The sequence below is a fragment of the Podarcis pityusensis genome (assembly GCF_964106645.2).
Source record: "Podarcis pityusensis genome assembly, chromosome: 8".
Taxonomy (NCBI): domain Eukaryota; kingdom Metazoa; phylum Chordata; class Lepidosauria; order Squamata; family Lacertidae; genus Podarcis; species Podarcis pityusensis.
Genome location: NC_138033.1, coordinates 45,471,553 through 45,615,731, shown reverse-complemented (window position 1 = coordinate 45,615,731; position 144,179 = coordinate 45,471,553). Strand labels below are relative to the sequence as shown.

General features: G+C 41.5%; 1 long non-coding RNA gene across 2 annotated transcripts; it reads left to right on the top strand.

Annotated features, from left to right (window-relative positions):
• The first annotated feature begins 80,789 nt into the window (after positions 1-80,789).
• On the top strand, positions 80,790-122,779 carry LOC308484006. 2 transcript variants are annotated; one of them, XR_013989863.1, is made up of 6 exons: positions 80,790-80,815; positions 84,425-84,537; positions 95,554-95,736; positions 99,912-99,981; positions 120,387-120,569; positions 121,238-122,779. It is a non-coding gene; the product is annotated as an uncharacterized lncRNA (long non-coding RNA). The 2 variants fall into 2 exon arrangements; XR_013989864.1 differs by lacking the exons at positions 80,790-80,815; positions 84,425-84,537 and adding an exon at positions 84,324-84,361.
• The last annotated feature ends 21,400 nt before the right edge of the window (positions 122,780-144,179 follow it).

Here is a 144,179-nt window from a genome sequence, read left to right as displayed (position 1 = left end):
ATGCAAAACATATATGGATCAAAGAAAAATAGCTTCAGGCAAAGAGGGGTGACAGTCCTGTGATCTCTGCCTTCTAATGAAAATAGTTATTGTGTGGACATTTTTTGTACAGTAAGAGCCACCAGAATATTCAAGAACATAATGCAGTGCAGTCTTCTGGAAGCTGTTTTCTCCATCACTCTGCAGTCTTCCTAGTGTCCTGTGCTTATTGATTTGAAAAAGCTCAATGGGCGGCAGTAACCTCATGATGTCTTGTCCCCTTCAACAGTATTTCATTGCAATGCCTTTTTCTCATTCATTGAGGCAGAATGTTTTTTAATGTAGCTTAGGCTACATTTCACATGCAGGATGAGAAAGAGCAGTAAACATAATAATGAATGAGAAATTAATATACTTGCAGCCTATTCCTCTACATTTCTTTTAATAGAAATGTTGGCTAAATGATGGTACAGTCTAAAGTTAAAAATATGTCTAGTTGTGGCCTACTTAATTTCTAATATGGAGACCATTTACTGTGATGTGCATTAAAGCTTTCATAATATAAAAGTATGCCTATATGATCATGTGAAAAGCATCAGATGCTCTTCTGAGCTTCTATCAGTGTACATGCTGCACATTAATTTTATGGCCTGTCAGCTACCATTAAGCAAATATTTGCTTTTCTGGCTTATACTTCATCTAGTTAATGGGAGGGAATCAAATCAGTCCCATGCCAAATCTCAGAGGATTCTGCAGAAGAAGAAGAAGAAAAAATCCTTGGCTCTCATGGAGCAATTCCACACATTCCAGAGAAAGGCTCAGTCAGCCCAGCTTGGCTCTGCTCCTCGATTTGATGGTTGTCCTTGACTTGGCTTGAAATAGAAGACAAGCTTTCTATAATTAAATTACAGAGTGAAAAACTGCAAGGTGGGCAAGTGAAATCTCCTTGGAAGATGTTAGTTACCAGAATAGAAAATGCAAAGGATGCTTTCAACTCCCTCAACCCCCTTCCATGTTCTAAACTTAGCTCTGATTCCCAGTTTTAATTTCCTCAAAAGAAAAAGCAGTGAGAGCTGATCAAGAGCTAGCCGGGTTTATGGAATATTATGGTGAATTGTTATTAATTGCATCTATTAGTTGCTTCCCCCCCCCCACTAAGCATGATCCAAAGTGACTTACAAAATGATACAATTATTGAAACCAAGTATAAAAAGCCCAAAACAAAATGAAAACACATCTTTAGTATGTCTAAAAAGGCAGGTCAAAGACAACCCACCTCCATGAAAAAACAAACAAGCAAGAGGACACAACTATGCCTAATAACCTCCTTCCTGGGAGCAGCAATCTACAGGCGGATACCCAGCAGTGAAAAGATAGGTGTTATTGTTATTTGGATTCCTTATTAGCCCTTCAGCACAAGGTCCTGGGGTGGATTACAAGAAGATGGAAATATGTAACAAACCCTTTTGGGCCCACAAAAGCCTGGCACAGAGCCTATGCTAGTCGTAATAGGGATGATGGACACCACTGTCAATGTTGGTTTTATTTCTCATTTTTGCAACCTCCACATTTATCCACATTTCCATATCAGGTTGCATTTTTTAAAAGTCCTCATGAAAATCATTAACATTTCCATGTGAATCTCTCCTAAAATATGCAAATTTGCACGTGCTAAACACTTTTGCAAAGCAGATTTCTTAATCTAATGCATTTGCATGTGTTACCTATACTATATATATCTATCTATATATGCACAAACTACCCTAGTAAGTGGAATTTTGGACACATTACTTTGTAGGAGAACTGCATTGCAAAATTCAGAGAAGTGCGAATTTGAAAAGACGGGTTTGGCTCACATATTGTTTCGAAAAATGCAAATTAGGTACGTTTCACTTTAAACACAAACTGAATCAAACTCCTCCCCATCACTAGCCATAACTGGAGATTTTTAAGGATACTGTGATACACTTACAGACACAGAACTACATTGGGATGTCAAGTATAAAAGATATGAAACTGAAATCTTCTGAACATTGTAGTTTTGAAACAACAACAAGGTGACAAACGATCTGAGTATGCAACAATTCCTTAATTTCTAGTTTGAAGACTGAAGTGGAAAGTGGTTTACATTTATTATCGTGGATGCAGGACTAAATGAGCTGCAACTAAGTATGTTAGACAACAGCTGAATACGGCAGTGGTACTTTGGATGTTATTAACCAGCTAAGTGCAGTTGAAAAAAGTGGTAATGGAACTGACATTATCTATCATCATCATTCCCTCTAATAGAAGACTTGGGTGGTCGACTGCCTGCCACTTTGGAAGTGAAGCAGAGCTACCCAAAAATAAGGGAGTGGTTTCTGAATACTCAGGGGAACCCTTAGTTACACAAAAGTCTAGAGGTTTGTAAGTTAAAGACATAAAATACCTCAAAAACTGCCTCTGAGCTTCCAGGACCTATGAAATGCTGAGGGCATGGAGATAAGAAATCTAGAATAATTATTCTTATCTGCAGAGGGAATGCCAAAGTTTACACTGAATGCCAATGCCATGTCTGTTTGGAATGGTACACACTGGTACCCATTCACAACTCTGCTAAAATCCTACTTTCTCCATTTTGTTTTATGGACCAGTTACATAACAAAGGAAGTTAATAATAATAATAATAATAATAATAATAATAATAATAATAATATATTATTTATATCCTGCCCAACTGGTTGGGCTTCCCTCTGGGAGGCTTACAGCATATATAAAAAATTGTAAAACATCAGACATTAAAAATTTCCCTATACTGCCTTTAGATGTCTTCTAAAAGTCAGATAGTTGTTTATTTCCTTTACATCTGGTGGGAGGGTGTTCCACAGGGCGGGTGCCATTACTGAGAATGAGTTAGACATTGGGCAGACTAAGGCTAGAAATAAAGTCGATGGTTGAGCACAATTGAGTTGTGGAATGTTGAGGGTGTCCATTAATGGGGAGGGATGAAATAATGAAGAAGGGATTAGCCTCTTTGGACCTTTAACTTCTTATAGTATATACTCAGTGTGTGCAGAAGACAGAGATGCATGCCAGAAGGTTCACACTCTCCCGTGTCAAACACTCCTTGGCTATATTGTAATGAAGCATCCAGATTTAGGTCTGACCTCCCAAAGTGGTCCTAAGTCTTTTAGAACTTCATAGGACTGTGAGGAAAGGTTTCAGGAGTGTGGTGAAAATGTGTCCTCTGTAGTCCCTAAACTACAGCCTACAAGGCTTCTGTTTCAAACTGGTTGAAATCCTGAACAAGAGGCACTGGCAATACAGTGCAACGTTTTGTTGCGGTATTCTCCTTATGATGTCTTAATTCTATTTTTTTTTTTTTTAATATATATTTATTCAAGTTTTTCAATACATAAACATATTTAAACAAATAACATTAATTATTTGACATCTTTTCATCATTACTTTGGACTCCCCCACGCCTCCCGCACACACTTGCATCGTTAAAGAATTGTTTCCAAACAAATTATCATTTTGTTCATAATCTTGGATTTGATCATTAGCGTATAGTTTAAACTTAAGTCTAATTTAGTGGTAGACAATTACTTCTACTCTGACATCCCAATCAACATTCGGCCAAATTACAATACTTTTGCAGATAAGTCTTGAATTTCTTCCAGTCTTCTTCCATCCTCTCTTCTCCCAAGTCTCGAATTCTGCCGGTCATCTCAGCTAATTGCATATAGTCCATCAGCTGCATCTGCCATTCTTCCAGCGTAGGTAGATTTTGAGTTTTCCAGTTCTTAGCAATCAGTATCCTTGCTGCCGTTGTTGCATACATGAAAAATGTTCTGTCCTTCTTTAACACACTCTGGCCGACAATGCCCAAGAGGAAGGCCTCCGGTTTCTTAGTAAAGGTGTACCTAAACACCTTTTTTAACTCATTATATATCATCTCCCAAAAGGCCTTCACTCTCGGGCAAGTCCACCAGAGGTGAAAAAAGGTTCCTTCATTTTCCTTACATTTCCAACATTTATTGTCAGACGAATGGTATATTTTGGCCTATAATGTCTTAATTCTAAGCTGGCCCAACTCACACGCCTTTTCTCAGCCTCTGGAATAATGGCCTATCACTTGATGACTTTGACATCAAGTAACTGGCGTACTTTCAGATTTGTACAGTTCAGTTTTATTTTCACATTGTCCATAGGTCCTAACGCAAGGATAGGGAAATGTTGGCAAATTACAACTCTCATCATTCTTGAACATTGGCCATGATGGCTGGTGCTAGTGGGAGTCCGCATCACAGAAATGCAGAACTACAATACGGAAAATGATGGCTAAAAACACCCCCCACCCAAATCTTACAGATTGTTACAATGGGCAAGAGTTTGGTGAGCTAAAAATCTGCCTGAAAAATCTGCCCACCCCTGGCCGAATGGTAGGGCCAGCTCTGTAAGGGAGTGGGAAATAATCTTGTTTCCTGCTTCTGGTCACTTCACCCATTGAAAATCTGCTATTGAGATTTTGCAGCCTAGGTTTGCTCTCTTGGTCGCAGGATGGAATGTTGGAAAGTGGCTTTTATAGCAAGAGAGAGATTTAGGGGACTAAACATGTGGATACCGTCTATTGATTTTGATTCTTGACTTTCTTAACCTCATGCTCATGTCATTTGCAGTTAGTTATTCTTGGCTTTGTTTCCTCCTCTGTGGTAAATGGATGTCAGTTATGCAGGTCCCTCTGTTCTTGCAAAGCTAGAAAAAATTGATTTTTTTATGGGTTCTACTGATGGTGAGAATTTTTTACATCTTCCTCTCTAGCAGGACTAACAAGCGCTGTGTACTTTGATTCTGTCCCTCCTCTAATTACATTCTGCCCTCAGGCAGGCTTTTATACCCAGTAAATCTTCTGTCAGATTGTAGAAACCTTTGCAATAATAGATTGTAATGAAGATTAAGCTGACAGATACATAACTGATTTATTTTAGATTACTGTACAGTAAAAAGGAAGGGGGGAAAACTGAATAGTCAACAGTGTGTAATGAAAAATATTACGTGGTTGCGTCCTCTCTGCTGCTTTCCAGGGAGGAAATGGTGGAGATAAAATGATCCATCTACAAACCAGGGATTATGAGAGATGAATGCACATGGCTAATTATATGCTGTCAGACACTTAGCAAAACTAGAATCCTTTCTTGGTAGACCAAAATAAAGTTTAATTTGAGTTGAGCCCTTGGGCAAAGAGGTGAATTCAGGACAGACAAAGGAAGCAGTTCTGTACTGAGCACACAGTTAAACATGGAAATTGATACCACTAGATCTGGTGGCACTCATCAATTTAAACAGCTGTAATATTAGATTAGACATATTTGTGGAGGATAAGGCTATCAGTAGCTACTTGTTACAGTGACTGTATGGTGCCTCTAAGATCAAAGGCAGCAGCTGAATTCCAGTCCCTTAGAAACCACAATGGGAGAGGGCTATTGCTCTTATGTCCTGCTTGTGGACCACTTTCCAGGGGTCTCATTCCAGTGATATGTGGGGATGAGCCATCAATTCTGTACTGTTTGCCTATTTTTAAAAGCTAGAAAGAAGCAGAGAGCTATAAAAGGAAATTTTAGGGTTTCCAAATGTTATGTAATGAGTTGAATAGGATCCAAACTGCAGCAGTCTGATTGGTCCTAGAACAATAGGATCCAAAAGGCAGCAGTCTGATTGGTCCTAGAACAATGCAGCAGTATGATTGGTTGGCAGGAACCACCCAATCATGCTCCAGATAGAAGTGAATCCACAACCTGATTGGCTTACAGTGGAATTCCGGAATTAGCCAATCATGTGCAGCCCATTGTGTAAATAATGTATATAAAGCAGATACTTTGAGGGGACATTCATTCATTCCTCCTCACCACTATGAGCTGAATAAAGAGCATGAAATCACTTTGCGACTCTGAGTATATTTCACCAAACATCTGGAATTTCATGGACATATCTGGAATACTGTAGCTGCAAGCAGTGTCCAGGTAGAAATTGGCAAAAAAAAAAAAAAAAAAAAAAAAAAAAAAAAAAAAAAAGTCTGGGAAAATCCGGACGTATCACAGCCCATGTCAGCAGTGTTGTTTTTTTGCTAATTTTCCTCAGAAACAGCTCAAAAATGTCCAAATTCCTTGCGATTTTGCAGGAAAAACAACAACTCAACAATTTTGGGCAAAGACAAATATGGCAACCCTAATATAGGTGCAGCTGAAATTGCTTGGTAGTTACATTGTATAGAAATGGCTGCCCTTTTCGATACTGATTTCTGAAAGTGATCTTTCTCCTGGATCAACAAGTTAATAGTTCATTGAATAAGTTCCTAAGGGGATGTAAATCATCAGCAGTCCATAGGCATCAGCAAGAAGGCTCTACTTTGCTATGGAATGAATCACTTTCTTGAAAATACTATGCCTGCAAGCAGCTGAAAAGTGTATGTCCTGCTTTATGTTAAAATTGTTGTTTTGGCTTGTCCTGAATAAGGGCTTCTAATATTCATGGCCACAGCTTTCCAGGAATCTACCATATGTTGTAAGGTATTTCTCCTGCATTAAAATGAAATTGATAAAGGTACCATCAAACAATCACATTTTTTTTTGCCAAGATGATTAGCAGAGGAAAAAATCCCATCACAGGTATAATTTAAGTCAAGACTACACAGCAAACACACACACAAATTATTTATATTTATTATTCAAGACTTCCAAATTGTCAATTAACCTACTTACTCTACCCACCCCTACTCCTCCTTCTGTTTGCAGGCAGAGGGAATAATAACTGAGTATATTTATGGAGGATCACAAAACTACATACTTCATTATGCACAAGGCTGAGCATATCCCACCAAAGCACTGATATTCTTTTCTGGCTTCTTGGTAATGCACACAATGTATTCAGAAAAGGGCTTGTCAGGCAGTCTGTGGCTGGCAGGCTGCTTTGGCTTTGTGTGCTGCAAGGTGTGTAGGTTTAACATGCATGCTCAGAGCCACCTTCATCCTGGTCAGCTATACCATACACTAGCACAAGGTTTCCAAAAGTAGTCCACATTGACCCCTTTGGGCTGATGGGAATGTTCAGGGGATGAATAAAGTCCTAGGAATAATTTTTTAAAAGGTCAGAAAGGACCTGGAGCAGGAAATAGGTTAACAAAGTATAATGTAAAAAAATTAAGTTGGAACTATGAGCTTCAGAGATTAAGGCTATAGGCATGTGCAGAGAGCACCTCCCCTGCCAATTAGGGAACTCTGTGTTTAATGAGATGATTCCTCAAATCCACAGTATTCCCTTTTTATATACATTTTTTTATTCCTAACAATGGTGATTGGTGATCAATAAATATTGATTAGGGATTGATATTTCTTTTATTTCATTTGCATTCCTAAGAATTTGGGTTGGAGTCTATGACAAGTGTGGTAGAAATCGGAAGCTGCCCCATAGTCATCCTGGCTGCTCCTATAATCCTTTAGTTTTTGCTAAATGTGTAAAACAAATTCTATGGCAGTGAAAATATCATACAAATATCCATTCTAAAATGGAAATTGCTTTGTAAAAATGTGCATAAAAGGCAAAATTGCTTATGTACAGAAATGTATATATTAGAAGAAAAATCACACTGAAATGCTGATGAATTTTCTTGAGGACTTTTTTTATTATTATTACTAAATGCAAACTGACGTGGAAATGGGGAGAAGTGAATTTAAGATAGGGAAAATATGAGAGAAATGGAGACACACATTTGCCCATCCCTAGTCATGACAACCATGCTTTTTTAAAAAAAACAAAACAAAAAAAAACTTGAAAAAAACACACCTGAATGACCTTCTGTAGTATTCCTTTTCCTAAGCCTGTTTCTGCCTTTAAGATTATAGGAGAAGATAGCAAAATACGAGAGAAGGGAATTACTGGGGAGAAAAACTGATGAGACTTAACAATCAGGGAGTCTCATTATGGCCTGAAGCCAGCATTCAATTTCTTCCATAAATGGAAAATTGACAATGGAGGCAAACATTTGAAATAGCTCCGGACAGCAATTGGGTTCCTAAGCTTAAGCCCAAAGCTGGAACTGCTTTGGGGGAACAGTTTGCATTGGCTGATAAAGAAGGGAGGGCAGGGAGGGGAGATATTGAGGACGCTTCTCACGGACAGAAATGCATAGTGGGATGGAGATTTGAGACTGTTTAGCCCATTTCCGTGTGTTCATCAGGATTCTTTGATCGCTTCATTCTTCTCCTCCTCTGCTTCTCTTCCCTCTCGGTGTGTTTTTCACCCAAGGGTCTGCTGATCTGTTACTTTTAAATGGAAATCAAAGGAGAAACGCTGTCTTTGTTTTTAAGGGGCACTTACACAGCCTGACCCTGCAGTAAGAGGGCAAGAGATGTGTGTTGCCAGAAGAGGCTGGCTGAGTACTAATTACATAGTGATGGCAGACTGTGCAGAATAGCGATTTTGACTCAATTACGCAGTGCACAGTGTCACTGTAAGAGCCCAGTTAATTCTTAAATAACATTCTAGTTTAAGAGTATACACTATGCCTTAAAAAAGAGAAAAGAAAATAGATCAACCACCCACAAAATTATCTGCAGGGCTGTCTGTAATTAGAGTGGCTGTTGGTGGAAGAATGTACATACATGCAAAGGAACAAAATGGCATTTAAAAAAAAAACCACAGGGCAAAATATAAGGATAAGCAGGGAGACTGCTGTAGCCCCTCCTCCTACAGAGCACCAGCTAAAATTAATGGCAGGTAAAGTTCATTGCCCCTTCATGGATCACTGCCTTGCCGTGGCGAAGGGGCTTGAAGAACTCAGAGAAGCTATGAACTATGCCGAGCAGGGCACCCAAGATGAACAGGTCATAGTGGAGAGTTTTGACCAAACGTGATCCACCTGGAGTAGGAACCGGCAAGCCACTCCAGTATCCCTGCCAAGAAAACTCCATGGACAAAGACAGGCATATAAAAGTTATGACGCTGGAAGATGAGCCCCTCAGGTCGGAAGGTGTCCAACATGCTACTGGGGAAGAGCGGAGGACAAGTACAAGTAGATCCAGAGCTGATGAAGCGGCTGGGCCAAAGCCGAAAGGACGCTCAGTTGTGGATATGCATGGAAGCGAAAGGAAAGTCCAATGCTGTAAAGAAAAATATTGCATAGGAACCTGGAATGTAAGAACTATGAACCTGGGTAAGTTGGATGTGGTCAAAAATGAGATGGCAAGAATAAATATTGACATCCTGGGCATCAGTGAGCTAAAATGGACAGGAATGGGCGAATTCAGTTCGGATGACTATCATATCTACTACTGTGGGCAAGAAACCCGTAAAAGAAATGGGGTGGCCCTCATAGTCAACAAAAGAGTGGCGAAAGCTGTACTGGGATGCAGTCTCAAAAATGATAGAATGATCTCGATACGAATCCAAGGCAGACCTTTTAACACCACAGTAATCCAAGTTTATGCACCAACTACTGGTGCTGAAGAAACTGAAATTGACCAGTTCTATGAAGACTTACAAGACCTTATAGAAGTGACACCAAAGAAGGATGTTCTTCTCATTATAGGGGATTGGAATGCTAAAGTAGGGAATCAAGAGATAAAAGGAACAACTGGCAAGTTTGGCCTTGGAGATCAAAACGAAGCAGGGCAAAGGCTAATAGAGTTCTGTCAAGAGAACAAGCTGGTCATCACAAACACGCTTTTCCAACAACACAAGAGACGACTCTACACATGGACATCACCAGATGGGCAACATCGAAATCAGATTGATTATATTCTCTGCAGCCAAAGATGGAGAAGCTCTATACAGTCAGCAAAAACAAGACCTGGAGCTGACTGTGGCTCAGATCATCAGCTTCTTATAGCAAAATTCAAGCTTAAACTGAAGAAAGTAGGAAAAACCACTGGACAGGTAAGATACAATCTAAACCAAATCCCTTATGAATACACAGTGGAAGTGAGGAACAGGTTTAAGGATTTAGATTTGCTGGACAGAGTGCCTGAAGAACTATGGGTGGAGGCTCGCAACATTATACAGGAGGCAGCAACTAAAACCATCCCAATGAAAAAGAAATGCAAGAAAGCAAAGTGGCTGTCCAACGAGGCCTTACAAATAGCGGGGGAGAGAAGGCAAGCAAAATGCGAGGGAGATAGTGAAGGATACAGGAAATTGAATGCAGATTTCCAAAGAATAGCAAGGAGAGACAAGAAAGCCTTCATAAACGAGCAATGCAAAGAAATAGAGGAAAACAACAGAATGGGAAGAACCAGAGATCTGTTCAAGAAAATCGGAAATATGAAAGGAACATTTCGTACAAAGATTACCATAATAAAGGACAAAAGTGGTAAAGACCTAACTGAAGCAGAAGACATCAAGAAGAGGTGGCAAGAATACACAGAGGAATTATACCAGAAAGATATGGATGTCTCGTACACCCCAGGTAGTGTGGTTGCTGACCTTGAGCCAGACATCCTGGAGAGTGAAGTCAAATGGGCCTTAGAAAGCACTGCAAATAACAAGGCCAGTGGAAGTGATGGTATTCCAGCTGAACTGTTTAAAATTTTAAAAGATGATGCTGTTAAGGTGCTACACTCAATATGCCAGCAAGTTTGGAAAACTCAGCAGTGGCCAGAGGATTGGAGAAGATCAGTCTACATCCCAATCCCAAAGAAGGGCAGTGCCAAAGAATGCTCCAACTACCGCACAATTTCACTCATTTCACATGCTAGCAAGGTTATGCTTAAAATTCTACAAGGAAGGCTCAAGCAGTATGTGGACCGAGAACTCCCAGAAGTGCAAGCTGGATTTAGAAAAGGCAGAGGAACCAGAGACCAAATTGCAAACATGCGCTGGATTATGGAGAAAGCTAGAGAGTTCCAGAAAGACATCTACTTCTGCTTCATTGACTATGCAAAAGCCTTTGACTGTGTCGACCACAGCAAACTATGGCAAGCTCTTAAAGAAATGGGAGTGCCGGATCACCTCATCTGTCTCCTGAGAAATCTCTATGTGGGACAAGAAGCTACAGTTAGAACTGGATATGGAACAACTGATTGGTTTAAAATTGGGAAAGGAGTACGGCAAGGCTGTATATTGTCTCCCTGCTTATTTAACTTATATGCAGAATTCATCATGCGAAAGGCTGGGCTGGATGAATCCCAAGCCGGAATTAAGATTGCCGGAAGAAATATCAACAACCTCAGATATGCAGATGACACAACCTTGATGGCAGAAAGTGAAGAGGAATTAAAGAACCTTTTAATGAGGGTGAAAGAGGAGAGCGCAAAATATGGTCTGAAGCTCAATATCAAAAAAACTAAGATCATGGCCACTGGGCCCATCACCTCCTGGCAAATAGAAGGGGAAGAAATGGAGGCAGTGAGAGATTTTACTTTCTTGGGCTCCATGATCACTGCAGATGGTGACAGCAGTCACGAAATTAAAAGACGCCTGCTCCTTGGGAGAAAGGCGATGGCAAACCTAGACAACATCTTAAAAAGCAGAGACATCACCTTGCCAACAAAGGTCCGTATAGTAAAAGCCATGGTTTTCCCAGTAGTGATGTATGGAAGTGAGAGCTGGACCATAAAGAAGGCTGATCACCGAAGAATTGATGCTTTTGAATTATGGTGCTGGAGGAGACTCTTGAGAGTCCCATGGACTGCAAGAAGATCAAACGTATCCATTCTTAAGGAAATCAGCCCTGAGTGCTCACTGGAAGGACAGATCGTGAAGCTGAGGCTCCAATACTTTGGCCACCTCATGAGAAGAGAAGACTCCCTGGAAAAGACCCTGATGCTGGGAAAGATGGAGGGCACAAGGAGAAGGGGACGACAGAGAATGAGATGGTTGGATGGTGTTCTTGAAGCTACCAGCATGAATTTGGCCAAACTGAGGGAGGCAGTGGAGGACAGAAGTGCCTGGCGTGCTCTGGTCCATGGGGTCACGAAGAGTCGGACACGACTAAACGACTAAACAACAACAAAGTTCATTGGCGCTGTGGGTTAAACCATAGAGCCTAGGACTTGCTGATCAGAAGGTTGGTGGTTCAAATCCCTGCGACGGGGTGAGCTCCCGTTGCTTGGTCCCTGCTCCTGCCAACCTAGCAGTTCGAAAGCACCTCAGAGTGCAAGTAGATAAATAGGTACCACTCCGGCGGGAAGGTAAACAGCATTTCCGTGTGCTGCTCTGGTTCGCCAGAAGTGGCTTAGTCATGCTGGCCACATGACCCGGAAGCTGTACACCGGCTCCCTCAGCACACCAAGTTCATGCACACCAGGTTTACAGCAAACAAATAGGCATGCTATCCACATTGGGCAGAGCATCTGCTTTGAATGCAGAAGGTCCCAAGTTCAGTCCCTGGCATCTCTAGGCAACTTCCCCTTTGTATAAACCTTCAGAGCCACTGACTGTCAGTGTAGACAATACTGGATGGAGCAAAGGTCTGACTCTTCCTTTGTCCCTACTATGATGTCCCCTGACAGAGAGAGGAATTGCTAGTCTCTTCTCCACAACAAAGCTGTTCTCTCCATATGTTTGGAGGGTCACTGCTCTACAGTTCTGGTTACGTGATGATTATAGCTTTACCCAGGTGGTCTTCTCGTACTCAAGCCAATTGCTTATGATATCATTATGTCTTGTGATTATCATTCCTTGAAAAAATATACATTCCATGGACACTTCCAATGCTATGTTTATGACTTGTGGCTTTCATTGTCAGAGGATCCCCTGTGAACCTTCTTAAGATTTTATGGATAGACTTTGTTTCAGGATTAAATCAGTGGGAGCTCAGGTGTCAGGTCTCCTTACCGGTAATTCTCTCCTGAGGGAGAGATGCTGGGTGATACCTTTGTTGAGTTTTCAATGTCAAGTAAAAACATTTCACTTCTGTTGTGTTTTTCAGCTTGGTTTCTAAATTGCTCTTGATTACTGCTGAAATTTCCTGTCTCTTTTTCAGCTTTGGAGAAGCAGGCTATACATTTATCAAGTAACTGACCAATTGGTAAAGCTGTGTTGAATACAACAAATTTACAACCCATTGTCATTGAAAAATGTCCTATTGAATGAAGAAGGCATGGCATTTTTACTGTCTTTTGCTCATCTTCACTGTGTATCAGTGTATTTATGGCAAGTGTTCATTTTGCATGTGTTTCCCAACAATTTCATCCTTGCTTATTACATGTTTAAATACATATTTCAATCCAGAAATGGAAGAAGAGAGAACGGAAGGTGGATTAACAACATTGTGAAGGCTGTGCTGTGTTTGGCTGGAGGTCTTTCCATTTCTGTAGCTGGTTACAAGCAGATCTGCCACAGCTGCAAGAAGATTGCTGAAAATTTGGAAATAGTCTTGGGTAAAACTCATAAAAAGTAATAATAATTGGATATGACCTCCTGGTGGAACCAGTAAATATTTTTATTGAAGAGATAAGAGGAATGATGGAGAATACATTTTAAATATATTCCCCCAAATGGAAGCAATCAGTAAGGATGGAGGACGAATCATTTTTATGTGGGATTTGCTAGTTAGTTCTGACCAGGTGCCCACATTGGACCACCTGCGGCATTGCACACTCAGTTATCTGAGTTGCTCATGTATTGTTAGAAAAGAAGTCTGAGTAACTATAGGCAAAATTACACTCTCTCCCTCTCCCTCTCTGTATATATACACATGTTTCAAACCCATTGCAGTACTGTATTTCTTCAGTGCAATTTTATATGTACTAACACATAAGTATTTTTATACATTTATATGTCTTGTTGTGCTGGCTGCATTACAAAACCCAAAGTGCACAGCATTGAATCTGCTCATTAACTGTTAGCACCTGGAGAGGAGACTGATCATCTGTGGTCAAAATCTTCCCCACTAGGATGAGGTATATTGTATTTCTGTTTAAATTATAGTAGTTATTTCTAAATGTGCATCTATATGCATTAGCACATTATATATTGAGCAAATTTGTGGTATGTTTTTGGCAATAGGAGGCATAAATGCCATCCTAAGGCCAAATGAGCATTTCTAGAGAAGGAGTTCTGCAACCTGAATACCACAACAGAAGTTCACACAGAAATGTGTGCTAGGCAATAATAACAGCAGCAACAATAGTTTACCAAGGATAAAGATATAACCCCCCCCCCCCCCCAGGAATTGACCTGGGTAAGTAGGGCTGGTTGGGGTGTATATAAACACCATGCAATAAATACATAAATAAACAAGACACATGTACCCTGTGCACAGACTTGCAATCTAAGGCAGCCCTCTCCAGCGTGGTACTTTCCAGATGTTTGGGGCTATAATTGCTGTTATCCCGGACTATTAGCCATGATCTCTGGGACAGACTAGGAGTTCAGAACTTTCGGAATGCATCAAACTGGGGAAGACCAGTCTAAGGCAATACAATGCTTCTTATGTTCATTAGTGACACCATAAACAAACACTGTTATCACCCTCCTTTTAATATCATCAGTATTTCTTATTCTTGTGATGTTTTGATTCTGGTTTATTGAAATGTTTCTTGCTGATGATAGAATTGCTTTATTACTCTGATACTTCCTTGCTGATTATATATAACAGAGTTGAAATATTAATAAACAGCTTATTAAAACCAGGATCTTGGAGTCAATAAATATTTGAGCATTCAATATTGTGCAGCGATAATGATGCTCTTTATTTTGAGGGTGAAAAGACTGTTGAAGCACTGTCAGAATGTCAAGGGAAACTCAAGCAAAATAGTACAAAGTACTTCTGAGGCAAAGAAAACAACACACTCGAGTTTGCCAGGGTCAGCTTCTTTAGTCACTGGGCAGGTAGATTTTCACCCTTTGAATTGATTGGCAGATGTTCCTGGGCATCTGATCTTCCCTGCACAGTTTAGACATTTCAAGCCCCTTCTATTATTAACACTCTTTCCTTGAAATAATTCAGGACAGACCATGTGAAATGGGTGCTTTGCATGCAAACACTTTTACAGGCCTACAGGATTATGCATTCAGCAGCTCCACTCTGAGAGGCTGCATGTTCAAAATCATTTGTTTCCATTTTCATGCGATCGTTATCCCTGCTCTAGGGACTCTACAGAACCTACTTATTCCCAAGTGCAACCCCCTCCCCCCCGCTCTTCTGCCACTCTGACCTGAGGCCTACTTCATGACAGAACCTCTGTAAATGTCCTGGATGCTTAAGCTAATTGTGGAATGGCCACATAAGAAAGGTCCATAGACATGGTAATTCTGAGCACCTTCTATAGTGTTATGGAGCCCAGATGGTTCCTGGGTCAGGAAACACCTGACATTCTATTCCAGAGCTATTCACAATTATGCTTTTAATAGATGGAGGATGCCTGCATTTCAAAGTGTATTCTATTTGTTTTATTTGTATAGTATGTTTTAAATAGATGTGACCTGCCCTGAGATCATGCACAGGGGGGTAAAGAAAAATATATTTTATAAATAAAACAAATATTCTAAGTACAGCAAACAACATTTATTTTAGAGTAATGACTTAGGGAAGTCTTTTCTGTATTTCTAAATATTCTGATGGAAACACAACTGATATCTAGCAATGTCATTTCTCCCTCAGTAATTTTTCCCAATGAGCTTCTCTTATACATTTATGATTTTCTCAATGAAAAATGGGTTCCAGCAATTCTGTTATAAAATTGGCTTTTTGGAAACAAAACAAAACTTTCTACACATTCCTCTTTGTTCTATTATCTTTACTGGGCACAAAATAGTACTCAGTGCTATCTGCTCCATTTAAATTGTATATGAGTCACTTTAATTATGCCACCAGTCCATTTGCTGAGTTTACCTGAAACAGTAGGTTGGCCGGAAGACTTCATTATGGAGGGATGGAATTGTAAAGTGGGAAGGAGGAAAGAATTAAACTTATTTCACAGCAAATCTTATATGCTGCTCATTTTTCAGTTGTGAAACAATGCATCATGCATTTCTGAAGTCTTACAGCATGATCTTATACATGTCCGTTTGGAGTTAAAATCCATTCAGACTTCAGTGGGGCTTGAGCCTAAGTAAGACAATTTAGTTCATTTCAAATTTAGACAAAGGGGACAGGGTTAGAAAACATTTATTCTTTTTTAAAATGCAGAACAGCAAACATATATTTCAATTGCAAAAGAGCTACAAAAGCTAGATGCAGGCAATGCATTCGTCTATATCACGTGTCCTAAATGTTATGCCCATGGGTGCCTATTCATCCACAGAGGTCTTCCTTGACACAGGGTCCCACCCCACTCCAAAATCAGATTTGAAAGAAAGCATTCTGCTGAAACCAACATAATAGGTTGAGATGTGTGCTTGATTGCAGTGTTTATGTGCTGCCCACAACTGTTTCTCTGGTGTGCAAATGTGTCCACAGACCCAAAAAGGTTACAGACCCTGGGTGCATATTATAAAAAAATGCCTGTTACTTAATTAAAGAATTCTTAGGATAAAATTGCTGGATTAAACATTTGAAAACTTAGCTATGTTAATCTCACAACAAGCACAAGACTCTTTTGCACATTAATGACTAACAGATTCATTGTGGCAAAACCTTCATGGACTAATGTTCACTTCATCAAATGCAAGAAGTGTTATTCTCATTGGGAAGATGGATACAGATTAAAAGCTGAGTAGATCAAAAGACCATGAAATGCAAGTCATACAGTATGCCACATTTCAATGAAAAGCTGAAATATATACAAGATAAGCACAGTCACTGTTCAGAACAGCAGTATAACAGACAACAACCCAATATTCCCAGTTTCATTATGCTAGTTTGACACTTGCTATGTGAGAGAGTTGCTTAAGAACATAAGAAGATCCTGCTGGATCAGGCCAAAGTTCCGTCTAGTTCAATATTATGTTCTCATAATGGCTAACTAGATGCCTCTGGAAAGCCTGCAAGCAGGACCCAAGCACAAGAGCACTCTTCCCTCCCGTGGTTTCCAGAAACTAGTATTTGAAAGCACACTGCCTGCCATGTGGAGGCTGGTAGCCATGTCTTGACTGAGTCCTAAATGAATAGAATCATATATGCTTGAAAATACTGCTTCCAACAATTTCATATTGGGGTCTCCCTTTTGAGTTCTGGGCTAGTATCCAATGCACGCCCTACTCACAGTAGACCCATTAAAGTTAATGGACATGGCCAATTTAGGCCTATTACTTTCAATGGTTCTACTCCCAGTAGGACTCAATTGGTTGTAACCCCAACTGGAGGCCAGGGTGGGGAACTTATATCAATGTCTATTTCATTATATGCATCTAGATTATTTTGTGCTGTATGGTGTCTTGCAACAACTAATTAATGAAACAATAACTCCACAACAAAGAATACAAGCCAGCATCCTGGAGATAGCAGATAGTATAGAAACCAAATAAGAAACCCATTTTTTAACAAAATGGACAGAAAACAGCAACAGAGCAAGCAACCCCAAAGCCTTCTGTTTAGATTAGAACATCCTCAAGATGTGGACAGAAATGAGTACAGTATCTTGTATTACACACAGAGTAAGAGGGAAGGTCCTGTTGTACGTGGTTCTAACCTACCAAACAACATTGTATTCTGTGACACTCTTTAAAAATATGGAATGTATTTGGTTTTCACCCAACAATTGCAGCAAGTAGATATTTATATGTTTATTTTTTAACATAAGAAGAGCCCTGTTAGATCAGGTCAATCATAGTTAGTGGTCATTGATAGCCCAGTCTTCTATAAGGACTGAATGACAAAACTGAGTTATAAATTTGAATTAATCATCCAGGTAATCATGACACTTCCAAGTGATTCTTGCCAGCTAGTAGCGTTTTCTTTCGCTAGCATGTAAATCTCACAAGCTCTCCCTTGGGTTTTGCACAATCTGTGCTGCAATCCTGATGGGATTACTTATTGTCAGCACAACAGCGGAATATATATATATATATATATATATATATATATATATATATATCTCCTATATATGAAATCAAGTTATGTGTGGTGCATTTTATCAGCCTTTTCGCTGTCAGCAGTGGTATAAACTTGCTTATAAATAGAATAATTTGTATACTTTTCCCAGTGCCTATTTAAGAGGTTAAGTTTAGAAGTGGGTCAGTTTTCCCTGGGGAAATTATGAACCAGGCAAGAGGCTGCAGGAGAGACAGTGGTTCAAAGCAAGGCTGACCTGATGAGTTCAGCAGACCCTCGGGAAGCTATCAAGAGAAATCTTGTGGGACCTGAGTTAACATTCAAAGCTAAAGAAGTGAAAGGCCAGCAAATGAGTGCAGGTAAATGGAAAGTGCCTGGGGAAGAAATAGGACAGAGGATGAGCATGGAAAGGCTAAATGTTAGGGAATTTCACTGACCAAAAGTGACTTCTTAAGTCACAAAGACAGTGTGACCAGTGACCTAGTGGATAGGGAATGCTGGGAGCACAGCCTCAGGATGATTTCAGACAGAAGTACCATAGAACTGAGATTCTCTCTTTGTTCTTTCAAGTGGATAAGGTGATAATGGGGCTTAAAAATATTTTAAGTGTACTGTACAGAGGAAGCTGATGAATGGGTGATTTTGAAAATAATAATAATAATTACAGACCTTTCTTTAAAAACACAGCAAGGTTGTATTCAACATACAAAATTACATTAACTAGGATAAAAGAGCAGTGGCCTGTCTTCAAGAGTAGTCTGAAAGCAAGTGGGGATGAAAGCCCCCCTCAACCCCAATTTTCTGCCCAGAAATCTGCTGGAGAATTTTGAGAAGCTATTTGCTTGCAGCTCCAGTGTGTTTTGCCAACCTGATGTCATCCAGATGTTTTGGACTACAACTCCCATCAGCCTCCTGTGGGGTCTGGAGCTGTTGGGAGTTGTAGTCCAACATGTTTAGAGGACACCAGGTTGGTGAAGGCTGATCTACATGTATTTTATTTTTAAAACAAATGTAATTGCTTGCAATGCTGCTTCCAATAGAAGCCGAATGAAAGAAATCAAGATCAATGCTGTAAGGCTACCTCCGGAGGCATCTTTCAAGATATGTGTTGACTATCCCACTGGTAGTTCAAAGTGCTGGAAATATACTTTTAGTAGCAACTTTATCCCTTTTAGCCAGATTCCGTTTGGGTATCAATGTAACATATCTTTTCCAACAGACCTACATGAACAATTCCTGCCATCTGGACCGGCTGATCAGAGGATCCTTGATTGATATTTTAGATGGAGGAGAGTCGACGAGAACAAAGAGCTGCCTGTAATGAAAATGCAACAGCTGGCCTGAAGGTTAAGAATGAGATGAAATCTTTGATAAGATGAGATCCTGAGGGAACAAACATATTATGGAAGATAACAGCCTCCTAGTGGGAAGACAGATTAAACCCATCATGTTACAAAGTAAACATTATTGGGGATTATGAAATATTCATGTCAGTAACGCCGGTACAGAACAGTGGCCTCCCCCCCTCCCTCCAGCCAATTTACTTTAAGATTTTTTTTCCTGTCTTAAAATGTATACAAGTTGAATATCTATCTGCATGATTCATATACAGTAGTATCATACTAATTTCTACTAGTGTAACAGCATGCATTGGATGCCTGTATTGCACAACATTAAAACCCACCCCTGAATACCATACTGATACAGTTTTGCTGTTCTGTTCACATTAGGGCTTCTAGTCTCTCGTTCTCCCCCAAACACATGAGGGAAATAAGATTTCAGCTATCTATGGAAGCAATAAGGAGGTGTCTAGTTTACCAACCCCTTGTTTAGAAGGCAATGGTACTCACAAAATCATCAAAACAATGGAAGCTTTTATTTTCAGCTTGTCATTTGGTTTGTAACATGAGCTATGCTTTTTTGGGGGTGTGTGTGTCATATTTTCATGCTCTCAGGCCTAAGGTTTAAGATGCTCAACAAAGGGAGGCATGAATAGTTTAGTTCTCCCAAAATGTGGTCAAGTTCTGAATATGGAAGAGATGACCACAAACTTGACATGAGCCAACAGTGTGACGCGGCAGCTAAAAAAGCCAATGCAATTCTGGGCTGCATCAATAGGAGTATAGCATCTAGATCAAGGGAAGTAATAGTGCCACTGTATTCTGCTCTGGTCAGACCTCACCTGGAGTACTGTGTCCAGTTCTGGGCACCACAGTTCAAGAAGGACACTGACAAACTGGAACGTGTCCAGAGGAGGGCAACCAAAATGGTCAAAGGCCTGGAAACGATGCCTTATGAGGAACGGCTAAGAGAGCTGGGCATGTTTAGCCTGGAGAAGAGGAGGTTAAGGGGTGATATGATAGCCATGTTCAAATATATAAAAGGATGTCACATAGAGGAGGGAGAAAGGTTGTTTTCTGCTGCTCCAGAGAAGCGGACACGGAGCAATGGATCCAAACTACAAGAAAGAAGATTCCACTTAAACATTAGGAAGAACTTCCTGACAGTAAGAGCTGTTCGACAGTGGAATTTGCTGCCAAGGAGTGTGGTGGAGTCTCCTTCTTTGGAGGTCTTTAAGCAGAGGCTTGACAACCATATGTCAGGAGTGCTCTGATGGTGTTTCCTGCTTGGCAGGGGGTTGGACTCGATGGCCCTTGTGGTCTCTTCCAACTCTATGATTCTATTCTATTCTATGAATGGCCCTGATACCTTTTGAAAAGTCTGACTGATTTTGTGTTAGCGATATCTGAGTGATGCTTCAAGGAAACCTGGTTTTACGTTTGACATACTTGAAAGGAATGCCATAGCCATGTATAAGGGCAGAGCTTATTGAAAATGCTGCTTTTCATAACTCATGAGTAGAGATAGGGAAGAAATTTGATTCAGTTCACATTGATAGCCCAAGTTAGCTAACTCATGCTTTCAGAACAATTCATGACCCTTTGAAATTTACAGTTCCCTGAACTCCATAATGCAGATCACCATCCAAGCAATTGTACAAAAATGTATATGCGAGGGTGAAGAATGCATAAACACTCATATATTAGTGAAAAAAGCACAACAAAATTCATTATTTAAGGAGCAAGAGCTTTGCAATAATGTAAGGCAAATTTGAATGTGATGTGTATAGCTGAAGAAATTTGCAGTATGCTGCTGAATTTTCATAAGATTTTATTTTTATTTTTATAAAAATAGCAAACTGGTGTGAAAATGTAGAGTAATAAATGTAAGAGACTGGAAAAATGACAACCTTGCCCACCCTTACTCTTGAGTAAATTTCAGCTGGAAGAAAGTGACAATATGCTAATTCAAACACACAATTTGAACTCCTTCCTCCTATGAAAGTGTCCAAGCAGAAAAGAAAGGAAGGCGAGACAGAGAGGATCATGAATGCCCATGATATTCCAATTGAAGTCATCTAAGGATCAAGCCTGCTTGCATCTGTCATCATACACACACATTTGTAGAAGCATATTTAAAATGCCATTAACATTTTTGAAATAAACATGAAGTCTTGGTTTGCTTATTTGTCAAGTTTCACTTCTGGGAACGCAGATGTGTATTGTGTTCAAACTAAGTACGTTTTCCATCCACCTGCAGATTTTCTTTTTGAGTGGCAACAGAAACAACTTTTAACAGGAAATGGAAGAGTCTGAGTTTGCCTCCTGTAAAAAAAAAGGGGGGGGGAATTATCCTTGGTCCTTTCATGTTACATTGGCATGCCTTGGATTTTGATTTATTGTAATGGCTTTTGGAAACCCAGAGGGTGAGAGATCACATTCTTTCACTAGGACAGAAATTGAAAATGTAATAACGCTTTGAACTCCGGATGCTTATTGATTCTATGAGGGTGGTGGCTATCCTCATTCTTAATGGTTACAGTGTGTGACTTCCAGATTGGTCGATCACAAGATATGTGGCTGTATACAAAGTGACCAGGTGACTCTCATCTGTATGTGCTTACAGTGCACTGTACACACATCCCAGTGGAACAAGCTTAGAAATTGAAAAGCTGTATAAACAGATTGATAGTTTCTCCTTTCATTTGCTTAGTTGCTGGTTGATTTCTTTGTGCCTCTTTAGGCTCCTAGTCTATCCCTCTTAAAAAGAGGAGTTGGAAACTGAAGCCTTTGTGCTTTGGGTCCATTGGCATTTCTTGATCTTTTCTATAATGAGTTAAAGCAAGGGAAGCCAACATGATGCCTTCCAGAAGTTGTTGGAATACAACCACCATCACCTTTGATCACTGGTTATGATGGTTGGAGCTGATGAAAGCTGTAATCTAAAAACATCTAGAGAGCATTCCCTTAGCAACCCCATGTTACAGCAAAGTCACTGGGCTTGAGCCAGACTCGGTTAGTTGAACATACCCTGCATTGAAGCTGCTGTTTGAGAAAGAAGCAGAGAGAGTGAGCTTTGAGCTCTGGAAGACTCCAAGTATCTCTGAGTGCATCTCCTTGGGGATTTTACATGAGATAACTGCTTTTAGGAGTGCTAAACCAATGTTCAAATTGTATATTTGTAAATAAGCTCAAAGTCATGAGAACATCTTAAGCATTGTAGGGATGTGAAAGAAATTTTACTACATTTGCATTTTAATGAAAACCAACCTATTTCAGTATGCATACCGAAACACAGTTATCATTCAAGCGTCTCTGAATTTTTCAATCCAGTTTTCTAACCAGACAATGTGTATAGAATGCATATATTAGGAAAATGTGTAAATAAAAATGCATACATTAGGAGAAACAACATACAAAATGCTTTAAAGCATGGCAGATAGCTAGCAAAAATATGTGTTTTTATCAAAACTGCACAAAAATGTATTTCTTTGGAGAAATTTGCACTAAAATGTTGACAAATTTTCATGAAAAGAAATGAGGAGAAATTAATTTAAGATTGGGGGGGGGGGAAATGATCAGTGGGGAGAAACCAATATTGACTGATTTGTCTCTCCCCAGTCTCCATTGATCTTTCCTCCAAAAGAAACAAATCTAGGTAAATGCTATCTCTTGAACTTCTAAAAGCTTGGGAAATTTACCTGTAGTGTGTGCCACAACACCAAAGCTCGAGTCCTGTGAAAGTTTACTTGGAAGTATGTTCTACTGAAGTCAGTATGGTTTATTTCTGAGTACATTAAAACTTTTTGCAAACCTGGGGCTATGTTTTCTGAAGTGGGTGCCTTGCGGGAGCCATTCCTTGGCTAAAGGTGTATATTGGATAAACATTTTCCCATCAAATTCCTACTATTGCTTACATCATAGATAGGGAACCTGCAGTGTTCTGAGTGTTCTTGGATTCCATATTGTATCATCTCCAGTCAGCTTGACCAATGGTCAGGAATGGTGGGAACTGTAGTTCAACATCATCTGAAAGGCCACAGGTTATCCATTCATGATGAATAGTCACATTTTCCCCACAAAAGATACAAACCTCTTGCACCCCCCCCCTTCATACAGGGATGTAATCTTCTATTTAAATAACTAGTCTTGACTGGCAAAAATCAACTAATACTTTAATCACCATGATTATCATAATTTTTGAGTATTACTATATACAGTTGCCAATTAAAAAGTCAACATTGTACCAGGCACTATCGCAGTGGTAGCAAATTTCTAAATCCATTTCCAGCTGAGTTTTATTGTACACTGATGTGCTTTTTAAAACCATTTGAAAATTGAAGTAGCCTTCTAGAACAATCTCCATTTAGGGTGCCTCATGACACATTAGTTCTTTCAGGTAGGTGTGCTGCAAGAAACTTGGTAATTGTTTGTTGTTTGCTGGGGGGGACACCCACGTATGGATTTTTTAAATTGTTTATACCAATGTGCAAAAACCATATTAATGTATATCTTTCCCTATTAGCACTGGATATCAACTATTGTCTTTTTTCAATCAACTTGATACCTGTGTTATAAACTCCAATTGCTACACATAGGACAGAGCTGGGGGCGGGGAAATAAGCCAGAGAGGCATTTCCGTTTCTCTATCCAGTATATGTTTGTTTTGCAGGCATGAAAGGATGAGAAGCAATTGGAAATGGTGTGGGTGCTGTTAATACTTTTACAGCGACTGGTTGTAGGGTGGTTCCTATTCAGCTATACCAGGGACAGGCTGAAGGCAGATCAGGATCTACTATAGATCTCTGGAGTATTTGAAGCAGATGGGCAAGAAATTCTGACTCCCAATTTGTTTAACAACAGCAACAAATGCGCCCTCCTTTAAACTGTATTGCTGAAATGAAGTATGCTGGAAATGGAAGCAACCAGGAGTGGATTTCTGTGGGGAAGGACTATGAGTTATAGTGCACAAAGAACATTCATGGGCTCAACATTCCTTAGTACTTGATGGCTCTCTTTTTGTTAGTGGATCTTAGGGTTCTAGTAAAAAAACAGAAACAAAACAACAACCTAAAGAGCTCCCAAGCCAAGTGTATGATATTGCCCACTCAGTAACTGTTGGGAAAGATTTTTTATTTTTTATTGGCACAACCCTAGCTTGCCAAATGCATGCAGCTCTAGTATGCTACTCTGTGTGCACTGCAAGAAACCCTCACATGCAGAGGGACCTAAGAAGAGTGCTACTGGGTCAGCCCAGCGGCCAAACTAGTCCAGCATCTTGTTTTCACAGTGGCCAACCATGTGTCTGAAAAGTCTGCAGTTAGGAACTGAGTGCAACAGTGGTATTCTGAGGCATGCTGTCTCCCAACAGTGGAAGCAGTGGAACAAACCCTCTTGGCTTTACCTCCATGAATTTGTCTCATCCTCTTTTAAATCTGTCTTCTTCTTCCCCCCCCCCCCTGTAATTCTGAAACCTTTAATAAATATTATTTTAAAAAAATAAATAAATCTGTCCATGTTGGTGGCCTTTACTAGGGATGAGTGAATCTGTCATTTGTTTCTCTCTGTTTCTCATTTTCCCCCAATCTTAATTTTCTTTTTTTTTTGGTATTTCTACATCTGTTTGCATTAAGAAAAAAGAATCCTCATGAAAATTCATTGGAAGATTTCTCCTAAAATACACGCTTGTGTCCAATTTTACCTCATATGCAAAGCATTTCCCTCTTAATATTTTGTATGTTATTTGACCAATATATGCACTTTATGTGCAATTATTATTTATGTGCAATTATTTTCCTCACCCCACCTTTACTTGTCTTTTCTCTAAACTAAAAACCTCTAAATCAATGATACCCAATTAGTGGTCTGCAGACCCCAAGGGTTCTGCATAACCCACCCAGGAGGTCCATGACACCATTCACATAACAAAAACTACCACAGAGATATCAAGCTTTTCAAACATAGGAGGTCCATGGCTTGGCTTTTGAAAAACAGGGTGTCCGCAGTACTCAGGTAATTTGGAACCACTGCTCTACATGTTACACATTTTCCTACTGACCCTCAGCAGCAATACTCCTTCTAAAGTGTCCTCTAATAGGAAGCACACAAAGCCTGTGGGGTGGGAGTAGATAGAGATTGCTAACAGAATTCTCAACACTTTACCAAACTACAATTGCCATGATGCTTTTGGAGACAGCCATAATAGTTAAGGTGGTATTTCCTTTTTGTGTGTGTGTTGTAAGGCCCTGCATTGCTTATAATAGCTCTCCAACTAATTCCCTGCTGGGCTGTTGTGCAAGCAAATGTGTTAAATGGAACTGTTTAAATGGGGCTGGCGGACACATGTCAAGCTACATGTGAGCAATAAAAATACTGTTTAAAATGGCCATTTTCTGGCATAGTTAGTTCTTGTGGAATTCAGTTAAAGTGAACAGATTAGGTCAAAAGACATGCAAATTTGAAAATATAATTAGCTTTGCCTCTATGCTTGCGCATGAATAAAATGAAATCAAGTACCCGATTTCCCTAAAGTATTTGCATGAAGCCTACAAATATTTGAATGGGCTGCACTTCAGTGAATGGATGTGTACAGTAATGAATCATCTCATGATAGGATAGAATTAAAATCAATTTGAAAACTTATTTAGGGATCCTGCCAAAATGAGCTGTGGGAGACAATTCCCCTGAATGTACAAGGTGGATGCTATAAATTCAGCTTCAAAGATAATTGTGTCTTAGTTCATTATTTTTCAGTTTGCGCTTCTGTAAACATCTGTGGCAGGGAGGTGAGATCATTTGTAGGCACATAGTCTCACAGTTTCCATTCATTATATGCTCTCCACATATATAAAGATTTAAGAAATTTATTGTAGAAAAACATACAGACTTTCTCAAATCGATGTGAGTTCCCCTTTTGACTTACAACCACTCCAAAAGCTATTTTGGCAAGATATGACTTGAAATCTTGCCCAGTGTGAAGATCTGCCAAATATCTAGAGATCCTTACATGAATGAATACCAGAATGAATCCTTGGTCTATAGTAGGTTGTCTTTCAATGCTCCTTCAAGGAAAAAACATCAAGAATGAATATATTTATTTCACACTTTTCCTCCAAGGAATTCAGGATGGTGTACATAATTCTTCCCTTTCCCCATTTTACGCTTACAGCAACCCTATTAAAGAGGTTAGGCTGAGAAATGGTGACCATCCCAAGGACACCCAGTGAGATTCATGACTGAGTGGATAAATTTAACCCTTCCATCACACCCCCTGGATTCCCTCATGAACTAGGTTCCCACTTCCCTTTATCAAAACACTTCACACAGAGAGCAAGGTTGAAGGTGCAGTGTAGTCCAAACCAGCCAGGGTCAAGTACAGGAAATCAGTTCAGGTCCAAAATTTGATTCAGAGGCAAGGTCAGGTTTTCTGAAAGCAGTTTATGTGATTCTTCATCAAACGTAGACTTACCAAGCTAAATATTGTCCAATCACAAAAAAAAACCAGATATGAATTCCCCACACCCAGAAACCTCTTTTAAAGAACTCTCACTGAAGAAATTTCCAAAAATTTAGTTTTGTCCCCATATTCCCTAATATCTGATAAAATTTGTAAACTCATATTTATTATTCTAAAAATGCCCCTCCGTAATTTGAAAATAGCTTGGTAGCATCTCAGTGTAATTCGATAACGTGATTTCATGTTATATATAAGCAATGGAAGATGTCATATAGCAGTTCAGACTATTTGCTCAGGATTGGCAGCTACATAGACCAATGACAGCTTTTAATGCCCTATGTTTGTGGCACCTTCTGCAGGCAGATCATGTGCTCTGCCACTGTGTTATGTCTTCTCCATATATAATGACTGGATTTTTTTTTTTTTAAGAATCCAACTCTTGGTGACAAGAGCTGGAAAAATGTATTTTGACTTTTATTCCATTTCCATTGACGCTCTTGGGGGAATTCTCTGCTACAAAGACGTGGGTGTCCGATTCACGGAGGAGATGATCAAATTTCCCTTGCCCCATCAGTCATCACACCTCTTTGAAACGCCCTGGGGGTCTTCTGATTCTGAAATGCTAGAAAGAAATGTGTCTACCATGACAGCTTCTAAGATAAGATAAGCATGGCTTTTTAATAAAATAAAAGATCAGCTGGTCTCAGCTTTGTGCTTGCTTGCTTGCTTGCTTGCTTGCATGTGTGCATGTGAGTGTGAATGCACTTCAAACAAACCATACTGAAATGCCGCTAATTTGACAGTGGTAGAAATGAAAAGAACCAGAAAGTCAGACAAAGATGCTGGAGCTGGTGACAGCTGGCGGGATGTTTACCTTGAAAAGGCCCGTGATGGGGTTATATTATTGAACAAGGAGTCTAACATGGATTAACTCATTTAGTTCCAATGCAAACGAGAGATAAAGAGAAAACAGCTGCAGTCCATGTTTGCAATAGTGTAAATATCAGAATTGTAATACTCAATTAATTAGGACAAATTCTGCAGGCAAGATACCAAATGAAGATCAGTAACCTCAAAACAGCAAGGAACATTTTCAAAAGATTATAGACAATTTCTTCATCTCTGCTTTCTCTGCATAGATGTGCTTAAAAACCTAAACCATTTGTGAACAGAACTTGAGTGCACAAGGAAATAACATTTCAGGGCTGAGTTCTGGGGAAAGCAAAACCAGCTCGCTATACAGCAGTTTGGAAATGTCTTATTAAAACAGGGGCTTCTGTCTTCTCTGATGAGCACAGCTAAGACTCTCTGCCCTTTTAATTACAGGATCCCAAAGCCTTGTACCTTGTGCCTGATCGATACATCTCTGTCAGCTGTCAATTGTCAAGAGTGTGCTCCAGCTCTTCTGAGCATTCCATTCCAGCCCTTTTCATCTTGAGAATAAAATTGGATACTGTGAGCTCTAGCCAGTTCAGGGCACTTTTGCCCAGGGTTCACACACTTAGCATCATCGAAGATTCTGCTGGCATAGGAGGAAAGTGCCATCAACTACCTATGCTGCACCTCCAGCAGTGATGGCTTGAACACAGGTGCTTTTTTAGCTCAACAGGAGTGGACAAATCCATAAAACCCATGCTGGATAACAACCAAATTGTTCTTACTGCTCTTTCAAACTCAAAAGCAAAGGCAGCCCGATGCTAACACAGGAGTAGACCATTGAAAAGCCCATCAGCTAACATTAAAGAGATAAGCCAGATAAGGCCAGATAAATACATTTAATGTGCTAATTAGTTGACTCAATTTCCTAAAATGTTGTGGAATCTCCATTAACAGAGGTTCTTGTCTATAGCATCCTTCTGCAATCTGGTATTCTTCAGATGTTGTTAGGCTACATCTATCCAGCCATCATTTTATTTGTGTGACACCTTTTCTTAATCAAAACCATGCACAAGGTGGCTTACAACATAAAAAGAATTACATAATTATAAACATAACAAAAGCAAAACTAAAAAAAAACACACAACCAATTTTCACTTAAATCATAAAATCTAAAACAAAGATACAAAAAAAAAAAAAAGTCAATAACAGCAGCAGCAACAACAACACCCCCCAACAAAACCTCCCCAAACAATACCCCAGCCCAGGAGCAAAGCGTATGCCCAGACTGCCCAGGGCAGGTATGCAGGGCATTCCCCCAAGGGGGCAGGAGATGGAGGACACCCTCCTGTGTGCCACACAGTCCAGGAGAGGAGAGGGGTGAGGAAGTTGCTGCCTACTCTCATCCTGCTCTCCGCCACCGGGTGAGATGTGTCCAAGGAAGGTGGGCAGCAGTGTTGCCACCCACTCTTCTGCTTTTCCTCCCCCGGGTCAGGCCTGACCCAGGGTGGAGCTGCAGCCAGGCTCCATTGTGCAGAGCCAGGCTCCATTGCAGGAGCCTGCTGTGGGGGTGTCTGTTTGCGCCCCCTCACAAAATTGTACCCAGGGTCATGGCTGCCACCCCACCACCCCATGCTATGCCCAAGTCTCTGTTCAATAGTCTCAGCTTTTGTAGTTGGAGTCAGCCAGGACCCAACTCTCCCAGGCCATGTGATCAGGCAGGGATCAGGTCTTCCAGGACTTATAGCCAAGATAGTCTCCATAACATCCATCAGCCCCAGATAACATGGCAATTGTCAAAGGATGATGGGAGTTATGAAACAACAAAATCAGGTGGGCATCAGGTTGGGTAGGACTATTGTATGTCATAGATACACTACTGACTTTTGAAATCAGGAATCCATTTCCTCAGAGAATGTTGAGAAGGGTAATGCTCTACAGATGTTGTGGGGGTGGGGAATGCAAGCCATTGCTGTTAGATGCTCAGCTTTTGGGGTGTGTGGGGAAGAATGGCTATTTTCTTATCAGGTACCTCAATTAAATCATTGCAGCTTCTGCTCTGAATGTTTTGCCTTCAACCAACACCCCTCTCATGTTTTAGCCCTATTTGGTTATTCACTGGCTACACATGATGCAAATTCTGCAAGCATGAATGGATGCACACGGCCAAGGATTCTTCCCCATTTCAGTGCTCTAATATATAAGCCTTGTTTATAGCTCTCCATGAGTTGCAAATTTCTGCAATGCAGAGCCTCCATATGCACAGGAGGACCCCACTTCAGAAATTTGCTCTTCAGCTGTAAACAAGAGTAAGGTAGCAGGCCAAAGTTTGTGGGACTTGTCTCTCAATTCAATTTCCAAATCGATTCATTGAATAGAACTTTTGTCTTTTCTTCCATTTTCCAAGAACATTTTTATGCATATTCCCTACAATAAGTATTTTTCAAAGCTTTTCATACTTTTTCTGTAAAGTATGCATTTTATCATAAAATACATATTTATGTGTACTGAAACTGCATTGAGAAATCTGAAGAAGCATGTAACCAAATCAGGAATGAGCTTCACCCTTCTTTGCCAGAATGCCTAGAAAACAAATGGACCATCCTGGAGAATAAAAGAAGAAAATCTCAGAAGGAAAGCTTGTCAATTTAGGATGAAATTTTGCTGAAATGTCAGGGAAATCTCCCAGTGATGGTAAATGCAAAAGTTTTCTCCCCCATGCAGTGAGAAAAACCTACCCATTAAACTTTCCTCTCTTGTACATCTTAACACTGCCTCCAAAGCTGCAGCCATTTCAGTTGTGTAGAAACTGTGGATAACTGAAATAGAAAACAAAAAGGAGGTGTATTTTACTGGCATTTTCATTTTGATAGCAGGATGCAAAAATGTCATTTGAAATTGTGTATCATTGTCCAAAAGACACTCTCTAAGAGGAATCTTACTAGTTTGCTCCTCTACTTTCCTTGACATAATCAGTATTTATGCTTGTAGACTACAATTCTAGATGTCGACGAACAGATGTTTCTTTGAGAAAGCGGCAGCCAGTGTAGTCAGGTGTATAAAGGCGGAAAGCATTTTAAAAAAATCACATCAGGTTTTCGTTACTTTGAAAAATAATCAGTTCTTTAAAAGCGAAAGAAAAACAGTGTTTTCTCACTTGTACCTGATGTTGAAACTGACATGATTTAGCTGTTGCACATTTATGTGTTGTTGGCAGTTTTTTAAAAAGTGTGTGTGTGTGTGTGTGTGTGTGTGTGTGTGTGATTCTGTTCCTAAATACAAATATTATGATCCACAGCAATTGGAACCAGAAATACCATTATTATGTTGAGGGTCAATGCTCCTGGGGGGACGGCAGACCCCCAGCACCTCTGAGCGTCTCCCAGTAGGCACGTCTCTGGAATGACATGTCCCTTCACTCCAGAATGCCCCTCTGTGACACTTCTCATATGAAAAGTGCACACAAGTCTTCTGGCATCACACAGCAAGAAGATAGAGACACCTGTAGATCTAAACTACGTTTTAGTCACAATATATACAGAGAATCCATAATCATGTCTGTGTTCTCCAAACTCTGGCAGAAAACAGAAAGCATACAGCAAAAGCGAAAGTACAGTCCAATAACACTCTCAGACGGAAGAGATAAGACAGTCTTCCGCTCCCACACTCTTCTCAGACATCTCATGTGATTTATACTAATCACATTAACCAGCATCAATTACGTGAAATCCTAACATATTATACTCAAAAGTGGGGATGTTGAACCTGTTGCCCTCCAGATATTGCTGGACCCATCAAGCTTAGACATCATTGTCAGGGCCAATGGGAACTCTAGTCCATCAATATCTGGAAGGCCACAAGTTCCCCACCCCTGCTCAAGGGAGAGATGTTTGTCACCTAGTAACACCAGAATCCATTTGGAAAGTCCTTGGTGCTGGTGCCTGCTGCTATTGGCTTCACCTGCCTGCTTCACATGTGGCCAGTAGCTGCCTTTTAGAATTCCCTGCAATGCTTTAGAATGATACTATTTTAGAGCATTGCAAGGAATTTAAAGTGATGTGCAACTCATTGATGCTGCCCACTTTCTGAAGTCACCTAAAAGCCTGCAGGGGTGTGAGTGTGGATATTGCTCTCTATAATGGGGTTTTTTTTTTGGTATTTTTTTGCCAATAAGTCTACTAAATTTGGAACAAGCTCTATCACCCTGGTGTGGTTCTGGGATTATGGGGAGCTGCTTCCTGAATCATAGAATTGTAGAGTTGGAAGGGACCTCAAGGGACTGCATTCCTTCAATGCAGGAAGCACTATTGAATTGGAACTGGAATCCGATATGCTAGTGTACTCTTGAAGCTTCTCTGGTGTCATCAGGATAGGGTTGCCTGGTCTCACAACTGGAACTGACATCCCAGCCATCTTCTTGGAGTCTCTAGGTATAAGGTGACATGTCATCTGCAAATTTGATGAGCATCCCCTCAATTCCTTTGTCCAAGTTATTTACAGAGACACTGAACAGTAACAGTCCCAGGACAGAACCCTGTGGCACCTCACTTGTGGCTGCTTCAGGACACAGTTTGGAAATTTCAAAAAAATGCTTTGTGTTGCAAATCTTAAGCATCAGAAATGCTGTTTTAGAAGAATTGGTAGAGTGATGCTTGGTGAGCTATATCCTCATGCTGGGTCATGTAATGGTCAGCCACAATCAATGCTCAAGCACCCCAGAGGTTCTTAACTGTACAATTTGGGGGCAAAGCACAAATACATGGTGTGACTGTAATTTCCCTTAGCTTCTTGAATCATTTGCAAACTCATTTGACATGCACATTTTAAACATAAGCTTCCCTGCTGGGAACCAACATAAACAAAACATCTAATGTTTTTGTAAAGAAAATGCAAATACAACTGTATAGCAAAGTGAGATGTAATTTTTCAGTGATTTATGTGCAATACCTCAGTTGTGAATGTATATCATGTTTGGCAGGTATAACAAATAATTTTGCAGGTTTTCTTGCCTGCTAGAGCAGCTCAAGTTTTGTTTGAAAGTTGAATTAGATTCCACAAGTAATATTTTTGAGGGGACTGGCTTTTTATCGCAATGTCAAATCACCAAACTTGAAATACTTTAAGCTATTCAGAATTCTGGGGTTTCACATAGAGCAGCAGGAGAAGCCTACTTAGCCTGAGGGCCACATTTATTCATGGGGAATCTTCTGCAGGCTGCATACCAGTGATGTGTGAAAGGCAAAGTAAAGCAAGAATTCAGGGTCACATTTTCCAGCAGCAGCAAGCAGGGCAGGACTGATGAAGGCTATGTCATTGCTGGGGAGACTCCTGAGAGCCAGACACAGTGACCCGGAGAGCCACATTTGGCCCCCATACCAGAGGTTCCCCACTCCAGTTACAATGGACATTGGAAAAATCAACCTGGTTTGCATACTCAATTCCCTGATTTCCCATTCCCTTTCCTCCTCTGTTCCCAAGCATTCCAAAACTGGTTTATCAGTCAATCGCTTTTCCCAAGGAACTCTGGAAATTGTAGCTCTGTCAAGGGAATATGGGTCTCCTAACAACTCTCAGAAGCCTTAAACTACACTCCCCATGATGCTTTGGAGAAAGTCATTTGATAGAGCAGTATGGTGTGGATGTGTCCTAAACTTCAAGTTAGGTGCATTTTCAAAAATAGGGAACTGTGGTTTAATGACAATTCACTAACCAGGATCTTAAACCACAATTTGAATTTCATAAACTGACATTGAATTATGTTTTGAATGTAAGAGACCAGTGTGTTTTAATTAAACCAGGATGTAAACACAAAGCGGGTCTCCTTACTGGCTGCTAAACACTCCTGTTTCTTAATTATCATTGATCAGCTTTAAAGGTGATGTTGTTGCAATGTACAGTATGTTACCAAATCCAATTGGTTACACCAGGAGTGGGGAACCTATGCATCCCTCCCAGATGTTGCTGCACTCATTACAACTTCCATGATTCCTTACAATTGGCCATGCCACCACTAGGTCTGATGGGAGCTGGAGTCCAACAGTATATAGAGAGTCATAGGTTTTCCCATCCAGCTGGTACCCCAGATTTAGAAATTTTCCTTCTAAATCTAACATCATAATTCAAATCTGGGGAAGTCATAATAAAATCGCATTGGCAAAAATGAGGAGGGGGTGGACAATGGAAGGAACTCCTGACTTCGCCACCATTGAAAATATTAACTTCAGCTCTGGTAATTGTTAGTCTGAAATGCAATAAGTCCATCTTCAGACATCAAGGCTTAGTTGTTGATTCCATATGTTTGCACATCAGGCTTTTTGGCCTCCGTGTCCTCTTAATTTGATAATCTGCTGTGCTCTGTACTCTTTTCTTATGCACTATATGCTGAGTTAAAAAGCATGTTAAGTGTCCTTAAGAGTGAACAGTGGCATTTTCTACTTACTCTTAACTAGTGCAACCAGCTGTGGAAGAGGTGGACCACTGAGGAATGAGACAAACCACATGTCCATAATTTATATTGCTACCAATAATTCACACAATGTAGTATTCTTCAGATGTGTATTCTACAGAAATATTGGTATAACATAAGTACACGATATATGCTTACAAATAACTGCAGATATGAGTCTTGCTAATGCAGGGAAATCCATATAGCCTATAAAGTTCTACTTACTCATATATATGTGTCTTGGATTGGCCACCATTCTTGGTGTCTCATTGGATCCAGTGTGGCTACAGTCTAGGATACAAGGTGGGGTGGGGAAGCCTTTTACTGGCTCCAGGTTGAGGCTATCTGACACATTAGAATCAGATGCTTATTTGCATATCATTTTTAGCTCATAGGAAAGAGCTACTTGTGCAGACCACACACAGGGAATATTTGCTTGTTAATATAGTGAATCCACAAGCATACTTTACAAGCTCAGTTACTCCCCACAACCCTCCCCCCGCATGTACTAAGAATAAATGTAATCATGTAGCAACAACAATATTGTGGACAAATCATTGTTCAACAGCCAAAATAACTTCTTTTCTCTAACTTATTAAAAATATGGGCTAGATATAAAGCCTAGTTAAGACCTCCAAAATCACCAGTTGCATCAGCAACAGATTATCCAGATTTCAATATAGATCCTGGAGAAGTTAGACTCTAGAGAATGCCAAGGGATACACACAGATACAGTGATGTAAGTGTAGGCAACAATATCCTAGCCTACAGTGAGCTCAGGAATAAGATGAACAGGATTAATCTTCCTTGGTGTGTGTGTGTGTGTGTGTGTGTGTGTGTATGTGTGTGTGTAATATCTGCATTCCTTTTTGAAGGAGAATTCATCCTAAAGAAAAATTGTAAAAACTTCAAAACTTAGCTATTGAACATAACAACAGCAATAACAACAGTCTAGATTTATAACTACTTTTCAGTTCAAGTTTGAGTTTCAAACAGAAAAGAGGATATATAATAAAGTTGGCTCAGGACATCAGAGAGAATATATTCTAGTGTCCTGAACCCCTGGCAGCAAGTCAGTATGCCAAGTCCAAAGTTCAAAGACCAGGGTTCAATCCACACAAGCAAAATCCAAAGTTCATAGTCCAAAATCCAAAGTCCAGGGTCAGAAAACACACTATGGGCCTTGCCTGCTTCAGCCTCCTAGAGCACCCTGCCCGATGCTTCCTATGTCTCAGAACCAGCCAATTCATGACATCTAGTATGTTTTAAATGTGTATGTGAAGAGGAAGTTTTTATTTATTTGTTTTATATGGATATTAGAGAAAATAGCTGGTATCCAATGATTGTGTGAACAGAAGACAGCTCATGCAATCAATCTTTCGCTGTACCCTCTTCACCCCTGAAGCACAACCATCCTTAAAAATTCACACTGACCCGAATACAGTGGTACCTCAGGTTAAGTACTTAATTTGTTCTGGAGGTCCATTCTTAACCTGCAACTGTTCTTAACCTGAAGCACCACTTTAGCTAATGGGGCCTCCTGTGCCGCTGTGCCGCCGGAGCACGATTTCTGTTCTAATCATGAAGCAAAGTTCTTAACCTGAAGCACTATTTCTGGGCTAGCGGAGTCTGTAACCTGAAGCGTATGTAACCCGAGGTACCACTGTACTGCGATGCAGTTCTCCAACCAATGTTTACAAAAATAAACATACTATTGTAAAAGTGTAGATAGTAATGCACATATGTGAAAATAGGATGCAAAAAATGCATTATATTAAGAGAAATTGCTTGTAAAGATATGTATTTTAGTCAGTATTGCATGCAAATATGTGTTTGTTAGGAAAAATTCATACGCAAAAGCTGTAGAATTTTTGTGAGGATTTTTATTTTTAAAATTCTCAGATTGATGCAGAATTGTGGATAATTGAAGACTCAGTTTAAGTCAGAAACTGAAGGAAATGAAATTGACATTGCCAAAAATCTTGATGAATCTCTTTATGAATATTTGCAGCAGGGGAAAAAGAAATCTTGCAACTGTTTCTGTGTAGAATATATAGTACTGGGATAAGTAGCCCGGTGATCTGGCACCATGCATGGTAGCTTCGTACACGCAACCTGAACTCTGTGAGCAAGTTGAGTTCTCACAATGGCATATCAAAACTTTGCCTTTTCACTAAAATATGGTGTAATACAGTAATAGGTTCCCTTTCATTTGCTTTCCTTTAGAGTGGTAGAAACATGCCACTTGAAAGTCATCTCATGAGCTTTATTTTGATGGAACTTGCACCATCAAAATTACGTGCCACTTGTCCTGCTGGGCTTGATGTTTCAGTTGGTCACTTACCCCTCACCAAAACAGAGGAAATGCATCACCAAAAATGAGGTCAAAAAGAGGACACAGATTTGCATATGATAATAGACACAAAGTGACTAATTATCACTGTACCTGAAATAGAAATACAATACACTTCACCATGGGGGGGACACTGTGACCACGGGCAACATTTGCACCTTTGCAGTCTGTTCTCTGGGTGCTAACAGTTAATGGGCAGCTTAAAGGTCTCTGCTTTCACTTCCTAGGGTTCTTCAAACTGGATTTGGATCAGGCTGTCTTTCAAACAGGTCTCCTTCAGACAGTAGTCTGTGAGTCCTTCAAACAGAGGATGGTTCTTGTCAAGTTGGATACATGGCCACTCTTGTTTGCCCCTTTCTTTTTTCAGCACCAAGCAGAGGCTGCTTATGTGCTCGCTCTTGATGAAGCCGCTCCAAGGACTCTTATCCCCATTCTAAGTTATTTATCTTTCAACCAGATGTACATCAGGAAGCCTTTCAACAGAGGACTGCTCTCTGGAAAGTAGCTCACAAGGCCACCTTATTTATGACCCTTTCAAACCAAGCCTGAACATCAAATGTGCAGTATGATATTTTGTTAAAATTAATTTGCCATTATATAGGGAAGTTACTCCCTTAATTGATGGCTATTCTGGTTAGCGTTCAATTTTATTACACTCTGTGAATGTTTACCCATTATTGATGGCAGGCAGTGATTATGATCTAACACAAGTGGCATTTACATTCCTAGCTGTATGGTGTGCAAGCCTGCTGAAGTCCCCAATATAATCTCTCATATCAGTGACTTGCTTGTTCCAGGGCTCCTCACACTCCTGCTTTTGCTTGCTTCTGCTAGAAGATGCCATAAGAAGTTGCAGAAGCATACCTGCCTTAATCTTTCTTACCTAACTGCCTTCCCCAAGCTGGCACCCTCCAGATGTTTTAGACTGCAATTTTCTTTAATCTTGAACATTGGCCCTGATCAGTTTTAGTTCAAAACATCTGGGAAGCAGGCTGAGGAAGGCTGACCCATTCTGCAATTGTTTATTTTCCACTGATTTTAAAAATATATATACTGGGAATATTTTTATTTGATTTCAGCAAGTTTCAAAACAAAAACATTGTCTGATTCATAAGCCTCAACTCATACAAAAACAAAGTATTGGGTGCTTTCAGATGTGGGAATTACTGCATTAGTTTTCTTGGCTATAATGATAGCACTTCTGTCTCTGTTTCTAATGTTCCTTTTACACTGCATTACTTGTTTCATTATGGCACTGTGGCTTTTTGCCATGTTGTATTAAATTTCATTCACACCATTGGCTGTGGTGTGAAAGCCAGCAAATCCCTGCTCTGTCCTATACCAACCTGGAGTTGGCACAGGGTTTGGGTCCAATGCCACCCAGTGATGGCAGTGGGGCTGGGTTGGCAACCAGTGGACCCTGGGCTGGCTTACTCCCTCTCCACCCTATTTTGGGGGACTTTGTAGCAGAGGAGAGAATGCCAGCATCTTTTTGTAGGTGGAAGCTCACTGTGCTGGTCCCGAGGGTTAACCATGCGGCAAGGTCCGGGTCTAGTCCGAGGTCGAGGGTGCGGTATGGAGGCTGTCCATCAAAGCTGAAGCTGGGTCCAATGCAGGGAGTCAGGTGAGGTCAGGAACTCTGGCAGAAGAGCAGGACAGAGTGCAGGCAGGAACAGGCTACCAACAATGTTGCTCCCACAACCTGGGACTGGGGCTGGTTGGCTTTTATCTGCCCCGAGGCATAGGGCGGCCCCGGTCCACAGGTGACCCACCTCTCCTGGCCCTGAGGCGAGCACTCCTCCTGTGGGAACTTAGTTCCCTCCGCCTCTCTGCCCTGAGCCTCTGCAGCTCAGGAGAGGCTGGAGGGTTACCGGACTCAGAGGCAACCTCAGCTTCCTCTGACAGGGCTGAGAGTGGAGCACCTGCAGGCAATGGGTCCTCCATCACCTCAGGAGCCAGAGCAGACTCAGCTGGTGCCTGCACTTGAGGATCCAGCACAGGTGAGGACCCTTCAGGCTCAAGCCCCAGCCCTGGCTCAGCTGGTTCTGGAGGCGGGGACTCCTGTGCAGGCTGGGATTCCTCAGGTTCAGCCTCCGAGTCCGAATCCCAGGCCATCACACTCACAGAGCTTTGTTTAGGTTGAGAATAGGGATACTTCTGTGCCATCCACACACACACAAGCACAGGACATCAAGGATTTGGCCTGCAGCCACAGTCATTAAATGTAAAAGAACTTTTGCAAACATAGTTTCATAAACTTATTCAGCAATACCAGGCTTGGTTCATAAAAAGGAAATTATAATAAATACACAATCTTCCATTGATTTAAAAGCCTGAAGAATTTGTTCTTTGGGGTAAAAACATATTTGCAAAACATAATTGTCCTAGAACTGGTTATATCATCTGCTCAAAATATACTTCTGCAGCTGTAGTATGTGAAATGGCAGAGTTGGAATTTCTTAGAGCCTTAATGTCCATGTCCATACATTTACATGTAGGTGTGCTAAAGAGAAGGGAAAAAAGACTTATAGAATGAGAGTTGGAGCAATCCACCCACCCACGGATCATCTAGGATGTAAAAAAAATGTTTCAGCAAGACTAGAGAAATCTCTGAGTGATGTTCCACACGTCTCTATTACAGACATTTAATAGAAGTCCATTATTACCTTTGTTTGGCACTAATACTAACTTCACAGTGTGGCCAAGTAAATAAGCAAGCCAGGGAGACATATATCCCCTGCCAAATTATGTTTGATATGGGCCTTTACATCTAAAGACACTTTCAGGTTTGATATCAGACATTATTTCCATTACTCACCTACGAATATTTCCAGTATTTCCAAATGCAGCACGCTTTAGCACAGTTCAGAGATATCAGAAAAGATCCCAATAAGTAGGCCAGATAAATTGTTAGAATACTTAGCAGGTAAACCCCAAAGCTGTAGAGAAATAAAGAATGCACCTGCAACTTATATGCATAGTGCAAAACCTAAGTACAGTATTATTTTCAGTAGAATACAATTGGATGATTTGAGGCTGAGAATGAAAGCATTTTAAGAACAAAGGAGTGGTTAAAATGTGAGCATTCAAGAGAGAGGTTGCAAAGCTGAATCTGCCCTTGCTCACATTAAAAGGGACTTCATGGGGCACCAGGGAACTCAGATAGTTAAGATGTGCAAGACTATGGATGCCTGACGTTAAAGTATTTCCATGAGACCAAAGTTTGTCCTGTGTAAGAGAATAAGTCAAAGCCCTCTCCAAAGTTTTTCCCCAACATTGCATACAATGGGGAGCAGATCCTGCAAAGTGTCATTTATTTCCCAATTCCCCTTGACCCTATTGCTCTCACTAGTAAAAGGCTATTCTTTGTAAATTCTTGAAAAATCTCTCTTTTTTTCGCATCCCCATTTTCTTTAACTGTCCTTGCCTATGAAAGTGCTTGTCATTCAACATCAAATGAGCTCCTTCAAACCATCTGATACCTTCAGGGGTCTGAAGCAAAGCACTTTTTTCCCTACACTGGGATGTTTCTAGGAGAAATATATTGAAACATCATATCAAATCCTGATTCTCAGTTGAACAAATGGGCATCTTCAGTGCAGCTCAGAAAATCTTATGGTGATGGGATGTAGGTGCTTAGGGAATAAGAACTGATCTGCACATTCAGTATAATCAGGGCCAATCAATACATTATGTTAATAGACCTTTACATTTAAGACGCAAGTTATTGTGCTTTTTTAATTAAAAAATGCAAATTGAATCAGTTGTGTTGGCGGGATGGGGGCTGATAATTAATGGGATCAGAAAAGGTGTGAAGGAAAACATTAACATTTTCTACTGTTCATGGTGGTTTCAGAGAATCATGGAGTTGGAAGGGGTCATCTAGTCCAACTCCCTGCAATACAGGAATCTCAGCTAAAGAATCCATGACAGATAGCCATCCAGCCTCTGTTTCAAAGCTTCCAATGAAGGTTGGAATGAAGGTTCCAATGAAGGTACAGAGTTGACCAATATGGCGCCTTTCAGTTGTCACTGGACTCCAACTCTCAACATCTCTAATCATTGACCATTCTGACTGGGACTGATGTGAGTTGGAGTCCAGCAACATTTGGAGGATGTCAAATAATTAATTTAAAAAATCAAAACTCAGAAAAGGAATTATTATTATTATTATTATTATTATTATTATTATTATCTTCTGTAGTTTACAGCAGTAGAAGATATATTATCTTAAAGATTAAGCACTAAATGCAGACATATTCCAAAGCATTTGAAAGCATTCAGAACTAATGAGGGATTAATTACTTCATTCCATGTCTTCAGATAAAAATGTCTACAAAGCTTTTTGTCAATTGTGTCTTATGTCAAACTGTTGCATCAATTAATTACACGTTTTCCCAACAATTATCCACTACAGTGATTAAGGCAAATGAAAATAATCTCACAATTAATTTTTACTTTCAAAAAAGTAGACTTAGAGAACAAGAACTGAGGGTAAAACTTTGCCCACACTTCAAGAGGGTGGGAATCTGCAAAAGACACTCTACTGCCCCCAGGTGCTGTGGAAGACACTATGCTGTTGCCAGTACAGTGGTACCCCGCAAGACGAACGCCTCGCAAGACGGAAAACCCGCTAGACGAAAGGGTTTTCCGTTTTGGAGGCGCTTCGCAAAACGAATTTCCCTATGGGCTTGCTTCGCAAGACGAAAGCCCATAGGGAAATCTCCGGGACAGCGGGGAAGTGCAGCGCGTCTTCCCCACTGTCCTCGGACCTCCTCCCCCCGCCCGGCATCGGAACAAAGCTCCGATGCGGGGGGAACGCTTCCTCCCCCCCCGCCCGGCATCGGAACGAAGCTCCGATGCCAGGCGGGGGGGGGGAGAACGCCTCCTCCCCCCCTGCCCGGCATCGGAACAAAGCTCCGATGCTGGGCGGGGGGGGGAACGCCTCCTCCCCCCCGCCCGGCATCGGAATGAAGCTCTGATGCCGGGCGGGGGGGGGAAATGCCTCCTCCCGCCGCCCGGCATCGGAACGAAGCTCCGATGCCGGGCGGGGGGGGAAGAACGCCTCCTCCCCCCCCGCCCGGCATCGGAGCTTCGTTCCGATGCTGGGCGGGGGGGGAACGCCTCCTCCCCCCCGCCCGGCATCGGAGCTTCGTTCCGATGCTGGGCGGGGGGGGGAACGCTTCCTCCCCCCCCCGCCCGGCATCGGAGCTTCGTTCCGATGCCGGGCGGGGGGGGGGAAATGCCTCCTTCCCGCCGCCCGGCATCGGAACAAAGCTCCGATGCCGGGCGGGGGGGGAATGCCTCCTTCCCGCCGCCCGGCATCGGAACAAAGCTCCGATGCCGGGCGGGGGGGAGAACGCTTCCTCCCCCCCCACCCGGCATCGGAACGAAGCTCCGATGCCGGGCGGGGGGGGGGAAATGCCTCCTCCCGCCGCCCGGCATCGGAACGAAGCTCCGATGCCGGGCGGGGGGGGAGAACGCCTCCTCCCCCCCCCGCCCGGCATCGGAACAAAGCTCCGATGCCGGGGGGGGAACGCCTCCTCCCCCCCGCCCGGCATCGGAACGAAGCTCCGATGCCGGGCGGGGGGGGAAACGTACCTGTCCTGAAGGCTTGCGGTGGGGAGAAAAGCCCTTCTCCGCACCGCCAGCCTGGCAAGCGGTTTCCCTAGGAACGCATTAATTGATTTTCAATGCATTCCTATGGGAAACTGCATCGCAAGACGAAAAACTCGCAAGAAGAAAAAACTTGCGGAACGAATTAATTTCGTCTTGCGAGGCACCACTGTATTATAGAAAGATTGAACTGCCAGTCCAATTGGCTTCTGTATGTGGAAAGAAGAAGGCACCATATTGCCCATCGCTTCTGGCTGCAAAGTGTCTTGGACCAATCTTTGGATTTAGAAAGGTTTTCTGAATTAAGAAAGCATGACTTCACAGCAGTGCTGTGAGTGCTTTCTAGTGAGGCAAAGCCAGATGACAGTGGGTTGTATATGTCTGATGCAACCAAAGAGGCAGGCTGAGTTTTCCCTCAAGTGGTTGGCACTTAGTTGGAAGGGACGATGCCAATTGCATGGCAAAATGGTCTGCAATTGGCTGGATCATTCGAACATGCATGCCAACTAAAATGGTATCATAGAAAGGCAGTTCCTACAGTGCTGCAGCTACGTGGGGAAAGGGCCTGGTATATATGAACTTGTACGGCTGATCTAAGAGGAGGCAATGTCACCACTATTGAAAATTGACCTCCCTTAGCCCACCCTTGACTCTTCATTCTTAATTGCCTTGTTCTATGTGATTGGATTTTGTTCCATTTCTCCAGGCTCACCACAAGACAAAGGGCAAAATAGAGCTTCTGTCTTCCACCAGAAGGATACAGCCAGGGAGCTTCTGCCTAACAGGAGGGCTAGGCCTACTTTAAATGCTGTTGTCACGATGGTGAGGGTGGGGGAACTACTCCACACTACTTCTTATCCTATGCATATCAGTAAAGATATCTATGTATATCATTTCTGTAAAGGTCTCTCTAAATGTCAGCAGTGTTTCAGTAGTATGAAAATGAAAGTACTTTGGGAGGAAATATAGAATCAAAGGTAATACTTTTAAAGATAATGTATTTTGAAGATACATATCGGGGGGGGGGGGGAGACACTCAGATTTCCTCTGCATAGAGGCACACGCTACAGCATTATTTTCAATGTACGGTAAATGACAGTTGCCATCTTCCTACATAATAGCAAATGAATTACATTCATGATCTCCCAGACTGCTATGCAGGGGGGCTACATTTATGTGAGAGGTGAGCTCTCTTTGGAAGGCTTACAGCATGGGGAGCAACCTCTAAAGAAAGCTATATAGTGTTTGATGTGATCTGCTAGACAACAGCCTTTGATATTGACTTTGCTGTGTGGAAACCCTGTCCTGAGCATCTCCCAATGTCCCAGGTACTAGAGATGACTGCTTTACTCAAATCCATACTCTTGTTTAAAATCACAATTTCTTTTCTCAGTTACCCTCTACCCCCACTTTACTCAACCTTCTGCTATTGTTTGAGTAGAGTGAGAAGAGAGATACACTGAAAGGAGGGGGGGAGGGTTGTTTTAAACTTCTCCCAGATGCATTATACTCATTTACAAGCAATATTTAGTAGCATTCAAATACATACATGTCCAACATCCATCAACTGAACTGAACATTCTGTAATTAAGCAAGCATGATTGTCTTGCTCTTAAGATTCTATTCACCTTAAAAATACAGTAACATAAATCAGTATGGTGTGTGTGTGTGTCCAGATGAAGGAGGAAGAGGACCCCAGAAAGGGGTGTAGTCAGGACTGGGAAACACTGAGGCAAGCTGGGGATGGGAAAAGGAGAGGTTGGTATAGGAAATACTAATGGGGTAACAGAGAATGATGAGGGGATGAGGGACAGTGCACAGGAACCAGAGCCACAGGGTCCATCACCAGAGTCAGAGGAGCCCCTTTCTCCACAAATATGGCACTTTGAGGCATAGGGAGCAGTGGGTGGGGCGCTCCAAGAGGCTGAGACAGGCAAGGACCCACAACCCAGCTCCCTAGCTGGCCAGGTGGAGCTCACTAGCTGGGGGGGGGGAGGTGTGTGTTTTCTCAGCTGTAGGCTTGGATCAGGTGAAGGTCACATGCCTCATCAAGCCTGGATGCTGCAATCACCATGTATAAAAGGGCAGCAGAACTGAGGTGCTGTGTCTGCTTAAATACCAATGCTGCTGGACCTTGACTTGGAGGCTCCTGGACCTCCACAGAACTGTGCTTCAGGATTGACTCTAGAGTTTATCCTGGTTGCTGGACTTTGGACTTGGCTACTTGGATTGACCCTGAACCTTGTTTCCGGACCTTTGGACTTTGCTTGCATGGATCAACCCACAGAAATTGAACTTTGGACTTGACATACTGACTTGCTGCCAGGTAGGCCAGGGGTTCAGGACAGTGTGCAAGGGAGGAGGAGAGAGGAGCAAGCATGGCAATGGAAGTGGTATGTGTGCAGACAGGAGCTGAAAAAAGGAGTAGGAAAAGCTAGGGGAAGGTGATGATGGTGTGTGAAATTGAGGTGATCTGTGTGGAAGGAGAGCTGAAATAAAAGTAATAGGGTGGAGGAAAAAAGAGGAGTGAAGGTAAAAATGAGGGTCCAAAGGGGTTGCATAAAAGGGGGAGTAGGAGGAATGGGAATGGGTTTGAAGATGAAAGCAAGGACATGTAAAGGTCTGAAGAATAAGAGAGGATGGCGGCTTCATAATAGGGTGGAAGATTAAAAGGGTGCATAGTAGTTGCAAAGTTTGCAAGGAGGAAAGTGTAGGAGGTTACCATGGGGTGGTTTGTGATCAGCAGGGTAGCACAAGAGAAGGACGACAAAAAATTGACATGGAAGTGCAAAGCAGGGCTGCAGAAAGAGGAGAGAAGTTACTTCAGAAATGGGGCTGGAAAAGGGAAAAGGGAGCTTAGGAGTTGCATGGGGTGGGAAAGGGAAGTTCTAAGGGTTTAATGTTGGTGGACTGGCAAAGAGAATGATGAGCAGAGTGAGCGGAGGTGCAGCCTCTAGTAACTCACCAAAACAAACAAACACAATCCAAGCAAAAGTTAAGCCTATTTTGGAGAATGCAGATTATAAAGTAATAATAATAATAATAATAATAATAAATAATAATAATCCACCTGCATGCACTCATATCATACCATCAAATAAGTTCTGGAAACAGAACCAACAGCAGCTCTTTATCTCCACATCCCCAAATAAAAGCAGAAGGGGTATTGAGAAACTCTAGAATTCCTGATTGCCTATTGGAATATAAATAATTATTGAAAGCATTAGACAGCGAGGAATATGAAGCGAGACAAACAGTTTGATCAGCTCATTATATAGCAATGAACCGTACATAATCATGATGAGGAATGGATTTAACTTGTGGCTGTGAATGTGACATTTTAACAGACTGGCAGTGGTGACTAGCACACAGAATGAGGCTCTTGCACAGCTTCTAGCATGCGGGTGACGCTGTTTGTATGAGCCGCTTGCGATCCTGCAGCAACCTTAAAACCAATGGGTAAGTTATTTAAGCTGTTTGGGTGATGCATGCCTAGGTCCTGCTCACCCCCCTTTTTTGCATGAAGAACATAAATATGAAGCAAAATTTATTTATTTAGTACCCCTGGCTTTCAATCAAATTATTGTCTTGGTGGCTTACAGGAACATTGCAATATCAAAAACACATCAAAACTACACAAGTCGGCAGTCTTTAATCCTCTGGATCCAATGGATGGGGCCAGAGTGCTTCTTTTCAGTTCTGCAGCCTCAGGACTTTGGGTAGTTTAAGCATAAGACACTGCCTTATACTGAGTTAGACACTAGGTCCATCTGGATCAGCATTGTCCATGATGACTGGTAGTTACTGTTCAGGATTTCAAACAGGTCACATTCTCAGCGCTACCTGAAGATTCTGGGGGTTGAATCCGGGACCTTCTGCATCCTCTATCACTGAGCCATGGCCAAAGTGTGTTACTTCTGGCAGGGTGGCGAAAGCAAGCTCTCTGCAGCTGCCACATCTCCCTGGCCAATGAATGAGACCAGGGTAATCTTTCTCCATAAAAGCAAGTTAAAGTGGATAAAATGCCACCAAAAAGTCAGCATGTATGGACCCAAGAAGTATTGGGGTGAAGGAGAGTGATAGATGAAGGACCTGAAAGTTGTGGAAAGTGGCAGATAGACAATAGTTACCCCAAAATTGTTAATAATAAAAAAAACGAATAACAGAATGCATGATGCATAGGTTTCAAACCTGGAGATGCCAAGGATTGAACCCAGAACCTTCTGTGTGCAAAGTGAATCTTCTACCTCTGAGCTATGGTTTCCTATAGCTCCAGTAGGCTATAATTTAAGCCAGGGGTAGGCAGCCTAAGGCCCAGGGGCCGGATGCGGCCCAATCGCCTTCTCAATCCAGCCCGCGGATGGTCCAGGAATCAGCGTGTTTTTACATGAGTAGAATGTGTCCTTTTATTTAAAATGTATCTCTGGGTTATTTGTGGGGCATAGGAATTCGTTCATTCCCCCCCCCCCAAAAAAATAGTCCAGCCCACCACATGGTCTGAGGGATGGTGGACTGGCCCATGGCTGAAAAAGGTTGCTGACCCCTGACTTAAGCCCATTATATATAGTTCTGCCATCACTGGTGGCAGCAGAAAGCTCTTTCCCCCCTTCTGCATGGTTTCCAGTTTGTGAATTCCCAGCCAGCAGTGGGAAAAGCTTGTGGGCTGCATCTGGGAGTCCACCACCCACTGAGGTAGAGTTGGCAGGTAGGTGATAAGAATGGTCCCTTTTTAAGCTGACCCACTTTTAATTAAAAGGCTGGAGCTTTTATGTGAGCTTTGGGATTTTGGAATCAGTCAAAGGCTGCAATTTTCTATAATGGCTTTCTGAGTCTTGAGCTCTGTGACCTCATGTTTATTTAGAATTGATGCTTCATGTCTGACACTGCATAACTATAGCTGTATATATCTATATCGCCTTTGCACAGCAGAATACACAATGGCAAAAAAGGGGTATTGACAGTTTTCAGGAGGGAGCAAGTCCTTTGCTAGCAATATTTGCAAAGACAATAAATATGAATAAAAAAGTTTTCATTTTATGTTGGGAGCGTATATGCAATAGATGGAACAGAAGATTGCAAAGCCTGCAGCCTTTGCAGGATTTTCAATCACAATGGAAGTCGCCAGTAACAAAGCCTCAGCCTATGAACCGGGTGATAAATAGCATGTGCTTCGGAAGGTAGAACCGAAACCCAATGTGTTCAAATTACAAGTTAGATAATTTAGACCGAACATTGTGTGTTTGTGTGTGTGTGCACGCATGGCAGGAGAGGGGGACTTTTGGATTATAAAAGCTGTTTGGTAGTGGAGCAGACTGCCTCAGAAAGTGGTGGATTCTCCTTTGTTGCAAATACTTAAGCAGGGGCTGGATGGTCACCTATCAAGTGTTCTGTCACAGTGGATTGTTTTCATTGACAGGGGGTTGAACTAGATGATTTGTGGGGATCCCTTCCAATTCTGCAAGTCTATAATTTTAAAAGAAATGTCTTGTTGGATCAGATCAGGGGTCCATCTAGTCTATCATCTGTATTCTAACAGTCACCAGCCAGATGACTCCAGGACACTCATAACAAGGCAATATTAGTTTAGCTCTGGTGTGCCTGGAAGTAAAACAGCAGAGATCATGCTGTGACCTGAGTTAATATTGTTAAGATTTTGAGACAACTTCCCAAGAGGGGGACAAATGGCAGTGCTGCTTAGCAACCAGGCAAAGTGGCATGATCTTCGCTGAGGTAGCATGTGCTCTGATTGGCCCTGTAGTTCTGAGGGAGTTTTTTTCCTCTCTATGTGTGTTTGGACATCTCCCTGCTATGCACAAGGCCTGAATACAGAAAAACAAAATCTCTGTTCCTTTCTTCTTAAATTATACTGTTTTAGTTCCATTTTGATCAGTAAAGTGTTATCAGGATTTTTCTCTCTGGACTCTGTATTACTAACAAAAAGAAAATAAGAATCAGATCCAAGGACTATTTAGCCCCGTATCTGGTTTCTGTCAGTGGTCACAGATGCCTATGAGAAACTCATACAGGACACAGAGTTGGTAGTGTTTTCCCACCATACATACATGCTTCCTCCCTTTTTCTTTTGCTGTAAAGTAGAATAGATAAATTTAGATAGAATTGCATCGTACATTTCTCTCTCTCTCTCTCTCCGAATAAGTTTGTTTCCTTTCTTCTTTTTTTTGCTATTTCTAACCCTCTTCTTACATTCATCACTTAGGAGCATTATGTAGCTGCAGTTAGATCGGAGCCGGCGTCATAACAATCTGGCATGGGAGTCTGACAAAATGTCATCCCTCCTGAAGTTCTAAAGTGGCAAACATTTATCTTCAGCTGAGCAAAATGCGATCATTTCCCCTGCTTGATTCCCAGCTGCTTATAGATATTTTAAATATAAATGACACATCCTGAATTCACTAAAAGTACAGCATCTTCCAGTATGTGCTCCCAGCAAGATAGGAAAATAATCAGCAGCAGTAACACTAAGTAGTAATAGTAATAGATTACAAAGTGCTTGTTTAAAGGGACACACACAGACACACAAACGACATTCATTGTAGTTGAAATGCATGCCTTCCCATCCCATTCCCAAGAGGTAAATGCAATAATTTGTATGAATAAGGTCACTCCCACTGTAAGGAAATGTCTCTGCATGTTTGCACATTTAGAAATTGTCCATTTCCTAAGACTAAGCTAACATAGCAGGGTGCACATCATGGCTGTGGGTCTCCCTTCACCCCCATTCACAAAAAGGACTCTGAAGAACCTCTGCAAGGCTGATTGGGGAAACCACATTCCTTCTTATTCTTGGCTTGCTTACCATTATGAATTGTTTGCATCCTGCATTGTGTTTTGTTGGTTGTTTCAAATTGCACTGCACCCGGAGCTCAAACAAATAAGTAAGCAAACTATGTAGGCTTGAAAAATTAAGCATTTGTAGTTTTAGAAATTAAGCTACTTTGCATAAAGTTTTTTTCATGTGCACCCGGAATGTTCCGCTTGTCCCCTCTTGCCTTCCCTTCATCATCTGCTCCTTGTTCCAAGCCCCACCACTGGCCATAATTAATCTGGCATGGATCTGATCCTCTGACATGACCTTTCTAATTATTTGTCTTACCTGGAAGATAAATGAAGCGATTACATAGGAGGATATTGTCCTATTAAAACACGTATGTCTCAAAACTAGCCATAATTTCCCCTTATGGTCAATTATGTTCTGCTAATAGACCATTAAACCCCTCCTCATGCTAATGCTCTGTCTCATTTACATATAAGAAAAGGTGAAAAATGCAGGAAACAGATGATGAATCAATTGAAGGTGCTGATATACAATGACATTTCTGGGACATCTGGAATGTCTGGCTCTTGAAGTGGGTGAAAACACAGAGACACAATAGTGTGGCTTTAATGTGGGCTATGTGGCTGCACACTGTAACTTTAAAATGTAGGTGTAATACCATATTTTCTGTACAAGGTTAAAGCCTTTCTCTTTGACCAGTCACTGAGTGGTTTGTGATGGGTTATCATGGTCCAGATATAGATTATCATGGCCATATATAGTAGGTCCCCCCCCCGTTGCCCCACACAGTCAGGGAAATTTGGTTGTCCACTACACCTGTGGTGACACCCCCCTCCCCGCAAGACAGTGTGCTAAAAAGTAGTAGCTTCACTAACTACACTTTGTGTTGGAAAACCTTGGACCTTCAAATGCTGGCCACTGACCATAATCCTTAGGGCTGATGGGAGTTTTGTTTAGTGGCATATGGAAGACCAAAGGTTCTCTACACCTGAACTGCACCTACAGTATTGGCAATTAGATGCTTGTTTAAATCTCCTCTGTTTGGTCAGGCTTCCTTGAGGGGACATCAGTGTAAGAGTGATCTAGCTACGTTGACTAATTGAGCTGATCTATTGATCTGCGCTTTATTTTGTACTTGTATTATGAATGCAATTTTATTGCTGATTTTATCCTGTTCACTGCCATGATATTTTCTCCTTCACATTGGCAGTATGGACACCTGTGCAAATAACTACATTGCAAATTGATTGTAAAATGATTATATGCAACAATATTGCAGCATTGCTTTCCTTCCATGGACAAAGAAATGTGTGTGCGATTGGGGGTGTGTGTGTGATTCAGAGCCCCTGCTCCCTAACATGGGCAACATTACTCTGGCTTCAAGTTGATGAGATGCTTCCTCTGCTGCTCAGCATTTGGTAGGGTGAGACCCCAAATCAACTAATCCTCCAAGTCAACGAGCAATGGGAGATGATTGGCAAGACACCCCCCTCCCTCACCCAAGAGTGCCTTGTGGTGGGGGAGTACTCCTTCTGATAATGGGGGTGATTTGGCATAGTGACTAGTAGCCACTGGTAGCACAATGGCCCATGATGCAAATGATATGTACAATAATATCATCTCTGATTTTTTTTCCAGGGTCTGCCTTGTGTGTGGCACTACCATGTGCATGCAATAGCACATGTCTGCTGCATGCATCAGCAGTTGGGAGGCTAGTCCACCCACCGCATGCAACAACACCCCCATACATTCTTTCACTGCTGGTGGGGGGGTCATCTGTCCCCACTTACCCCAGAGGGGTAATGTTAATTGGAATGCTACCACTGTTGAATTTCAGATCTCTGTCTGCTGTAAATGCTTGTTTGATTTTATTCCTCAATAAGTTCACACATCAGAAGTCTTTAGAATATTACACAGCTGCACTTTATATTTAATTGATGTCTGTTCTTTTCAGTTTAGATATAGCAACATCTGGCGTTTTTTTTTTATCCACTAGTAAAATCTCCCAAGGGTACCAAAACCTGCTTGACAAAATACCTTAGTGATGAATTCTGCTTTAATAAATGTGCATTCCGGAGATGATTCATGGATTATATGATTCCATTCAATTATTTTTCAAACAGCTCGTGCTTCATTTCATCAAGGATTTCAATCAACACTGACTGATTAATCACCATACCACTAGTAGCCTTTTTGTTTAATAAACACTCATAATGAGCATGTTCAGTCTTGGCATATATAAATGTCACTGATATAAAACTGAAAATCTATTAAAAATGAGAGAGTGGTCACAAGGGGTGTTTTATAGCTGCCCTTGAGCTGTGAGTTTTGCCAATTTAAGCTCTAGTGGTAGATTGTAGTAGAGAGGGGGGAAGATTCAGAGGACAAAATTTCAAGAAAAACTTCCATTTGGGGGATAAAAAATTGAATTTATAGCTATCCTTTCAAATTTCAAGATTCATAAATATCTGCATTACATTCCCAATTTATGGATGAATTAGGATTTAAGGATCGGGGGGTTTAGTGACAAACGCAAAATTCTGGGGAGTTAGCAATGAAAGAGATGGTTGCTGTGGATTTTTGTTCCACTAAAAGTTGAACATGGGTTGGAAAGGGATGTAATAGTGACTGCAGAACTGAGTTGAAATTTCTCATAATTCTGAGAAAATTTATGAGAATTTCCTTTGTCAAGCCTCCCCAAAAAATGGACATCTGCTGAATATTCTCCAAATATTCGCCACCACTTTGTGCATGCATTTCTCCAGAACAACCTAGAATAATGTTATGATCTGGGCATTGTGGGGAATGAACAGAAAGAAAGAAGCTGTGCCACTATCGCGAATGACTGGAAGATACTGGTAAACTGGTCTCTCCCGCACTATCACATTTTAATGATTGCCTTTTCTATGTTTTTAGCTTGTTCTGTTTTAGCTGTGTAAGCCGTCTTGAGTCCCAGACTAAAGAAAAGGCAGGATATAAATAATAATAAATAATATAGAGGAGGAGGAGAAAGAAGAAGGAGAACCCAAAATTGCTCAGAGCCACCCTTCCCTAGGTAATATACATGCACACTCTACTGTGAAATCTCTTTAACTTTAACCAAAGGAGGAGGAGGAGGCCAGGGTGGGATTAGGTAGGCTGACAGGTGTGCCTGGTGTGGGAAATGCAGGATACCTGTCACATGTGTGGTATGGTGATGGCAAAAAGCTTGCCATCAAGCAAAGTTCAGTTGCATCTTCTGTCAGTGTTAGAGCAAGATCAGCTAGTGAGAATTGAACTTCAGATGCCGAAAACTGTAGTATGAATGGAATAATAATCAATAATGTGATTGTGCTTTATCAGCCCACAGAAGGAAGGTTAAAAATCTCCACCTTTCTTTATTTTTTTTACCCAAGCAACTAATTTTCACTTTCAGCTTAAATGTCAATTTATCACTTGGAGGCATTGCTAAATTATGTAAGCAAGGGCAATAAAGAGAATGTTGTAAGTAGCTTGGAGATAGTTGTATAGCATCATTTCACGTTAGCTGCCATTACCTTTCCACTAAAAAGGCTATACGTTTTCTCCTTTAGTAACTCTTTTGTGACCAAATCAATAGAAAAACTGACTCCCTGTAATTCCTCAGACCAAGTTTAATGCACGCCTGAGTGCTTGTAGAGCCTGTAGACCCTTTTATAAATAATTAACACACTTACCTCCTGGCATGCTGGAGATCTATCTGTCATGATTGGTATTTGACAGTTCAAGGCTGCGTTGAAAGGCTGGAGCATTTTATATATCACATGACTGCAGAATGCTGCTGCCTATAAATGGTGACATAATCAGACAGGAAAGTGCAACTCTGAAAAGTATTTGTGTGTAGGAGCTAACCTTGGGTTCTCACCATGGAGTGGCTAGTTAACTTATGATGAACTCTGACAGCTGCTTTGCTCATCCATTCCTCTATGCATGCTACGTTTTTGTTTTGTTGAATTACATGTTCTAGCAGTTAGCTACTAGTTCAAGTTGCCAGTTTTGGTCTATAAAGCCCTTTACATCTTGGGACCAGGATACCCTAAAAGGTTGCTGCACCCATTATATACCCGATCAACCATTGTGCTCTGCAGGTGAGGGCCTTCTGCAGATACCATCTTATCAGGAGGTCTATTCCACACAGTGTAGGAATCAGGCCTTTAGTACTGTGGCACCTCCCCTTTGGAATCCCATCTCCTTGAATATCAGACAGTAAGCATCTCTGTTGCCTTTTTGGTACCAGCTCTGACTAACCACAGTCAGCACGGTCAATGGGAGTTGTAGTCCGACAATGTCTGAAGGGCCACAGGTTGCTTATTCCTACTCTCAACTCTGGCTTGTTGCTAACTCTCCCAGTGCACCAACTAAAACTGAACAATAAAATATCAAAATAGGTAAAGTATATAATTTCCTGCCACAGAAGGTGAAAACTCTCATAGGAAGTGACTCTACAAATGCAGTCCATTTCCTAAATAATTGTATGGGGAAGGGGAGATGGCAACCCCCATGTACCATGCTTCTTTTTGTTCTGTACAATGTTCTGTACAAGGCTTCAAAGGGTAGAGTGAAGTGGAATCCTATGTGTTCAACACACACTCCCATGATCCAAAGTGGTCCACTCAACACAACTCTGTAACCTTGTTCAGCTTCATGGGTGGACTAGATCTCAGATACTCTGAGCAAAGTGCCCAACTGTCCTGTAAAGATTTTGGAGCACATAAATTAACAGTAACTGGGAACTTACCCACTTTTCTGGACATACCAACAAGAGTATGTTTGTATTTCACCTCATTACATTACCTTCTTTGGCTTACTTTTATATCCAGCTGCACTTTTTAAGGCCAGCGGCATTTAATGAACAGTTCTTTTGCACTTCCCACTGTGCCAAATTCAATGGATATGCGTAAAGATCAGGGGGGAAGAACAACAGCCATCGGTTTACCAAAAAAACATTATAGGGAATAAGGGAACGATTCCATAAACAGCAATTGTCATACCAAACCCAGTGCACACTTTGATGTTCCCATTATGACAGCAATTAAGCATATGGAGAGTTTAGTTTTCATCATCAGCTCAGAATGAGAGAGCAGATTCAATCTAAACGTGTAATAAGAGTAAAATTGGTCAGAGACGTAACCCTATAATATGCTCAGAAATTAGATGTTGTCGGCTGTTAGGTTTTGGCAGGCTTTGCCATTGAACGGATGCCATTCAGAGATGCTGGCAGAGATTCTTACTGACCAGTACACTGGCTCAGTGGAAAACATTCAGTCCCTCAGATTTATATAACTGAGAGAAATAAATATGCCCACATTTTGCTTTCCTATTCAAATTCCTTCTCAGAAGGGGAAAACATGAAAACAGGGCAAATAGCAGGTTTATAATCTCCAGATGACTGGAGAAATTCCACGCAAAATGTTGACACTGCACACAGAGTTATGGCATAATAATTCACTACAAATATGTGGGTATTCACCTTTGTTGGTGAAATACAAGAACATAGGAATAGCCCTGCTGTGTTAAGCCACTTTCCCATCTAGTTGAGCATCCTGTTCTCATAGTGGCTGACCCTGGTCACTCTCTCCTCCTGCAGTTTCCAGCAATGGGTTTTCAGAAGCATTGCTGCCTCCAGCTGTGGAAGTAGAGCATAGCCGTCATGGATCGAACCCAATGGCAGCTTTGTATTTCATGAATTTTTCTAATCCTCTTTTAATGCCATCCAAGTTGGTGGCAATCACTGCCTCCTGTGGCAGCATTCCATAGTTTTAACTATGTAGCTAAGAACTTTCTTTTCTCTGTCCTAAATCTTCCAACATTCAGCTTCATTGGATGTCCCCATGTTCGCATGTTATGGGATTCTCCATCCCTGTTGTATTTGAAAAGGAGTCTTCCGTTTGCAGGGTTGGCCAGTTCAAGCCCAGTCTAGAGATAAAGAATTATCAACAAAAGATAGTAGAAATTGCAAGTAGGAAGGGATTGAGGGCAGTGGGGTAGGGCATGGGCTAGGCATTGAAATGAAGAGCAGCAGGATTAATTTCTGGAAACTTGCATTTTGAATTATACCCTATAATGTGTTACAATGTTGCTATGCATGAACCGTTCACTGCATGACCAATTTTATATCTAGAAAATCTAATGATGGAAAGGTGATTAGATTTTCTAGATATAAAATTGGTCATGCAAATCTAAGGTCTGCTGCCTCTCGGATGCTGCATTTTTCACTGATGAAACATTGTATAGATCTAAGGCCTATTGCCTTTTGGAGGCAGCATTTTTCAAACGATAAAACATCACAGTGTGGAATTCAAAATACAGCTTTCTTGGTTACACTTTTGCTTGGATTCATGAACATAAAAACTAATTGACTGCATGAACTCCCCTTCTTGAAATAAATAGTGTTTGAAAAAGGCAATCCTTAAATGAATGGGAATTTCCCTCCACCAACTGTTTTTTTAACACAAACAAGGGTGACTCTCCTAAAAACCAGTGTGAGGAAGCAAAGGAAAGACAGAGGCCATGATTTGGGAATCAAAGGTTAATCAAAATTTTAGAGGACCTTAATATACTGTTGCCAAAAGCTTGAGGGAATGGGGAGCAGGGGCTACAGCGTTCAGTCAATCTGTTTGCAGAAAGTTTGCATGGATGCCATACAATGTCTGCTCAGTATTGGGCATGCATTTTGATTTGTTTGCACAAAGTTTGCATGGTGGTACTACAGTGTCGTCTCTTTATTGATCATGCATCCTCATTTGTTTGCATAAGGCTTCTGTGGAGGTTTTACAATGTACACTCTTTATTGAGCATTCATCGTGATTTCTTTGTGTATATATGACTTTTCATCAATCAATTGTTACCCAACACTTTCTAGCACATTGTACCATTAATGTTCTTACTGCAAAAGTCCTTTTTCAAAAAGTCGGGTTTTTCTTTTCTTTTGCAAGAGTGCTGTTTTAATTGCAGAAACCTAAATTGGTTTGTATGCAGTTGAATTGCTCCTGCAAAATAGTGACAGTCTGGAAATGACTAGGTCATTTTAATTTGTTTATATAAAACATTTATTTATCATTCTTCTTCCCACAGTGTGCAATCCATTGATATTCATTAATACAATTAAATAAAAGAAGAAGTAAAACCCTTCAAAATATTTTCATTAAAAATAATAAGATGAAGCCATAATGATTTAAAATGCCTGTGTGGGTTGAAATGTTTTATCCTGGTGGCAAAAAAATTGCAGTGTGGGCATCAGGCCAACTTTTTCTTTGAAAATGTTTCATACTCCAAAAGGTGAATAATATTCTTCTCCCCTGAGTACCTTTGACTAAGACAGTCTCCAAAGAAGGGCCTCAGCAGAAGATCTTAAAGCACAGACTAGCTGGTATAGGAAGAGGGACTCCTTGCTGTGCCTCAAGCCATTAGGGCTTTGGAGGTCTGCACCATCACCTTGAATTGGACATGAAAGTAAAAAGGCTTCCAATGAAGTTCTTTAGAAATTAGCATTATCCACATATGTCTAGCAGTTGCAGCCCTGGTCTGCACCAACTAAAGCTTCTGCATTGTCTTCATGGGCAGCCCCTTGAAGCCCCTTGTAAAAGTCACTTAAGGCCACCAAAATCTCTAGCGACATAGCTGGATGTAAGATTCTAAGAGTACCTCCAAGCTGTGTACCTACTCTGTCATGGACCATACAACTGTGCCCAAGCTACTTTCGTGGTCCATAGAACCGTCTACCAACAGTGCCTCCATCTTATCAGGACTCACTTTCAATTTATTGGTCCCCCTCCTGCCCATTACTACATTCAGGCACCAGTTCAGCACCTTCATACCCTCATCTTACCCAGCAGTTGAAGAACATTCAGTGAATCCTATAGGACTCCCTCCCCCATGATATAGGTATCATGGAGGTGAAGCCAAAATTCATAGTACTGCTTTCAGGTGCTGCCTCTACAGGTAGGGGAGGAATTGCAATATAATTATGTCCCCACTCAATCACATCCCCACAGAAGAATATCATGGCTGAGGATAACAAAAACCCTGGCAAGACTGAAGAGAAAAATAGGCCATCCATCAGGGCGAATATCACAGTTTCTGTGCCAAAATGTCAGTGCTAGGAGCTGGATTGAAATGGTCAAGATAATCCATTACACCCAAGAAAGCCTGAAGATGATATTTTTGGGGAGCACTTGCAACCCACTGAAGTCATCCCCAAAGAGAAGAAACCTTGCTCTGAGTTTCTCTGTTTGATACAGATAGCGGTATTGAATAAAACAGGTCATGTAGGGAAAGCAGATTTTATTATCATAATTCCATTTCCTTAATTCCACTGCTATAAACATGCTCAGCAACTTCAATAACCAAGAGCAGATTGTGTCAGAGAACATCTACGGAGGAGGATCCCATAAAAATGTGCTTTGGGCTAAAACAGAAAATGAGTGTAATCAACTCTAAGGCTGACAAACACTGGCATAGCCTTAGAATCACAGGTTCAATGGGTGCCTTTTTATGATGGCCGTTCCAAAATATATAAATCCAAGGCCTATTGCCTTTCAGAGGTGGCATTTTTCAATCATTGCCACTGAAGTATTGCATGTAAAGCTGGGGGGAGGGGCTAACAGCCGCACAACATCCTTGATATTTCTCAACATTCTTCAGCCTCGCTTTTGGGCAACAGTAGTGATATATGGATTCTCTGGCCTGACACCAAATTTCTTCAATTATCTCAATTACTCATTAGCTGATTCTATGCCTTGCCATTTGTCACCTTCCCACACGAACAGAAAATCGGTCTGCTCAAATCACATCTCTCTGCTAGTTATGTTAGATAGCAGCAGTGACTGTGCTTTATTATACCAATAGCCATTGAAGCGACAGTGAGGGCAACTGGGGGGGAAAGGAAGGAAATGCCCCAGAGCTTCATTAGATGTCCAGGTAATATAGTTGGTTGATGTGACCAGAACAGGAAGCAGGGATTTTAATAAAAAGCCAGCTTGCCTTCATTTTCATTAAATTAACAGAGCAAACACAAATATGCTAATTAATATTAATATTTTTTGAAGTTACCCATCCTTCACCAGCAGGTGCCAGGACAGGTTATAACAAAATAAAATTCAGAATTAAAAACAGTAAAGACAAATTACAGCATCAGGAGTGAAAGCTGTAAAGTGAAGTTGCTAGGTGTGCCTCTGAAGGGAAGGAATTCCACATCTTAGGGGCTGCCACAGAGAATGCCCTCTTCTGGGCTGCCACCCTCCCTTAGCTTCTGATGATGGTAGAGCTATTGCATAGGGGAAGGAGGGCTTTGTTGACCTTAACACCTGAGAGCACCTGTATCTTTTGCTTCAGCTAGTTTACCTGTTTCTCTGTTTGGCCCTTAGGACTGTCCACAGCCCATTCCTCCTCCATGGACCAGACCATACTATGGCCCTGGTCCACATCCCTATTGAGTTCTTTTGCCAGGCTGGAAGGTGTCCTTGAACACATTTATGTGATTAAATAAACTCTCCTTAATTTACACGTTTAAAAGTCTGTTGGAGATTTATGCTGGTGGGATTTAGTGTTAAAAATTCTTTCAGAATTCTGGACATTTTCAGTGCACAGCTTAAGTTTCCTAAAATAACCATCATCATTTCACATTGAGATACATCATGGTATTTCATTATTGAAATGAATGAATGTTTTAAAAAGGTATGTCTTGGCATGACACAAAAGTGCCACCTTTTTGAGTTCACCCCAGGGCGGGGGAATTGATCCATAAATATCTCCTCCTTCGGGATCAATCAGATCTTCATAGCCTCCTGCTCACTCCATGCTGCAAAGCTTCATAGCCTCTGCACATGCTGAGATTCACTTTCTTCTTCTTTTTATTACTTGCTAGGGCTCAAGAAGTTGAGCATTACTTCCGATATGTGAGAAGCCTATGAGATACGTCACCATTCAAGCACAAGCATGCCCTCATCTGCCTGTGCAGAGCAATGATTCAGTGGTGGGGGCTTAGTTATGCAAACAGATTATGTGGCCGTGTATCCTACTTAACAAAGGACAGTCCTTGTTTGAATCTGAAAGTGTCCTCTGTTTGAGGGCTATTCCAATCCAGGTCTGGTGTAAAGCTTAGAAGTCATAAGAAACGAAAGCAGGAGTCTTGAAGTCTCCCATCAACAGTTAGAAATACCTGATCAGCAGAGTGAGCAAGCACACATGCTCCCTGGTGCTTTCCCTACTATGGTGAGAAGCGCTGCATTTCTATTACTTCTGAATTTTGTGTCTATACATAGGAATTATTTCCTATGTCCTCTTTGATTTTCTTTTCTTGTCAAAGTTCTACACAGAGTTGTTGTTGTTTAGTCGTTTAGTCGTGCCCGACTCTCCGTGACCCCATGGACCAGAACACGCCAGGCACTTCTGTCTTCCACTGCCTCACGCAGTTTGGTCAAACTCATGCTGGTAGCTTCGAAAACACTATCCAACCATCTCGTCCTCTGTCGTCCCCTTCTCCTTGTGCCCTCCATCTTTCCCAACATCAGGGTCTTTTCCAGTGAGTCTTCTCTTCTCATTAGGTGGCCAAAATACTGGAGCCTCAGCTTCACGATCTGTCCTTCCAGTGAGCTCTACACAGAGTAGATTCATTGAAATTAATAAACTTGACTAACTTAGGTTCATTCATTTCAGTGGGTTGACTCTGAGTAGGACTGAGATAAAATCTCTCTCTCAATGCACAACTGACAGAGAAGGGGAAATTTGCCAGGTGCACATTTTTTGCTGTAATCATTTTTATTAAGGTTTTCAGTACTGCAATACAATATATAAAAAAGAGAAACCGATACAAAATAAGACAAAAGCAACAAATAAATAATGGGCAGGGGGTTACATACATGTACCTGATGCAATTGACTCATCTGGAAAATACATATTTAATCAAATAGAATGAGAGAATTGAAAATGTGAAGAAGGAAGTTAGAAATAAAGAAATGTTGCTTATCTAGTTATGGCAAAACAATTCTCTACAGTTTTAAAGTAAACCCTTTGTTCTTTTTCAAATGGTGGCCTTTCCTCCATCACTATACAGTGGTACCTCGGGTTACAGATGCTTTAGGTTACAGACACTTCAGGTTACAGACTCCGCTAACCCAGAAATAGTACCTCGGGTTAAGAACTTTGCTTCAGGATGAGAACAGAAATTGGGCGGTGGCGGTGCGGCGCTAGTGGGAGGCCCCATTAGCTGAAGTGGTACCTCAGGTTAAGAACTGCTTCAGGCTAAGAACGGACCTCCAGAACAAATTAAGTTCTTAACCCGAAGTATCACTGTACAGCACTAGTTAAAATTTCATTAACTTTTCTCTGTGACTGAAAAAATAAAAAAGGTTGTGACCACTTTCCTTCAGACTTCTTACAACCCTTCAGTTCTCAATCCTTGTAAATAACTGTTGATTAATTCATTTATAAGTGGGTGAGTAAGCAGCAGACAATAGTTTTCCTTAAACTCAAAAACCAAATAGGATTGTTGGAGCACTTAAAAAACCATTTAAGTGCTCCTCAGACTTTTCATCATTTAGGCCTATTTCTAAACATGTAAAGGTCTTTAAGTTATAAGAAGGCAGCATTGTTGTGCTTACAGGTTTATACTTAGCTTAATGGCCACAAACTTTTTTCCATATGGGATTAGTGAATAACAGCACTCTTGTAATAGAAAGCAACCTGAACTCTTCAGCAGGCAGCTAATTTTTCAGAGACATGTTTGGAATTGAGGATGGCTAAAGGCCTAGCAATATTAACTTCACACGTTGACTTTCTCACACAAAGACAAATGGATATTTAATCCTTTAATATATACAGTATATATAGCTACAGAGTCTCTCATAAAGGTCTCTCAGTTGTGCTCCTCTTAACAGCTTTTAGCTCAGGGATGAAGGAACTTTTCTTGTTTGAGGGCTACATTTACACTCGATAGGGTTGCCATATTTCAAAAAGTGAAAATCCAGACACAAGAGCTTTTTTGAGCAGGTGTGTGTGTGCAAAAACTTTAAAAATTTAAGATTTTTAAGGGAAATTGCCAAAAATGACACTGCCGACAAGGGTTGCCATATGTCCGGGTTTTCCCGGACGTTTAAGCAATTTCCGCCTGGACACAGTTTCCAACAACCGATTGCCGGCTATGTCCTGGCAATTCCAGATGTATGGCAACCCTAGCAGTGGACAACCTTCTGTGGTTCAGATGTCAGTGATGGTGGGTGGGGCTAGAGCCTGCAATTCAAGCCAGGCAAAAAGTATTTGAGAGTGTGGAGAGGGCCATAGCCTAGGAGGAGGGGAAAGGAATGGAAAGATAGCAGGGGCTGGAGGGCTGCTGCTTGTCTGCAGGTTGGAGGTTCTCCTCCAGTGACCTAGCCTAGTCCGTTGTTACATGAAGACATGGAGGGGAGGTATCACTCTTGGGTGCCAAGAATCATAAGGTGTTTGATATGTGTGTGGAGAGTTCTTAAGAGACCCCTATCCTCCTTTCCCCATAGTTCCCTGGGAAGAGGGATGGATTGTTAAACCACTCTGAGAATTGTAGCCCCCTTTTTGAGAGGAAGAGGGGTCTCCTAACCATGCTCAGCATTCTTAACTAACTGCAACTACCAGAATTAGGGGAAAGCCATGGTCGTTTAAAGTGGTATGATGATGCTTTACATTTATAGTACAGATGGGGCCTATGGGGTCTAATAAATAAATATCCTATCTGACCTATCTCACAATGTAAGTTATTACCTACTCATTTCACCGGGTACAACTGTAAAAACAGGGTGGTATTCAACTATATTTACTCATTGTAAGTAGACCCACTGAAATTAATGAACATAGCTAAGTTAGGGCTGTTAATTTCCTTGGTCTATTCTGAGTAAAACTTAGTTGGATACCACCCATATATCTAACAATAAGATGGCGGGAGAGCTTTGATGCATGCCACCTCAACCTCACCAGTTTATTCTCTCACATCTTTGTTCAAACTCCTGAAAAAGGTTGTTCTTTTGAGCAGATTTACATGCATGGCTCTTCAATTACAAAGACAGAAACCAGTTTCCCCCTCCCCCATCTCACTTTGGGTAAGTTTAGAACTTCTCAGCTGGCCGTTAAACTGATGCAAGTTGAAAGGTTGCCATTTCATGTGTGACTGCCTCTACTGTGGGGATTTCCCAAAATGCATTTTTGCACTTGCAGTGTTGTCAGGAGCTATGCTTTCAGCAGTTCTGAGAAGATAAAAAAGTAATAAGAGCCACACACATTTTCTAACTCAGTTGCCACCAGGGCCATCAGAACATTCCCTAACCAGCACCCACATGGAGTACACAAATAAGGAGTGCAATTTTTGAAAGTACTATGCAAATCTTGCAGTAAATAAAACTTCAGTTGGCAGCCAGAAGGCAAAAGGATCCTTCTTTACATGCATCCTTGTGTGCTGCTGCAATAATCCATCTACCAATTCGGCTCTTCAGGTAGTTAAACGAATGTTAGAGATCTCAAAGTGGATTGGGGGGATGTGCTGACCTCACCTTCCACCCCTTACCTGTGCATGTTTAGCACTAATGTCTGCAAGGAAAATCTAACCACATTAAACTGAACATGGTTAGAATCCCTAGGTTGTAACCAACCAACTTGTATTCAGAGTAGAAACATTGAATTTAATGGACGTAAGTTGGTAATGGGCATGAATGTCAATGGGTGCACTCTAGTTATAGTTAGTTGAATGCAACCCCACCCTTTGATTGGGAACCCTGGTTCTGGGTCCAGAATATATGCAACATTTCCCTTCCTAGTGATGAGGGAGAAATCTGAATCAGTCCACATTTAAAGGTTAATCTACCTAATTTGCACTTTCTGAAAAAGAGTTAACTGCAGCATAGCCATCCTTTGAAATTCACACTTCTCTGAATTTTGCATTGCAGTTCATTGCAGTGATGTGTACACAATTACATATACTAAAATGCACATTTAAATTGATATATTGGTGAAAGTAACCTACAAAATGCATTTTATATGGGTGAAATGGTCTGTGGACTTGTGTGTACAGTATTATGCAACACTGCATATAAAAATGCATACATTAGGAGAAATTTGCACTGCTCTGGACCTATGATGTTATTCTCATCAAGCCAAGTAGTTAGTTTATTTAACAGATGTTTGGCATACAATTTCCCAATGTTTGACAGTAGACTTATTGGCCGATAGTTGGACGGCAGCTTTTTGTCACCCTTTTTAAAGATTGGAATAATTATATATTGCTGCCATGAGTTAGGCATAATAGCAGATCTATCTATCATAGTGAACCTTTATTTTATTTTTTATTATAGTGTAAAAGAAAGAACTGGAGAAAACAACAAAAAACTTTGTGGGGTTATTTTTTGAGATTCTATGGACAGCTGTCTCTCCATTTTAAAATGTGTGGTTCTGAATTTTCTGTTATTGGGTGACTCCTGCATTGTAAAAATAGCCTATCATTTGCAGCACAGTCTTCAGGGAAGGGAGAATGAAGGAAGGAGACTGTTGGCCCCCTGCAGAGGGAACAAACACTCTGTTTTAGCAAACAACTTCAATGCAAACTGCTTCAAAACAGAGCCCCCTCAGATGCACTAGAGAACTTCCTAGTATAGCAGATCTCTATGGTTCCACCTGTCACTGCTTATTAGCTGTGATCACTTTTCAAAGGAGAAGTGGAGAGCTCACTTTAAGCTCCTGGTTGTTCTTTTGTAGCTATATCCTTCCTTGGCCAACAGAGGATGTCAGTGTGGTTTGGGGGAAATGACCTTGTGGGCCAAATTGGGACCTAATTAGGCCCAAGGGCTGTAAGTTCCCCACTGTTAACACAGGGTAAATCAGGCTGAGATGTAGGTTAGAGTCTAAGATCTCATGTGAAATGAGACATAATGTGAGACAAGGTCATTTTCTTCCTCTCATCAACTCGCTCTCAGACCCACAAGAATGTGAGAATCCAGCTATGTCTGGTCTCCAAGCCATGACCTCAGACCAAAATTTATAGCCCTCCTCTCCATCTCACAGACATCGGGAAACCTTTGTCTGGTTGAAATTGATTGATTTCTGCAGCTTACTGAATTTCTTAGTGCGCCCTTATGAATCAAATGCGAACTCCAATTCTTTGCCTTTCTTATTGTAAATCTCTGAAAATTCTTGGTCACGTTTATGGGAAATTTGTAACTGAATAGTCTGAATAGATCTGAATAGACTAGCAAAGCAAATGGATTGATTATTAGGGTCATCAGCTTGCTGTTGAGCTGTTGCCAGTGCTGCCTTTGCTTAAAATTATTTTAGATACAGTATAATAATTCAGAGGAATCTTTACATTGTAAAGTAAGTATCTATGTGTCTGATCATGGGCATGAAACCTCCAAAAATTAGATGAGCCATAAACTTTTGTCACAGCTGCAGTGCCATACACTGGATAGTCATTACTGGAATGGAATTGATGAAATGCCAAAACTAATCATAATGAAAGGGTGTGGCGATCTGTAACCCATCATCATCACCATCATTATTTTAGGACATTGGCATTTTGAATATGCAGCCGCAGCCCCATTAATCCTAATGGGTGATTCACATGCCCGGGGCATGCTTTTATACTGGAGTAATGACAGCTAATGGCTATATCATAATTCAGAGGACAACAAAATGAAATATAAATACTTGGAAAATTCAGAAAATGTGACTCATTTGCTATGACAGTGGATTCCAGCTAGATGGGATGGAGTAGACACATATAGGCAGAAGGTCTAGTGGTCATATCCATACAACAAATGTAAGCCAGGCCATATCTGCAGCATACATTTAAAGCAGTATTATACCATTTTAAACACTCACGGCTTCTCCACAAGGGTTCTAGGAAGCGTAGTTTGTTAAGGATGCTGAATTGTTAAGAGATTCCTAATTCCATCACAGAGCTACAATTCTCAGAGGCTTAACAATCAATCTCTCTTCCCATGAAACTACAGGAATTGTAGCCCTGTGGGTAGAATAAGGGTTTCCGAGAAAGTCTCAGCAACCTTAACAACAGCTGATAGGATATTTTAGGGAAAGACATGACTGTCCAGGTGTTGTAGTAGGGCTTTAAATGTATGGTATGGATGTGGCCCCAATTTAGAACCTGTTCATTCTCATGATTCTTAGGCTCCTTGGAAAAGAGACCTGTCCTGCGATAAACAGTAACATGCCATAGATGGTGCTAAATAGGAGCAGTGTGTCTCGTTTTGCTGCTTGAGGTGGAACAGGAAGTGCTACTTTGCAATGCCGCCAGGTGCCTGTTCTTGCTGCTGCCATGCACCTTGTTGCATCTGCCACTGGCGGAGAAGCGGCACTGCCGATGGTACTGATTTTGGGCAAGATCATGCTAATTTCGGGTGAGATCTCACTCAAAATGTATGCGATCTTGCCCGAAATGGGCGCTGCTGGCAGTGGTGCTTCTCTGGCGCTGGCAAAGTGGTGCGGCACCTCTGGGTGTGCCGCCGGGGTGCTTTTGCCACCTGACACTGCAGCCTCACCCTAATGGCTGGGCTGTCTCTGGTACCACACACACACACACACACACACACACACACACACACTGCATTAATGGTAAAAAGCTTTCTTTCACTATATCGTCACTGCTGACAGGAAGGTCCAGAGAAAAAGCATGTACTAGAGGAAGCTGCTCTATAAACCAGCACAACCAGCAAATCATATTTTCTAGTAAGTAAAAAATGCCATCCTGGAAGTGGTACAGTCCACTTTGCTTTCTCAGACAGCTATCACCTTGTTTTCCAGAAAGCCTGAATTTCTAAGAGGAAAGGAATTATGGGGTTTTGATTTAGAAAGCTGATTTTTCAGCAGAGTTCATATGAGCAGCAAATTCTTTTGGAGGAACGACAAGGGGAGTCTAATAGATTTTGGCATAAACAAAGTGAGTAAAAAGAGGGAAGGAGAGAATGTGAAACTTAAACAGCAATTAACTGTGGCTGACCCAGGGGGGACGATAACGACACAGCAAAATGCCTACTTCGCTCCCCAAATGGAATCCCTAATGGTGCAATTTTATCTTCCAGCTCAGCAGATGGTCAATAACCTTCCCGGGAGATTGTATTTCTTACCTTCCTTCATTTGCTTCTCCAGCAGAGAAATTACAGTTCAGATTTCACCATATATATATATATATATATATATATTCTCATATTCTTTTTGGTAAAGAAAAAGGTGTTCTTCCCCCACCCTTAAATCTATGTGCATTAGCATGGTCTGCTTAAAGATGTGAGGGGATCGTGGCCTTCATGCTACCCCTTGTTAATCCAAACAAAATGATTGAGAGAAGCATCTGTATAGACGTGGTGCGGGGGGAGTAGAGCAAAGAATGTGAAATTAAAATGTAAATCAAAAAGTAATTGGCTTTTTGTGCATAGTTTAGATAAGATTTACTTTTGAAAAATGGCTTTGTGTTGGAAACTCAGCGGGCCCATCTCCATGTGGCACGTTCACACTTAATAATGGCAACCAATCTAGGCCATAAATATTGCAAACAACGCCATTTGAATGAGAAGCCCTATGAACCATAATAAACCCCCCATGATTAATTCCAAAATGGCTCTGTTCGTATTAGACCTGCGGTGGCCTCCCTGATGAGATCAATACAGTGTAGCCGAGTGGTTCTGATAGAAGCGTTATTATCTTTTAATCTTCAGGAGAATGGCAACTTTCTCCTGCTTCTCTCTCTCTCTCGAATACTTTGCCTCACTTGCTCTCTTTTTTTTCTTTTCTCAGAGCAACCTTGAAGGTGCTCATTTTGAGGTTGGTTCTCTTTTTCTCCCCAGCCCCACCCGCAACATCTCCTGAAATGAAGATACATTAGAGCCTTTTCAAGGATTTATCAATAATATGACACGGTCACTGTTTGCAGAGCCAACAGCTAAAAGGCACATTTGTATGCTGAGACTTACAATTGGTCACAATGACCTTCCCTGTCAGCCTCGATTTCTGCAGCAGACAAATGCCTTCAGTGAATGAGCGGTAAAAGGACAGACATTTGCAAAGGGGGGGGGGAGAGGGAGGGGATTGGTGGGGAGAAGGGGAGGGGAGACGGCAACATATTGTTCTCCAAGAGGCCAGAAACAACTTGTTAGAAGCTCGGCTGCATACATTATGCTTAGCACAGCCATCTCATTCCTTGACATGTAGCCTCTGTTAATGGCAATACACGGCCGGTTTACAGTTTCCTTTGGTTAAACAACGAGATTAAAGCTGGCATTAAAGCTGCAGCTGCAGAGGCACCAATTAGGAAGCAGAGGCTTGCTCTGCTCTGGACTCCTGGAATCCAAATAGCATGATATAGCTAAATGATCAGTCCCCTTTCTCCTCAGTCCCAAATATTTTGTGTGTGTGCACACACACGCACAAAATTTTATTTGGGAAAATAGTGGGGTTGCGGCCAGGGGGGAGTTGACTGCACAACCACAATTCCCCTGCCGCAATATAGGGAGGGGAGAAAAGAAAAGAATATAAAGAAAACGCTATTTTTAAAGGGCAGGGTGAAAGTGGTAATAGTCGATTTCCAGAGAAGAAAAGCAGACCATAGAGAGAGAAATGGCTATAGCACATTAATGGCGCACATAGTCCAGAATAGCTGTGTGATATCTCATCAACACCTAGGGAAATAGTACAGCTGTTTCAATATGCAGAATAAGTCAGGTTTTTTTGAGCTCTCAAACAAATGGGGGGGGGGTGAACAGGGATGACATGGGAGGAAAAAGTCTTGCTCACCACATCCTGCAGATGTTCCGTAAAAAGTGAGTGAGCAAATCATGGCTATTCCACATCAAATGCCCAGTGTGGAAGAAACCCTTCCCTTTGTTTCAGATAAAATGTGATGATTTCTCTGACACACTTATCTTTGTGGCTAACACGCAGCTTCTACCCAGTGAAGTTCTGTTTAGATGGCCATGAAGAATACATATGTGTGAGGCTCATGTCCCCTGGGCCATACCTAATCTCTACTAGGGACTGGATGGAGGATGGCTTGGTTCAAATTTCAATGTGAACGTACCTAATTCACACATTCCAAAATTATACTCAAACTGATGCCCAGCTATCTTACTCAACTTGCACTTCCTCAAATTTTTGATGCTGTTCTCCAAAGAAACAAAGTGCAAAAAAAGTACACACTAGGATAAAGTGTGCAAAGAAATACATGTATTAATGAAAATAAATACATAAATGCATTGTAGTAGGGGAAATCACATTAAAATATGTAAATTAGGATAATTTCTCAATATGTTGCTGATTAATTTTCACGAGAGCTTTTTGTTTTTTTAAAAAATCTGAAACTGACGTGGAAATGTGGAGAAATGAACTTATGACTGAAAAAAATGGATCCTGAGAGAAATAGAAATTGACAAATTCATTGATACCTAGTCATGCCCACTTTTGTACTTTTGATATATCAGTTCAATAAATATTTATAGTTTGTTGCCATAGGCCATTGCAGATTAGATATACTGGTGGAATTGCCATTGCCAACGGTCACCTTAAAGAAAGGTGATCATGTTGTCAGATTCCTCAAGTCATAGGATTGAAAAATAGTTGGTGGCTTGGAATGTTGCCTTTGTGGATTTTGCTGTTATTTCAGATATGAAGAGGACTGATAAGGGATCACTGGAAATCACTGTGTAAGCAAATGGTCTCCAGCAGGCTCCCACTAGCAATGCTAAGTGGTTTTGCAAGTGTAATCCCTCATTTTAGTTTTGTTCCCATTTAATTGAATTAGGAACGCATAACAACTAAAAGAGGTTACTTTCATATCCTTTACTCTGCGGTATGTATTTGTCGCATAATGATTTTCAAAAAAAAAGAAAAAAGGGGGAAAAAGTGATGCTGTGCTTGGCAAAGAATGCTTTTTTGGGTCCCCCATAACAATTATAATTCATATTCATGTCCCTGCTTCATGCTTTAAATTTTAATCAGTGTTAATTAAAAGTATTTTTTTCCAGGCTCCTTTTTTCATTTTAATTTGTGAAAACACATGCGGACTTTCTGACAATGGTTAAGCCTTCAGAGAGATGTTGCTACCAATTGTGATAGATGTCTACAATAAATAAAAAAATTAAGACCAAGTTGTAGCCCGTCCAAAATCACTGGAGGTTCTTGCTGTCTACTCAACTTTTGCTGACTTTATTTACTGACATTAAAAAAAAAATGTATTTCTCCTCCGATTTCATTCTTATAACAACTCAGTGTGTTAGGCTAGGCTGAGAGTCACACAGTTGAGTTTCATAATGGAACTGGGATATGAACCCACAAACAATTCTGTGTATTCATCTTCTCTATATGTTCTTTTCTAGTGTGGTAGGATTGGGGAACAGGTGGCCCTCCAGATGTCATTGAACTACAACTTCCATTATGCCTGACTCCTGGCCATGATGGCTGGACATGTTGGAAGTTATAGTCTGAAACATCTGAAAGGCCACAGGTCCCCAGCCCTGTGACCTAGATTTGAGTTGTGCGAATGGATGTCATGCTAGAGAAGTAAGTAGTATAGGGTTCCCTTTTTGCTGAGGCTGATGGCCTTCCAAAACATATGGGGGCCATCTGGTTGGGAAAGGCTTCAAAGGTGTAGAGGGACAATTATGCTCTGGTAACCGCTAGGTTAGATTACTATAGCGCATTATATGTGGGGCTGCCTCTGAAGACTGTTCGGAAACTTCAGCTGGAAAAGAAATCCCAGAACTGTGCCTAAAAATGCAGCACAAAAGAAAGTGTAGATAAGCCCTTATCAGTATTATTTTCACCCCACTTAATAACCCTTTTGGATTCTCAAAACATTTCACAATTAAAAGCACCAAAAATTCCAATAAATATTGTAGGCAGTGTCATGACTGGGCTATTGTCCTCCCCATTATATTTCTCTTTCCATTCTCTACATTGTCTCTCAGAACTAGCAGCTGTGGTACCATGTCTTGTGTACTTTTCCTACTTAATTAACTTAGCACATATAGAGATTTCATTCATAAGTTGCTCTCATGTGGTGTATCCGAAGTTGCTATGGTTTCATGGCTCTATTACCCCTGCGTGTTTTCAAGTCCCAGAAGAAACGAACGAGAAATTCTAAGAGACCTTTTTTTGTTGAAAAGCTGACATTCTTGAGAGATTGCAGCAAGAGATGTTTGTGCTATGTTTGTGTTTGTGTGTGTGATTTCTAAAGAGTGTTCTTGGTTAGGAGTAACCCTTACAGACTTAGATAAAACTGATCACTTCTGTTTTTATGGATGAAAGTTCTCTTGATGATCTACTGAGGAAGTCTCTAACACTTTCCCCCTTTACTCTGAGAGGTGAAGATTAGGTAGTGGTAATTGGAACTTTTTAAATTGGTAAGAATGTGCTGATCTATTCATGTTCCAGCTGAATTTTTTTATTATCAGATCCTATTGAAAGATTCTCATTAGATTTCCTTTCTTCCATCTCTACTTGTTTAGAGAAAAGTATTAATCAGCCCAGAGATGCAAACAGATATAAAGAAGCAGAGGGAAAGTAGATATTCCAGACTGTAGAAATATGTAGTTTGATCAAGTTGGTTGGCTAAACTTTTTTAAAAATCCACCAATTCATTCATAGCAACTACTTTAACATATTAGCTCCTGGAAATGACTTACTTCAAACATCTTTTGATCATTTCTCATGGTGATTCTTATGGCACCTGAAATCGTATGAGCTTTGGGTTTTCTGACAACATTCTTTGACGCCAGAGGCACATTTGGGGATGTACTGGAAGACTGCCACATATAAATTTTGTTAATATGGATGAGATCTATCAATTATTGTTAGTGTATGGAAGTTCATTAATAAGGTATTCATCGTACCAGGTTCTTAGGCAGAGCTATGAAAATGTATTTATGAATTGACTGGCTTTTTATCAACATCTGATCTGCATTCAACTACTAGCAACTCTAAGATGAGTCCTGCTGGACCAGACCAAAGGTTTGTCTAGCCCCACATCCTGTTTCTCACAGTGGGCAAACTAATGCCTTTGGGAAGCCCACAAGCAGGACACAAGCGCAATAATCCACACCTGTTCCCCAGTGACGGGAAATTCAGAGGCAACCTCAGCACTTTGAGGCAGCATATGACCATCATGATTTGCAGCCATTGATATCTTTTATGAATTCATCTAATCTCCTTTTACAACCATCTAAGCTAGTGACAATTGCCCATCTTGCAACAGCATGCAGCTAACTGAATGCTAGGTGAAGAAGTACCTCCTATTGTCTGTCCTAAATCTCCCACCATTGAGTTTCACTGAATGGCCAGTTCGGGATTCTATTATTTGCATATGTAAATGGAATTAGACTAAGCAGTTCAATAGGGTTCTATTTTTAAAGCTCTTTAGGTCCATTGCCTTCCCCCTTCTCCAACCAAAGTTTCATGGATTCCTCTGTCTCCCTTCTGCTTACTCTTTTGTCTACCTTTTATTTGTTCTCTTTTGACATGGCTGTGTTGGTGACTGTAGCATTGTGATTCCATTTCCTGCAGCCACTCTAGCTTGAAGCCACATTGAATATCTAGCATGGAACCATGTTTGACCCTTTGTTTGGTCAGCTTGTGCTTTGGTCAGCTCACTGCCAATGTGCTGGGCTAGTCCAAGATATTTTCCCGCCTGAGGCACAAAGGACAGGAAAGTGTCCTTGCCCAGGTTACAAGTACAGAAGCTGATCAGACTGATGATGGAACAGTCTACTCCGCTATACCTGAAGGTAGCAGTCTAGTTTACAGGGTGCAGGGCAGGCACAAAGGGCACACAGTTTTGTTCTCTAACACATTGCCACCATTCTTATTCCTTACCATCTCCTGCCTAAGATGGCTATCTGATGCTATGTCATGGTAAGGCTTCTTTAACCTTTATGCAACTATCAAGAAAAAAGCTGCCATTGGAGGGATTCCTAAAGGCTGTGGTGGTGAACCTCAACTCTGGATGTCAAACATGGCCACCAGGCCACTTGGGTCTCTCCTCAGGCCACACCCTCTCTCTCTGGGCCATGCTCCTCACTGCCCTTGTTTCTCACCCTTATTTAGTGTTTTTGCCTGCCTGGAATGTGTCCTTGAACTCTGATAATGACACTTGCTTCCCTGGATAGAGGGTGTGTGTGTGTGTGTGTGTGTGTGTGTGTGTGTGTGTGTTGAAACTAGCCTAGTGCAAAAAGCAACATTCATTTTAAAAGCAGATGCACCACCTATTTTGGCCACCACTTGCATGTGGCCCCCAGAGGGCAATGTAGCCTTCAGGCAGAAAGAAGTCTTCCTGTCTGGCCTGAATTTGCACCAGAGCAAAGTCAAAAACAACAGCATTTTAAATACCCTCATTCTCTTTCTGGATATGGAGCTCTCTAGCTCTGTTCCTGAAGGGGTTTTTTTTTTTTTTTTTTTTTTTTTTTTTTGGTACTGCTCTCCTGTGCAAGAAGCCAAAGTAATCATCCCTGTGATGAATAAGAGGACCGAAGCTGCAAGGGGAAACCAAAGGTCTGGGTGGAGTGTCAAATTGCACTGCTGCTGTGGTGGTGAACATAGCAATACAGGCTCCAATAAACAAGAGGAATGCTGTGCTGGTAAATGAGAGAGGGAAGTAGGTTATAATTACTTTAAGCACAAAAGGAAGCAAAAGTATTGGTTTTGAAAGCAATTTGTGTGTGTGTGTGTGTGAGAAAGAGAGAGAGAGAGAGAGAGAGAGAGAATGCATTTGTGTCATGATAACAGCAAGGAAAAGAGGGTGAAAGAGGCAGACAGAAGTAGCATGCAGAGGACAGAACTAGGCAAGGGAGGCCATCAAGTCATGTCAGCCACACTCAGGACCTGCAAAGTGGCTTGAATGGAAACTGGCATTAGAGACAGTAGGGGTTTCATTTATCGAAATAGGAAAGGCAGAAGGTGCCAGCAAAATAATTTTTGTTGTTTGTTTGTAGAAAGGGGGGGGGGAGAGCAGACAGCAGGGAAAAGAAAGCATATATTGGAATAGTAACTCAAGTATAACTAGCAATAATCATAGTACTGCTGGACACTCACTCAATGCATAGAAGCCTACCATCACTGCAGAAAGAAGATGAGTATGTTTAAGCTTATTTCACTGATTTGCAAGGTTGTGTAGAGGGAATAAAACACACCCAGAAGTCAAGCAAATTCCTTATGGAGGATATGGCTTTCAGTGCTTAATGGCTATGCTCTACCTCCACTGTCCGAGGCAGAATGCCTCTGAATATCAGTTGCTGGGAATCACAGATGGGGGGAGGGTTGTGGTGCCCAGGACCTGCTTGCAGGTTTCCCATAGACATATGGTTGGCCAGTGTGAGGAACAGGATGCAAGACTAGGTGAGCCTTTGGCCTGATCCAACAGGGCTCTCCTTCAATTCTTTCCCCCTCCCTTTTTTGGGTGGTGGCTTAGTTTTAAAGCAGGTTTAGGGAACCTTTAGCCCTCCAGATGCACCAGAACGACAACTCCCACCATCCCTGGCCATTGAACACGCTTCCTGTTTTTAAATGAGCAGGGTTGCTGAGCTCTTGATTTAGGTGTTTCACTTGCAGCCACAAGACACTTTGCAGCCTCCCAGACATCTTTCTTGGACTGGAATGCAGAGGTGACTTTTGAAAGAGGTAGAAACTGCAACAGTGGCGTCTGTATGAATTCTGAAATCTGAAACTTAGAAATCCTTCCATCATTGTTTATAACTTTATTTAGAGCTGTGATTAATCTCCATTTGACAAGTTGTTTCAGTATTGGCTTTATACAACCTGCATTTATTTATAAAAGTTGCAGCATCATGTATAACTATCAGAAAGTTCTCAAATGAAAACTTGGAGCTCGGAAAAGGGGGGAGATTTCAGGGGAGAGGTTTTGAGGAGTTCTTGGGAACAAAAGTGGGCTTGTGTGCTATGAGGTAAGGATGAGGGGAAATCCTGGTTTTTTGCGGGGGAGGAGGCCTTGTTAGTGGTGACCAGTGCTGCATGTTGTGCTTAAATAATGTTTGTCTTACCAAACCTCTTTAAGGCTATTCTCCCCACCCCCAATGCCCCAGTTGTAATTAGAATACAGTGTTTTTAAGGGGTGGGTTGGCAGCCCACCAGTAGCAGCCACCCCCCCGATTGCCCTGTGATGTTGCTAAGTTCTGTGGCATGCTTGGTAAAAATAAAGGGGGGTGTCAACTAGCAGCCATTAAAAAAGAGGCCACAGAGTAAAACCGTGTTAAAAAGTAATGTGGTTTTTCTTTTCTTTTAAAAAAAGACCACTACTGCCAACACAGTGGCATGCCCAGTGTCTTAAAAAACAAACAAAAACCTTTAAATAACTCCCTCCCCAAAAATCTCCCACCAAAATGTCCTTCAGTTCAGCACCTACAAATGAGTATTCTTTGTTCAGTACTAAATGGGTATTTTCATCCAGTGCTAAAAGTAAAGCTATTGAATGCATAATAGCAATTTTAGTTAACAATAAATGTTATGTAAATAACCTAAAACTAACAGTCCTATGAAAATTGCAAAACAAATTATGTCAATATTTCAAGTCAATAAAATATTCAACAGTTTGGGGACAAAATCGGTATTTTGGGAATGCAAGATAATGTTCCTCTAAACTTTTTTTTCCAATTGAAGAACTTTTACTTTTTTCACACTCATTTACAGCTTTTGTTTCTTTGATATGTTACTGCTTTGATACATTCCCTCCACTTGGATGTAACTTCTTTCTCCTTTGTTGCATGACCCTCATCCAGTCAGGGAGCATGAAGCCACTTGTAGTGTAAATAATAATCACAGTGTTATGTAGGAAAGGATGTTTTGTGTGTGTGACTATATCACTGAAGGCAAACAAAAGTGACTGTGGATGAGTATCACATCTCCTAGATTCCTCTTGAGGCCAGTCAAGGGGGATTCCTGATTGCTTTAACTCTGAATGGGAGAAGAAAGATCCAAATTAGAAACAGAATTGTTAGAACCCAAGACTAAGAATTTATCAAGAATGTATAACTTGCTGCTGAAATGGAATACTCAGGATGAAACGGTAAAATCGGCTATGATTAAATGGGCACAGGACGTTGGACATAACATTATGTTTGCTGACTGGGAACAGTTATGGACCACAGGTATGAAATTCACGGCATGTAATGCCTTAAGAGAGAATATCATGAAAATGATATACAGGTGGTACATAACCCCAGTCAAGCTTGCGAAAATCTATCACTTGCCCGATAACAAATGTTGGAAATGTAAAGAAACTGAAGGTACATTCTTTCACCTTTGGTGGACATGCCCAAAGATTAAGGCTTTCTGGGAAATGATATATAATGAATTAAAAAAGGTATTTAAGTATACCTTCCCTAAGAAACCAGAGGCCTTTCTCCTGGGCATAGTCGGCCAAATGGTGTTAAAAAAGGATAGAACTTTCTTTATGTATGCAACAACAGCAGCAAGAATACTCATCGCAAAGTATTGGAAGACACAAGAACTTCCCACGCTGGAGGAATGGCAGATGAAACTTATGGACTATATGGAATTGGCGGAAATGACTGGTAGAATCCGCGACCAGGGAGAAGAGTTGATGGAGGAAGATTGGAAGAAATTCAAAGACTACCTTCAGAAACACTGTAAAATTAAGGAATGTTAGAGTGATGTTGGACTGAAAACAAGAGGTTTCCAGCTGTACAGGTTAAAGTTAATGATAGACTAAGATTAAAGATTAAGATTAAAGATGTTTAAAGAAATGGAAATTTGATAATAAAAGGGAAAAATTTAAAGGTATATGACATTAAGAATAAGGTTTAAAAAAGTTGAAGTTATATATTTTAATATTTTATTAAATTAAAGATTGGGTTTAAAAAAGTGGAAAAGAAACTGCTGGACAAATAATGTAGATTGGAATACAAAAGAGGGAGGTATGAGGAAGTCTAGAAAATAAGTAATATAAAATTGGGAACGGAAAAGAGAGTTTGTTTTTAATTGTTATGTTCTGTTTTTTTTATTGTTAAATTTTGTATTGTTTTTTTGTGTGTGTTGTTTTGCTTTTTTCTTCGTTTAAAATCTTAATAAAAAATTATTCAAAAAAAAAAAAAAACTCTGAATGGGAGAAGACTTTTGTCACAGTCCCTGAAAAGTTTCTGAAAGGGAACTTCTTGCACCTACAGAAAATGCTCATAAAAAGCAACACACACCCTTTTAGCTCATTCCTGACTTGATGGTGTGTGAAACCTCAGAGATGAATGATCTCCATAGGACCGCTCTTGGAAAGAAGGCAAATTGTAATGTGAGCTGAATGGATTCATTTTTATGATCCTCTTTGCCATTTTGTGTGACATTTTTTAAACTTAAATTGATAATGGAATCTTGCAGCAGGCATAAAATATGAATTAGCAGAGGTCTGGAGAGAATGCAAACAGAAAGGCAGGCACGGAAAGCCCCTCTGAGAAATTCAAATGAGGTGTGTACTGACACAGTTTGTTGCTGAGGTACCATACAATTATTGTCAAGGTAATAAAGCACGACAGAATATTTTCGGGGTACTTTAAAGTCAATGGAACTAATATTGTTGACAGTGGTAGTTCACAGGGCAATAGAAAAGAAGAAGTCACAGTTCCGTCAGCAGGGAATATTTGCTGAGTTGTTCTTTCAGCTCTTTCTTCTTGTAGGATTTCTCTTCTAGTCTGTTTTGTTTTTGTTTAGTAATGAGCAGAGTATCTAGTTCTCAAGTTTTTCAAGGTATATTTGAAAGCGTGTGGTAAAAATCTCAGAGGCTGAGTTTCTAGTCATTGTCGCAAAGCTTCAGTGGCTACATTATGGGATTCCACTCTAGGCATCCACAGTTAAAGGATATCAGAGGATGGGATAGGAAAAGAATTCTACCTGAGCAGAATTCTGTGGCCTAATTCTGTCCCATTTCTGTTTTGCCTGCACATTTTCAGTGGTTTACAGTACATTTCTCCTTAAAATGTACATTTTCTACACTTTGCACATACTTTTGAGCATATGTTTTGTGCACCAAAATGGCATTATAAAATCCGGAGAAGTGCAGAATTTGACAGAGAGCTCCATTCTAATCCACAATAAAGTTTGGGAGGGTTGGCTTGGGTCAGTCCATTGTGAATATTGGTCCAAATGAAGTCTTTCCCCATCCATAAGAGCGTAAAAGTGTTAAGCTAAATTAGTGGTGGGGAACTGGATCCAGCCAGCAAGCCCCCATTCCTTGCAGGCCAATTTTAATAGGTAAGTGGGACCATTCACCTGCCAGGCACCTAATGTCATGCCATCAGGTGACTGACACCCATCAAAGGAGGTCACAGCTGATCCGTGGTTAAAGAAAAATCCTTTGAAGCTGTGCTTTCAGCATCAGTTGATTGGTACTGAGAGGCAACCTTTGATCAGCCTTTATAAGGAGTCCCTTCAGAGTTTGTTTCAAGAGAATGGTTTGAATCAGATAGATTCCTTCCAAACGCACCATTTTCCATTCTGCAGATAAATTAGCCCTATGTTTATTTATTTTATAAAATTTATATACTGTTTGATTGTAAAAACAAACATCCAAGTGGTTTAGGAAGGTGTCTTGCGCTACTTCCTTCAAATGGAACATTCCCCCCATACCTACAGACATCTGCAGGGGAAGAAATGCTCCAGTTGGAGGAAGAGGTTTGAATCCAATACACATACACACAGATATTCTAACACTGTATTCCTGGGTGGCAGACATGAACACCCACACACAAATTAGAGGTCCCAGTTCAAGGTGAACATCCCCTTTGAGTTTAATTTGATTTGGTTCTCATACCTCCACAAACATTTGCAGACAGAAATTGAGGATTTCCCAGTGAAATGACCCTCAACTGTCTAGGAGAGGCTTCATGGAGTCCCAAATAATTCAGACTATGTGACAGCCCAAACACCAACAGCTGCAGCTGACTGCACCACACTTTGGTGTGTAGCTTGTGTCAGTTCAGAGCAGCCTAGGAGCAGTTGCAATGACCCATGATCTCTGCTTGTAGTATACAAAGATTGCAGTGGAGATTATGGTGCCATGTGATCTCTGTGAGAGATGCCACACAGTGCTCTCAAGTATTTATAGCTGTGAATTGTGGAGCTTGCTAGCTCCTTGATCCTTGGCTGCAAAATGACAGCTCCATTCAGCCCAGGAGAGGTGTGCATAGCTGGCCCATGATTCCCATCTGCAATCAGTGACCCCAGGATCTCAGCAGCACTTTTGTCAATTGCGGTCAGGGGATATACGGCAGGTGGCGTTTCCTGGAGTAGATGGAGCTGCCTGTTCCATTTGTGTGGTCTCCATTTGCTCTCTCCTTTCTTGAGGTAAGGATGTGAACTGGAAGGGTGTTAGATGCAGGAAGGAGTCAGCTGCTTCAGTGCTCAAGTGGAATGCTCCAAAAAAAATCCCCTTTCATTTTTTAAAGTGTTTGACTTGAACATTCCACTAATTGACTTCTAGAGTATGTGTGTACATGTGTGTGTCTGTTAAACAGACCTGAAGGGGTTTTTATAAGGATGCTTTGAATGAATAAAATAAAGCAACATTCAAACAAAAATACATATTAGTAGCAGCCTTACACTGAGTCAAACCCTTGGTCCATCTACCTCACTATTGTCTACAATGACTGGAAGTGGTTCTCCAGGATCTTGGCAAAGATATCTTTCCCATTTCTACCTGGAAATGATAGGGAATGAACTTGGGAACTTCTGTATGCCAAGCAGATGCTCTACCACTGACTTACAAAAGTAAACAACATGGATGAGATGTTTTGACCATATAAATTGGAAAGAAAAACAAACTACCCTGCCGACTGCAATGTCAAAGTCTCAAGAAAAGCTGAGCTAATGTTCACATATTTTTCTTCTTTGCACTTTTGTCAATATACTGCCAGTTCAGATAAGGACAGGGAGTGCAAATTGCTAATCGCTTGTTTTACAAAAGGCCAATGACTTATTCATCCAGTGCTGGAACATCATGTATTTTGTTGTCCATAATGCACACATGACTCATTTGTTCATGGTCTGGCCATAAACCCCAAACATGAGGGTCAGAAGTGGGCTAAAATATATGTACCTTTGAAATGTACTGAGGTTTCCAGACCACCACCATCTTCTTCTTCTTCTTCTTCTTCTTCTTCTTCTTCTTCTTCTTCTTCTTCTTCTCACCTGAACAAAAGCTTACAACTGGGCTTCATATGACTAAGAGACCAATTTCTGGATCTACCCTGCCTAGATGTCAGTAGATCAGGGTTGGGGAACCTCAGAAATGAAGGCCAAATGTAATCTTCCAGGCCTTTCATCTAGCCTTCGGACAGTGGCTTGGCATTGGGGGAAGGGGGGGGCTGGTGCAGCTGCAGCGGGCTGCCTCTGTGCCTAGCCCCCTGCATGCCCTGTGTGCCATGTGTCCACCCCGGATGGCAGTAGCATACGCGCCACCGCTGCCTTTGGAGCCCTCCCCTGTCTGCAGTCCCCACTGCCCCTGTTTCACACGGTCAGGTCTTCCACCTCCCTAAAATGAAATCGGGGTCACAGATCCATGGGGGCTATGGGGCTGCAGATTGCTCACCCCTCCTTCAGATACCAGGCAAAACCAGCCACATTATCCAGCACCTTTGGCATGGATTTAATTATGTGACACTTTGTGATATTGTGCTTATAACACATGATGCTGCTTTTATGCTTGGTTCTAGCTTGATTTATTTTGTATTTTGTTCTTGTATTCTTGAAATTGTGTATGTAAGCTACCCTGGAGACTGCTGATGGAAAGATGGGGATCTATTTTTAAGAATTTATTACAACTCACCCTTGTGACAGCAGCATCATAGCTGATGGAAATGTGAGGAAAATGAATCCCTGAGCAAGCAGAGATTCATTGCAACCCATTGTCCAGATAAAAATGTCCTGTGTGCAGACAATTCATGGGGGACAGGATGGTTTCATACAATGGAAGACAAGTACAACCAAGGGACGGAGAGACACCAGGTTGATCTTGACCTTTCTGAACATTAATGGGCTGCTCAAAATGTCAAATTAAATCACAGGAGTCTTTTCAGTTGACTTCAGCAGTCATTAATAGAGGACCTACCATCAGTGGCCATTATCCATGATGCCAAGGGACAGGATGGCTGCAACTCGACTCATTTCATAAGTGAGCATCATAATATATTCAGTTTGACCCATATGTTCCCCATATTTAGTTGTTATTTCAGTAGTTCTTTGCATGCATGACTATGATCTCCAACAGAGGCGAATGGCCCTGGTACTTAGGGAGAACAGCTAGGAGTCTGTTTTCACTCTTCCCCAGCATCTGCTATCTGAGGTGGTTGCTTCACTTTGCCTAATGGTAGGGTGGCCCTGACCTGATGTGGTTGGAGCAACAGGAGAGCAGTCAACCAATGGCTTCAACTTAGTCCCTTTGGCAAATGCTTCGAAAAAGAACTGAGTGACATGTAGGGTCAACACAAGGTGCACCTCAGTTGTGCCGAAAGTAAACAAAGCAAATATATGGCTCAGAAAGAGCAATGCAGCCAATAGAATATTCACTTCTACATTCCTAAGGCTGTCATATAAAAGGAGACACGGAGAGGTAACTTAAAGGTAGAAGAGGGATCACATAGCTTGAAGGGAACATCAGGGAATTGAAAGGTAGTATGAAGTCTTGGGACTGGGAGCCAAAGTGCCATTTGAGATTTGGGGGAGAGCTGGAAGGGTTGCTTTTCATCCACCCCCAAGAGAGGTAGGGGTTGTTGGGCTGGAAGAGATAGAACAGGGGAATTTATCCTCTGAGGTAAGTTCTCTTGGAATGTACTTCAGAAGGGTGAAATAAGGAAATGCTTCATGCAACCCTCCCTCTGGGACATATTTTGTTTTTTGGAATATGTACCTGAAACCAACCAACTAGACAAAGAAAGTGGAAAGTTCCAGATAGCTTGATTGCTGAGGCAAAGACTGGATTTTATGAGCACATCTCTTCATGTTCACAGAATCACAGAATTGTTGAGTTGGAAAGGACCTCAAGGATAAGGTATCCTGGTATGTATTATGAAAGTCCCTAACAATATGTAAGCTAAGGAAAACTGTAATGAGTTTAGGTTCTCTGGGCTATCAAGCAGCAGCTTGGTAATCTTGCTGCATTGCAGTAATGGGTTTAATGTTCAATCTCTGATCAAATTAAAAGGAACAAAGATTTCATACCATAAATGAAAAACTAAGTATACTTTTGTTCAACTTTAAAATAATAAAAGTATCCAACTGGGAAAAGGTAAGTCACCTCCATTGCTCTACCTACTTTTTGGCCATATGGCTCCCATAAAGCTCCCAGCGAAGGAATGCAACCTTGGAATGCAAAGTTTTCCCACCCCTGTTGTAAAGGCAGCTTGGTACGAAATGCAAAAAAGTGACTACAGTGGTACCTCAGGTTACAAATGCTTCGGGTTACAAACTCCACTAACCTGGAAGTAGTTGCTCCAGGTTGTGAACTTTGAACCAGGATGAGAATGGAAATTGCGCGCCGGCGGTGTGGTGGCAGCAGGAGGCCCCATTAGTGAAAGCGCACCTCAGGTTAAAAACAGTTTCGGGTTTAGAACAGACCTCTGGAACGAATTGAGTTTGTAACCCGAGGTACCACTGTATTTTAAAATGTATGTCGTGTAGAAAAACAGTGCAAAACTAAAAGGATGCATGGATGCCACACCTCTCAGTTGTTTAACTCAGAGGTCTTGCTAACCATAACTTGAGAGATTTTTGGAAGCTTATTCCCTTATAACTTCAGGTCTTATATTTCAAGACTTGGATAGGAAATCACTTGCATCAAGTTCAAGTAATACGATAGTTGCAATGCTGGCACTTTCAACCCTGACATGTTATATTCTCCTTAGGAGGGAAAAGGCCCATTAAAACATTTCTCCAATTATTAACATTTTCTGCACTGTCTAGACATTTAGGATGCAGGAACACACTGTTTATATGTCTGCCTTGTCTTGCTAAATGTACACATTTTAAGTAAAAACAGCTCAAGATTTTTCCCTTCTACTACAATATAAGCTTTATTCACATTTTCCTCCCAGTAAAGAACCAGACAAATCCCAACAGGCTTAAGACTTAGGTTTGGCTCCAGTTAGATCAGATAGTCCAACTTCTCTGTCTCTTTTCCTGAATTTCATATGTCCAAAGTTGAATTGTGTCAAGTCCAAGGTTAAACATGATATGCAAATTCATTCCAAATAAGGGCCAAAATAGATCTGACATGAAGATGTGTTGTTGGTGGTGATGGTTGCTGCTGTGGCAGTGTTTTATGCTGGTTGTTGTGGCTGGTTGCTCTTGTTGCTGCTGCTGTGCCTAATTAACAGCATTTTGGGGGTGTTGCTTGGCTCCTATTTTTAAAGAAAAATTATCATTTCCCTCGTGTAAAGTCATTTTCTTTGTTTGTTTAAAACCATTTCCAGTTCTGCATTAGGTAAAGGTAAAGGACCCCTGGACAGTTAAGTCCAGTAATGGGGTTGCGGCGTCCATCTCGTTCCAGGCCAAGAGAGCCACCATTTGTCCACAGACAGCTTTCTGGGTCATGTGGCCAGCATGACTAAACCGCTTCTGGCACAACAGAACACTGTGATGGAAACCAAAGTGCCGTTTACCTTCCTGCCGCAGCAGTATCTATCTATCTACTTGCACTGGTGTGCTTCCGAACTGCTAGGTTGGCAGGAGCTGGGACCGAGCAACGGGAGCTCACCCTGTCACGGGGATTCGAACCGCTGACCTTCTGATAGGCAAGTCCTAGGCTCTGTGGTTTAACCCACAGTGCCACCCACGTCCCAAATGTGTGTAAGAAACATAATTAATAAATAATGCATCCATTCCAATTTGAAAACAAGACTAGGTAATTTGGAGCCTCAAAATCTGGGGGGAAAATTTGGAGAAGAAATTTGAAAACATCCCTCTAGCAACCAGAAAGTATTCCCAACTCATTTCGCAACACTGAAGAGAGTGGGGAAGCCTCTGCTTGCATGGATCGCTGCACTTGCCTCGACAGCCAGCATACTGCATAACTTTGTGGTCCAAATCACTTTGATCAAACCTTCAAAATGAGACTCCTAAAGAGCTAATTCATCTGTCAGTTCAACCTGCAAGGTGCTTTTCTTCTCTCATTACGTTTTGAAATCAAACCTCTCTTACGATCCTTACACAACTTTCATTTCCTTAAGCATCAGCAAGGTTCCACATTTCAAAAGCTCTTGACTCAACTACAAAAGGCAGCACATCATATTTATTTCTTAATCAAATGGGGGGGGGGAATAAAAGCGGCAGGACTCTCGCTGAAACCTGTGGGTAAAGGAAAGGAAGTTTAAAAAGAAAGAAAGAAAATTATTCATATACTAAATCCCTAGCTTTCCTTTATCTTTGACACAAAGGAATAACATAACATGGTCAAAAAGATAAAACAATGTTTTTCATGAAACAATCAAGGTGAGAGCTTTGTTGTTGGCATCTGTCTGGCTTAAGAGACAATGGAGTGCATTTCTGGAGGTGAAGTCAAACAGTTGAGTTTGCAGTGACCTCCCTTGGGCACAAGGCTGGGCAGTGTGTATGGAGGTTTTAGGCTGCCCAGATGACAAGACCTCTCCCTCAGCCTGGCTGATTTGTGCTGCAAGGGAAAGCAGAGCAATACGTTTGGCACCAGCTTGGCTGCAGGAGTTGCCAGAAGGAGGCACACAGGGTGGCGCTGTGGTCTAAACCACTGAGCTCCTTGAGCTCGCTGTGACGGGGTGAACTCCTGTTGCTCTGTCCCAGCTTCTGACAACCTAGCAGTTCAAAAGCACACCAGTGCAAGTAGATAAATAGATACCGTTGTGGCAGGAAGGTAAACAGCGTTTCCGTGCGCTCTGGTTCCGTTGCACTAGAAGCGGTTTAGTCATGCTGGCCACATGACCTGGAAAGCTGTCTGTGGACAAATGCTGGCTCCCTTGGCGTGAAAAGCAAGATGAGCACCACAACACCATTCCACTGTCTTGGGGACTCAACTCTGCATTTGTGTAGGGTTTACTCCTTGGCTTTTTCTTCTCCCCAAGATGCCTTGCAAGGCAGGATATTTTTTCTCCCCAAGTTGATGAGCCCCATCTGCCCATCACTTCTTCCTACAGCACATGCAGAAACTGCCTTCTTGAGCACTGGATCCAATGTTGGTCTGTCTGCTCAATCCACTGGAGCCTCTCTTCGCTGAAGGATTGAGAGTCATCTATGTGGCGTTCGTACGGAGCCCCCGGTCGTCTCACGGACTATTGACCCATACACCACTAATCTGCTGCCACCAACCAGGTGCTCCCCAGTTAGTCTCAGTCAGGTTCTTAAGTTAACAATGAAGATTGTAGTTTACTGCAAACACAAATAAACTTTAATGCATTCGAAACGCTGTTACCCTTTACACTCTTAGTCTTATTTTATTCTGTCTCTAACTCTTCTACCTCCCCTCACACAAGAACCAACTGCACTAGCTGTCTCTCTATTTCCATCTGTCTGCCAACTGCTTTCCCAACTGCCTTTTCCAAACCAACCAACCCTCGGGCTAAGCCCTTTTATAAACAGGTAGGCTCCGCCTCTGGCTTTTCTATTGGTCTACCTATTAACTCTTTCTTTTCCCCTGTACAGACATTTTCAAAAGAATGGGCAAATGCCACAATCTGCTACTCTCACCTGGTGTAGTCAGAACCATTCCTGGGGTGTGGTCGCTGTTGCATGCTGACAGCCTCTAAAAGCCACAGGTGAGAGCTGAATGCAGGGTGGGAACAAAGTTGGATGAACTAGATGAAGACATCTGAAGGCAGCCCTGTTTAGGGAAGCTTTTAATGTTTGATGCATTACTGTATTTTAATATTTTGTTGGAAGCGGCCCAGAGTGGCTGGAGAAGCCTAGCCAAATGGGCAGGGTATAAATAATAAATTATTATTATTACTACCCCAGAAGGGGCCTGACATGTCCCCCATCAGAGGTACTACCCCTCCCCTAGCTCCCCATACACCCCAATGAGAGCCTTTGAGCTTATAAAATTCATTGTTCTACTCTTGGAATCCAAAAAGGCGTTTGAGAAAGAAATGCCCCCCTCCTAAAAAAATAAATAAAGTGGAGGTAGGGGAATTCCTTAACAGTTTTCTGGAAGATCTAAATCATATTCTCAGTTTTGCATACATAACATGTAGAGAATATTTTTATCTGCTTAGATGTGAAATACTAACAGATGGGGAAAGTGACATGCAAAGAGAGCAAATAATTAGGAAAGATGGATGGTGGTATTTCAAAAACCCCAGCTTCAGCATTGTTGGAGATTTTCTAATGGCTCTTAAAGAAAATTCTAGGTTCTCCCCCACATTCTTAATAACACGTTTGTGACAATACGTCTTGTTTTGATGTTTCTGCCCACCAACCATGATATATCTAAACAATTTACAATTATTATCTCATGCATTTTCCCAACATTTATGACTCACTCTCTTCCAATACTTCAGGTCTAAAATAGATCTCGACTTTGCTTTCTGATGTTATTTGGCTTGAATCATCTAGTTCCAAAAAATATATTTCAGGCAATGGACCTGTGGCTAATTTCAGAAGAGCCATACCCTCCTGTAACGTAAATGGCTGTACCTGGAAGACTTTGGCCCCAATTCTTAAATGTGTTAGAAGGCAGGGGGAAGCCTGAAAATGGTATGATCATGACCTGACATTGTGAGGAGGGGACTATATCAGTTTTTGTTTCTCTCATTTTTTTCAGTCTTCAGTTCCCCACATTTCTACATCAGTTTGCAAGTACTTTTCCCCCTTCCTTCCTTTACAAAAAAAAATACTCCATAAAAATGCATTCAATTTTTCTAACATTTTTGCAAAGCAAGTTCCCTAATACAATGCATTTTTACATGCTATTTTTGCTAATTCATGCATTTGTATTCACACTTTACTATTGCATGTTAATCTTTGTGCACATCCCTTGGCAGGCAAACTGCATTTCAAAATTCAGAGAAGTAAAAATGTTGAAAGGTGGCTGTGTGTCGATTCATATATTGCTTTGGCAAGTGGGAATCAAGTGGTGCGGCAATAAAACTGCTAGCACAGTTGCAAAGCTAAGCTGGGTCCACTATGGTTTCAAATTGGATGGGGAATGGCGTTTCGAGACCCTTGCATTGCAGGGAGTTGGACTAGATGACCCTCAGGGTCCCTTCCAACCCTATGATTCTATGAAATGTGAACTGAATTGAAATTGTCCTCCAAATGGGGCTTGAACTGGAAACCCATGGGTCTGGGGCAATAAGATTTTAGAGCTGCTCTGTCCACCCAGAGATTGGTCATTGGATAGCTTTGATCAAGAAGGACTATAAAGGAGGGTTGGGGAATCTGTGGCCCTCCAGCTGTTGTTGGAATATAACTCCCATCATCTTTGACCATTGACCAGACCTTGTGAAACTCTCTAGATATGAGGGTTCGTCCACATTTCCACTTGTCTGAGCAATTTTCTGCTTGTCTTGTGCTTTCTAGGCACAGGTCTGATCTGAGCAGTTTTGCCTTCCCCCAGAAAACCCACTCTTTAGTGTTAAATCCTGCAGGCACCCCATCATGATCTTGTCAAGCATCTTGCCCCAAAGTGGAATAAATTCAACTGGGCAGTACCTGTTAAATTCTGTTGGGTCCAGGGTGCCCCCCCCCAAAGAGTGGCTGCGATATCAAGGGGGCAGACACCACCTCCTTCACCACACTTTGAACAAACACAGTCATATCTGCAGCTAGCCTTTATTGGGGATGAAGGGCAAGGGTCAACAGAGCATGCTGTTGGGCATATATACTTGCAAGCACCTTGTCCATGCCACCAGGCTGCAAAAATGGAATCTGATCCCACAAAGCACAAAGCTCACTCAGAGAACTAGTTCACAATGGAGATGAACAGTTTTTTCTCGAAAGTGCCCAGTAAGCAATTCAGAGAGGTTCTCTGAGTTGTCCCAGACCCTATACCAACCAATATAGGTGCCAACAGCTTATTGATCACTTTGAAGAGCTCTGCTGGGTGGTTACTCAAGGATGCCCGCCCCCCGCTGCTTTCATGACAACTCAGTAGGCACGGTTATGTTCTCTAACATGCGTCAAATCATCTTTGTTGGGGGTTTTTCTCTGAATTTACCTGTATGTGGTGGGCTAGTTACCACACACAGAGAGACATACCCCCCTCTGTCCCCCTTCCAAGTGAGAAAGAGGCATTATCAGAGTTCAATGACGCATTACAGCTGTGCAAAAAGCCACAAGGAAAGCAGGACAGGAGAGGGGTGTTACTTGGGCAGGTGCATGGGAGAATCCTGAAGGCCATGTAAGAGAAGCCAGGGGTGCTACATTTGGCCTTCAGTCCTGAAGTTCCCTGCTCCTGTTTTAGACTAAGATGAAACAGCAACAGATTTGAAATCTGCCAAAAGAAGACGACAAAAATATGTGGGGTGGGGAGAGAAGATGGGAGTTGTGTCAGCTGTGCACTGTGCCAGGTGTTGACTTCATTAGCATTGCAAATCCCACAGTCGGATACACAGGAGATATTCTTTTCAGGAAAAGTTTAGATGGAAATGTAATTAGAACCTGTAAAGTAAGTGCTAGGAAGCGCCGTCTTGTAAGGTTGCGTATTAATATGAGGCTGAGTCAAAACTGTTCTTACCATTTCGTGTTCTTTCATATATATATATTTTAAAAAATGTCATCAGTGTTTTTATCTCCCTCCCCTTGCCTTGAAATTATGGTAATTTCTGTTTGACTGTTTTAAACACAGTAGGTCTGAGAACCTGCAGTGAAATTTCACTAGAAAACGCAGCACTTGGTGGGTACTGCGTCTTTTGTGTGTGTCAAGAACAGCAAGTACAGCAAACTTTTTAAAGTCCTGAAATCTTTCTGGAAAATAGTAATGAGATGACATGGCAAAGCATTCTGGGAATTATACATTTGTGGTGAGCACCATTCAGAATGAAGCTCAGTGCCAAGGTCGCACCACGAATCTTTCCCCTAACATATGCATTTTTGTAAACAGTGTTTGGTTTGCGAAATTCTTTGTAAAATTTGGATAAGTGCCAATTTTGTTTTGCGTATTATTTTGGAAAGTGTGCATTTGAGAGATTTGGGTTTAAATGAGACCTGTATCAAATTTCTCCTCCAGCCCTAGTCTGGACAAACTGATTGAAGTGCTCCACTTCAGAATTGTAACTCTTGAGATTCTTCCTTCATCCCTTGGTTGTGGCTCACATGCAAAACACATAATTCCCAAGCAGAAGGTTCCAAGTTCAAGCTGTAGCTCAAAGGATCGGGCAGCACTCCTGGGAAAGACCAGTGTCACAAATCCAGGAGATTTTCTGCCAGTCAGGATAGACAATATTGGACCGGATGTTTCAGTGATCTCATTCATACTTTGGGGTAAAATTTCACCACCCACTTAAATTTCTAAATGAAATCAGTAGAACTTAAACATGCTTAACACTGGCTGGATTCTATCCATCATCTACCCATCTATTTATCTATCCTCTAGGCCAAAAAAAAAAAGCACAGTAAAGAAAGGCTGAGTCATAATAATAAGCTGCATCTCCATTAGAGACGTTTTTGTGATCAAATTAGAGGGAAAGTGTTAAGTGCAAGGGAAGCAGGGAGGTGTTCACTTGGGAATAGCTTGGTTAATATACGGGGCTGCTTTAAACCCACTGCAAGTGTAATTTACGCTTTGACCTTTCTTCCTGCCTTTGCCAGCCAGGTTTCCTAAGCATTCCAGTAAGACCTGACAGATTAATCATCTGCTTTGGACCACAGCCCACTAGAGACATAATATGCTGAGCCTGCTGTGTTTGACAGACCACAGCTCCAGCGCTATGCTTGAGGGCAGCTTGGCAGCCACTTCCTGCTAGGAATGGAGATGGCGTGCAAAGGGATGTTGCTTAAACACCATACATTCTTGCCATCCCTGTTTAACCAACTTCCTTTCAAGGGAATAGGATCCAGCTGAAAACACAAGACCCTTAGGTCTGACCAGTTCACAAAAAAAATCGGGGGGGGGGGGGCTTTGTGCATCTTCAAGCAGATATGTTATTCAAATTAAGAAACATGGTGGTTGTTTTTAAAAACCTGCTTCTGCAGTATAATTAACATGATGTATCACACCCCAACAGTGCCCACCACCAATTTCCCTTTTTTATTTTTTATAACACTTGGCACTGAGTGACTAGGCAGCAGCCATCTTGATTTCCTACTATGATCCCAAGGGCTGCCTTTTTAACTTTCCACACTTCTCCAGAGATATGCTATACCAGGGACATTTGAAGCCCTGGGCTGTCCTCTGTTGAAAAGAACTCTTGAGCAATAGGCAACCTTATATAGGAATATCAGGTCTGTCTCAATTGTAAGCTCTGCTTTTATTAAAAGGTGCCTCTTCAGGTAAAGGGCCCTGATCCACTCCAGCAATCTTTTGCTCCAATGGAATGGGGGTGATTCTGGTTGCCCTGGGAATTCTGCTATAGAGTCCGCTGAACTGTTCAGCAGTGGAATGGACTACTTTGGAAGGTGGTGGACTATCCTTGATGGGAGGTTTTTAAGCAGAGGTAGGATGGCTATCTGACAGGGATTCTTTAGCTGTGATTCCTGCATTGCAGGGGATTAGATGAGATACCTTTGGGGGTACCTTCCAATTCTACAATGCTACAGTCTATGAGTCAGAATGTGGCAGTGCAATAGTATTGAGTAAGAGTAGGCTGGCCCTATGTACAATCCCCCTTTTGCAGGGGTTGGGAATATCACACTCAGGGGCCAAATGCAGTTCTCCAGACATCCCTATCTGAGCCTTAGGACTTGGGCACTTTCCAAAGTTAGAGATACAGATCGGATTGTTGTGACCAGTGTACACGCCTATCAGCTACTCCTTTTGAAAACTGAGAAATTCATTCGAGTCCACAGGGGAGATGTCTGGAAATGGTTTAGCCATTTTTGCTCCTGCTGTCGGAAACTCATCTCTTACTCTGGTGTCCCTTGAGACTTCTCTGTTAGGACAGTTCTACAAATAAATCCACTTCCCTGCTTATGGCTCTTTCTATTCTCCTTCACAACTGTCCAGAATATCAGGTGCTGAATAAACAGAGGTTGACTAAAAGATCAATGAAGCTTCATCTGGCAAAACTCCAGACTGTACAACCGTGTCACTCTGAAGAACTTTATTTAAAAACACAACGTGAAGGGCATACATATGAGTCCAAGTTCCTGGAACACCCGACTTTCATGCAAAAGAATAAAAGCTTCTACAAAGGGAGAACATTTTTGTATAAAGATTTCTGGCGTTTTGTCAATAGATTGCAGCTAACAGTAGGCTGATGCCCACTATCTGATTTAGAATGGGGGTACTTATTCCAGTTACCTTGGAGAGCATCTTACATTGGATGCCCTAAATTAATTCAGGTTAAAACTGAACCCATTCTGAATCAGTTCTATTGAATTCACAGTGATGTATTTGGGAATGTGATGGGGCCTGGAAGCATGGCTGAAGCATGTGCCTCCAACGTTTTGCATTCCTTATCAGAGGTGGGGCATCAGGGTCCTATCTGGCCAGGATGAGTGCAAGGTGAAGTTTAATGAAGGCCTAAGATGTGGCTGCTGTGCGTGAACAATGTATCTGAAGAGGAACAATATGCTGTGTCTGAACACTGGGAAGGCAGATTCCTTGTGGGTGGGTGCTCTTGTACTGAGAAGATAAGGATGGGGTTGCACTCATTCTGAAGGAGCAGGTACATTGTTTGGAGGTACTCTTTGTGCCAACCTTGTCACTTGAAGCTCAGGTGACCTCTGTAGCCATGAATGCCTATTTTCAGCTTTGTCTGGTCTAGATGGGTAATTGGCCTCATCCAGCAGGGCTGTTCTAATGTCCTTATGTAAGTCCTTAGGTTTCTCAATTGTTTTGGATATTGCTAAGCATGTGCAGTATATCAGAAGCATCCAAGGGTCAAGGGAATTGCAGCCCCCATATTCCTCAAGGTATAGCAACATATAAGACCATTGTGAATGAAACCTGATGAGTTCCTGGCCTCTGCATTTGCCTCCTGATGACATTTCAGGTTCTATAGTTTTGTCATAGAAGCAGAAATAGGTCTGAATAAGCTGCCCTCCCCCCAAACCTCAGTGGGTGAATCTATAAGGCCCCTGATTTGAGCCTAGGGTTCCTACTTGTCAAGATAAGCCAATCACTCAGGGCTGAGCCTTGGCCATAGGTGCATGAAAGGGCAGAGTGCGAGGGGGATGTCCAGTTTTGAAGCAGAGGTTGCTCACACATCTCTCATTGACTTCTGAATTGGGAAGGTGGATTAAGGAGTACAAGATGTTAACCGGGAGATTCACATCTTAATTGTCAGAAGTAGCCAAAGCCACTATGTCTCCCATTCTATGACTACAACAATGCAGTGTTTCACCCAGGAGATTATCTTGGCAAAGGAGGGTTCACAGAAGGTAGGAAAGAAGGTTTGGGAAGGAACTGGTGCGACAGCCATAACAAATATGTCAAATTCTTCCAAGGTACAGGCAGGATCTCCAGGGCCAGCTGGCAAGTCTAAAGGAGCAGATGCAGGGGGATGCAACCGGTTTGGCGGCACTGGGCATGGAGCCTTAGGAGCGCTGCAGGGGGAAACCACAATTATTATTTAGAATGTGGCATGAGATGTGGGGGCACTGAATTTTGGCATCACATGGGAAACTGCTGAAATTTGAGACCCCAAGATCCGCCACTGAAAAGAGGCAGAATTTCAGCACATTGTATTGCAAGCACTCTTTCAGGGTGTAGGTGTTTTCCTAACAAAGATCTATCATTTAATGCTAAGGTATTATACCACTCTGATATTATTCCACTGTACCAGAGAGATTAAAATGCTGAGGCTATTTTTTTCTTGCCCTGTATTAGTGTTCTCATTTTACTAGGTTTTCTTCACCACACACCCCCCGACCATATTCTTTTGGGACATTTGATTGGCATGGTTCCTGTAAGTAGAACAAATCAATATGAGCTCAGCCCTGGGATGTACAGAATGCTGATAAGGAATTAGTAGGAAAGGCCAGGTAAGGTTTGGTTTAAACTGTAAAAAAAAAGTTGCCTAGAATCCTGCTAATTAGCAGTGGTGGAGTAATGGTCCTTTATAGTGACTTTAAGGATTTAGAATAACATGCTTAATCTGGAAAGGCACATTAAATGAAATGAAATGAAACGAAATGATGAAACTCAAAAAGCTGAACTGCAATTATGTTTTCCAGTTTCAAATTGCAAGTTAAAAACAACAACACAGTTTTGGTGTTATGAAACAAAGACCTTCTTTATTTTGATTCTGCTTGACTTGTCCTGGCTGCTATTACGCAACATGTTTTCCTTTTGGTTTGTTCTTCTCCCTTTCTGGATTAGCTCATAGTTGACTGCAGTCAAGCAGGGATCATAGATGGTAAGACAATTAAGTAGCCAATTAAATGTGTGTGTGTGTGTGTGTGTGTGTGTGTGTGTATGGTGATGTCATTGAAGGCACATGAAAGCAGTTGTAAGTGAGGACAATGCTTCCTGAATCAGCCCCATGGGAGATACAGCCAATGGGATGGGAGTGACACATGACCAATTAGATTACCAAGAATGGATTGTGTCAATTGAGAACATGAGTTTGTAAATTGATGTCGGCATTCCTCAAGAAAGGATGGTGTTTGTTTGGTTTCTCCCCCCCCAAAAAAGGGGGCACTACACTGTCAAAATCACTCACTTGACAAGTTAGGGATGCTTTCTTTGGTACTGTTCGTGATCCTTTGGCTTAGATCATAATAACAGTATTGATTTACTAAAAACAACAGCAACAACAACAACAACAACCCATGAACATGACATGGTTTGGGGCCGTCTTTATGAAAATCTAAGGTTTTATTCACAACATCAGGAGGTTATACCCCCAAAGTGGGTGGAGGCAGAGCCAAAGGATGTTGGCACCACCCCTTTTACTTTTTATCCCATCCCATCCTCTCTCTCTCCCCCATTTCCTCTCTTTCTGCCATCCATTTCCCCCCATGTTACCATCTGCAGAAAAGTAAGCTAAAGGCTACATATGGACTATAACATTGAGTCCTTTCAATTAAATTTCATAGGTCTCCGCTTCTCATTTCCAGTTTGCAAAATACAGCTAATTGAAAAAATGAATGTGAATGTTTTGCAGAAACACCTTATCTCATTTAGTAATACTGTGTCTCAGTGTATACGTGAGCTTCCTTGCACACTAGCAAGCTTTGTTCATTGTACAGTCAAACTGCAAATAATGTTGAGCTGAGATACATGACAAAAGCTCCACAGAACTACAATCATGGTTCTCCCTTTTTTAAAATCAAGACTTTGCTAGCAGTCCACATGATTTATAAAGCTCTGTAAGTCTTCCTTGCTGTTGACATACATGCATACATTGCATTGCCCATTCTGTTTTAATACCTAAGCCTCTGGGACAAAGGCTGAATGAAAAAAGCTTGTCAAATACCAAAGGAAAAGGCAGTATTTCAACAGAAATTGAATATGGCAATCCTGAAGTGCAGTATGGATCAACAGACTGGTATATTTGTGCTCTAGAAAAGATGTATAGTTAAAGGGGTATAACATATTTCAAAAAGTAAAAACAAGGACACCCCCAAAATGATTGAGTCCCCCCCCAAAAACACACACCAAAACCCACAATTTTTCAGTTGACTTGCCTAAGATCCAGTCTTTTGGAAATCCCCCCCTGGACGCCTTTGAAAACCAATAAAGTCCAGGAAAATCCAGATGTATGGCAGCCCCAGGTATGACCCAGTCAATGCATATGGAGAGTTGCTTTAGAAGAAAATTTCCATGTGATGTGTCTCTGGGACACTTTTCAGGAATTCCATCTTTTAAATATGTACATGGATTTATTGATTACTACTGTATTAGTGGTACTCAGGTACTTAAAGCCAACTGCCGCATTCCACAAGTCTGGTGTAAGACATTTTGCTCCCTGAGGAGGGATTGCCCCATCAGTTCAACCCCCACAATTCAAGGTACATAAACAGTTGTGTCTGGTGCAGAAAATCACACAACTGCCTCTCCATTTCCCTAGCAGTAAAAATCTAACAGTAATAAATAAAGGAAGAGACCATTTGCTATCCTTTCAGGAAACCCAAAACTGTTTTTTGGGGGCAGCTGTCTTACTCTGCCTGATGAAAAAGCTGGCCCTGCCATGTCAATTACATTCATGCATGGATCTTTACATTCTTTCCTGTGAGAATAGTCAATTCAGTCAACAGATTCAGAAAACAAAAACAAAACACTGATCTGCCAGGCCTGGAACCACCATCATTTCAGAGTGAAGGTGGATGCCTGAACAATTCCGTCCTCTCCTTCACCATGTCAAAGTTCATGGCACATTAAAAGCTAATAACCCAGGGAAAAGCTTTGGTTAGAAAATTTATCAGTGCAAAACTGTGTGCAAATAGGCTCTCTGGTATGGGGTGTGGTTGTGAGATTGCTTGTTATTGTTACTGCACAGCTGATAGACGGAGAAAGTAATTAAAAAAATAATAATACAACATAAGCAGCTTAAAACTCTCCTGTAGAATAGGTCTGCTTGCTTATGGACCACAAATCAAAGGGAAGTTTGGGTGTACTGGGGCTGCAGGAGGCTCAAAAAGCTGCTTAGTTTGCTGTGGCTTCAAAAATGGTGGTTTTGTCAAGTATCTGATAGGCCACAACACATGATTGATGGATAAGTTCTGGTTTGGTGCACTGCAAGTTTGTAGACCTGGCCCATGGCTGGAGATATGCTACAGAAAGGAAGATATCAGCTAACATTTGGATTTATTGTACATCTGAATAATACAAATTCCCATATTTCTTTTGGGGAAATAACTTAATCCTTCAGTGGCTCCGCACCTCTGACTCTGAAATGCACAGTACAATCCAAGCAGGTTTTCTCAGCAGCAAGTACCACTGAGCTCTATGTAGTTTACTCCTTAGAAACTGCACTTCCTCTGCTCAATGGGTTGACAGTGGTCTTATTCTTTAGAAGGAGTTATATATTTTTCTACTTGGGTCAGATGACTTGGCCTCGGAGGACAGCTGCTTATGGTTGCTGAATCCCAGATGGATTTTTAATCATCGTTATGGTGCAGTGTTGTATGGATAGTGAGAGCCTATTATGAAATCGCTTTAGGAGTCAATAGGCTGTTTCCATTCTGGAGAATTTCATTAAATGTAGTTTGTAGCTATTTGGATTATATTATACTAAACATTTAAAGTAGCCTCACTCTCACTGGCTTCAGAGTAGTCTAGAGAGCCACTTATCCGTATCATTATTGAATGTTTTCAAATCAATATAAATTTTCAGAGTCTTTCCTGATCAGCCTACAACTTCATAATAATTTTATTTATAATAATATATTTATGGTAAAATTATAGTGAGCTAATAATAACTTTAAAAAATGCTAGTAAGAAGCTAAATTTATTTCTGGTGGAAGCTAATTTCAATTCCCGAAAAATAAGTGAGGTCAATTTGGAAATGATTAAAACTTGTGCTTTCAGAAGCCTTTTCTTAGTCAGATGAATGGCTTGCCAAGGCTAAAAAAAAATCTCTCATGCAGTTTCATAAAAATATAGGAGGACAGTGGTCTTTCCTGAAGTGACATAGAACTGGAGTAACCCAAAGCATAGGAGTAACAGTGTTCTCCATACGTTCTTGACTACAACTTCCATAATCCCTGATCATTTCCCATGCTGGCAGGGGCTGCTGAGAGCTGTTGTCCAACCACATTGAGAGCACCATGTTGACTACTCCTGACTTAGGAAGAATCCCGTACCAGGTGCAGAGTCAAGCCCAGTTCTACCGTTGTCACTCCTGCTATGGATATAGTGAACATCCAGCAGGCCAGAGGGAGACCAGCTCTCCATTTCCTGTCATTGCAAGGTACTTGTCCTCATCATAACAGCCAATGCAGCATAGAACTAAGACTGTCAGACCAAGACCAGAGTTCAAATCTCTCCTCAACCATGAAGTTCACTTCATCAGTTTGCCTGCTCCAGAAAAAAAATGGGCTTAGAAAAAGCTTGCTCATTTCATTTAGAAATAGAGGGTTGTATCCAACTAAGTTATATTCTACATAGACCTGCTGGAATTAATGTATCTAAATTAGCCATAGCCATTAATTTGAATGGGTCCACTCTGAGTAGAACTTAGTTAGCTACCATCCACAGTTTTCATTAGCTGTGCTACCAACCCCAATGCATTTTTGGTGCAAAAAATGAGAAATGCACAACGCAGTAGCCCTCTTTCAGTGTTCAACAGCATCCTGGAGAGCTCATATTGTGTCGTGGCATGGGCGCATCATGTGCCGCCTGCAAGCCCATCTCTCCTCTCCTGTCCTTGGTGCGTTCAAAGCAAAGACCTGACTGCATTGCAGCTGAATCCTTCCCGCAATCAGCAGCACAGTGCAATCAGTCTTCCCAATCAGTGCTCTGTGTTGAGCAGAATATGGTTAGAATATTCCTGCTGGCTTTGTCATGGAATGCATGAAGGTTGAGAGAGGAGAAAATGAGGCCAGTGTATGCAAGGATGTTGAGAGTGGGGGCTTATGAATATATACCCCTTTCCTAGTTTGACCCCCTCTCCCCATCTTCTGAAGGACTGAAAAGGGTTAGTGGTATCCTTACATACGTTTATGTTACCAAATGCCACCAGAGGAGAGATGGTGAGAGGATGGAGACTTGATAGCAGCTCCACTTCTTTGGAACTGCCTTCCTGGAGAATCCCAGTTCCAATCCCTAAATTGGAAAATTTCTGGAAACTCTGCCATATGTTCTTGTTTAGAAAGACCCTTTGAAATATTCTGGACATTTTAGAATTTGCATGAATGCAGCCATTTATATGTTCTGTCCCACGAGGCGTTAGAATAATCAGGATTCTTTTGGATACTTAGGGGGTAGTCAGTTTAAGATTCTGTTTAAGGCTTATTCTACATTTGCTTTCTGGTTTTGACATCCTGGTGCAATTCCATTAAGCCTTGGAGTTTGTTTATTAAGAATGCAACAGTAAAGCTGGGAAAAAACACACAAAACTTTCCAAGTCTCTCAGTGCAAAGAGCCTCAAGAGAACCAAACACATAGTCCCAGAATCCTACATGGAGACAAAGCGAATTTCACATAAAAACATGCTATTCAAAAATGTTGATTGCAAGCTCAGTGTAATTAGTGTGGCTTGAGTATCCATTGCTAATTGTTCTCAGCCATCCTGAAGTCTGGGCATTCATGAACAGCCACCGCATTCAGTTTTAATTACTGAGTGAGTTGTTATCATAAACATCCCTCGGTGATTACTAAACCCCAGCAACGGAAGCCTGTTTTAAGAAGATTTAGGCACACACACACACACACACACACACACACACACACATTATTGAACATTCTGGGTTAAATGCCATTTAAAAATCCAGAGTAGGCCTCTTGCTGAAAGCTGCTCATTAGGAAATATATCATCCTGTCTATAGGAGAAATAACTTTGCAATTTTCCTCCCACACGTGTTAAGAGTCTATCCTGAGCAGCGCAAAATATTGTCATGCAAGGGAAAACCATAGCATTACTTTTAAGAAAAAAACAAAAACAAAAAACCCTACCTAGGCTTTGATTTTTAATCTGGCTGTTTGTGAATGTGTAGGCTGGCCTAGCACGGGGGTTGCAGAGACATTTAAATTTCATGAGGAAGAAACTGAAAGCCATTTGGCTGGAGGGGCATTATCCTGCCTGAATTGAGTATACATGAATATCTCATTTCAGGCAAAGCAAGGCCTGGGATTTTATTTGTTAGTAAGACAGGGCTAGGGCTTCTGACAACACAGGGGATGGCAGCTTGCCATTTTTAAAAATACATGAAATGGTGCCTTTGTTCTGTGGTATGCAGTACTAAAATAGAGACAACAGTCAAATCCCTAACCCATCACCCACCTCAGTTGCCATATAAATATAGCATGAATTCTGGTTAGTTGGATGTTGTTATCTGAGACTGCAATCTGTTTGAACTCCGAACAGGGTTGTAAGTCCAATGGACCTGATCGATGAGTGACAGGCATGTCCCTTAAAAAAACAGCCATGTGAAGTGGAGATAGTGGAACTAAGAAATGAATCGAGGTGATCCAGGGAAGGCTGTCATGTTTCCATGCCAGACTGCATCTTTCGCAAGTCAGATCAGGGACTCCCCAAGCTTCTGAGTCGCTAGGGATATCGAGAATGCTGACAGAAACAGGGGTGTAAATTACCAATCTTCACTTACCCCATATTTGGAATGGAAAATCGATCTATTGAATGCAATTAATATTTGTGGTACTTGTTTTTTTTTAGTCTGCAAATGATTCATAATCACGACTCCCCCTCCATTTGGATTGTGCTTTCTTTGCATTGGAACGAATGGTGTGAAACAATTGTGTAATTAATTGTGTAAATTATGCAGACAGTGAAGCAAATAATGCAGGTTTTTTGCTAGAAGCTGAACTGCAATGTTGCAAAAACAGGACTGCACGGGACGAAAACAGGACTGAATGAAGATCAATGCCTTCTTACATGCCTGCAGGTTGCACTGTGGCCTTGGCTGTCCAACGAAGTGAAGGATAAATGGGAAGGGGATTGATAGAGGAATACAAAATTTTACACGGCATGGAGAGAGTGTATAAAGAGAAGTTCCCCTACTTAATGAAGGGTCCTGCAATGAAGCTGAAAGGTGGGAGATAAAGGACAGGAAACAATGAACCACATAGAAAAGTATGGAATTTGCTACCAGAAGATGTAGTGATGCCCATCAGTCAGATGACTTTTCAAAGGGTCTAGACAATTTCATGGAGAACAAGGCTATCAGTGGTTCCTAGTTATAAAGGCTGCATGCTTTGTTCAGGATCAGGGGAAGCATGGTTCTAAATACAAGTTGCTGGGGAACATATATGGGAGAATGCTCATGGGCAGCTAGTGGGCCTTCCATCTGGTTGGCTTCTGTGGAAACTATTAGTGCTCAATTAATTAGGCCTTTCATTTGAACCAACAAGGCTCTTCATAAGTTCTTCCTCAGACTTTGGTAGTGGCTTGCACTGGCGAAGAAAAAAATGCATAAGAAAGCAAAAACTTTCAACATGCTGAAGTTTCTTTCAATAGCAATGAGATGTGTTATTTTTTTTCCTTGAGCAGAGCAGCCAGCTTGGTTTCTGTGGAACAGCTCTGTTAGTCTCCACCGAGTAGAATTGTGATTGACAGAATTAAAAGAGAAAAGGCTGTTTCATATTTTCCCTACAGGCGCATATAAAACATGCTAAAACCTCCCTCAGCTGGCACCACACCAAACATTAATCTCAATTTACTGTGAGTTTAGCTCCCGTCTCATCCGTGGCATCTGTGCCAGGCATGGCTGGGAATTGGAGTAACACCTGATTTGCCATGTTCAGAACTGTCCTGGACTTGGAAGGGATTAAATTGTGCCACTGAAGCGCATCATAGCATGACAAACAAAATGTGTATGGATAAATATAGTGAATTAAACTGGAATCTCAGTCACCATGCCTGCCCATTGCTGGTAGAATCCTCATGTCCCCTTTTCACCATCCTCTTCATCCTTAATTCAATGCCCTCCTGCTGTTTATATTGGCCAAAGCAGACTGTCTCTATGAAAGAGACCAATACTTTAACAGCTATGAAACAGAGACAGCTCACCAATCCCATGGCAGTTGCCATCTTGCCTTGCCGAAAGCCCAACCTTCGTAATGTATGTTTTAAAAACTGCTGATTTTATTTATCATTTGGGGAAAAAATAGGCTTGTTTGTTTATTTTACTAGTAAAGTTAATTTACATTTTGCATAAACTGCTTAGAAGTGGTGTAAAAAGCCTGTTAAATAAAGAGAAATCCTGACATCAGTTTTGTCTCCTCTTTAACACTCAGGGTCTGAACCTTTCAAACTTTGGGCGAAAAGGGTGAGATGTTTCAAAAGTAGTAGTAATCTCTACTTTTGAGATGTTAGTTATTATGCGGATCCAGTTTAGAAATGCTCAAGATCATCTTGCCAAAGCCAAGCCAGTAAGACTTGAAATGCAGCCTCTTTTTCTAATGCAGATGCCTCTTTTGTCTGAGCAAGCCTTCCTCTGATGCATGAATGAGCCACCTGAACTTTCACCTCCTCCAGGTAATGTATTGCTTTTCAAACTCAATCACATTTGATTACCCTTCAAGGGTTTGGCTTCTGGCTCTGCCTGCTCTTCCGCAAGACCTGGAGCCACACAGCGAAACGGGATGCTCTCTTTCTCTCTTTTTTTTTTTTTGAATGGCATCTGCTTTTATAGCTGAGTTGTAATCATAAATGAATATCAGCCAAGCAGTCTTTTCTTATCTATATTTATTGCTGAATTGGTTGGTAAATAATAGGCTTTTGCCTTAGTTCATTGCTTTTTGAAATGAAGTCTCTTTAGTAAAGATTGTTAAGTAATTGCTGCTGCAGCTATTCAAAGTGTGTTGGGGGGAATAAAAGGAAAATGAAATTTCCAATAGCTAGAATTCATATATTAGTGCAAGTGTAAATATGCTGTAAATTGAGGTTTGTTTGAACTTTTTCACATAATATTGGGGGGAGGAGAAGATGGATGTATTTACACAAGTAATATTGATATTGTGATTATTAATGGGTTATTTAAACAGGGCAACTGTGCTCCAAGAATAGCATACACAAGCTATAAGCTCAAATAAATTTCCCTCCAAAACTTCACATTGGTGTTATCTTTTGCAAATTTTGATGTCAAGTATTGTCTAGTTAGAAAACATTCAAGCAAGCAGAGACTGACTATTCTATGTGTAATTTATATCTAACTTTGATGTCTTATATTCCATAAGCAGCCTACAGAACTACTTGTTTGTAGCCAGGATAGAAATATTTCAAGTAAATAGATCAACATCTATCAGATAATGGAAGTACTTATAACTTTATGCCAGTGAGACCATGCTCACAAGTACACAACTGATAATACGCAGTTCAACTAAAGGGGGAATATCAACAGCTCCCAAATTATTCTCTGGTTCAGATTTCTATCCAAACTGGAGAAAAATTCTCCTCCAATCTGTGCTCTTTGCCATCTCTTTAAGCCATGTTTTCTTCAGGGACTATTTGCTGCCTTGTGGTGCTGGAGAGGAAAGAGGAGAACTTCTGCCCTTCCCTTCAACCACACCTAGGACAACTAGGGGCAGCACTCAGGCAGTTGTGACAAGCCATAGTGATGGGAAGGACTGATGAGTAGAGAGAAATTAGAATCAAACCTGAAGCCAACTTGAAAAAGTTGGGTTTAAACTTAGCTACTGAGCTGCTTTTAGAATATTCCTGAAATGTGTCTGTTGTGGTGGTGGAATAGTCTCTTGCCTAAGTGTTGGTTATTTTCACATACAAGACACCGGTGGGACAATTCAAGAAATGTCATTGTTTAATACTATGGGAATTATGCAAATATTTACTTTGAAAGCTATGAAACTCTGGTGCCATTGCTAATGAAGGACAGTTTTCCAGCCACTCCTAGTCAAATAGAGCCAAGTGGAGAATTTATTGAAAACATTTCCAACTTTGCTTATCTTAAGCAATGAGAACAGAAAGGGACTCCACATTCTTTTGCACAAAGAGAAATCAGAGATGCTTGGTAAAGAATGTCATATAAACACAGCACTTAAGGTCCATTTCCCCGTGATGTCCTCTGTATATTTTTTTATCCACCCCACAGTTTCTATTCAGTGTCTATTCTGTGTCTATTCTGTTGCACTAATTTCCACTATCTTGCAGCCAGTTGCAAATGGCATGAAAATCCCCGTTTTTTCCATTCAAATCTTAAATTGTGAAATTTCCAGTTGGGTTTAGATGTGGAATGTTTGAAGTAAGGAGCAAACTTGTTTCCTCCTGTTCTGAAGGGTAGGGCTTGAACCAATGACTTCCTTGTTACAAGAAAGGAGATTCTAACAAAACATCAGGAAGAACTTTCTGACAGTAAGTGCCGTTTGACAGTGGAATGGACTCCCTTGGGAGGTTGTAGACTCTTCTTCATTGGAGGTTTCTAAGGAGAGGTTGAATGGCCTGTCATGGATGCTTTAGCTAAGATTCCTGTGTTGTCTAGGTGATCCTTGGGGTCCCTTCCAACTCTATGATTCATTAATTCTAACAGGTGCCCACAGTGAAAGCAAACAGGGTTTACCCCTTCTTTAACAGCCAACAACCTGCCCTAGAATCTTAGGGTGAAGGGTGGGTAATAATAACAATTGTAACAACAATTACAATCATTGTAATAATAATGACAACAACAATAACAATAACAATCACCATCTATTTGGTAATAACATTCACAAAGAAAAATCTAGAGGTGAAATTTAGGAAGCAAATTAATTTTGCAGATCTAGCTTAAGCATTATTTCTAGAACTCAGTTTAGACTATCCCCCCCCCCTTCCTACTCTTCTCCGTAAGTTCTTTCCACCAGTTCCTCCCCTGTTCTTTTTCTTCACAGTCACTGCATATCGATATTCCAATCCAAGCTTCTCACAGTAGGATCCAATTGACATTGTTATTTACAGCAGATTTCCACTTGTAAACACACAGAATTTAATTGTCTTTCATGTTTTGGAGGCTGCTTTCATAGTAGCCCTGTTAAATCTCACAGCACAATTTCTCTGATGACACAAATGTGAGTACAATTTGCTCTAAATTTTGGAGATGATGGGGAGCTTCTTCTATAATTTGAACTCCCAGGAGATATTGATGTTATCCAAGTTTCTCTATATGGGGTCAAGGGGAGGGAGATCCTTTGTATCACCTCCATATTGATTCATTAAGATTTTTTTTTAAAAGCTACAGTTGCTGTGTGGTTTTTTAAAAAAGAGTATCGGCTGAAGTGGTGATTTGGCTTTCCGTTCAGCCATAAAAGGGGAAATCTGTCAGGATAGTTTGGATGTAAAATATCTGTTTTCTGTGTTCATGAGACAGATGGGAAATGTGATCCCCAGCACTAACCTTGCAGGTGGTACTAAGTAGCCAGCTGCCACCTCCACTGCCTCTGCTCTTTTGGCTTGGACATTATTTTCTCAGTTCAAGGAAGGACAAACTTGGCTTGTGATTACTAAAGCGACCATAGACCAATTGTATTTCACAAGGCCCAGTCTAGACAAATAGCTCATCATGTTGGTAAAATGTTTCTGGACAATATCAGTTTGGACTGAAAGCAGGGAATCATGATCAGACGTTCTCTCTTTCTCTCTTTTTAAAATCCTACAGATGGAGAACCAAAAAGGTCTAGGTTACTTTTACCTTCTAGATTCTAATATTTAGGAATATTCAAACATGCAATCTCCTCTGCAGTCTGAAGCAACACAAGGTTAACAGCAGAGGTGAATGGCCACACCGACTCGGCCCCGGACACACTGACCAGATACTTGGAAGCTGTGGCTGGATGGTTTCATGGGAGCCGATTGAAACTAAATCCTTCGAAGACAGAGGTCCTCCGGCTGGGTTGGGATGATATGGGGATGAGGGACCAACTCCCTTCTCTTGTGGGAGCCCAATTAGTGCCATTGCCTTCCGTTAAGAGTTTGGGTGTAATCCTTGACACCTCCCTTTCCATGGAGGCGCAGGTTACAGCAACAGCCAAGGCAATATTTTTCCACCTTCAACGCATCAAGCAGCTGGCCCCTTACCTTTCCCGCCCTGATCTGGCCACAGTGATCCATGCGACGGTCACCTCCAGGCTTGACTACTGTAATTCGCTCTACGCGGGGCTACCCTTGAAGCTGTCCCAGAAACTCCAGTGGGTGCAGAATGCTGCAGCGAGGCTCCTCACGGGGTCTCTGCCATGGGAGCATATTCACCCAGTGCTTTTTCCAGCTGCACTTGCTCCCGGTGGAGTACAGGGTTAGATTCAAGGTGCTGGTTTTGACCTTTAAAGTCCTTCACGGCCTAGGACCCTCGTACCTACGGGACCGCCTCTCCCAGTATGCCCCACGGAGGACCTTAAGGTCCATAAATAGCAACACCCTAGAGGTCCCGTAGAAGCGCAGCTGGAAGGGCAACATTATGCAGACCCCATATACTATATGCACTTGATCTGAGCATATGTCCCAAACGTACTGAATGGAACTTTCTTCTATGCACAGGATTGTATTGTAAGATCGGTTTCAAAAATGCACTCCGTCACGCTTAATTCACTGAGTGGATTTTTTTAATTTATGGCATTTATATCACACCCTTCTCTCCCCAGGGTAAAGGTGGCATATATGGCTTTCCCACTCTCCCTATTATCCTCAGAACAACCCTGTGAGGTCGGATAGGTTGAGAGTTAATGATTGGTCCAAGATTGGTCAGTGAACTTCATGACTAAATAGGGATTTGAACCTTGATTTCACAAGCCTTAGTCTGGCACACTAACCACTTTGCAACACTGGCATGATAAGCCTCACATCCCAATCTTCTCTTTTCAGATACATGTGTAGAATATATTATTTCAGAACATGGTGAGCTTTTGGGTGATGTGTTACTTTTCAGAGTAGTAGAAATGGGTGCTTCAAGTATATGTTTGCATAGGTGGTGGGAGCACCATAATGCACACAAAAGCATAGACTTTCACATGGTAAATGAGCATCCAGTGCAGTCATGGATATGTGTTCCTGTCCTTTAAGTAAAATCAATGCTGTAAAATGCTACTTCTGCCTAGCATTTGTGTGTTTCCTTTAGATAGTGCTGTGAAGTCTATTGACCACATCTGAGCAGGAATATGTGTTTTCCTCATAATTCTCTGTTCTGTAACCATTGATCCAAAATGCATGCCATAATAATGGGTTTTTAGAATCTGTTTCCATGGAAATCTTTGTAATGCTAGCAACACTGGTAAATGAGCTCACCGTGGTAACTAGATTCTGCACAGTGTACAATGGGGGTGGGGGGCCTGTGGCCCTCCATAAACTGCTGGACCTCAGTACCCAGCAGCCCCAGCAACTTTACCCTGTGGCCAGAGGTTATGAGAGTTATAGTCCCACAACATCTGGAGAGCCACAAGCTCCTTATTACTGATGCATAAAGACAGGAAAATTATTGTTGAATGTTTTGCACGTGGAAGCAGCTTCATGGGAGAATTCAAATAAACTGAGGAGGAGAAAGAAATACAATTAACAGCATTGGCAGGGTATTTTTGTTTCAGAAAATGTATTAAAATATACAAATATGCACCTTTTTAATGCAATTGTTTCCTCAGCTAATGTCTCTTTCCTGAATTAGTCAAGAATTACCTGCTTAAAGTAAAAAGCAACATTTCCAGTTGCGTGTCGAGGGCCCCAAGCCACCCCTCAAATAACTCACAACACACACATAATTTTTGTTTAAGGTTTTTCGCATAATTTTGGCCACAACTTTATTGAAATACATAAATGTGAGTGGTTGCTTAGGCATTGGTTAAGACTATCTGTCCCCCCACCTGGGGACAGAACTGACTTCTGGGCACCACCAGAAGCCAGTAAGGGAAAAACAATATTGGGGAGAAATGGAGCTGAGTCACAGACCCTCACCTCTCCCCGCATGCTCCCCAGGGCTTGCCAGCCCTAGCCCCATTCCAGGGATTCGGATGAAAAGATGGCAAGCCCCTGGATTCCTTTAACGGAATTTCCCTTTCCACAGCAACCATGGAGGGGCAGGGCCAGCCAATCCTAACCCCTCCTCCAACCAATTGATAACCAATGCCTAACCGCAACCTTACAAGTTGTGACGATTTGCTATGCAGTAGGCAAAAACCAAATGGCCAAGCCAATCAGCCAGATGAACAAAATTCCTACCAGGCCCCTGCCCCAATGGCAGACGACCCCATGACAGGCATAGCAAGGTCAACACAAACCCATAAAATTAGGGCGGGTGTTCCGTAGCTCGCCGCGAAAGAGAACGCTCAGGCTGCGAGCACAGGATTTAAAACATCCGATCCCTCCCACCAAATTGCAACATAGAATTTACCCCAGCAACCCAGCCATCCAATAGGAATCCTGCCTGGCAACAGAGGGGTGGCCTGGTAAACCCCACTGCAACACGTGCTCTCCATGAGGAGAACACGCATTATGCCCACACCACTGCCACCCCAATGGAGAGAGCTGGAAATGTTGGTTGTGTGTATGTCTGTGTTTGCTGTATGTTCATGAGAGAAAGAGAGAGAGAAAGATTTTGTAACTGCATATAAATTGGCCCCTGCTGGCATATGACCATTGGAAGGGTAGTTGACCATCAGTGCAGACCTTGGGCTGGAAAGAGTATATAATTTCTATATGTGACAGTGCAATACTGGAAGTAATTATCTACAAACATACACACCTCAGCACAACCACTGTTACTTATGCACTCTGCATCCATCTGCAATTAACAGTGATTTTTTTTAAAATAAAAAAACTTCCTCAGTAAACAACTGGAATGAGCCTTAAAGTACCCAATCTACTCTGCACTGCAGTGTAGCTCTTCATCACACTCCCATTATTTTCCTCCTACTTGTGCTTTACTGCTCTCTTACCACCTCCGTTTTATAACCCCACTTTAATGAGTCATTATTAAACTTTTCCCAGCCTAAACCCAACTTTAAAAAAATGACTCCTTGCAGGCAGACAGTCTATATAGCATCCCCTGGTGAGTGACTTGCAGGCTCTGGAGTTCATAATTATGGGAATGACAAAGAAAACATATAAACACTTTTTATAGGAATCCTCTAGTGGCTGTGGTCTGGCATGTAAAACGTCAGCAGACTTTATACCTTAAGGGATTATTTGCAGGGGTGGGAAGTTGTTGTTTCTCTAACTTTTTATTCTGCTTAAAAAATGAAAAACAAAAACAAAACCTCACTGTGTTAAGCTTGAAAATGTGGATCATATTGATGTGGGGGACTTTTGCAAATTGTATGTGACTTACCCCCACCTCATCTGCTCCTGAAGATTCCAGCCAGGAGAAAGGACATTAAAACATGAATGTGTGCATAAAATATCCACTTAAATCAAAGCAGCATAACAAGTATTCATCACCACATTTTGCTGATGCACAAGTTAGTGTTATCTGTAGTATTACAAAGCAGTGAATTCTTTGCTAAAGAATCTTATACGAACTTGGACGTGCTGGATAAGCGATTCAAGAGCTGAACTGTTAGATGATCTAAAACAAAGCTCTTTGCAAGGGTTTTTTTTTTGCAGGTTAATTAAGATAAGCATGATAAGATTTGCAGCCTAGAAGTGTATTAATTGAGAGCTTAAAATTTTGTGTGTGAGAGACAGAGACGGGGGGGGGGGGTGGAGGGAGAGAGAGAGAGAGAAGGGGAAAAGAAAACCCTATCCAAGTTTTTGGGATTTGCTTTTAGCAAATTCATGGAAATAAAATTGTATTTTAAAAAGTGCAAAAGAACTTTGTCTCCAGATTAGTATACATATTACTTTGCTTTTTAAAAAATTAATAATAAATAAATCATGCAACATAGGGACGCAGGAAGCTGCCTTATTGTGAGTCAGATCATTGGTCCATCTAGCTCAATATTGACTGGAAGTGGCTATCCAGAAATTGAGCCAGCATTCTCTCCAAGCCCTACCTGGAGATGCCATGGATTGAACCTTGGGGTTTCTGCATGCAAAGTAGATGAGACTATTTATCCAGCTACCAGTGGCTCTCTAATGTCATGTCCTGTGCATCCACGTCCCAGCATTGCTTCAAATAGAATTCAAATTTGGAAGAATTATGGGTCCCCCTCTCTGGAAGGAACCCTCACCATCCCCTTTTACACCATCCTAGTCTGAGGATGTAGCTGTCCCATGCTCCTCAGATTCTGGGGGAGAACTTACCTATAGCTTCTTCTGCTCCACAGCCATGCAGGAGCATATGATTGCAGGAGAAAGGCCCTTTAAAAATGATAGTGAGTCCCGGGGAGGTGGAGTAACTGGAAGGTCAAGCTCTACCTGAGGCACCAAACATTTCTTTTTTGCTTGTTTTTAAATAGAATTTTTAAAATTGATTTTCAATATATTATAAACATATATTTCTACAGCTCAGCTAACAGGATGCTTTGGAGCTGTCTATGGTCCTGATCGCTGCTCATCAGAATCTGCTATGACTGAGCCAGTAGGGAACCCATTTGTCTTGCCAGAACTTAACATGACATACGTGGACTAACCTGGCTGGACCTGAGTTTCCCCTACTCAATTGACCTCTTCCGTTGCATAACCCAAGCCCCAATAAAACAAGAAATGGTCTAAGTCAGAAGTCTGTCACATCACTTGCTACTGAGAAGTTTTGAACACAGAACTTTCTTTATGCTATACCATAAAGACACTCCCAGAGAATAATGAGTAGTTTGACCCTTAGTGGGGGAGCGAGTGTGAGAGAGATGGCACTACCAACATTACAAAATACAGTTTCCGTAAAGAATAGATTTGGCATGCCAGTTTCCCAAGAGACATTTTAAAAAAGAACATCATTTGATTTAAGAATGTGTGCATCTATTTAGAACCTAAGCTAACATGACATAACCGTTTAATCCCCCCCCCCCCCGGCCAGTTTAGTCCATCCTACATTCCCAAAGAAGAATTTTAAGCAAGAAGAGGCAATTTGAAAGAGTAACTTAAATCAAATGGTTTTCTTCTTCTACAACAGTGATTGTGTTGTTACTGCAATGCTTTTCTGAAATGAGAGAAAATAGGACTATTTGAGCCCCCTTCAAAATGAGAGGTTTACAAAGAGTGAGACACCTAATTAATGCTCCACTTTGTAAAAGTTTGCATTGTTCACTGTCAGCTCTCAATAATTTATTTAAAGTAAAAGGCTAATCTAATTGGCAGTAATGAGCCAGTAAAACTTATATTGGATTACTGGCAACAGAAGCCCACAAGAGCTCCCTGGGCAGTTTAAATCAGTAATATTCTAGTCACAAAACTTCATTGTTTCAGCTCAGATCACTGGCACTGCCTCTGAGCTTGCCTAGGGTAGTAAGCCTGATTGATTCCATTGCCTTCATGTCACTTCTGATGGCTATTTGCCTCTGCAGCACTTTTAACTAGCAAGACACCGGTGCTGAAATATTTACCAATTGCTTCTTCGACTGGAACATCCACCAGTAGCCCTCTCTGCAGAAATAGTTTTAGGAACTACATTAAAAACAATGGAAAAGAACGAATTGCATAAATTCCAGAACACCAGACAACACATGAACCACTATACATAATTATTATTTACTAATGCGCATAGTGCTTCCTACCCAAATAGGCCTCTAAATGGTTTGGAAGTATAAAGTCACAGCAGCAGCAAAATATGAACTTCTATAGCTAAAATACACAATTGTATAAGAAAACATTTATGTATGAATATCTATAGGCAAAATGTGCAATGAAACAATAGAGTTATTAAAACAGGAGACTTGGGTGGCGAGATAAAGATCTCACACAAGTGCTTGATGAACCTTCTGGTTTTGCAGTCCCAGCAACAGACATAGCAAAACAGAAGCCTGGTGAGCTGTGTCTCCTCCCCCTCCATCCAGCTGTACCAAATGTTTTAAATGAGCTCATATTAAGGCCATTCATGTTAGTGCCGGACTGCAGATTTTTTTTCCACGCTTGTAGATGCGAGTGCCCTGAGTGCTCACTGGAAGGACAGATCGTGAAGCTGAGGCTCCAATACTTTGGCCACCTCATGAGAAGAGAAGACTCCCTGGAAAAGACCCTGATGTTGGGAAAGATGGAGGGCACAAGGAGAAGGGGACGACAGAGGATGAGATGGTTGGATAGTGTCTTCGAAGCTACAAACATGAGTCTGACCAAACTGCAGGAGGCAGTGGAAGACAGAAGTGCCTGGCGTGCTCTGGTCCATGGGGTCACGAAGAGTCGGACACGACTAAACAACTAAAGAACAACAGATGTGATGATGAAAATTCTCCCCCAATATCGTCTTTCCGGGAGGGGTGGATTTGAAAAGATGGTAAAGGATTGTTTTGACTTCTTAAAAAGAAAGGAGGAGGCTGCAGTCCTGACCCACTAAACTGGGGGTAAGCAGTGGTGGAGCTTCATGCTCTGGCACCAGGGGCAGAGAGCAGGTGGGGGTGGGGCGCACTGCCCAAAGGGGTGTGGCATGCGTTCTGGGGGCAGGGTGCCCAGCATGGGGGGGGCAGCTGCGATGGAACCCCACAGGATTGCGCTGCCGGTGGCGGTGCACTGCCCCCACCCCCTCTTCCTCAGCCAGTGGGGATAAGCCCCATAGAATTAAGATCTATTTATCCACAGACATGGCTAGGATTAGAGTCTAAGCTGTGGCTCCAAAGTCATCCTGTGATTTCACTACTGGTTGGAGGTTGTGGAGCTGCATATATGAGTGGGTTGCTGCTGCTGTGATATGCCTTAAAACTAACATAACATGAAACACAAGCCAACAACTACTCCTACTTTCATTTAAAAAGGGTTTGCATAAATCCCAGGGACTGGCCTTACTGAACCATATAGATGGGGCATTATCACTGGATGGCACCCATGGTTTCTAAGGCTGCATCGCTGCAGTAGTTTGCATTAGCCAACCCTCACAGTTATTTGTTAGCACAGGGGCTATAGGAAAGGGGTGGTGCAAGCAGTGCCTTTTCTTGTCTTTGCACAGTAAGGGCAAAGCAAAATGGCAAGAGTGCTTAAATGTATTTGCATTCTATATATAGCCTACAATCTATATCTCCTGTGCTCTCATCACATTGGGGTGTCATTGTTGCTTATGAGGTTGTGCTCATGGATGGTGTATACAAAGTCAATCTTTGTGTCCAGATAAATAATGCGGTAGAGAGTTCATAAGGCTCTATAGTTTCAAACTGATGATGGGGCACTGAATTTTGAACCAAATTGGGGGGGGGGGCGTTTCTGAATGTAGAAACTACAGCAGGTCATGGAGGAAAAGGAGCCAAGAGCCTTCTCCCAGTCAGGCTAGCTCTGTGTGCTCTGTGTCGTTTTCATGTGGAAGAACATTTAATTATGCAGTCCCACAACCTGGAATGGTATAGTCCCAAGGATATTTGTATTATGCAACTGAGCATAATATAGATTGGCTGTTGACGACACAAAAACCAGAAGTACTAAGTCATATAAACCATAAATCCAGTACTTTAAATTTTATCTTTAAAATTACATTGCATCCTAAACTCCTAATGTTAGTATATTAGCAGAGAGATTTCCATTATACCTTTTTTTTGTACTATTTTAACTGCTGTAGAATTCTACAGCAGCTGTACACAAAGAATCGTCTCCTATGAGCTGAAATGTGCTCTGGGTTCATTTCTCTTACCTCTGACAAGAACTTGCTAAGTTGCCTTTGGCAAGGCACTATTTCTCAGCTTCTGACTTCCACCTGTAGTATAGGATAGTAATAATGGCCTACATCATAGAGTTGCTGAAAGGCAGTCCTGCCCACTATCAGCCAGGCAAGATGGCTCATCAAGGACTCTGTAAACTTTGTATGTCTGCATGCACATTTGCACTGTTCCTGTGTAAAACTCATATGCTAATAGCAGACACGTTAACGAAACGTGGATAGTTATGTTGCCAAAATGATATCATCTACACACAAATGAAAGATAATCACAGACTTGGGGGATTTGACAAAGTACAAACATTCTTTGCTGGTGGGGAAGGGGTGGACCAAAACTGAGCCCAGTGAGAACTGAACATGCACATTTGGCAAAGAACGGTTTTGGAGTGGTGGTGGTAAACTAGGGAGGAATGGAATGGAGTATCCTGAAATAAGGCATGGCTGGCTGGTTGGCTGGCTGGCAGACACATGGAAACAAAGCACTCTGTACTGCAGCATCTTTTCCTCAGTGCCACCTATATCCCTTAAGTTGCAAGTATTTTTTAATCAGCAGTTCAACTTGTCATATGAATAACACTCCTGTGAGTCTCCCTAAGTGTAGAAAGCCAGTGTGGCATAGTGGTTAGTGTGTCGGACTAGGACTTGGGAGACCTGGGTTCAAATCCTCAGCCATGAAGCTCATTGAATTACCTGGGGCCAGTTAGTGACTCAACCTACCCTACCTCAAAGCGTTGTTGTGGGGTCAAACGATGAGGGGTAAACACATGTAAGCCGCCTTGAACTCCTTAGAGAAATACAACAAATAGATTCATAATGAATAAATAGGTTGTATTGACTTTGGCCTTGACTTCTGTCTGTAGAACTTGAAAAAACTGGTAGATATTTTTTGCACAGAATAGTGTCTAAAAGACTACATGGCTCTGATTTAAAGGGGGAAGAAATAAAAGCTTTTAAAGGCTTTTAAAATTGTGTGTGTGTGTGTGTGTCAAAGGATTGCAATAGACAGTAAAATAATGCAGCAAATAGAGATTTTTGACCCCATAGGAGTTTTGAAATAGGCTTGTTTGAGGAACATTTTAATCTGAGTAATTTTGAGCTTTGGTTCAAGACTTGTACTTTCTTGTAATCAGAGTTTTCTTTTTCAGTCGGAAGTGGTTCTATGCTATGAAAAGTATCAACCTAAAAAGATGTACGAATAAAAAAAAATCATTGTCACAATAATGAGACTTATTATGAATTCTAATTTTTCATTTGTTCTATTTTCAGGATAGCGTTTCCCTCTGTCTCTGGACAGCTAACCTTGTTCCTAGCAGTAACCTTTATCTGATAAGCTAAGAATGACACATGTACTCTGTAAACACAGCAGACAAAATACCAAACCCACCATTATTCGGATAGATCTGTGTTTATCCTGGGGAGAATAGAAGCTTGACGTGATTGACACTTTTTAAAAATTACAGTGGCAACTTTCTCTTCCAGGCATTCTCATTGATAAGTACCACCTCCTCTTTCCTGGAAACTTATTGGGGGGAAATGAAAGGGAATTGGAGGAAGGGTTGGCCTGGTCCAACAAGCTGCTAAGGAAAAACAGCAGTTCAATTGGTTCCCCTGTGTATCTTCTCAAGCTTGATCCCAGTCCCAGAGCTCATGAATCAGCAACAGTAGCCCTTGGCATTGCGGCTTGAGTACTCCTCTATTCCACAACAACTCTGCTGTGTTTAAGTTAACTAAGGTGAGAATTTTAAAAAAAGATATCAGTCATGAAGACCAAGAATCACAGAAGTGTAGAGTTGCAAGGGACCCCAAGGGTCATCAGATTTTCTAAAGCAGTTAGAGCTGCTGCAGATGATGTGGACTACAACTCCCATCAGCTCTGATGATTGACCATGCTGTCTGGGCTTAGGAATGTGGGTGGTGGATTCAATTTACTTCACTTGTAAAGGTTAACATATCTAATTTTCACTTCCTGAAACAATGCACAGACATCCTTCAAAATTTGCACTTTGCCAAATTTTGCAATTCAGTTGGCCAGCCAAGCAGTGCTTAAAAAGAAAAAAGTATATACTAGGGTATAAAATGCACATATTGGTGAAAATAACATAATAAAATGCATTATATTGTAGGAAAGTACTTTGCAAAAATGTGTATGTTACTGGGAATTGCATATAAAAATGTTGACAGAAGAAATTCACATAAAATGCTGCTAAATTGTCAAGAGGACTGGTTTGTTTGTTTGTTTGTTTGTTAAAGCTAACTGGTGTGAAAAGATAGGTAACTGAATATTGGAAAAATGTGGAACTCAGACAAACTGAAATTGAGAAATTCACCCAACCCTGGCTGGACTTTATGGGAGTTCAGCAACATGTGGAGGGTACTTCATTAACTACCATATTCTAAAGGATGATTGAAACATGCAAAAATAGCATTTCCCTCAGACTTTCCCCAGACTCTACCTAGGCAGGGGGGTGGGCTGGGGAATAACATATCTGAGGCCAAACCCATGATTGAGGACAAATGAAGGTTTCTCTCCTTACCCATAGCGTGAGTCAGTTTGATTTAAAGAGTTGTGAGGAGTAAAAGAGCTTGTTTTACATACTCTTCTAAACTTTAATTGCAAATGCGTTTATTTCTGCAATTGATTTTGCAGTCTTCTGTACAACTGTTTATGGGAGTGCGACTAACCTTACAATAATATATTAAATTATTTCTAGTTTCTCACTTGATTGCCTATAAAAAAAAGAAAAGAAAAATGAATTAGCCAATAATGTTTTGCAAGCACATTTCTTAATAGATTATAATTACCCTATTTGTTCACTTGGATGTATTGAAACAAACTTGTGGAAATGGAAATTTAAGGCTAGCTAAAGTGGATGGATGTACTCCTGGTCCATTTCTTCAGCATTTTCCTGGGTTGGTAAGAGGGGAGATGTTAGGGCTGTGAGGAAGGCACAGGTCAGGGGGAAGATTGAGACTCAAAGTACAACCAACTTTTTCATTTAAAAAAGTCAGAACACAACAGAGTCCAAATAGACTAAACCTCGCAGGCAGGTGTAAGCTACAGTGAGAAGGAGGGACCCCCCCTCTGGGCCTGTCTGGTCCATTGCTCAGCAATGTGCAATGCTCTTCGTGTTCTCAGTGTGAGGGGAGGAGAGCTCGCTCTAGAGCAGCCTTTCTCAACCTGTGGGTCCCCAGATGTTGTTGGACTACAACTCCCATCACCCCTAGCTAGCAAGGCCAGAGCTCAGGGATGAAGGGAGTTGTAGTCCAACAACATCTGGGGACCCACAGGTTGAGAAAGGCTGCTGTAGAGTGACCAGCCCATTCCTGTGAAACTGAAACAGTCCCTGGCTCCTCTCTGTCCTCTCTTTCAGAGTCTGTGCTCACAATGAGACCCTCAGCAACCCCACTGTCCTTGAATGGCTTTCTTCTTCTGACTCCCCATGCTCACTCATGCTTCCTGCTTCTACCACTTCCCAGCTTGTTCCCTCCTCCTACTGGTCTCCAGGATCCTACTACCACTCTCCTGGGTCTAAGTCTTCTTCCTCTGAGTCGTGCCTGGAGGGTGCTTGGGCAGGCGGCACACACCACTCTTCCTCACCCAGCCAGTCCCTGAAAGGAGAAGGTTGGAATGGATCACCATAGGCCAAACTTTCCTAACCTGGTGTTTTGGACTATAACCCCTATCATACCTGATCATTGGCCATGCTGGCTGGTGGCGATGGGTCCAAAAATCTGAAAGTTTGTTCTTAGCTTACAGCATATGGTTTGTCTGGAGGAGATGATGGGTTGAGCCGAACCATGACATAACCCTGGTTGGTGCAGCAGCTGAAGGACTGTGGGAGGAACTCAGCATCCTCTCTGGGAACTCACATAGTCATGCTAAACCACAGTTTGGGCAAACTGAGTCTCACCGTCTCTGACTGTGTAGCCCATGAAGGGTTGCCTCTGCAATCCTACTCCTAATCCAGAACACATTTGTCATCTTAAATTCTGTCTCCTGTTATCATGTCATGACTGTTGTCATGGGGCCCGTGACAGGTTTTCCCTTAATGTGGCCTTCAACAGATTAAAGGTTGCTCACCCTTGGTTTATAAGAAAGAGTCACACTCATTCAGATTAAAGAACTAAGTAGAAGTATACAGAGCTATGCAAAATAATAAAAATAAAAATAAAATAAACAAACTCTTGAATGGAATAATTAAATGTTCTCTGGGAAGGTCTAACTGATATTCTAAGAGCAACTCATCACTTCTCACTTTAATGGACTAAACTGCAGGTATAATTTATAAAAAATTTAATGGATCTAATGGAAGCTATTTCATTATTTCAACGAGCTCCTAAAATATTGTTGATGAGTAGATGTCATGTTGCTACATAAAGCTGGCGTTCAAAAAGCAACATACTGCTTTGCAGGAAAGGATAGATTTATTTCACATTGTTTTATGTGTTTTATAGCAGTTTCCAGGAGAAAATAAACTTGGTATCAATTTGGGCTTTTTTTTTATAACAGACTGACCCCAGTCATTTTTACAGTGCACCAATAAAGTGAGGCTGCATTAGGCAGAGAGCCACTGACCCACACATGTTTCAGTTCCTGGCTAAAGTATCGACTCGGCGGTCTTCCAAAGCATAAATGTAGGTGCCAGTTGCAGCAGTGAGGTGCCAAATCAACCAACGAACTCATGCCCTAAATTGCATGAGAATCTGAGTACCTTAAAGGGAGAGCAGGGCCCCTTTGTCATACAAGGTGGCCATTTACACATCGTCAAGAGAGAGGGCAATAATTTGCCTAAAATTTGCATATTCTCATATACAGATGTAAGCTTAGAAATTGTGGCTACAATTTTGTTAGAAATATAAAACATCTTGTCATACTGGAGAAGACTGTGGCCCCCTGACCTTTGTGCCTGCTAAGTTTGCTGTCCAGTTGCTAGCTGTTGGTGGGAAAATTCAAAGCAACTGCTCTCCTTTCTGAGAGTTGCTTATCTTTAAATTGGACTTGGAGCAGACAATACTTCAAATAGAGGGCTCTGTCAAATAGATCTTTGTCCTCTGAGACCCCATCAAATAAAACACTGTTCTTTGTAACATGGGAGTCACAGCCACCCAATTTCTGCATGTTCAATCTTATGTATTCCGGTCAATAGCCAGTGTGTGTAGTGGTTAGAGAAGATGTAGGGAACCTTTGACCCTACAGGTGTTCCTGAGCTACAACTCCCAACACCCCATGCCCATTGGCCAATGGCCATGCATGCTGGGGCTGATGGGAGACATAGTTCAACAACGTATGGTGGACCAACAGTTCCCAACTCCTAGGTGTGAGGGTCAGACTAGGATCTGGGACACCAGGGTTCAAATCCCCCCTCAGCCATGAAGCTAACTGGGTGACTTTGGGCTACTCTGTCTCTCAGTCTAACCTGCCTCACAGAGTTGTTGCGATAATTTTAGAAGAACAAGCGAGGTCCCTGCAGTCTGGAGGTGGGCAAATGTTGTGCCCATTTTCAAAAAGGTGGTGGTGGGGACAGAAGACCCAGGTAACAACTGACCAGTCAGCTTGACGTCAATGCCAGGAAATGTCCCAGAACAGATAATTAAATGGTTGATCTGTGAGCAGTTAGAAAGACATGCTTTGCCTAGATGACCTTCAGGATTCCATCCAACTCTACATTTCTATGAGTCTATTGTATATACAGCTATCATACTCCACCCCCTTGCTAATGAATCACTGACAGATGGCAATCCAACCTCCATTTAAAAGCCACCAGTGAAGAAGTCTCTACTACCTTCCGAGACAGCTTATTCCACCATAGAGCAGATCTTACCATCTAAAAGTTCTTCCTAATGTTTAGTCAGAATCTCCTTTCTTGTCATTTGAATTCATTGGTTCAGGTCCTACACTCTTGGAGCAGGAAAAAAACAAGCTTGATCCATCTTCCATATGATAGCCCTTCAGATCTTTGAAGGGGGCTAGCATATCACCTCTCAGTCTTCTCTACTCCAGGCTAAACATATCCAACTCCCTCGACTGTTGCTCATAAAGCATGGTTTCCAAACCCTTGATCATCTTGGTTTGCCCTCCTCTGCACATGTTCCAGTGTGTCAATATCCTTCTTAAACTGTAATGCTCAGAACTGGACACATTGCTCCAAGTGTGGTCTGACCAAGGCACTCTAGAGTGGTGGTATTACTTCCCCTGACCTGTACACTATACTTCTGTTGATACAACCAAGAATAGCATTACCGTTTTCTTCCTGCTGCATTATGCTGTTGACTCATGTTAAGTTTGTGGTCTACTAAGACTCCTAGATCCTTTTCACATGTACTACTGTCAAGCCAGGTGCTTCTTTCACATATCATTTTAACCCTGACAGAACATCACCAGAGTCCTATTGTTTCAGTATTTTATTGCTGATGCAGTCTTCAAATCTCCAGCTTTTTTTTCTTTGTCTCTGTCCCCAACCACTGCACTCACATTCTAAGCACACTCCTGAATGTCATATATGCCTCTTTGATTAAGGTGTACAGCTGGCCAAGTCTATCAAATAGAGGATTATGGCGTATGTGAAGTCTCAATTGTAATAGAATCATAAACTACAGAGGAAACCCTTAACATAGCCTCATATACGGCTTATAAATTTTGCAGCACCCTATCAAAAGGAGAACAAGAAGGAAAAGCAGGCTAGGCACACACACACACACACACACACACACACACAGCTGGTGCTCTGCTTTCTATGCGTATTGGAAGCCCAAAACCTCTCTCCTGAAAAGTTATGAACAGAAGAGGGTATTTATTTCCATATGTGATTGACTTCCAATCTGGCAAATACATACCAGGTGCACATGGAGGAATGCAATAAAAAAGGCAACTATATAAACTTAGGCACCATCTGCGCTATGCATTTAAAGCAGTATGATTGTACAGGCATGGCTTCCTCCCAAAGAAGCCTGGGAATTGTAGTTAAAGGTGCTGAAAGTTGTTGGGAGACCCCTATTGTCCTAACAAAGCTACAATTCCCACTCTGGGAATTGCAAATTGTGTAAAGCCAGGAATGAGGAACCTTTGGCCCCCTCAGAAGCAGCTAGACTCCAATTCCCATCAGTCCCAGCCAGCATGGCCAATGATCAGGAATGGTGGGAGTTGTAATTCAGCAACATCTGAAGACTCACAGGTTCCCATCCCTGTAAACTTTGATGTAAACCTTTCCAATTTGTAACATATTAATTGGTTGATTAAAACACATGGCAGCCATCTAGTGCATATAGGAGAAAGTAGAGCTGGTGCTGTACATGGTGCCACCTAAGTTGAGTAGACTATGCCACCTCCCCCTGCTCTCCACGACTGTCTCCTCCTCCCTGATACTTCTGCTTTCCCTCTTCATCCTCCTCTTCTACCACTGCTTCTTTTATTCCCTGCCCCTGTCACGGTTTTTTTTTTTTTTTTTTAAAGTAACTTGCTGCCACCACAGGGAAGTGAGGATGGCACTTGGGATTCTCTTGGTGACCAAACCCATAATAGATCACACCCTTTCCTCAGAGTGAAGGAGAAAAGAGGAGCAGCAAGAAGAAGAGTAGGGGGTGAATGATAGAAGTAATGATAAGGTGGGTGGGTTGTCCAGCGGAACTCAAGAAAGGGCTGCTGGTTGTGTAGGGAGGGACCTCAGCTCAGTTGTTGACAATAAAACCTGAGTGTATTAGGTCCGAAAGGAACCTTGGGCACAGGGCAAGACTCCAGTTGCAAACCCTGGAGAGAGGCACTGTAGGCAATAGGGTGCTAGAATTACCAATGGTCTCACCCAGCACAAGGCAGCTTCCTTTATTAATTGATTTACAAAAGTAAGGGTGGAGAACCTCATGCCTGAGGGCCAAATGCAACCCCCAAGCTTCTCTTTCTGGACCTTGGGACTCTCCTTGCACACCCTCTCACCAGCCACACCCCGCATTGGCCCTGATTCACACACTTCTTTGCTGCTTTTGTTTGGCTGGGATGTGCCATTGAACTATGATAATGCCTCTTGCTTGCCTAGACAGAGCACAGAGAGGGGTGTGTGAGTGTGTCTAGAACCTACCCTACTGTGCAATGGCAAAACATACATTGGTTGCTCCAGCCACTGTTACCGCTGGATGAACACACTGCTGGCATATGTGGCCCTCAGGTGGTTGTACAGAAGGGAATGTGACCCTGGGACACCAGCACTATAAAGCAAACTGCAAATGATCGATTCTGGATTGTGTTTTCTGCACTAATCACAATGGCCAAGGGGCAGGGCAAGAGATGAGCAAGATTAAAATGCAATGTAGAGCACCTTGTTAACCATAACAGGAAGGGAAAGAAACCTTGAGTTTGCTCTGTGGCTTTAATGAATGCACTGATGCGTCATGTTCCATCGCATTAGTAGACTTTGACAAAAGACACAGATGCACACAAAAAGGAAGTTTGTAACCTTCAAGGTTGTGCCAAAGAATTAACAGAAAGAGAAGACAATGGAGGGAAAGTCAGTAAACGATTCACTACGGAGACCATTTAAAGCACAACACTTATGAATACATGGAAAGCTACCAAGGTGCAAGACCTTGAACATGATACCCCATAAAATTAATTAAAAATAAAATAGGTCCTCCTAACTTTCTCCTTTCCAAAGGGAAAAAAAAAGACGACGACAGAGAGTTGTGCCCGAGAAGTTTGCCATTAAATCAAATATCCTGAGGTAATCCTGAAAGCATAGCATTAAACTGAACTCAAGTTATTTGATATTGGAAACCTGGAGAGGAGCCAAAATGGAGGCTTAAACTCTATTTTCCTTGGCTTTAGAATACGCACAGGCAGCACTGGAATTATTTCGTAGGCATGAGCTGCTGTCTTCAAGAGAACGCTGAGCCCATGTGAATCATTTAGCCATCTGCAATATTTATTGTTTGCACTGACACTTGGATGCTAGTAAAAAAAATTTTTTTAGCACTGTTAAAAATAAAGAGGTAGTTCTAGTAACTTGATATGCATAGTTTTTGCACTTATGTTCTCAAATAGGCATAGTTTACTACAGAGCAAGGGTGTGGCTCAATGGTAAAGCATCTACTTTGCATACAGAAGGTCCCAGGTTCAGTTCCCAGTGACATCTCCTGGTAGGGCTGGGAACATCCCAGTCTGAAACCCTGGGAAGCTGCTGCTGGTCAATCTAGACAACACTGAGCTATAGGGACCAATTGGCTAACTTGGTATAAGACAGATTCCTATGTTCCACAGGTGGCTGGTGTCCACTGAGGCTGGTAAGACAGAAGATAATGAAGTCAACAGGAAGTGAATCCAGAGTGATTGATAGGCAGAACCAAACAATTCTGTTTCTTTCTCTCCATACACCTGCCTAATTACAACTTTGAGACTTAAGGAGGAGGGATCTGAAAGCCGGTGTCACCACCTGGACTGGATGTAAGTAACAAGGCATGGGCTGGCGGTTGGCTGAGGGAAGACTGATGTTGGTGGGGAAGCACCCCACTTGCCCTAATGGATCAGCCATCACTGCTATCATAGCTGTCAACTTTTCCCTTTTCTTGCGAGGAATCCTATTCGGAATAAGGGAATTTCCCTTTAAAAATGGGAAACGTTGACAGCTATGACTGCTATGTTCCTACATACTTTAGCTGTAATCTTGGCAGCTGTTGTTTTTCTCTTTTGTACTCTCTACACACCCACCATTTCAGAAGGAAAGGTAATGACCTAACACATCCAATGTTAAAAATGGAATTAGCAACCACAATGTGTGTTTTGGTTGCTTATTTTTAGTGGGGTAGAATATTCCCTTTTTATTCTTGGTGGATAAATACCCTTATTATTGTGTTTTATTCTGTGTTGTGGATTTTCTATGTTAATGATCTGGAAGTTGCTTTGAGATTTTTGTAAAAAGCAATAGGCAAATATAACAAATAATATTAAAAATAATAATTGGTTTCAATATATTGTATTGACATTTGAACCTAGAGAGGCAAAAATAAAATTTGAATGTAAATAAGTTACAATGAGGAAACATCTAATTTTCTTGCAATATTGAACACATCATCCTGGGAATTATTTAAGTATTCCTTTTCATTTTCTTCCAGGCATTCTATGTGGAAGGATGCAAAACATGTGGATGGATGTGCCTACGAGAGGGCTGGCATGGAAGATTATGTGTGGAAAATGTCTGTGGGCGAAAAGTGGGGGTTCAGAAAAGAAGCAGGACCTTGAGTATGTTACAATAATAAATAAATCCCCAAATGAGAGGTAGGAGTACATCTTATGCAACAGTGAAGCAAAATAAAAGGAAAGGTTTTCAAATCAAAGCCAGAAGATTGTTTGCTCTGAAAGTTCACACGGCCCTAAAGATCATCATCAACTTGTAAAACAACATGCCCTGCTAAACTTTATTTTGCAGCTTATCTGAAAAACAGCATGATTCACACTGCGAAGTGCACCATGAACAAATTTTCTTTCCTTAGAGAGCTCCGTGCATCATTCGTACCCCTGCAGTTTTTTCTATTCTCACCTCCAGATGACTTTTCTTTCCACTCTGCTTCCAATAGCATTTATCTCTTTCTCTCTCCCCTCTATTTTTTATTTTTATTTTATAAAATGTCATAAAGTACATGTGTCAAACCATCCAGCTTTAAGAAATCCTTCAATTAAAATGCACAGAAGCACAGCAATGAGAAGCTGGTCAAAATGGAATGGAGGGCTGAAGTGAGAAGCAGCAGTTGAGAAAAATGTATGGTTGGTGATACAGTGAATGGGCTTAATTGAAATGCTACATGTTGCTAATGAGACAAATCTAATCCTGAAAGTATTTTCTTCCATTAAACATCACTTGAAAATAATTAGGAAGCTCTAATCAATGAGATGGCCAAGCACAGTGTCTGGAAAGTAAATTGCTTTTATGCTGCTGGAGTTATATGCCAGTTAAAAGTGGGTAGACAGCAGAGGAGGGGTCTAATTTGGTGCCAGATTCAGGTTTTGGGGAACACTTGGGCAAGATGATATCAGTGAGTGGGTCTTCCTTGTTGTCTGTTGACTTGCCTGCTTTCTCTCAGCACAGTCTACCTGGTCAACGAGAGAAGCAAAGGCAAACAAAGGCACAGCCAGTTGGAAGTGATTGCATTTTTAATGTTTTTGATTATTTCTCTTTTGTGAGTTTTCAAAAACTGCTTCTCAATTGATTAGTGCTTCTGTTTCTGATTGTAATGGCTTAAGTTGTGATCATGGGCCAGTTCAGTTCCCACCCTCATCGAGCCTTTCATTCCTCCTGGCTTGTATATCTCCCTCCCTTACATGCATAAAGGATTGTCTTGTATCAGGGAAAATGCAGGAACTTGCAGTTTCAATTAAATATGGACACAAAAATGTGTTCATGTTAGGGGGGAAGCATTGAAAAATGCACAAAAATGTGTACTTTAGAGGAAGAGTATGTCCAAAAAGTATTCAAAATGTATATACTACAGAAGAAGAAAGTAAACCTTGTTTTGATACTATCTATGCCTAGGAGGAAAATGCCCACAATCACACAAAACAACACACATCTTGAAAGTTGCCAGTATTACACCCCTGCTTCCCATGTTGGAACCTAGTAGCATGGAATATGCGTAATCTTTAGAGTCCTAGCCAAAGTTTTAATGAAATCATTGCTAGGACTGGAAACCACTCTTTGGACGGCTGAAGAGGAACCTCAGGCTGAGGTATTTGTGATAAATATGGCCCTCCAGACCTCTCTGTGTGGCTCTTGGGATTCTCCCCACACTACGTCCCTCTACAGCCCTCTTTTATTGCTTTTCCCTGGCTGGAACATGTCCTTAAACTATGAAATACCTCTTGCAGCTGAAGTGATGTGCCTGTAGAAAGGTCTGGCTTTCATGTGACCTACTCTACAAAGAGTCAAGTCTGTTGTTCCTCCCAGTTTTTCCTCTGGCTCCACCCACATGCAGCCCCTGGGAGCTTGCCCATGATGAATGTGGCCCTCAGGATGAAAAACTCACCTAACACAATTGGCAGGCTATGTTATCTCTGTCTTTGAGGCCACAAGGAGCAGGGCTATCCAATGACAGCTGGGCATGCTTTAATACTACTATAAAAGTCTCTGCTTGGAGTAAAATCTTTCTAGCCTTCTGGTCCAAATTGCTGAAGAGCAATTTCCACTGTGCTGTGCATTTCTCCATCAATTTATCATCCCCTTTAGAATCTTTACCTATCTTGGAACGTTCCTCCATGCAGGCTCTTTTATAACTCACAATAATGTGTTTATGTCATTTACAATGTGAGAAAAGTTTCAGTTAGAATAGTTTAAGAGTGCTGTTGTGAGATGAATGGAGGTTTACGAACAACATGCTACCTATTGTAGAATTTTCTGTCACCTACCCCAGACAAAATTTAAAGGCAAGTATAGAACTTTTTCTGGAAGAAGTACTGTGGAACACAAACAACCTTAACTAGAGATTTATAGATTTATTGAATATTTTCTGTCCCAAACTTCCTCCAGTCTGGAGCACAGGACAATGAACACCAAGAATAATAAAACCACAATATGTCAGTAAAACAACACTAAAACCACAAAATCAAATCAAATAGGATAGGCAGCGGCCATTGTATCTGTGCCCCCCCCCCCCCGGAAAAAAAATGCTTTGTGGATCAATTGCCTGGCCAAATAAAAATGTCTTTAGCCTTTTCATAAATATTGCTTCAGTGGGGGCAGACTGAAAATCACTTGGAAGGATGTGAGCAGTTGTGGGTCAAACACCAAGAATTTACTATCTCATGCTATCATCCTCCTAGTCAGGGGTGCCCCATGCCACATAATCAATCACAAGATGTGGTGCATGGACACCATTTGAATGGCAATGCCCATAAACCTTTGGGGGGCAGCCTCCTCAAATATTTTATGGGGCAGCTGAAGGGACCTCAGCCCGTAGGAGTTGGCTCCTATGCTTCTAGTCTCTGTTATGACCAGGGCAATACACAAGACCTCTTCTGCTTAATGTATTGCACAGGTCAGTCAGTGGTGGAAGAAGATGTTCTCTCATATATTTGTCTGAATTAGTCCATAACCTTTTATTCATCTGTGCCTTGCTTTTGGGTGAGTTGGATGGGAAACATAACTAAGGAGGGATTGCAATCCAGAAGAAGATGTTAAACTATATTAAAAAAAAATGTATTGGCTGTACATTTCGTGTTGCAGATGAGTTAGTGTAATCCTGTATAAGAGTTTGACATCATTTCAAATGCATGAAAATTGCTTCATTTAAGAATCACCACCATGAATTTTACGCATGCTACTTGATTCCCAGATAGCATTTACAGTAGTGTTTGTTTAATCTGTAAAAAGGCTTCAGGCAATGTAGACTAATATTTTGCTACTCTTTTGGATGTTCTGTCACTTGTTTCCATGATTGGCTAGTCTGAGACAAATGAATGCCCCAAATTAATGTGAATTACAGTGATGGATACTGTCAGCAAGAAAATTAATTTTGAAATTTTCACATGGAGTTACAACTCTAACATTATGCTTGTTCCAGTGCTTTTATTTAATTTTCTGCCCCTCCTTTCCATTCCTTGGCCAGAATCTAAAGATTTGCACCTGAAAGCTTCACATTCCTTATGGTATTTTTTTTAAAAAAATACTTTTTATCATTTAAAGTTTCCAGTGCCATATTAAAAATGACATTTTGATGCATGCCATGCAACTTGGAGAGCTACTTTTTGGAGAAACCAAACTCTAAATCTTCCTAGGGGGAAGAAATTCTTTTCTTTGGTATAGAATTTGGTATATAATTCATTTCTTTGGATCTTGACCATTATGTTCTTCATAGTCCCAACCGGCTCGCCATTCTTCCTGCCTTTCTTTTGCAAACTAGGACTTATTTCCACCGTGTTATTATTATTATTTTTTGAAGACCTATATTCACTGTACCAGGGTGGGGGACCTTATTTTGCCTGAGGGCCACATTGCCTTTTGGGCAGGGGCCACATGCCAGTAGTGGGTAGGCAAAAGTGGGCACAGCAATGAATGTGAATCTTACCTTTGCACAATAAACTAGTTTCTATACACACACACGCAGAGAGAGAGAGAGAGAAGTTGAATTTTCTTTCAGGAAAGCTTCCATTCCAACAAAGTAAACAAAAGGAAACTGCAAAGCAAACTTAGTGAGGGATGGGACGTGGGACGTGAGTGTGGCCCAGTGGAGAGTCTTGAGGGCCAGACAGAAATGACTCCAGGCTGAGGTTCCCCATCCCTACACTATACCCATTTTGTTTAATCTTTCCTCATGTAGTCTGCCTTCTAGGATAAAAGTATTATCACAGCTGTTTGTGGACGTGTGTCACACCACTAGATAAGAGACCATGGTTATAGGTGGATGAATCGGTTTATTTCTAGTCGGTGTCACTTCCATATTTGTTCACCGATCCCATCCTTGTTTCTGCATTAATGCATTAAATTCTGTATTAAATTCCACTTGAAAAATTCCATTTAAATACATATGTGCTAAATTTTTTAGAATATTTTATCTCAATGATCCAGTTAGCAATAATAAACTAGATGCAGGGAGATGATAAAGAAAGACTAAATAAATGGAGGTTAGTTGGAATAGGTATGAAAATAACCTGGAACAGCGAAGGGTGGGCTGGCTCATCTGCTTCTGCAATGCTTTAAAGCAGAGAGGGGAAACTTGTGCTCCTCCAGTTGTAAGTGGACCCCAGTTCCCATCAGACTCAGCCAGTGTGGCCAGTGGTGGAGGATGATGACAGCTGGAGTCCAGCAACATCTGGAGGGTACCATATATTCCTCATCCCTGGGGTTCTTGCTATTTATTATTTGTTTATTGTGTATATATAGCCTATTGTCTGTGATATATATATATATATATATATATATATATATAATATAATATAATATATAATATAATAACATGTAGCATATATAATAACATGTAGCATATATCAGGAATGGCATTGATGATACAAAATTAAATGCTGTTATGTATTAAAAATATAATAAAATAAATTATAAACGTAAGTATTGCATGTCAAAATGCTCATGTCCAAATGTACCAGCTCACAAGAAGATGACTAAAATGTATTTTGATACTATTTTATTGATCCTTTGTATTTTGCCCCAATAGCCGTCATAATTTTCCAAGCTGTTAAAGTTAAAAATATGCTTAAGAAGACTAAGAAAACATCAACACACACACACACGTTTTATTTATTTCCCCCCAAAATTATGATCTTTAATTTTAAACAACAGCATCTCTCTTCAGGTAGGTTAAAAATGTGGCCACAATCAAACACAGTGTTTATATTATATTATTTCATTAATATATTATTATAATGCCTGCTAGTTTTCTATGTCAATCAAAGCATGTTGGATTTCAAACATGGCAACACCCTGCCTATAACCCTTAAGTGGTGCAGTCAATGAAAATGGTCTCATGAGATTCTGTTCTCAATATGACTCTTGCTTTAACAGTTGTTAACTGAAAACGGGAAGTATTCCAATAAAACAAAAATACAAAAATACACCCCTGACCAGTAAATAACATAACACTTTTTTTTGCTCCTATTCCTGATTGTTTTGAACTGAAAAAATGCTTTAGAAATCATATTTCTGTTGTACTCCAAGAAAGAAGAATGGCTTCAGTACACAGTAATTTTCATAGAAAGGGTTTGTCAGAAATTATTGTAAATAGCAGTCATTTAAAGCTCTGAATTCAAGTTTTAAAAAGAAGAAAATGTACAATAAACAGCTCTCTTACCACACAAGCCATCTTTTAAAAGCAAGTGGGGTTGGGAATTTGGATTGTGGCTTTATAGAGCACTGAAACACTTCTGGGCCCATTAGATCTCTGACAGTGTCTGGAATCCACACACTCCCTTTCAAACAGAGAATGCTATTGTTTCAGTGCAATTAGCGGCAGCACTTACTAGAGACGGCAACATGCTGGAAAATTAATTGAGAATTTAACCTTCAGATGAAAAATATTCAGTCCGTTAGATTTTGTTGTAATCAGCTTAAGCAGTCGTACATGAATTGAGGAATACAATGTGGGGTTTAGCTATTTCTCTTCTGATTAATGCAACAATGTATTTCTTCTTCTTTTTTTGCATAGGCCATTTAATGAATATTATGCAGAAGATATATCTATTATCTCTCCAAATGGCAGTGTTCTAATGATTCTTGTTTCCATTTGCTAAGTGGATGGTTAACATGATTAACAGTGGAGATGTTTCTTGGTTCTGAAAGCTGACAGCCACCATGTATGCAGAATGGGAACCTGTCACGGGTGCCAATTCTCAACGTTCATTGGCAAATCTGCCCATTTCAATTTCTCATTTTCCCAATCTTAAATTTGATTTGCCACATTTCCTCATCAGTTTGCACTTTCTGCTTTTAAGTACTCATGAAAATTAACCACAATTTTAGCGTAAATTTCTCTATACCCATTTATATGCAGTTTTTTCTAATTACTCCCCCCCCCCAGCAAAGCAATTTCCCCACATATAATGCATTTTGTATGTTAACTTCACAAATATGCATTTCTAGTATGTGTGTTATCCTAGTAGATGCATTTTTTAACACATTATTTGACTGGAGAACCACATTGCAAACTTTAGAGAGATGCACATTTTGAAGGATGGTTGCCATCAGGTTTGCATACTGTTTTGGAAAGTGTTACGGTTTGGTTTTCCTTAATACATGTTCACATCAAAAGTACAAATTAGATCAGCTTGCCTTTCAATGCAAACTGAATCAAAATTCTGCCCCATCCCTGTCAGCTAGTGAATCTTTCTCATTGCAAACCTATATGAAGGGACATGGACCTTATGCCAAGGGGATACTATGAGGTTTGTGTTTCCAGTTTCTTTAATTATACATACCATTTAGCTGCAAACCAAATTCTCTTGACTTTTTATTTTCCTTTGTCTGAACCATTGCCAAAAGATATCTTCTTTGATGTGTGCTGGCCAAACTGATTTTCTTTTTGCCAGAGCAATTTCTGCCACAGTTCTTCCTTTGTTATGTAATCTCATCCAGTAGAGCAGAAAACCCAGATCTCCACATTAAATAAAGCTCCTTTAATTGCACTTTTCCAATCAACCTAAGCAGAATCCATTACATGCAAATGCATAGTGCAAACAAAAGCCATTCAGATTATTTTTTTGGATGAGGGTGGGGGTTGCTATCCAGTGGGATGTGGATAGTACCCAGTAGCTGCAACATGAAAAAAAATGGGGTGGGGAGGGGAAGGAGGCAGATGAAAACCCAAAATCTAAGCATAGTACAACACACAATGACTCATATTTGAAAGAAGATGATATGGGCACAGTGATAGCTTTGTGTACTCATACAATTGCAATGCCATATAATGGTAGCTGTACCATTTTCAGACGGACATGTGATTTCAGTTGGTTTTGCATGCACACACACACATGAGCAGCATGATTTGGAGAGGGAGAGGCAATTATGTTCCACCTCTCCTGCCACAAACAAGCACTGCTTACTTGAGGAGTTAGCTCAATGGCAGGAGGTCCCAGTTTCAATCCCTGGTATCTCCAAGTAAGACTGTGAGTTGCTGCTAGTCATTGTGTACAATACTGAGCTAGAAGGACCAATGGTCTGACTCAGTGTAAGGCAGCTACACACACACACACACACACACACACACACACACCTCTCTTATTGGGAAGGGCCATAGCTCAGTGGTAGAACATCTGCTCTTCATGTATAACGTAAGATCTCAGTAGTCTGCCTTGCTTAGTCTAATTAGGCTCGCTGGAGGTTTGATGTGGTTCTTAATGTCCAATGCTTTCTATGTAACCAATAAAACCTATAGCCTTCATCCATAGGTATGCTTATTGCCTTCAAATCCGAAAGAACCGCTGCCTTTGGCAACCAAAACCTTCGACAGGATAAGCTGGAATTTGATTTGTCTTCTTCAGAGGATAATGGTGGGAACTCTGGAGCAGAAGGGCTCATAGGCCCAGCTCCCAAAAGCACTTCCACCAAAAGAGCCTGTGGTGCCAGTGTCCTTCCACCCTGTGGTTGTAGTGCCACAGACACAGAGGACTACATCACAGAGGCCCCTTTGAGACCACAATCTCCCCTGCTCTGTCAAAGGAGAAGACTGATGGAGCAGGCTGGCAAGCCACCTTCCAGTGACAGTGGGGCTAGCAAGATGGATGTTGCACTGCTGCTATATATGACTCAGGGTCAGTTTGATGATTGCTGAAGTAACATCAGAGCTGTCATCTCATGTGGCCAAGCTTTACCTTGTAACCTCTCTTAACTGAGATCAGTGCTCTTCTTACAATAACTGAGGGCTGCATCCCCTTCTGGGCAATTGTCTCAGTGCCACATGCCAATGATGAGTAGAGCTAAAGGCAAAAGTGGGCCTTATGAATGTGAATTTTACATTTGTACAGCAGAATAACTTCTACCTTTTCACTCCCCCCCATCCCTATCCTCCATCCAGACAAGCAAGAAGCATTATCAGAATTCAATGACACATGCCAGCCAGCCAAAAACAAACTACCTTGGGCTAGTTTGACAAAATGGCCTTGGGGAGGGCTGCCATATGTCTGGAATCTTCTGGATATATCCAGGATTTGTCTGTTGGAAATAGCACCCAGGCTGAATTGGTAAAAATTGTAATTGGTAAAAAATTGGTTTAAAAAATGGTAAAAATTGGTAAAAAATGTCCAGGAAAACCAGGGCATATGGCAACCCATGTCAGAAGTGTTGATGCTTTTGTGGTGAATTACCTTTAAAAATTCATTTTTTGAAATATGGCAACCCTTGGGAGAATTTCAAGGGCCAGGTAAAAGGCATGAAGGGCTGAGATTCCCCACCCCTGCTGTAAAAAAAAATAAGTTGCATCCTAATTTCACCCAATACACAATGTCTGTATCTTCCTTCCTGAGTAATGATCATTATGGTGTAAATTTAGAGCTTTTCTGAAAACTAATGTATGGTGATGAAAAAGTAGACTATTTTGTTGCACTATTTTGATTTGTTTTCTCTTTTTTACAATCTTTCTATCAAAGAGGGAATAATTAGAACACGCATCAACATGCAGGATAAAAAAATGTTAAATGATTAACACTCTTCCATGCTTCTGGTCCCCTCTCTACTCTCCTTCTTTCTTTCCAAATGAAAGAGAGCTGTCACTCTCCCCTCTTGCAAGAGTGGTTGTTAACTATATGAAAATTGTCTCAAGCAGTAGGTCAATTAATTACAGCATTTTAAAGCTTCTCTTGTAGAGCAGCAATTAATTTAACAGCATTTCACTAGATTTCTTCCTCTAGACTTAACAGTTTTTTTAAAAAAATCACTGTAACTCTAGGCAGATAGTGTGGCTTTATTGTATGTGACAGCTTTCCCCAAAGATCATATTTTTATTCTTTAATAAATATTGGGACTGGGTTTCTTTTTAATTATCTGTGACACTGCTTTATTATTAATAGAATGAAAACAGAGGAATGCAGAGTATACAAGCAGAAATGGGATGAGCAACCTGTTATGTCTGGTTCTGAGAGCTCTGGGACAAAGTCAGCATGATGCTGGCAGATTCGTTTGTTTAAATACTTTCATTCCCACATCCCTGGAAATGAGAAACTGTAAATAGGTTGAACTATGAGCCATGACTTTATTAATGTCAGTGCCTGATCCGCAACATTCTTAATTAGTTAAAGCCCATCTCCCTTGACAAAGTGCAGGTATTATTGATACCAAGGTGAGAGCTAGAATATTGCATTACCTGCTGCTCACTTTATGTGGCTGACTGACCACCCTATCCTAGGAGTGGTTGGTGGAGTGGCACAGGTGTTCTTCGCCTGCTTTCTCAATACTGAACATTGTTGCCAATTCCTGAGAGGTATGAGGAGTTCTGTATTGTGTGTGCATGGCAACAAAGCCAACCTGACTTTCCTTCCACTGCACCCACACCATGCTGAGCTCCCCACTCCTATCCCGCTCAAGAACTGGCAGTGACACATAGAACTGGGAAGAGAAGTAAATCTAGGAGTCAAGAAGGTCATCAAAGCTCAAGGGAGGTGGCATTCCCTAGCCCAGATCCCCTTGAACCAGTAAGTTCCCTCTTCACTACCCTGATGCTTCGTAATGCTCACCAAAGTCAGTCATATCTCTCATTCCCCGGAATCCACTTTGAATCTGGACATTTGTGACCTATCTATCATAAAAGACTTAAGGCTGGATAAAACCAAGTGGTGCACCCAATCAATGAAATAACACAGAGCATGCAAAACAAGTTCCTTCCCCAAGCCCAATTTAGAAATGGGAACCAACACATTCCAAGGGCAGGCAACATAGTGCCCTCCTGGTCTTGTTTGAGTCCAAGTCCCATCATCCTTTATGGTGCTGATGGGAGTTGTAGTCCATCATTTTCACGAGACAAGCACATTGACTACCTCTCTCCAACTCAGATCAACCATAAACTAGTTAGTCCTGCATTGCCCAAAGTTTTGTGTGTGAGTGCAGTGCTGTCACACCTGGAACTTTCAGCTGATTGACAATCCATCTTCTTATTTCCAATGGCATTTCCTCCCATCCAAAACCAATCTACAAAAAACTTTTGGCTCAGTGCTATCTGAGTGGAGGAACAGATGCCTATCACTAATTTGATACCTGATTATTTAATCGTTTCTGGAAAATACACATGGGATTTGGATTACAGCAGAACATGCTGTTGTACATTTGTTTTGTGTGTACAGTTCTACCCTGGTGTTTTCCTTATATGGAGAGTTAAGTGTAAAAGGTTTCAGTTTTGCAGACACAATGTCTCTGGTGGCTTTTTAACATCTGAATCTCTTCGGCACTTTTAAGATCCCCATTTTGTGCTGGGGCAATTCAGAGAGACCCCAGTTCATTTCATACAATCACATTCAGCCGGAAGCAGCTCCACTTTGGTTATAGATTTGGAATTCATCTGAATTTATACAACCCTAGTAGGTACAAATTATTTGACCTCTGAAGTAATAGAATCTGGTTTTATCTTATTATGGGATGCTGATATGCAGGGTCCAACCATAAAAGGGGACATTATCATTTTATTTTTGACAAAGGTAGGGCACCAAATATTGGCTCAGTGTGCCTAACTGATCTGAAATGCAGCTCTTCTGATGTCAATAGGATTACACCAGGAACAACTTTACCCCAGTGACCTTAATCAAACTGAATAAGATGAAAGTGGTCAGGAGAGAGAGGGGAGGGGGAGAGGAAGAAGAAGAGGAAGAGAGAAAGAGAGAGAGCTTAGTTGCTGTATAATAAGATCTTTATAAAGTATTATAGGATTTAGGCCTTTCAGGAGAAGGTGGAGGGAAGTGTATGTATGGAAGATATAGATCTATAGGTACACACAAACTTTTTAATCGGGTACCTCATGACTGTTGGGGGCATAAAGCATCATATTTAATGAAAACGATTTTCATAGTTATCCCAGGCCACTGCTTAGTCTAAGGGGAATGAAATATGTCACACAAATGGAGATTAGAATATGATTTGCTATGGAGGCATCAGAGGCTTCTGCTTTAGGTAAGTCTCCTTTGCTCCCTTTCCTTTATTCTAGGATTCAATTGCAGCAAAACCCCAAACAAAAGAAATCACCTTTATTAGGCTCCTCCAGTGATGAGCACCGCTTTGCCCTCCCTTGATTTAATAGGCGGCTTCTGATGCATGATTGCCATCAGTTCCCCTGACTGTGCAACGTTCCAGAATTGTGATGACATGTTGTCTTTGAGAAGGAGAAAGAAAGAAAGATTAGTATCAAGTAACTCATTCCAGTTCCAGAATTTGTGGTCGTTTAGTCAGCATCTTTGAAGATTCAGATCTTGCTTAGTGGTGGCGAAGGGGTAGCCTGAGATCAACAAAGGCATGTTAATTGTTCTCTTTTTTTCTGACTGCATGTCTACAAGCTTCTCCACTTTCTGGATCTTATTAATACGAGGGTCACAACATAGCTGCTGTCAGTTTTCTTTGTCTTGCGCCTATAGAATTTATAACACAAGCAAGGTTTCTTTTGGCTCCCTTGTGGCCACTGTCAGGGGAGCAGAAATGGCAGCATTAGGAATTGCTGATAACTCTTTCACAAGGATATTGTGTGTTATCAAACTACACATAATAAGTGTAGCTCTGCCCCTCCCTTTTCTATAGCAAATACAGTTTTTCTTTCATCCAGAAATTCTATCACCCTTTTGAATGTTCACAATTTCTTTTCTTTGCAGGATCTAACCAGAGATCCTGGGTACAGCCAGACAAAAGCTAAGTCTAATCAAGGGCATTAATATATATTTTTAAAGGCTGAAGCTTCACTTTGTGCCTCTGAATCTGCTGGGAATTGCAAGTGGGGAGAAGGATGCTCCACACAAATCCTGCTTGCAGGCTTCCCGTTGGCATCTGGTTGCCTCCTCCTAGAACTTCCTGTTCAGCCTCTGGCCTGATTCCACCGGGGCTGATGCTCTTATATTTGTACATTTCAGGGTTTGCTTTTCTCTTGCAGGGTGGGCAACTAGTGGGCGTTCCTTCTTCATAGGGAACTCTAGTATCAACAAATATGAGCAGAGATAGCCACTCTTGAGACCACAGAGGGATGGTAAATGTTGCATAATACAACTGACTCAATAGAAGTTGCAATGAGTGTTCATTGGTGTTAGGATATGTTATGAATGACCAGCACACAATATTAAATTTGTCTTTTTTTGGCAAGGTCCCTAACCAATCGGTTGTGATATGCTAGACATTCCAGAATTGCTGCATCCCATTTTCTGTTGAAGGGACGCGGGTGGCGCTGTGGGTAAAACCTCAGCGCCTAGGACTTGCCGATCGTCAGGTCGGTGGTTCGAATCCCCGCAGCGGGGTGCGCTCCCGTTGCTCGGTCCCAGCGCCTGCCAACCTAGCAGTTCGAAAGCACCCCCGGGTGCAAGTAGATAAATAGGGACCGCTTACTAGCGGGAAGGTAAACGGCGTTTCTGTGTGCTGTGCTGGCTCGCCAGAGCAGCTTTGTCACGCTGGCCACGTGACCCGGAAGTGTCTCTGGACAGCGCTGGCCCCTGGCCTCTTAAGCGAGATGGGCGCGCAACCCCAGAGTCGGACACGACTGGCCCGTAAGGGCAGGGGTACCTTTACCTTTACCTTTATTTTCTGTTGAGCTAGCCCTTCACAGTAAATCCCTTTGATTTCCAACAATTTGCTTTTTGTCCAGGCAGATGCATTATGTGACCCATGAGAGCAGCAAAATAACCAGACTGTACAACCAAATCAGGACAAACCTTTATTGACAGCAGCAGGCAGGGCAAGGGTTGGCATGGCATTGGGTCTAAGGATCAGTTCATCATTCCACAAGCCCCATGTTGACAGAATGGATCCACTGGGTTTGGATCACTCCAAACCTGTATGACAGGAGCTGGCCAGGGTTGAACCTTGCTGTGGTACAAGCCAGGCAAGCAAGGTCTCACTGGGGGGCCAGGGTGCAAATTCCAACCAGGCAGATACCGAACCCACGCTTGGGTTTGCCATGGTCAATCCATATCTCAAGCCCCTTATAGGCCCCCCTATACTATGTTGATCGTGCCCAATACCAATTCCACCCTCATACAAACAGTGTTCTTCTGCCTAACAAAGGAAAGCCATAATTTCACTGAGGGAAAGGCAAAACACACCCATCTGCAAACCAAGTGCCAATCAGGTTGAGGGGGGGGGCGGAAATCATTTTCAGCCCTGTCAACCAGTGACCCAAAATTGCTCAGTGAAGGCTCTAACCCCAGGGGTGGATGGGCAGGAAGCTTTCAAAGCAAAATGGATGTGAGTTCCAGGGGAAGCAGCCTTATATAGGCTTCCCCTCTCCTCTGCAGCATGGGTTTATGGGACAGCTTTTCACCATGATCCCATCACACAGAGAAGCCTTGCCCAGTATTTTGCTGTAATCAATGGGCCACAGCACCGGTTATTGGGCACAGAATGGGTTTGGTTGCAGCCAGCAACAAAGCTGTTAGTACTTTGTTACAAAATACTGCTGTTTGATGCATTGTTTCTCAAAGCAGCTTTACACTGACAGCCATTCCTAATTCATTTCTAGCCAAGGTGTAAAAATATTTGCATAGGGTAAAGACATCCCTGCCCTGTCAATGCCTTCTGGTGTAAACACAAAGAGAAATGAATCTGACACTTACTGAGCATGTTGATATAAACAGAGAGGAGGGAAAGCACTGTAAAACACACTGAGATGGGGGGACAACTTCACTGAGCTCTACCACCGGTAATGTGTACACACCCTAGGTGTCTTATTATTTCCTACTCAGTGGCCTAGAAAGGAGGCAAAACTATCAAGCAAACACAGGGACATAGCTCTCAAGTATCTACATCACCACAGTTTCTTTCTGTAAGGAGAGGACAGGCCCAGGCTGCCCCCATCAATTAGTCCACAATCTGTGCTGGGGGAAAAAAAACAAAGATAAAGCAAATCATTCTGGCCAGATCAGCTATGATTAATGGAATCTGACTGGAAGCTTGCAAAAGGCTGAAGCATGATAGTTTCAAAGGAGAAGACAATGGAATAACTTATTCTTTCTGCAGATGCAAATAATTGGGAGGTGGGGGTTGTCCTTCTTTATATCATGCACCTTTGGGAGATTCCCTTTGGTTCTTTGAGTGGCTTTTGTAAAAAAATAAATGTGTTAATCAGTAATGACACTTGATCATTATTTCAAAATGCAGAAGGAGATAATAATACGGAAGCTGAGGGATAGGGCAAAGGAGAGAGAAAAGAATATTAAGTGAAAGGAGTGGGGAGGTTTTTGTTTACAGCCATGCAGCTGGAATTACCCTTATTTTGGAGCTTTGAGAAGTGCAATTATTCCGCTGACAATGGTAGGAACAAAATTTCCTTTATACGCCAGGCATCATTTTGTGTCATTTATTATTCTAATCAGCACCTGCTGTACATTATTTAGCCTTGCTGCTCAGCAGTCAGATTTCTAAAAGATGTTCCGTACTCTAGAAATGTGCCATAAAATTTGGAGACGGTGTGGATGTCCCAGAAGCATGAACTGAGAACATAGGAAACTGACTGATGCCAAGTCAGACAACTGACGATCTAGCTGGCAGCTGCTCTCCAAGGTTTCAGTAGGGCCGGCTGAAGACATTTTGCTGCTTAAGGCAAAGGACAAGATGGTACCAGCACCAGCAGCCCATCGTATATACATAAGCTAAGTGGGTTGGCTGTTAAATCTTGTTACTTAAATGGTCAGGGCCAGCCTAAGGCATTTTGTCACCTGAGGCGGTTGCTGCACCTGGCCTCATGGGTGGGCCGGGGCTGTGAATTGTGGTGGAATGGCATCCTCTAGTGCAATGTAAGCCAGCAGACTACTCAAGAGGGTGTTTAACCGACATGTAGTGGAAATCATTCTGATCTCCAGCAAAGGGAAATGGCTAGAGGGTTCAGAAGGAAGGGTTGAATGGTTGTTGCCCTCAGTATCCACCACCTGAGATTGTTTCCTCACTCTGCCTGGTATTGCCAGTCCTGGGTTTCAGGCAGGAGTGTCACCAGCTCTACCTGAAGATGCCAGAGATTGAACCTGGGACTTTCCTGTACCAAACAGATGTTCTCCTTCTGAGCTATGTCCTTTCCCCAATTGCATTGAATTGCATTGAATCTCATTTGGACATAGGCAACATTTGTCCTGCAGCAGAAACTAAAAGGGCATAAACACACACACATATACATGTAAGATGGACAAATCTGTCCATGTTTGTTTTTTCCAGGTGCTCTTTCTGGCCCTCTCAGCTCTCCACAGGCCATAACCTGCACTAAGGTTATGCATTCACCTGCTCACATCTTCTTTCAGTGTATTTGCCTGGCTGAAATGTGTCCTTAAACTCTGATAATGCCTCTTGGTAGTCTGGATGGAGGACAAAGAAAGGTGTAGGAGAGTGTGTAGAAACTTGTTCGTTGTTTAGTCGTGTCCGACTCTTTGTGACCCCATGGACCAGAGCTCGCCAGGCACTCCTGTCTCCCACTGCCTCCCACAGTTTGGTCAAAGAAACTAGCCTACAGTAAAAGAAAATTTGCATTCAGTGTCCCACCCACTTTTGCTTCTGGCCTGTATATCACTGGCAGGTGGCCCCCTACCTGGAAGTAAGGATGGAAATTTTTGTTCCCTCTGTTTATCATTTTCCCCAACTTCAATTCACTGTCCTACATTTGTTCAGCAATTTGAGGTTGTTTTTTTTTTAAATGCTCATGAAAATTCTTCAGCATTTTAGTGCAATTTTATCATAATATAATGCATTTTTGTATGTTATTTTCACTAATATATTCAATTTGGGGCACATTTTCCCTTCTGTAAACATGGTTTGGTTAGAGAACTGCACTGCAAAATTTGGATAAGTGTGAATTTTGAAGGATGACTGTGTTTTGGTTCTCATATCCCACCCACCCCCTGAAAATGTAGATTTGATAGATTCACCTTTGAATGCAAATTTAATTGAATTACTCCTCTATCCCTATTTGGAAGCATGAAAGTTCCACAGGGCTTGTTCCCAGGTAAGTGTGCCTAGGACTGCAGCCCAAATGTCCTTTTGTTAAAAGTCTCAGTGTAGCTTCTGGAAATAGCATTTATGGGGCAGGGAGACAGAGGGCCAAAGAGCCAGGCTGGAAATGCAAGGCATTTGGATGGTCTACTCCCTTCCGTCACCAGAGGCCTGTCTCTAAGGGGCTGGGCAGGCATTTTTATAGCTACATGATAATGACTCATGCTAACATTATTTATGGAATGTTGTGCATGAAGAGCACACCACAGACGTCCTTGATTGTTGGTGGTTATTGCAAAATGCAGTAAATCATTCACATTTTTTACATTATGAATTGTAAAAACTACCATACATTTATAGATATCTCAGGGCAAGATGGTAAATTTCATAGTTTCCCCCATGCATTTATAGCAAAGTATGGGGGGGAGGATACCTACTTGTGCAGCTTGGAAGGGGAGGAAAGCAACTTGCAATATTAACAGCCATGCTTTTGCGTTCAATTTGCATGCAGTGCTGCCACCGACATCAAGGGCAATGTGTGGACCTCGAGAGGAAATTCTTGGGAACAGGGATAGGAATATGCATGAGGATTTGGGTAACAGAAGCTGCAAATGCCTTTAAAGGGTTTTCTGCTTTTGATAACTGGTTTTTAGTTAACATTGTTTACATAAAACATCAAGCAGAAATTAAAACTGGCCATCCTTTTCTTTGCAAAACATGAAGGCAGGCCAGCACATCTTGTGACCCACTAAGCAGAGTGTTGTCCGCTGGCCATGTTTGTTGACCACAGAGACTCGATAAAGCTGAGTTTGTTTGTTTTCAAGCACAAAAGCAACAGTCCCCAGCAGGCTAGAATATGTAGCTAGTGGGCTGCATTTGGCCAAGATAAGTGTCTGCCTGCACAGGAAAAAGTCTTAAGAAGACACTGAAAAGATACTAATATGAAAGCCAGATGGGTCTCTTGGAACAGGGAGTTCCGGAGGCTGAGGACCATCAGAAAGAAGTATCTCTTATGTTCCAGCCAGATTTTCTGGTTTCAGAAGAGAGAGGATGCTTATAATTTTTAAGAAAATAATTCCGTTTGTCAAGCCTAGTACTGAAGTGAGCTCAGAAAGGGTGGCCATGTTTTCTACTTTACAGAGGGCACTCCTCTGTTTGGAGGATTATCCTGATCTAGACTGAAAGAAGAATAACATTCAGAAGGGAGAGCAGGGACCTTGAAGTTGTCCATCAAGAGCTAGGACCTAGACCCCAGACTGAGCCAAAGCACACAGGTCATGTGGTGAGAGGCTTCTCCACTTGGGTAAGGCGGGTAGTATTTTCATTTAAATTATAGTCATTATTTCTAAATCTGCATCTACACACATAAATTAGCATACACATGTTTTATGCAAATCTGTCTCTTCTTTTGTTGTTGATAGTATGTAAGTGGCCACTCTAAATCCAGAAGGATTTTCTCATAACGAAGAGAAAGATAGAGGCCGAAACTGACATTCCACTCCAGGGATTCTTAAATTCGAAAGATGATGGAGGTTAGCTCAGTGTCACTCTTCTGACCCAAATCAATTCATATTCTAGGAGGACTCTGTGCCTCATGGGAAAGCTCACATTTCCACTGACAATTCCAAGAGGCCCCATTCACATTTTGCAAAGCACTGCTGTAGGTATTATGTCTGGAATCAGAAGCACAGAGCTCCCCCCCCCCATCATCTGGTGTTAAAGCATTTTTAGCTCAGAAGTGAAAATAAGCCCTGCTGCTAAGCTTTTTAAAACTCTATTATTCTTAGCTTATTCGGATGTCTTTTTTTTTAATCCTTAGAATTTCAAAGTGAACAGAGGCAAATGAAAACAATTAAGATTGCTGAGGGTTTAATATAATTTTGCTTCATAGTTCATTTTGGGCTGCTGGTAGTGCATGAGAGAAGGTCACTGGCATTGTCCTTGGAAAGATGGTGTTGAAAACGTACTCATAGGAAGTCCAGAGGGTTCAGGCATATTCCATTTTGTTGGTGCTAGCCTGCCTTTTGATCCTGAAGAATCCTCACTAAAAAAAAGAATATTAAATATAAATAAAATACTGGAGATACTTCTACCCCCGCAGAAACCTAGCACTATCTTTAGATAGTACATCCATCTCACCCACTGACCAAAATGCAGTTCCTGGGAACCTTCACATCAAGTTTGGCAACAATAAGGAGCATCCAAACGTATAGAAAACAAACAGACAAGCAACTTTCCAAAATATATAGTAGATAAATTAACATTATGCTATAATTCCCAATATCTGGTAGCAGTTGTATATAACAAAGCAATCAACATAAATATTTCTAAAATACCTTATATTATAATTTAGTCAAGCATATTCAGTAAAAAGATGATACAAAGGGACAAAAGTAATAACCAAGCCATTTAATTCACTCTTTCAGATTCTTCATAAATCAGGATTTTAAAAAAACCTTAAACAAAGATGTGTGTTGGGGAGGGGCAGAAAAGGCTTTAGAAAGGTAGGAAAACATAGGCGTTCCTCCCAGTGGAATTAAAAGGTGCACATCAACTTTGGGAAAATGATTTTTTTTTGGGGGGGGAGGGTAGGAAGGGGCGACATGTTTAACAATAACATTTAGGAAGATAAAGCTAGGGAAATGGCATGTAGCAGATGCTAATAGCAGCTCTCTCCTACCCACGTCTCTTGTTGCAGCTTTCAAATGCATTCAAGTCTGAATACAGTAGTTAAGTTATTACAAAGAACAAATCCGACTCAGCCAATAAAAGCTCCTGGATGTTTTACACAAACTTCTGTTCGACATCATCATAAAAAGGAACAATGAGTGCTGCCGTACGTCTCACGAAAGCATTGAAGCGCTGGAAATGTGGAAGACTGAGAGGAAGAGGAAAAGCTCCACCCACCTCATGCTGCAGCTGAAAAGCGGTTTTAATTAGGGCCCTTATGGTACAAAGCACAAGGGGGCCTGATGAGGAACAGCTGCATCCAGGCTTTGAATAAGGAGAATCCCGAACGTGAGAGGTGATAACCATTGAGGGATGGGTAGACAGCATGTGGCTGACTTACAAGGGATTGGTCAATGCGAGTGAAAGAGGAAATATTCTTCAATAGGTCTTTTGTGGAAGAAAGTTGTAACTTCTCCCTTAACAAGAATTAGACCAGTCAGTTCTAACTTCTTTTATACATTCTCTAAAGCCATCAATGTGTCTAATTATTTTTCAATGTTATTATTTATTTTTTACCAAAGGATATAAGGCTAGAACAATGTATCACCTGTTCTCATGTTGTGTTTGCGTTCCTTCGTCAACGTCTCAAATCAATAATGGCATTGGCTTAATTATTACATGGAACCCATACCTTTTTTCATTTGGGGAACTTAGACTAGAGTATATGAGGTTGTGTTTATCATCACATGGGGTAGATTTGGCTGATAGGCAGAGTGACTGAGCCAAGATTGCCCAGTTGAGCAATAATGACAGATTCACACATTTGTAGCTGCAACGCTTTAAAGGGACAAATTCATTGTTTTAGGAAACTTCCCTTTTAACCTTTTTAAAACTTCCCTTTAGAGGAAGTGCCATAGCTCAGTGGTAGAGCAGTTCCTTTCTCCATACAGAAGCTCTCCAGTTTAGTCCCTGGCATTTCTCGGTAGAGCTGGTAGAGACTGCCATCTGAAATTCTGAGGAACAGCTGCCACTCAGCATAGACAATACCAAGCTTAGATGGACCAATGCTATGACTCAATATAAGGCAGCTTTCTGTACTATGTTTACTCTGAACTTTGTGTTCTACCATAAACAGGTACCCTATCTTCCATGTACTGAAATATAGAGACTATAAAATATTTCCCAAAGGACTATTGGGGAAAGAAATAACAGCAAAGCGGTAAAGTATGGATGCTGACACGATGGCAGACTAATGGTCTGACTCAGTATAAGGCAACTTATTCCTACATTGCAAGGTGTTGAACTAGGGGTACATTCCAACTCTACAGTCTTATGATTCTGTATTTTTTAATGTTTGGACTCACACATTCATCCCCAGTTAGATGTGAAAGCTTTCCCTGCATCAGAACATCTGGTCATGGGACAAGGTGTGCCAGTTTCCCTTTCAGTGATTACAAAAAGCACCACCAGCCAAATCTATATTAGTGATGGTGCATTTGGCTTTTTGGTCTAAAGTGCAAAGTTGCTCTGAATATATATTGCATTTCCCCACCTCTCTTTCCCTGTGACCAATCTCGTACCATAGGTTAAGAAAGCTGATTTGCAAATAAATGTACAGAAATTCAATTTCATTTTAGTGTTGCAAAATCAATTTGACCTTCCAAAGCTAAACTGTATGCATGCTTTCTTCTTCTTTTCTTTTACATTCTGTTCACCAAAGGCTGAAGATCAAAATACAGGCAGCAACATGCCATGAACTGTAAAAGATTCAATAAAAATCCATTATTTTAAAATAAAAAAATCCAGTGAGACTTCAGGTGAGCAAAATATTCTTGCTTGTTACTTGAGTTCTTTTTTGTTAATCTCTTTAAAACACACACACACACACCACCACCACCACCACCACCACCACCAAAATACTAGCAAGGAATGCTAGCAAAAATATGAAGAGGCTGCTGGATTAGGCCAATGGCCCATCTGGTCCAGCATCCTGTTCTCACAGTGGCCAACTAGATGGCTACGGGAAATGCACAAGCAGGACCTGAGTACAAGAGCAGTCTCCCCTCCTGTGGTCTCCAGCAACTGGTATTTGGAAGCATTACTGCCTCCAACTATGGAGGCTGAAAATAGCCATTTGTCAGGGACTGAACTGGGAAGGCTGAAGGGGAAGGCTGGGAAGCTCCCCCTCCTTCTCCTTTGCTTCCCTTGGAGGAGGAGGAGGAGTGAGGGGATCGCCTCTCCTCCCCAGTAGTTTCAAGAGAAGAAGGAGACAGGATTGAACTGCAGCAGAACGCAGAGCTGCCAAGTTATGAGGTGTTATGTTAGGAGGGGGGGGGGGAGGGAGAGAATTGCCACCAGAGATGTCCTTGGAAAGCAAATTCAAGAGCAAAGAGCTCAAAGCCATTTGACTCCTGAGGCCACCCATAGGGCCACAGGCTGTTGCTGGGGAAAGAAGGGGAGGAGCTCAGAGTGAGCAACGTCACTATGGAGTTAAGGACTGGATTCTTGCACAACGAGAACTAAATAAAACCATAAATATGAACTTTCCTGCTTCTTCCTTGATGCTGATGGGGGAGGATAGAATCCTTCAAGCCTGATACCATCGTGGCTAGTAGCCACTGATAGCTTTCACTTCTAGGAATTTATGTAATTCTCTTTTAAAGCCATCCAAGTTGGTGGCCATCCCTGCCTCCTGGGGAAGTGGGTTCTATAGTTTAGCCATGTGCTGCATGAAATGCTTTCTATTATCTGTCCTGCATCTTCCACCATTCAGTTTCTTTGGGTGTCCATGAGTTCTGGTACTATGAGAAAGGGAGAAAAACTTTCTCTAGCCACTTTCTCCATGCCATGCCTAATTTTAAAGACTTCTATCATATTGCCACTTACACGCCTTTTCTTCAGAGCTTAGTGAAATATTTTGACCCATGTTAATTATCATATTTTGAGACAATGCATTTTATTTAGAAGAACTGAAGACCATCAAAAGATAAATAAATCTCCAAGCAATATACAAGCCCAATTATATACATATATGAAATATACAAATAAAATAAAAACAAATATACATAATTGAAAATAAAGATAAGAACAAATGGAACATTTAAAACAAACATTTATTGCTAATAATGTGTCTGGATAAGCTTGCTAAATAGGACAAGTTTTCAGCAGGCATCTAAAAACAGTGGTGTTTTATAATTGCAATCAATAATGGCAAGCACAGGTGCTACCCATTTCTTCCATACATTTTGTGGTGATGTTTGCATCAAAAGGCTACGGGAAGACTCTCAACCACTCAAAATCAAACTCCAGGTCTGTCAACACAGGGATCCAGAACATTCTTCTCCATCTCTGCCCATGAAAAGACCACCCTGTATACTCTGAGCCACAGCAGGGATGAATCTGAAAAACTAGTAGCCTCCAAAGGCAGACCTTTGTGGGTACACCTGAGTTGATGAGCCTGCCCACAAACAAAACCATTTGCTCATTCTGCAGCTCCATGTCATGCCAACTCCAGTAACGGTTCTCTGCTGTGGAAGAGGGCAAACAGGTCTTCAGAGCGAGGTGACTGCAACCATTGAGACCCTGTAGTGCCTCCGTCATGAATCTAGAGATGTTTAAACAGCAATAAAATCCAGCTACTACTTTCGTTATAACCATGATAGCTACATCAAAGCTCTGCTTTTTTTTAAAAAAAAGCCAACCCAAAACTAAACTCTCCTGTAGTGCATAAACAGCCCCCCAACCATAGGAACTGTTTATTGCTTCAGACATACTCCCTTTGATGTATTTATCAGTTAAAATATATTAGT